The sequence below is a fragment of the Ascaphus truei genome, chromosome 3, assembly GCF_040206685.1.
Source record: "Ascaphus truei isolate aAscTru1 chromosome 3, aAscTru1.hap1, whole genome shotgun sequence".
Taxonomy (NCBI): Eukaryota; Metazoa; Chordata; class Amphibia; order Anura; family Ascaphidae; genus Ascaphus; species Ascaphus truei.
The window spans coordinates 61,360,337-61,484,770 of NC_134485.1; the positions used below are offsets into that span (position 1 = coordinate 61,360,337).

The 124,434-nt window shown below is 42.4% G+C and overlaps 1 protein-coding gene across 3 annotated transcripts; it reads right to left on the minus strand.

Annotated features, from left to right (window-relative positions):
- Positions 1–215: 215 nt before the first annotated feature.
- Positions 216–60,310, minus strand: CLTRN (collectrin, amino acid transport regulator). Of its 3 annotated transcripts, XM_075594117.1 has the most exons (6): positions 60,196–60,310; positions 58,846–58,904; positions 28,527–28,612; positions 25,847–25,963; positions 12,916–13,110; positions 216–3,057 (listed from the first exon to the last, which is right to left on the minus strand). In XM_075594117.1, the coding sequence occupies exons 1-6, from the start codon at positions 60,263–60,265 to the stop codon at positions 2,904–2,906; spliced, it is 681 nt and encodes a 226-aa protein (XP_075450232.1). In that variant the 5' UTR covers positions 60,266–60,310; the 3' UTR covers positions 216–2,903. The 3 variants fall into 3 exon arrangements, with proteins under 3 accessions (XP_075450232.1, XP_075450234.1, XP_075450233.1); XM_075594119.1 differs by lacking the exons at positions 58,846–58,904; positions 60,196–60,310 and adding an exon at positions 51,922–52,002; XM_075594118.1 differs by lacking the exons at positions 58,846–58,904; positions 60,196–60,310 and adding an exon at positions 49,456–49,579.
- Between the last annotated feature and the right edge of the window lie 64,124 nt (positions 60,311–124,434).

A 124,434-nucleotide genomic window follows, 5' to 3' on the forward strand; every position in this document is an offset into this window, starting at 1 on the left:
ATTGCATAATTCTTAAACATTTTGTTTAATTGAGCAACTAGAATCTATTTCATATAGAAACTAGTAACATGCCGAATTCATTTATATGGAAACAAAAAACAATATTGTTATCAGTGTCAACTTCACCTATGCCCCTAGATTTATACAAAAAAACAAAAAAAAACCAAGCTAGAACATATGAAAATAATATTGAGAATTTTTTATTTTTCAGCAGGTGTTAAATATCGTATATCAGATATATAAGTAACTCCTTTAAAGAAGGTACAATTGGTTGTTTTCATATTTAATTATTTGATTGCATGATTTTCAAGATTTCAATCTATCTGTTCTTGGAACTGCATTGGTAATGTAAATAACTGAACGAGTTAAACAGACCCTTTAACACAGGGTGAAGGAGGATCGGTATGACATCATACCGATCCTCATTTCATCCTGCTGCTATCCCAGGATTGGACAAGACTCCGACAGAAACGCTGTGCTTCACTGTAAATATGTGGCCACGAGGATAAGGGACATGGCAACTGATCGTGAGTAAATAGTACACTCCACGCCATATACAAGCTTCTTATTGGACTTTTGTGCTTATACTGTATTTCAGCTGTATTTTATCTATGATACTACTGACGCACTTCCCCCTGGAGGCTACCCTAATATCCCTCATATTGTGCCCATTTCTGTCACAGGAGCACTAAATCAATATATTTCTACAGAACCTCTAACACAACCTACTTTGGGTGTGTCTAATCCCTGTACACTATATGCAATACAGATTACATGTTTGGATTAATTAAGAAAAGACATAGAAAGACCTGGAAATTGCCCAACTCTTTAGATTTACTTTAGATTTAACATGCACCATTTGTAAGTGAAATTTAGTTAATGAACCCTAACTTTGCCTCTCTGATCAGCCATAAATTGCTTTAGGATTCCATGGCAGTTAAGGTGCTCAATTGTCCTGTCAGAGTCTTAATGTGAAGACAGTAATATTCTGATATACAGTACCTAGGAAGAAAGTCCAACGTTCATGCCATTAAACTTCTTTGCTGCCAAATAAGATGGCTAATGTTAGAAAATAATTTCTCAAAATCACATTGGGGGTCACATTCACAAAACAACGTCATTAAAAAAAACAAATTCTATAAAATCTATATCTTTTTTCCTTGTGCATTCCACAATAGTTCTTCATTTGTAAAAATATTACACACCCATGGCAAGGTAGCATTTTTTTAATGTGTAAAAAGAGGTAAAGGAACTGTCTCAGTCACTGGAAGTTGAAAGATGTACTGTATGCTGTTTTGAAAGTCAATAAAAGATTGCAAGAAATTCAATTGTGCGGGACAACATTTATGTGTGTTAATTTCTTCTGGGATGGCAGATTCCGGTGAGGTGTTATTCCCTCCAGACGTCGGGACCAGAGAGACGCGGAGTCCGGCAGAGCCTACGGAAGTCTGCCATCCGGTGAGGTGCTGTCGGTTTCAGGCCGGTGTCCGGCGGAGTATCAAAGGACAGGTGGAGCACTCATTATCTGGTGTATAGCGGCCGGTCCATGGTTGTGATCTAACGGAGGTCTGTAAACTGGTGTGGTAACAACGTTATCCTTGAGATTAGTAAAGTACAGCGTACAGCGGCACATCCTGAGGAGATCTGAGTGCAGTTTGTCTGGTATGTGAGTGAATTGTCCAATGCTGGCATTCTAATAGAATTTCATAGCCAAGTAAAGCACAGAGAACTCTTTACCCACAGTCCCTCTGGCGTGAAGGGGTTAGTGAACTCCTGAGGTGACAGACAACACTACACTTGATGAAACGCTGCTGATACTTGCCATATTGCTCGCTTTGGGACACTAAGCGACAGGTACTTTATCTGTGTGTTATATCAATAGTCACAGAGAAGAAATTAACACACATAAATGTACCACACTATTGAATTTCTTGCAATCTTTTATTGACTTTTTAAACAGTAAACATCTTTCAAGTTCCAGTGACTTGGACTTTCGTTATTGCTGATTGCCTTAGGGCAGGACTTTTATGATCTACTATCAACACCCCGGTCCCTCTATTATTAGGGTTCTTTATTAGATATTTTTTGTCTTATTGTGCCGAATATATTTTTTTCATTGTAAAGACGGCTGTTCAACCTTTGCTATTTTAGTTACATATTTGCAGTAGCAGGACTGCAATGAATGTACACCCAGCAGGTATAGTTTTTATTGGTTTACATCTCCAGTTTCCAACAAACTTCATAGGATGGAGACACAAGTAAGTGGTTTACGCACATGAAACAGACTGGTTCCAAAGCTGTAGAAAATCTTCGTGAAATTCTGCTACAGAATCTTTGATAGCATATTATAGGTGTGGCAGCTCAACTCCCCTGCATGAGGTTCTTTAAAACATCCACCAACATCAACATTTTACAAATATTACAACCAGTATGCATATTAGTAATATAATGATCATTTTCTATTCCATAATCTACTTATTTTATTTTACCAGTTTTAAGGTCCATGTTTAATAAGTGGCACTCTGGCATGACACCTTTCAGCACCAGAATGTTCTGTGATTTGCATCACATTTCTGAAGTAAGACGACCATTTGAGCAGAGAGAAACAAGTTACAGTACAGTATGCTGTGTGAAGATTTGGCTATAACATAAAGAGCATTTAGGGACACAAAAGGTTAATTAAAATATTTCTGTCAATCCACATTTATATTGCAAATGAACTTAAATGTCAGTTTTCTGCACAGCCTTGTACGATCACAGAATCATATTTTATGGTTTGGCTTTATAAAATTCTTACTTAAAACAAAAGGAACATGACTTGTCTCATGGTTTTGAGGTTTTTGTATAATGAAACTGAACTAACAGATCCTCCTTGAGTAATCCAGAAAAGCGAGATAGGCATTTCATAAAGGCGTGAGCGCCTCTTCACTGTTGTCATAGCCACTATTAACTAAGGCTTTTGAATACAAGTTGTCACAGGGAATTGCATTTTCAATCGACACTACATTCTCAATTCTGTCTTCTGATTCTTCATGTTCTGTAGAAGCATTTCCTTTCCTGAAAAATAGAGGGGAAAATAACAGCATTTACAAAATGTTAGTGCCTTTTTTTTTAAATTTTGATGTAAAATTAATAGTAATTTAGATTTAGAGGTTTGAATATTAACAAAATTAAGAATTATAAAAAGAAATTGCTATACTGTATGCAGTAATAGACGAGGGGGAAGGTAAAAGTCACTCCCGCATCAGCTTAAATGAATATACAGTTCAACCCCCTTATAACACTGTGCTTGGGTCCAAGGAATCACATTGCATTATAAGCGGATCGCGTTAGACATAATGTACAATTGTATGCATTGCACAATAAAGTATTTAAGACACCAATAATCGTGTTGTAAAGTATTCATAAATACGAAAATTGGGAGCCATGCTTGCATCGCGTTATAAGCGGATTCGCGTTGTAATGGATCGCGTTATAACGGGGTTGAGCTGTAGTATAAATGGGAACCAGGGTGCAATAGGGATAATTGACGTAGATAAACAAGAAAGAAGAAATAAATCCCTTTTGAATGCACTCACAGTAATGTATAGTGAATATTTGATTTAATTTATTAGGTAATAATATAAAAGATGATTAGATAGGATTGGAATGGTGAGATCTATGGCCAATCCACATTGGTAACGCACATACTACAGTATAAACAAACAAAATTAAAACCATATTGCATTAAATTAATTGTTATCCCTACCATGTGAGATGTATAGTGGGGTCTACTGGAGGTGAATATTTGAATTTGAATACTTGATTTAAGACCCTTTATTAGGTAATAATATAAAAGATGATTAGCTAGGATTGGTATGAGTAGATCTATGGCCAATCCACATAGGTAACGCACATACCATAAACAAAAAAATTAAAACCATGTTGCAGTAAATTAATTGCTATCCCTATCGTGTGAGATGTATAGTGGGGTCTACTGGAGGTGACCTCCTAGTTTGTAGAACTTGTTGACCTAGTAGTATATACTTATTCAAAACTATCAACTCCCACTTTTATCTCTTGTACTATAACTCCAGGATGATATAAGATCAAACCTGAAGCACTAAACCTCTCAAAGAGAGATGAACAGAAGGGCACAAAAAATATTTATAAAACTGCTTTTAAAAACTGGAGGCGTGTACACAGCCAGATAAGTGTTGGCTATGTGGTCACTGGTGACCAGGCAGTAACTCTAAATTGTCACTGTACAAATGGTCCAGGAAGTAGGACAATTATCCCTGTAAACCTTTCCTTTCTAAAAAGATGTCCAATCTTTTCTTGAACAAATCTATTATATCTGCCATCACAGATGAATTCCACATTTTAACTGCCATTACTGTAAAGAACCCTTTCCTTTGTTGCTGGTGAAATCTCCATTCCTCCAACCTTAAGGGATGACCCTGTGTCGTTTGTACTGTCCTTTGGATAAATAGTTATTGTATTTTGCTCGTTGTACTGTCCCTGAATATATTTGTATATAGTTATCATATCCCCTCTTAGACGCCTCTTTTCTAATGAAAATAAATCTAATTTAGCTAGCCTCTCCTCATAAGTTAGGTTGTCCATTCCCTTTATTAATTTAGTGGCTCTTCTCTGCACTCTCTAGTTCCATAATGTCTTTTCTAAGGAGTGGTGCTCAAAATTGTACTCCATAATCAAGGTGTGGTCTTACTAATGCTTTATATAGGGGCATAGTTATGTTTACTTCCCTTCCATCCATTGCCCATTTAATGCAAGATGAGATCTTGTTTCCTTTGCAGCTACTGCATGACTTTGGGCACTATTGCTAAGCCTGCTGTCTACAAGCACTCCTAAATCCTTCTCCATCAAAGATTCCCCCAATTTATCCCCATTTAATTTGTAAGTTGCCTGTTTATTCTTGCTTCCCAAATGCATAACCTTACATTTATCTGTATTAAACCTCATCTGCCATTTACCCAACCAAGATTCCAGTCTCCCAAGTCCTTCTGGAGAGAAATTACATCCTGCTCTGATTCTACTACCTATAGTATAGTGATAAAGTGAAAACAGGCGCAAACAGATAAAGGGTGATCACTAAAAATATAGTGAAAAAATATATATCTTATAATAAGTGAAACATTGATGTGAAAGTAAATTAGAAGTGTAAATAATTTCACTCCCTGCTCAGACCCACTGGGAGGGGTAGTCTTCACTCGTCCCCAATGGTAACAGTAGTAGACACGGAATCCAGGGGGAGCATAGGGAAGAAACAAAAATAAAACAGATATAAGTGCAGTGGGATAATGAATGGGGAAAATGAGTTTCCAAAATCTTGGCTTCTGTAGAATGGCTACTTACAAGATGTAAGAGTCAAAACAGCAGGGTTGACAATCAGTCATTGGTGAATGTTTAGTGTAGCAATCATCAGAGTGGTTCAGGTGCTCAGGAGTATACGTTCCAGATGAAAGAGAGAGAACAAACTTGCATAGCGCAGATCAACCAAGGTATAAAACGATTTATCTAATTAAAAAATGCACTCACAATATAAAGAATAAAATCGGGCATGTCACACTTGATAAGTGTATGAGAAGATATCAGTAGCCAGCTGGCTCACCATCCCACAAATCTCCGCGCTCATCTGTCTCTGCCTCTGCTCAACTGCGTCACCGCAAGGCTAGGCGTCTGACGTCAGAACTGGTTTCGTCTGTTGATGGTGGCTGGACCTTCCGTGAGTCTTCTCCAGACTGCTCCGCAACAAAGACTCCACTCAACATGTTTTGCTATGTAATCCCGTCGGCTTCGTCAGGAGTGTGAAGTCTCAAGGTTACACTGTGTATTATATAGCTTGGTTGCTAATTAATTATACGAAACAATTGTTCCTTAAAGCGCTATTGGGTTAATGTTAAGTGCTGGAACTAGCTCGCTCAATGGCACAAGGTAAGAAATCAATACAATAGAAATAGATACAATTGGATACATAAGAGAATATGGTGTAAGTGATGAAAAGCAGGTATTGCTTAAAACGGAAAGACTCAGATGAATATTAGCATGTGTTATACATATATATTAAAATCCTAATACCATGGATTCTAGTTTGAGGAAGACATGTTAATAGAACATATATTAATGAAAACATATATTTATACAAATTATTTATAAAATATATTAAACTAATGATATTCCGTATGGTGGTATTAATAAAATATGACGGGAATGGATATTCTAACACATGGAAACTAAACCAAAATGCACATGGAGATAAACAATGGAGATATACAATCCCTAAGACTCATATAACACAATAAACACAATGAAAGATATGATGCCTAGAAGGGAGACATAAAGCCAAAATTAGAGCAAATTCATTTCAGAAATGGCACAATGTCCAACTCCATATTAAGTCCCCTTGGTGTGAGACTGCCCAATCTGTGGATCCAAAAAGATTCCCTCTTCAATAACTCTATTTCTCTGTCACACCCTCTACAATGTTGTTTAACCTGTTCAATAACTATATATTTTAAACCTGTTGGATCTCCTTGATGGAATAATGAGAAATGATCAGATACACTATGCGTCTTTAATTGACGTTTAATGCTGCTTAGATGTTCCACAATCCTTATTCTGATTGGCCTTGCAGTTTTACCCACATATTGAAGTTTACAGGGGCACTCAAGTAAGTATATGACATGATCCGATCTACAGGTAAGACAGGTTTTAATATTGAAACTCTCATTTGTGACATTAGAGCTAAAACTCGCAGTAATAGGAGACTTAAACTTGCATGTCCTGCAAGTTTTGCACCCATAGAATCCCATATTGTGACTAAGCCAATTATTTTGATTGGTTTTCTTATGTGTGAGTGCACTGGGTGCCAGTTGATTTTTTAGATTACTAGCTTTCCTGAACAAAACACTGGGTCTCTCTGGAATTTCTTTTCCTAATATAGGATCATTCTTTAAAATGTCCCAATGCTTGTTCAGGATCCCAGTGATCTTTTTTGATTCTTTGTTGAAACCTGTAATAAATGCATAATCTAATCGATCATTTTTCTTTTTCTTTACTTTTGGTTTCAACAAATCACTCCTATTCTTACCGTCTGCTTTTAGCAATGCTTTGTCCAACATCCCCTCATCATAATCTTTCTCAGAAATCTATCTTTAATAAAATCTGCTTGTTGTAAAAATTAGTTATTTAGTCTATTGAATTGTCCTAATGGCACATTGTCCCTCCATCTATGTAGGTGACTGCTTGATCTCAAAATGTAATTGTTCTTGTCAATTTCTTTGAAAAAGGTTTTGGTCTTAATTGCATTTTCTTCCGTGTAAATTACTAGATCCAAAAAATTGATCTTATCTCTACTGGATAAACTAGTAAAATTCAAATTACATGTGTTAGTGTTAATGTAATCAAAGAACTTTTCAAGTTCCTCTTCCCTCCCCTTCCATATTAAAAACACATCATCGATGAAACGGCGCCAGAGTACCAGGCTCGCCACGGACCCCCCCCCCCCTCCACAGGCCAGATGAATTCTTCCTCCCAGACTGCCATGAAGAGGTTGGCATAACTAGGGGTGAACCTGGTACCCATCGCCGTTCCACAATTTTGTAAATAAAATTCTCCACCATATCAAAATAATTATGATTTAAAATAAATTGTATCCTTTCTATGATAAAATCTGCCTGACTTTCTGGCAATTCTCTGTGTTGTCTCAATATGTGTCTAATATGTGTCTAAGACAGAGAATTGCCAGAAAGTCAGGCAGATTTTGGGGGATTCCCATTTTGGGGGTTCAATTTGAGCTTGTAGGTGTTCTGTATGTTTTATAATATCCATTCCCGTCATATTTTATTAATACCACCATACGGAATATCATTAGTTTAATATATTTATAAATAATTTGTATAAATATATGTTTTCATTAATATGTGTTCTATTAACATGTCTTCCTCAAACTAGAATCCATGGTATTAGGATTTTAATATATATGTATAATACATGCTAATATTCATCTGGGTCTTTCCGTTTTAAGCAATACCTGCTTTTCATCACTTACACCATATTCTCTTATGTATCCAATTGTTTCTATTTCTATTGTATTGATTTCTTACCTTGTGCCATTGAGCGAGCTAGTTCCAGCACTTAACATTAACCCCAATAGCGCTTTAAGGAACAATTGTTTCGTATAATTAATTAGCAACCAAGCTATATAATACACAGTGTAACCTTGAGACTTCACACTCCTGATGAAGAGATGTGATGTGACTTGAGTATTAAGTCATACCATTAGTGCATGTAGACTTGCTGCCTTGTTTCTATTATAGATAATCAGCTTGACAGCAATAGCTGTGTCAAGACAGTGTTGTTCTCCTTTAAAGCCTTAGTGTTCGTGATGAATTATCTACAGATTTTGAATAGTACACTCTGTTCGGTATAACTTAACAGGCGGGCATCCGAACATTGTTAGTGTGTGTGAGACCGTGTTATTTGCCGGTACACAAAGCAGGGGGTAACGGCAGTGCGAGGCGTCCGTACTCGATCCTAATGGTCACGGACAGGGGGTTAACAAAGAACACGTTTCTATGGTAACCACTTACCTATAAATGTCTCCAATGCTGACTGGGTGGGTCCACTTCCGAAAAAGCGTGTTGACATGAAACGTACGTCAGGTTGTACTGTGTGGTGACATCAATTGGAGAAACACACAGAAGGTGACAGATTTGAAACATTTAGGCAACCGCTTGCAACATTTGTTACTACATTGACTGAATGAGGCTATAACTTGATACGGCAAACCTAGCCATGCCTCCAGGCTTAAATACACACTTTGTGTGCCTGTTCATAACTGCGTTTCAGCAGCTTCCTGGTTCATGATCATTAGGATTGAGTATGGACACCTTGCACTGCGGTTACCCCCTGCTTTGTGTACCGGCAAATAACACGCATTAGGTCTCACACACACACAACAATGTTCGGATGCCCACCTGTTAAGTTATACTGAACGGAATGTACTATTCAATATCTGTAGATAATTCATCATGAACATTAAGGCTTTAAAGGAGAACAACACTGTCTTGACACAGCTATTGCTGTCAAGCCGATTATCTATAATAGAAACAAGGCCGCATGTGTACGTGCACTAATGATGTGACTTAATACTTCAGTCACATCACATCTCTGCTGTACGGTCTACTGCCAGCATAATTGATCCCACTCATATGGAATCAGTGCCTTGATTGTATTACTTACCTCTACCCTAATATATAGTGTGTCTCCACATCCTGGACCATTTGTGCATTGACAATTTAGAGTTACTGCCTGGTCACCAGTGACCACATAGCCAACACTTATCTGGCTGTGTACACACCTCCAGTTTTTTAATGCAGTTTTTGAAATATTTTTTGCGCCATTCTGTTCATCTCTCTTTGAGAGGTTTAGTGCTTCAGGTTTGATTTTATATCATCCTGGAGTTATAGTACAAGAGATAAAAGTTGGAGTTGATAGTTTTGAATAAGTATATACTACTAGGTCAACAAGTTCTACAAACTAGGAGGTCACCTCCAGTAGACCTCACTATACATCTCGCACGATAGGGATAGCAATTAATTTACTGCAACATGGTTTTATTTTTTTTGTTTATGGTATGTGCGTTACATATGTGGATTGGCCATAGATCTACTCATACCAATCCTATCTAATCACCTTTTATATTATTACCTAATAAAGGGTCTTAAATCAAATATTCACTATACATTACTGTGAGTGCATTCAAAAGGGATTTCTTCCCTTTATGCAGTAATCAAAGTGAAACGCCACCCAGATCTTTACATCCTTTTTTAGACACTGTGTCCAATTCTGAAGGGTGATGCAGTCTATATTTTAAATTAAATTTATCACTAGCCTAACTTGATTACATAACCATATGTTCCTCAATGAGAAGTAAACATTTTCAATTGTAATTGGATTTTTAGAAATTGCTTCTCTGGCTTATTTTGTGGTATACCTGTACAGTAGTTATGCTATTTTCCAGTTCTGCAATATAGTGCCTCAAATATGGCCCAACATGCTACGGTGGAAAAACAAGGCTGCACCATAGACCAATAGAGAGTATTAATGCTAAAATACAATGTTGCAGCATTTGTACCACCACATATACACCAAAGAGTTATATAAAAGGAAAAATGTTCTAGCAAACAGAGAGAGAATTCAAAAACGAATTCAAGTTTTATTTCCGCTTCCTTGTCAATTATAGACAGGAGATGTGTAAGGTAGATTATATGAATCATGCACTGATAGATCTGGACATTTATAGCAACATTCATAAGTAATGTTCATGAAAGTCCAATAAACGATTTGGAATGTGTAAATTTCCCCGTGTTCCAAAACACTCTCTAAAATAAATACTCTTCAGCTGTAATAATAATAACAACCCCATGTGTGGTAGATGGAAAATGTATGATGGGCCACAGTTATTATGCTGCAATATCAAATGTAATTTAACACAGTGTATTTGTTTCTAAAGAAAATACGTTTGTGCAAAAGAGATAAAATAAAACATGCAGTGAGCGAAAACACTGCAAATCTAAGCCGGGAGTGTTCCTCCAACATCATATTTACTTTAAATTTGACCCTTGATCAAAGTCTAAGAAAATTATATATTTTAAGCAGGCTGCAAGACCTTTTATTATGAAATCACCGGATGATAAGGAACTCAAAGATCATGAACTGTTCCTAATCTCTAGAGTTTACAACACAATTTAGGGGTAATTTCTGCACTCAGAAATCATTAACTGCAATAACATTTTATTGTGTTTTGTGAACTTGGCTTTGGATCATGTCTTTTTGTGATATGCAATTTATTACAATGCCTTGTAGCTTCCAATTTTATATCCAGCATCCATATTTTCTAATGAAGACCAATTATACTGTATTCATAATGAACTCATGAGAACAAAGATAAATCAGACTTGGGCCTCTACTGTATCAAAGGTAGAATGTGACCCCAAAGTTTTTACGCTGAACTATACCTGCACCAGGCAGCATCTGTGTATTAATCTTAGCTGTGCTATTTTTGGGTAAGTCTGTGTCAATCTGTGATGAGATGAGGGATTTATGGAGCATGTGGGAGGTGTTAGGAGGAGTTACATATTGGCTCAGGCCTATGTGTTCAGTAATGAGCGGCTTTCTGCATTGGGTTTCTCCTCATTTAAATGCGTCAAATTCTACAACAGTAGAAATACGTTTCATGCTAATTTTTTTAACACAAATACACAGCACGGACCATTTTCTTCATACACAGACCCCAAACTGCTTAAATATTGTCCGTTTCGCAACATTGGATATGGATACATTTTTGTACCTAACAATACTGCCATTTTTTATTGACTTTATATATTTTTTAAAATGTTGTGGCTGTAATTATCATTTGCACAAGGAGTTTACCCAGCAGACTGAGCTTGTCTCTGATACCGACTGTGTTGTGATTTCATTATATATTCTCTTTATATGAGATGGTGGTCCTGTAGCTAGATTAATTCTTGTTGGCACATGAAAGTTGCAAGTCTACTGGAGCAAGCTCATATGAGATACAGTCTGTGTTTGCGTTAGCCGACATCTGCATATTACAAGTGTAGATGAGACAGTCGATCTAACATGTATGGGCTACAATTATGCTATTAGCATTCGTTAAGTGCGTATTTACATGAGTCAGGTCACAAGAAACACACAGAGTAACAGTGTGTGTGAAATGCTGTGACAACTTTACTGCTGTTGTGAATGAAAGTGGGATATTCTATTATCCTTCTCCTGTTTCGTTTCTGTCCTGTGGGAGGACGCCCCCGCGACATGAGAGGTGTGTCTTATGGAGCTCAAATATTTAGCCCTCTCTCCTGACTAATAAGATATCATCTTGCTATATAATTGACCCTTCCCCCTTGTGAATGAAAAGAACAGCATTTTATGAGTACAGTAGAGGCAACGCTTATTCTAACATTTGCTTTAAACTAGCCGGGTTACATTCAGGGTATGTGCTGGGTATGTGCTGGGTATGTTCTGGGCTAGTTTGAGGCATGTTTAAGGCATTTCTGCATTGACTAACGACCCATACGATTAACACAGCAGGGATCCCTGGCAGTCCAGATCAGTTTGAATGGGACTGCCAGGGACCCCCGCTGTTAATCTGATAGGCCATTAATCAATGCAGAAATGCTGGGGCTAGTTTAAGGAAAATTTAAGGCATGTATTCAGAATGTACCTGGGTCTTTTGGGGAATTGCCACTGGTTTTTGTTAGAATAATCGCTGCCTCTACTGTAAGTACTAAGGGTATATGTAGTTTGTAATAGCATTTACTGCTATATATTAATAATTACAGTATAACTCATCTTAGACAGTTTATCAGAAATAGCTTAAGTGACCTTGCTCTTATGAATGACACTGTATATATGCAGTGATTAATTATTAAATTTTAACTCATATATACAGTATATATTGCTATTTTCATTTTGCATTTAGAGTTGCACTTTTTTAGTCCACTGTACTAGATGTAATTTCAGACCCATGAAAATACATTTTTATGTTTTTTAATGGACTGACAATATTATATTTTGATATGTATTTAATAAATGTTGTAATCATGATTGCAATATAGCAACTCCTTGTCTCTGTGTTTTTGGTATATGGATGATAGAGATCCTTGCACCACCCTATACACTAAGGGTTTATGATTACAGTTCAATCAGGAACCTGAGCTGGATTTGTCTTATTTTGAAGATTATACTATTATATAGGGCATCTTCTGGCATCAGAGGACACCTTCCAGCACATCTACTTGAATGGAAAGTGTCTTCCAAGGCTGGAAAGTGTCTCATTGAACAGCACCGCCTAATAAATATTACCATTGTGTATTGTATATGACTTACTTCCTGCGTTGTATTATTCCTGACACAACTAGGAAACCCATTGCACTCATGGTGAGACTAAAAATCACCCCAAACACGATAAGCCATGATGGCTTGGAAGACTCAGTGATAGGAACCAATGTAGGTGGAATGTCTATAAACTCCAGGGTTTTGTCATCTAACAGAAAGGCTTTGTTAATCCTGTTCCTTTCATTCCTGGAAACATAACAGAGAGATGTTAACACAGCAACAAGTATTGGATTTCTACAGAAAACAAACTGATACCATGTACCCTTTATACAGTTTGTTCATCAATATTACAAATATTACATTGTGTGTGAGGTCAGTCATTGAGGCTGATGCACAGGGAGAAAATCTGGAGCAAAGTACTTTGACATATTGGGAGAGGTATTACCAATGAGCAATAGTGGATTAACAGCCATTAAAGCTAATTGTGACTAGCACACTTTCATGAATTTCCCCCATTGACACTTGACACTTAGGCCCAGATTCACAAAGATCCGTTAAGTTAGGTCTCATAACATGTTATTTTCCCCGGGGTTAACGCCAATCCATAAAGCTAATTATATGCGAAAAGAAAGAGTGTTAGTCATCTCATTAGAATAGGCTTTGGTTTGTGTGCAAGATGGAAAAGTTGATAAGTCTAATTAATGACACTGGCGTAAACATTTTTAAAGTCTGGACGCTATGGTTGCCATAGACAGACATCCCAGGGGTGGAGAGGACCACAATTTGGCCTTGATAGTTTCAGATGCATTCTCGTTTAACAGTAGTGATAGGTTTAAGGCAACTAGCGATCCAGAGACTTCCATGGGTGTGAGGGAGTGGTAATCATACAGGGATCGGATGCACGTTTACTATCCAAGCTCAATCCCAATCTCATCTGATAAACTGCCACAGAATGGAGACTCTAGACAGGGGAACGGACCCCCCTTCCCCCTCTCTTATTTTGTATTTTCATTTTCTTTAAACTTGATGTTAAACATGATTGGCATTGGTAATTAAAAGAAACAATGGATGTATGCTAGGTCTTTGTACTTGCTTTAAAAAACAATACAAATCTGTAAGGAATCGGGGGTCACATCCCTTGCGGCGTGACCCCTCCTTACCCACTACCAGTACTGCAGCGGCTGCTGTCCCTGCCCCCCGTCGCTATCCATGCCGCCGCCCAGTGCATACCTTGAACTCTGCCGTCGCCATCTTGGATTCTGGCACTGGTGTTACAGACTCTCAGCTGGGCTCTACTATTTCCTGGTCTCTCAGCCACTCACGAGCAGCTCCTCGACACGCCTCCGCCATGCCCCTCGTGCAGATTGGTCACTGTCGCTTTAAATATCCTGCTTTGCCTTCACTTCCTTGCTCTGCATAGCTCCTTGCTTCCTGTGTAGCCTGGATACTGTGTCGTGCTCCTGTTTGTCTTTACTCCTACAGATTTGAACCGGCTTGTCTGACTTACCTCTCTGGCTCCCGACTTCGGCGTACCCATCACGATTCTTACCTCTCAGACCCTTGGACACGGAAAGGGATTTAACAACGGAACTCTCTATACTCCTGAACTCGGCAAGTACAACGACTATTCTAAATCTTAATCCAGGCCTGGCCACGCTACAACCACATCCCGGACCCGCTCCCTCTGCTGTCGGTGTGTATATTCAACATCCCACCTCAGTACAGGGGACTGGCCTGGTCTATGGGCTGCACAGCGTGACATTATGCAGAGCCCAACAGAAACAGACCTGACTGAGGTGGGCCAACTAATCAGGGGACTTGCGCATTGCACTGATACTTTGGGAACTCAGATCACAAGCCTGGTACAACAGCTTTCCCAGCTTTCACTACAGCCTATTCCGGCCCCAGCTGTGCAGGGTGGCGACCGGCCATCAGAACTCAGGATTCCTATGCCTAAAGCATATGCGGGTGACCCTCTAGCCTTTCGTGGGTTTTTGAACCAATGTGAAATACAGTTTGAGATTTCTCTCAGCCTGTTCTCCACCGGACGCACCAAGGTAGCCTATGTTTACTCTCTTTTAACAGTGAACGCCTTGGCATGGGCCTCTCCCATCTGGGAGTTGCGTGCAGAAGTCACCCAGGATTACCAGCACTTCCTCCAAGAATTCCAGCAGGTATTCGATATTCCCGCCCACAGAGATACTGCCGCTGCTTCTCTTGTTCAATTGTCTCAAGGTCGTAGGTCCGTAGCCAAATATGCATTGGAATTCCGGACTGTCGCGGCGGAGACGCATTGGAACCAAGATGCCCTCATTGCTGTGTTTTGACAAGGTTTGTCCGACTCTGTAAAGGATGAACTTGCAGTTCAGCCCAGGCCCCAGGGATTGGAGGAATTGATCGCACTATGCATACGAGTGGATCAGCGCCTTAAACAGCGCCGTCATGAACGCCAGCGTCCCAGAATTGTCTCTTCTGACCCTATTCTTCCCAGATCCTTCCCAGCTATTCGTCCTGTTCTAGACACTGTGGAACCCATGCAGATTGCCAGTCAAGAGTTCCGTAATACCAACAGGACTGCCGATAGAACCACTGTCCGGACTGCCGAAAGGGCTCGTCGCCGGAATGAGGGCCTTTGCTACTACTGTGGATCTCCTGAGCATACGGTACGTTTTTGTCCTTTAAGGCCTAAAGAACAAACACGACAAATGGGGCAAGAGGGACTCATTTTGGGGTCAATATCTTCTCACCCTATCTCTGAAGAGGAACTCACTAAGAGAATTATGCTTCCAGTCTCGCTTGAAGGTCCGAATTTTCTCGTAACCACCGCTGCTTTTCTTGATTCAGGATCCGTTGGTAACTTTGTGGATCAAGATTTTGCTACTCATAACAAGATTCCACTCATCGCTAAGAAATTGCTGATTGGTCTCGAGGCTATTGATGGTCGTCCTTTGCAACCTGCCTTCATCACGTTAGAGACTCTTCCTCTCACCCTTTCTGCCGGTACTCACACCGAAATCATATCCTTTGACGTGATGCACTCTCCTGCCGTTCCAGTTATCCTAGGATTACCCTGGCTACAGAAGCACAACCAACGCATTGATTGGAGGGATGGCAAGACAATTCAGTGGGAGCCAGAGTCAGATGCCTCACCATTGCCGGTCATTTCTCCTACCACAGTCCTCGCGGGAGTGGAAACGCCCCTGGCTAATGATTCTGCTCTTCCTGAAGCATATGCGGATTTCATCTATGTATTTAGCAAGACACAATCGGAGGTTCTACCTCCTCACAGTCCTTATGATTGCCCCATTGATCTGGTTCCCGGCGCTGTTCTTCTAAAATGTAAGTCCTACCCCTTTTCTCTCCCTGAAACTGAAGCCATGGCAGCATACATCAAAGAAAACCTTGAAAAAGGATTCATTCGTAATTCGTCGTCCCCCGCTGGTGCCGGTTTCTTTTTTGTCAAAAAGAAAGACGGATCCCTGAGACCATGCATTGATTACCGAGGGCTCAATCTCATCACAGTCAAGAATCGATACCCCCTTCCGCTGATCTCTGAACTCTTTGATAGGCTTCAAGGGGCAAAAAAAAAAATTCTTGTTCGCATCCGAGAAGGCGATGAATGGAAGACTGCCTTCAATACCAGAAGCGGCCACTACGAGTATCTTGTAATGCCCTTCGGCTTATGCAATGCTCCTGCTGTTTATCAGGATTTTATGAATGATGTCTTCCGTGATGTTCTCAACTCTTTCGTAATCGTCTATTTGGACAATATCCTAATTTTTTCTAAAAAATCTTCAAGATCATGTCCAGCATACCAGGCTTGTTCTCGCTCGCCTTCGTGTCAATAATCTCTACACTAAGCTTGAGAAATGTCTTTTTCATCCAACCTCTACTGCCTTCTTAGGCTATATAATTTCAGATAAAGGATTTTCAATGGACCCTGAAAAACTTAAGGCTGTTTTGGATTGGCCTCAGCCCAACTCTCTCAAAGCCATCCAGCGTTTTTTGGGCTTCTCCAATTACTATAGGAAATTCATCCGAAATTTTTTCACCACTGTGTCTCCCATTACAGCCCTTACCAAGAAGGGAGCTGACCCATCTGTATGGCCTCCGCAGGCCGTCTCATCCTTCGAAACCCTGAAACAAGCTTTCGTCTCGGCACCCATTCTGCGACATCCCGATATTAGTCTTCCTTTTACTTTAGAAGTTGATGCATCTGATTGTGGTGCAGGCGCCATCCTGTCCCAGAGATTCTTCCCTCAAGATAAGCTTCATCCATGTGGTTTTTTTTCAAAGAAGTTTTCGCCCGCTGAAAAGAACTATGATGTTGGCAATAGAGAGCTCTTGGCTATCAAGATGGCCTTACAGGAATGGCGACATCTCCTGGAAGGTTCCTGCGAACCTATTTCTATATTGACCGATCATAAAAATCTTCTTTATATTGAAAATGCACGTCGTCTGGGTTGTCGTCAAGCTCGTTGGGCACTATTTTTCTCAAGATTTAATTATACTCTGTCTTATATTCCCGGTTCTAAGAACACAAAAGCTGATGCCTTGTCCCGACAATTTTCTCCTGAGGAAAGATCCGAAGAAACCCCTGAAACTATCGTACCCTCTAAGTTTATAATTTCCGCCAACTCATTTTACATTCTCGAAAAGATTGTTGAAGCTCAAACACAAATTCCGAGTGGTCTAGAGGTCCCGGAAGGAACTCTTTATGCTGTACCCAGGTTTCATCAAAAGATATTAGAATGGGGCCACACTGTCCGTTCAGCCGGCCATCCCGGCTTCAAAAGAACTTTGGATCTTATCAAGCGTACTTTCTGGTGGCCTAATATGGCAAAGATGGTTCATGAATTTACTAGTGCTTGTCCAGTATGCACACAAAACAAGACTCTTCATCAAAGACCCTCAGGCTTGCTCATGCCCTTGCCAGTACCTGAACGTCCATGGTCACATATTTCAATGGATTTCATTGTGGATCTACCCCCTTCCTGAGGGATGAATACCATTTTGGTCATCGTTGACCGTTTTTCAAAACAGGCCCACTTTGTTCCACTCAAAGGACTTCCCTCCTCACCCACCCTAGCTGATATCTTCACCAAGGAGGTGTTTCGCATCCATGGGATACCTACATTCATAGTCTCGGACCGAGGCACGCAATTTATATCGACATTTTGGTGGGCTTTCTCCAAGAGGCTTGGCATGGCCTATCCTTCTTGTCAGGCTATCACGCCCAAACTAATGGGCAAACAGAACGACTAAATCAAACGCTGGAACAATACCTATGGTGTTTTATTTCTGACTCCTAGGATAATTGGGGTGACCTGCTACCTTGGGCAGAATTTGCAACCAATTCACTTTGTAATGAATCCACGCACGAAACCCCGTTCTTCGTGAATTATGGTTTCCACCCAAGTCGACTGCCAATCTCAAACATTCCAATAGGAGAGCCGGCAGCTGATGAACGGGTAACTACTCTTCAGAAGTCATGGATCAAGATTCAGTCTGCGCTTCTTAGCGCCGCTCAGAAATTCAAGTCTCAGGTAGACCACCGTCGTCAACAGGCCCCTAATTACAAGCCAGGGGACCGAGTTTGGCTTTCATCCAAGAACATCAAGTTGAAGACTCCGACCCCGAAATTGGCACCCTGATTCTTAGGTCCTTTTCTGATCCAAGAACAAATCAATCCTGTGGCATTTCGTCTGCAACTTCCGTCTTCCATGAGGATTCCAAACGTATTCCACGTTTCTTTGCTCAAGCCATTCGTCCAGAGCAAACGGTTCCCTGCTAAGACCCATAAACCCAAACCAGTCACGGTCCAAGGACACCCTGAATTCGAAATCCAGACAATCATGGATTCTCGTGTATCCAGAGGAATGATACAATTCCTTGTTCACTGGAAGGGTTATGGCCCAGAGGAACGCTCTTGGGTACCCAAGGAGGACATCCATGCTCCAGTTCTCTTGGACCGCTTCCACAAGAAATTTCCACAGAAGCCTTGGATGGATCGTCCTGACGTCGATCCAGAAGGGTGGGGTACTGTAAGGAATCGGGGGCCACGTCCCTTGCAGCGTGACCCCTCCTTACGGCTGCTGCCCCTGCCCCCCGTCGCTATCCATGCCGCCGCCCAGTGCATACCTTGAACTCTGCCGTCGCCATCTTGGATTCTGGCACTGGTGTTACAGACTCTCAGCTGGGCTCTACTATTTCCTGGTCTCTCAGCCACTCACGAGCAGCTCCTCGACACGCCTCCGCCATGCCCCTCGTGCAGATTGGTCACTGTCGCTTTAAATATCCTGCTTTGCCTTCACTTCCTTGCTCTGCATAGCTCCTTGCTTCCTGTGTAGCCTGGATACTGTGTCGTGCTCCTGTTTGTCTTTACTCCTACAGATTTGAACCGGCTTGTCTGACTTACCTCTCTGGCTCCCGACTTCGGCTTACCCATCACGATTCTTACCTCTCAGACCCTTGGACACGGAAACAGATTTAACTACGGAACTCTCTATACTCCTGAACTCGGCAAGTACAACGACTATTCTAAATCTTAATCCAGGCCTGGCCACGCTACAACCACATCCCGGACCCGCTCCCTCTGCTGTCAGTGTGTATATTCAACATCCCACCTCAGAACAGGGGACTGGCCTGGTCTATGGTCTGCACAGAGTGACAAAATCTAAGTTATAAAAAAAAGAATAGGCTTAACGCCATGTTAAATTAGCATTGCCTCGTGTTAGGCTTACATGAGTCGCGTTATGTCTGTCTTTCCTTTCACTGTTGTGTTGGTTTTAAAAATGTTTCGTGATTTGGTTGTGCTTTTGGTACTAAAAATGCTCTGTGTTTTGTTTTTGCCAAAACTCAATTGTGCCTATCCTTTATATATTTAACTTTTGTACCTATCCTATAAATATAGGTATATGTGCATTATGTATATGTATATGCTTTCCTCAAATCCTTATCTCACTGCCTCAAAGTGACGAGAAGGTGGCAACGAGTGTTGAAGAAGATGAATAGTAATGTGTGCTGGTATGTTCAACCATACTGTAAAAGGTTGAACAATATATCCAGCTAAAGTGGGAAAGGTACTTGCCAACATACAAATGAGTCCAATATGCCAAGTAAGGCCTCAAACCCCAAATATGGAATACACTGAAAAGCAATGGCCCTCATTCTCCAGAGGCTGGAATTTCCCTGGGCTTGACAGCATGCAGGAATAAGACATGAAGGCAGAGGGTGCGAAGAATCTCCAAAGGTTAAACAAAGGCTGTCATTCAAACCTCAATCTGGCTGCCTTCAACTGTCAGACTCTCTCCATTGAAGGAGCACTGTGAGAACTGGAAGACAAACTTGAAAAGATTAAATGGGATATTATTGGTGAAGTATGAAGAAAAGATAAAGGCCTCACGGAGCTCAAAAGTGAACACCTATAGGTACCTTACAGGTACAGAAAATGGAAGACTCATTGAAGTAGTCTTTATCATTAACAAGAGATGGAGAAACATAGTGGAGCATGAAATCTCATCAGGAAGAGCAGCAAGAATTGTCATTCAGTTGACAAACATATTTTGGCCTTAATATAAGAGTCTGCTCCAATTATTAATAAAATAAGTGTCTGCTCCAACATCAAGTCACACTGACAATGACGTTGAAGACTTCTACCATATAATCAACCAATTTAACATCAAAGGAAATTGACACCAATTTGTATTGAAATTGGAGATTTCAATACAAAATTTGGTGCCCAGCACAAAGCATACAAGGTAAGTATGGTTATGGCAAAAGGAATGAACGTGGGGGCAGATTGGTAGAATTTGCTGAATGTGAAAACTTCTACATCATGACTGAATTCCTCAAGAAGAATTGAAATAGAAAATGGACATGAAATGGACCGAATGGAACCAAGAATGAAATGGACAATAACCTAACTAAGAAGAAACACGTGATTGAATACTGTCTAGTCCTTAATGTTTTGACACAAGAAGTGATCACCGATTGGTTCGCTGTAGATTACAACTGAATGCAAAAAGGAATACAAAAAAATAATTAGAAAGAAGATGACAACAATCAACATCAAGAACCTCAAGAATATTAGCAAACAATTTCAACTAGTGCTGGAAAATTGCTACAGCTTCCTGGAAATGCATGGGGACACTTTAACAAACCATTATGTAGATCTTATGAAGATTGTAGTTGAAAGAGCAGAAAAAACTGGATGAATCACTAACAAAAACCAGGATAAGAAAATATCAGTTGAGACAAAGCAGTTACTGCAGAGACGACAAGAAATGTAACAATTTCAAGACGTAAGAACAAGAATGGGATATGCAGAACTGTGCAAGATGATCCACAAACGTATAACTGAAGATGTTAGAAAATGGAACTGTGACATGGTGAGGAACCCTATCGCAGAGATAGGGAAATCTTTCACGAACATTCAGATTCGCTGCGAATATGGTGTTTCTTTGCAGCCATGGCTTGGGTTTAAAAGGCGATATTCTTTGATCCAGGTCCACAAAAGGGTGCTATGTTTTAGCATATTGTTACTCCCATTTGTATGGCTAAAGCTTAGTACTATTTTGTGGATCTGAGTTTTTGCATTTCCCTTAAATTTACCGGAGGGAAGCTCCGCATGGGTATAAGATATGAACAATTTTGCTTAGGTACCTGTATATGAAGATCAGGATCTCTATCTTACATAATATACTACAGGAATCCTATGCAATTGATAAACTCTCATATATGTTGAATTGGGAAAATGAATTAAGTTCAGAATTATCAGTTGAAGTTTGGGAATATATCTCCATCAAATACTTTGAAACTCTTGATTTGTACAAATATAAAAGAAAATGGTTATAAGATACTTTTCCACTGGTACTTGGTCCCAATGAGACCACAAAATGTTTCTGAATGTCTCTAGGGCAGTGGTTCCCAAACTTTTTCGGTTCAAGGCTCCCCAAGGCAATCAGGATTTTTCCGCGGCGCCCAAAGTAAAAACAAAGGTGTATATACATACCTAACAGTTGCAGTGCGCAGTTGGTGTCTCTCTCAGACACTCTCACACACTCTCACTCTCTCTCACACACTCTCTCTCTCACACACACTCTCTCTCAGACCTCACTCTCTCTCTCAGACCTCACTCTCTCTCTCAGACCTCACTCTCTCTCTCTCAGACCTCTCTCTATACCTCAGACCTCTCTCTATACCTCAGACCTCACTCTCTCTCTCTCCCTCAGACATCACTCTCTCTCTCCCTCAGACCTCACTCTCTCTCTCTCCCTCAGACCTCACTCTCTCTCTCCCTCAGACCTCACTCTCTCTCCCTCAGACCTCTCTCAGACCTCACTCTCTCTCTCCCTCAGACCTCTCTCAGACCTCTCTCTCTCTCTCTCTCAGACCTCTCTCTCTCAGACCTCTCTCTCAAACCTCTCTCTCAGACCTCTCTCTCAGACGTCTCTCTCTCTCTCAGACCTCTCTCTCTCATACCCCTCTCTCTCTCTCTCTCTCTCTCTCTCTCTCAGACCTCTCTCTCTCTCTCTCTCTCTCTCTCTCTCTCTCTCTCTCTCTCTCAGACCTCTCTTTCTCAGACCTCTCTATCTCAGACCTCTCTCTCTCTCACTCTCTCAGACCTCTCTCTCTCACTCTCTCAGACCTCTCTCTCTCACTCTCTCAGACCTCTCTCTCTCACTCTCTCTCAGACCTCTCTCTCTCTCTCTCTCTCTCAGACCTCTCTCTCTCAGACCTCTCTCTCTCTCAGACCTCCCTCAGACCTCTCTCTCTCCCAGACATCTCTCTCTCTCAGACCTCTCTCTCAGACCTCTCTCTCTCTCTCAGACCTCTCTCTCAGACCTCTCTCTCTCAGACCTTTCTCTCTCTCTCAGACCCCTCTCTCTCTCTCAGACCTCTCTCTCTCAGACCTCTCTCTCTCAGACCTCTCTCTCTCAGACCCCTCTCTCTCTCTCTCAGACCTCTCTCTCTCTCTCTCTCTCTCAGACCTCTCTCTCTCTCAGACCTCTCTCTCACTCTCTCTTAGACCTCACTCTCTCTCAGACCTCACTCTCTCTCAGACCTCACTCTCTCTCAGACCTCACTCTCTCTCAGACCTCACTCTCTCAGACCTCACTCTCTCAGACCTCACTCTCTCAGACCTCACTCTCTCTCTCTCTCACAGACAGACACACACTCTCACTCTCTCTCACACACAGACACTCTCTCTCACACACAGACACTCTCTCTCACACACAGACTCTCTCTCACAGACAGACACTCTCTCTCTCACACAGACACTCTCTCTCTCTCAGACAGACACTCTCTCTCTCGCAGACAGCCACTCTCTCGCAGACAGACACCCTTTCTTTCGCAGACAGGCACTCTCTCTCGCAGACAGACACTCTCTCTCTCTCGCAGACAGACACTCTCTCTCTCTCGCAGACAGACACTCTCTCTCTCTCGCAGACAGACACTCTCTCTCGCAGACAGACACTCTCTCTCTCGCAGACAGACACTCTCTCTCTCACAGACAAACACTCTCTCTCGCAGACAGACATTCTCTCTCTCGCAGACAGACACTCTCTCTCTCTCGCAGACAGACATTCTCTCTCTCGCAGACAGACACTCTCTCTCTCTCGCAGACAGACCCTCTCTCTCTCGCAGACAGACACTCTCTCTCTCGCAGACAGACACTCTCTCTCTCGCAGACAGACACTCTCTCTCTCTCGCAGACAGACACTCTCTCTCTCTTGCAGACATACACTCTCTCTCTCACAGACAGACACTCTCTCTCTCTCGCAGACAGATACTCTCTTTCTCTCGCAGACAGACACTCTCTCTCGCAGACAGACACTCTCTCTCTCTCGCAGACAGATACTCTCTTTCTCTCGCAGACAGACACTCTCTCTCGCAGACATACTCTCTCTCTCTCGCAGACAGACACTCTCTCTCTCTCTCTCTCTCGCAGACAGACACTCTCTCTCTCTCTCTCTCTCGCAGACAGACACTCTCTCTCGCAAACAGACACCCTCTCTCTCAGACAGAGGGGAGTGGAGGAGGGGGGAGGAAAGGCAGGAAATCCATGCAGGCAGCTCCCTGCACACACACACAAATAAATGCACACACACACAAATAAATAAATACACACACACACACAAATAATTACACACACACACACAAATAAATACACACACACACACACACACACACACACACACACACAAATAAATACACACACACACATAAATACACACACACACACAAATAAATACACACACACAAATAAATACACACACACACACACACAAATAAATACACACACACACAAATAAATACACACACACACAAATAAATACACACACACACACAAATACACACACACACACACACAAATAAATACACACACACAGATACACACATTGAAGAGCAGTGGAGAGCAGAGGCAGCAACGGATGTGAGGGGGGGTTGGGGGGGAGGAGATCCGTGCAGGAAGCTCCCTGCACACAGTCACTGGGCGGGCAAATGTACAACTCTCCCCCCCCCACTCTCCCTTCTCCTATCACCCCCCCTACCTTCTCCTATCACCCGGGGCAGAAGGGGACGGGACACCGCGCAGACAGAGGAGCAGGAAGGCAGACACACACACACTCACCGTGTGCTCTGCACAAAGTCCCGCCCCCGGCTTCCTCTCTGCCTGCAGCCAATCCCCTGCGGCCCTGCAGGCATGAAGGAGTGATGGTGGGGAGGATAATTGTGGCGCCCCTCTAGGCAAGCCGCGGCGCACCAGGGCGCACAGATTGGGAACCACTGCTCTAGGGGCTGTTGGTGGGGGTGTAGCGAACTGGGCTCTATTAGCTACATATAGTGGTCTTGTCCTAAGTTCTCTATTACCTGATCCCAAATATCTGTAACTGGCTATAAATGACAACTAAGGGCGCGTCCAGGCTGAGAGCTTGCATGCGGGCTCGCGAGCAATCAAAACAATTAAAGTCAATTGTTGGGTCCATGCTGCGTGCGAGTGCACGTGTAGAGGCGTGATGCTTGGCGAGACAAATATTAGTATTTGTCGCACTTGCCCTGGTCACATGCACGGTCCAGCCAATGCTGAACTGCTCAAGTGACGTCAGAACGCCCCCTACTCACACAAGTAGCATACAAACCTGAGAAGCCTGACCTACTGTATCTTCCCATTGATTCCTTTTTAAACCGCATACATACAGAAGCAGCAGCCATTATTCAAACAAATCACGGTGCCGTTTTCGTGTGCTCTGCTGTACTCCACGCGGCATTAACGCGGCCAATCGCCCCAGGCACACGTGTTTCTAGCGGTTGCTTTGTTTGAATTTCATGGATTCTGTTTCTTTGGGTGCAATGAAATGAATGAATTGTAATGTGTACAGTACTGTGCTACTGTGTCAATTTAAGGTGTTTAAAAACCAGAACACTAAAATTCCATTTTCTGCACTCGACTGCCCTAGGGTCTAAAGGCGGTACGGATGGAAGAAATCACGCGCATGGGTATTCCGAGGTATACACCGCGTGAAGTGTTCCAATAACGGCCGCTGCATCAGTACTGTATTGCTGGACAAAATAAATTGTTTTCCGCTATTGTACAGAATTGGAGTCATGTTACAAAGTCTCATGCCAAGAGGTCAGCTCTTCCGGAGCTTTCAGTCACCCAACGTTTTCTGTCATGGTGCAGCTTCTATTGTTCTGTCACTACCACCTGCAAATAACACAACTGTTTAAGGTGAGCTAAGCACTCTCCTGTACCTCATGCCTTATAAATCAGGGTTAGGATGACCTTGGGGGCAGGGCCAGCTGCAGCCTGAATGGAGGTATTTGATCTGCCTCAGGAGCTGCAGTTCTCAATTCCAAGAGAAACTTTCAGTTGCAGATTGGGGCCATGGGAGCAGCCAGATCTGCTTTGTTTTATTTCCTCCCGGATATTACATGTGGCAGATACTATATGCAAATACAATATGAGTACCATTACCTTATTGCTGCTTCTACACTAGCGCTCGGGAAAGCAACTGAATCATTGGAAGGAGATGTAACCACAAACCAAAATGAGACCCTCTGTGTCACGTTGCAGAGCAAAATATTGGAAACTCTGTGGAAAAAGAAACAAAATGAATGAATGTTGAATGAATGTATTAACAGCGAAAGTGTGAAGTTTTAATGACTGTAGAGCAAACATTTTAAATAGTTTATTGTGTCATATAAATGTATTATAAAAGCTAATCATTGTTGTGTGTACACAGTTTGGTTTTACATTTTTATGTTGATTACCATAGAAAATGATGTTTGTGCTGAGTGCTGCCTTTTAAATTGTAGCTTAATGAGGTTGACTGCAGGCAACACAATAGCTCTCTTCCTTTTGTGTACTGTATGTGCTGTATGTCAAATGAACAATTTCTTCTAAGCGCAGGTCTCCTCAAAGACAGAGATACAAAGTGGAGCTCTATTCACTAGTTCATAATGAAGTTCTCCATTTAATGTAACAGCCAAGAACAGTGGAAAAACAACGTTTCAGGTCCCATATGGACCTTTCATCATGTGTCCTGCACTTTGAAGAAATGGTTTGTCTGTGTTGTGTTTGCTGCACAAGCAGGTTTCTACATGCCTGGGGCTGTTTCCCCACACTTTGGAATTGTACTGTATGTCAAATGAACACATCCAAATTATCGGCTGTTCCTGTAGCCAAAGGTTATTAAAGTGTTGTGTTTAGCGGATGTACTCAATGTTAAATGACATTTTCTATTTGAATCAAAATTATGTTAAAGATATTAATTATATTAATATTAATAATAATAATTGTTTATTCTTGTATAGCGCTGCTAGTTTTACGTAGCGCTTTACAGAGGCATATTGCAGACACAGTCTCTGCCCCGGGGAGCTTACAATTTATATTTTGTTTTTGTGCCAGTGGCACAGGGAGATAAAGTGACTTGACCAAGTGTGAGGATCGCTGTGAAGCCCTGCCTCCGTCAATCATCCCGTGATGTCACGGGTGATGCGCGTCAACCACAAACTGTGTGCATGCGTCACCCTCTTAGGACCTGAGACACTGTAGGGGTCGTCTCCAGGCTCCACCCCCGTAGCGACATGCGCAGCGCACAGTGTGCACCCTCTACACGCAGACGTTGCACGAACACAGGCAAACAAGGGGTTAACTGCATCCATTATTCCACAGCTGCTACAGACTCTGCCCCTGCCTATCAGTACTCTTCACACTTGTGATTGTATTACCCTGCAGCTGTGGACGGTCCTGCTATCACTTACCTTGCACCTGTGTGCTGCCTCACCATTGGCTAACTGTCCTTTAAATGCTCAGCCAGCCCTCCTGCAAACTGGCTGACCATAATCTCTTGTGACTTGTGCTTGCCTCAAGCTTCCTGCTGCCCTATATTGTCTTGTTTGATCCTTGTTGTTTGACCTCAGCTTGCACCCGGACTACTGACTTCTCTAACCCATGGACCACGGCAACGGACTCGACTATTCTTCTCTCTATACCCCTGGACCCCGGCACATCACCAACAACTATCTGATATCTCCACTCCTTGACCACGGCAAGTACCACAACCAACCTAACCTCTCCTACCCTGACCCAGCCACACAACTACCACTCTGCACTCCGGACTTGGCTGCTCGGTTGTTGGTCGGTGGCTATCAATATCCCCACCTCAGCCTCGCGGTCCCGCCTTGTTTGTGATGAGCATTCGTTACACCAAGGTCACAAGGAGCCGACACCAGGAATTGAACCAGGTTCCCCTGCTTCAAACTCAGTGCAGTCAGTGTCTTTAATCACTTAGCCTCTCCCTCTCCCCCCCTCTCCCCCCCTCTCCCTCCCTCTCCCTCCCTCTCCCTCCCTCTCCCTCCCTCTCCCTCCCTCTCCCTCCCTCTCCCTCCCTCCCCTCCCTCTCGCTCCCTCTCCCTCCCTCTCCCTCTCCCTCCCTCTCCCTCCCTCTCCCTCTCTCTCCCTCCTTCTCCCTCCCTCTCTCTCCCTCCCTCTCCCTCTCTCTCCCTTGACTTGCATGTATTAGGAGATTTACACCTCTTCTCTGAAGAGAATGTCGTGAAAATACTAATTTACATGTCACATAATAGTTGATGGTGTATTATAAAAATTTTTTTAATATGATTTGTTATTGAAAGAAAATTAAGATTGGCATACAGTAACTTGGAGAGTGTCATTTTTCCCTTTATAAGTATAAATCTCCAGTTGTATTAATAGTAAATTGTACCATCATCAAAAAGTAGAGACAGGCATTCTTGCTCCTGAAATTACTTATTATTTTATCGTATGAACATGTTACATTTTACCTTGTTTTACTTGTGTTTAGTGGTAGTTTTGTTGTTGTATGCCATTGGGTTTTCCCGTATAATCTTTTGCATATCTTTTTGCAAAAATATGTAAAATGGTATATTTTATTATCTGCCCATCAAATTGTTACACATAAAAGTAATTGCTTAAAATAGGTATTTTATTATTCAATGAGTCAATGATATGACATTTCCTTCACTGCCAGAGGGGTAAGAAATGCACTGGAGTGGAAAACACTGCCGGCCCCTGTAGCAGAGTATGGGTTTATCGTGGGGGTAATCAAAGCATGAACATGCCAGTGTCTATAACGAAGAAGTGAGAGAGGATTTACTTTTTAGCATCAACTTACTGAAATGGGATATTTTTTGTGTGAGTCCGCATGGTAAAAGCAATTGTGGCCCTAAAGAGATATTCTTCATCTGTGTTCCATTTGTACTGTGAAACCAAACAAGAAAGAAATTAATATCCACATTTAAAATATGTACAAGAACTACAATGAAATCGTGCTATACTGTCTATAATAGAGTGATGAGTCCAGCAATGGGAAATTTATTCAAAGATATGGAACGTGAACCTCAGAATTCTACTAACAAAATGTGATTCCTATTGTACATCCCCTTGACCTAACTTCCAATAAGAGCCATCCAAGCTGAAAAAAATTAATAGCTGAGGGCATTTTTCTTTGGAACCCTAAAATCCATTTCACATTGTACAAGTACAGGTAGATGCTTCTTCTCTTCTATAGACTATCCACATGCAGTCAAACTAGTGTACAGCATATGAATCAAACATGACATGGAAATAACAAACACACAATAATTCAGAACACTTACGTTCATTGCTTAAAGCAGCAACTGATGAGGGTGCAGATGACAACTAATACATTGTATCTTAGTTATTAGAGGTAATACTGGGCATGTATGTGTCTGGTATTACCTCTCTGGACATAGTGACCAGACTGTCTTGGGGGGCGCGGGATGACCCCGAGCAGGGCTGCTGCTAGGGGGGCTGGGCAGATTCCTACATCCTGATTGGCTGCTGCTGGGTAGTGTAGCCAATCAGGATGAGGTGTCAGTAGCCTGGGGGTGGGGGCAAAGGAGACCAAAGCATGGAGAGGTGAGAGGTGAGAGGTGTGTGTGTGTGTGTGTGTGTGTTTGTGTGTGTGTGTGTGTGTGTGTGTGTGTGTGTGTGTGTGTGTGTGTGTGTGTGTGTGTGTGTGTGTGGCGCATCGAGCGCGTTACACCTTTCACCATTGTGTCGAGTATTTTTGGAGAAGCACCAGGCAACACTATCTTAATACAGTTCCTACCACTTTATGTTCATTATTAAAATGCTACGACATGTGAGATCTTTGTTTCTTGTTTGATTTCCAAACATAGGCATGGGGCAGTTTCCAACTGATAGTTTTAGGACAGGAGCATATTACAACCTACCGGAGACTCTCATCCACCACCAGTTTAAGTTCTTTCAAAACTAAAGCTGTCACCCACTTTAATCTGGTCTGTAACTGTTACATACGCCTATAACATATTATCTCTTACTGTGCATGCAATGTCTTGTATATAATGTATAACCCAGTGTTTCCCAATCTGTCTGCCGCGGCGCCCTGGTGCGCTGTGGCTTGCCTAGAGGGGCACCGCGGTTAGCCTCCCCACCATCCCTCCGATCATCCCTCCCCACCATCACTGCTTCATGCCGGCCGGGCCGCAGGGGATGGCTGCAGGTCAGAGGAAGCCGCGGGCGGGGCTTCTGCTTTGTGCAGAGCACACGGTGAGTGTGTGTGTCTGCCTCCCCGCTCCTGGATCCTCTGTCTGAGCGGTGTCCCGTCCCTTCTGCCCCGGGTGGTAGGAGAAGGTAGGGTGGTGATAGGAGAAAGTAGGGGGGTGATAGGAGAAGGTGGTGGGGGGGTGATAGGAGAAGGTGGCGAGGGGAGGGAGAGAGAGGTGTACATTTGCCTGTCCAGTGACTGTGTGCAGGGAGCTGCCTGCACGGATCGCATGCCTTTCCACCCCACCCCCCTCCCCCCAGTCACTCACATCCGTCGCTGCCTCTGCTTTCCACTGCTCTCCAATGTGTGTATCTGTGTGTGTGTGTGTGTGTGTGTGTGTGTGTGTGTGTGTGTGTGTGTGTGTGTGTGTGTATCTGCATCTGTGTGTGTGTATCTGTGTGTATTTATTTGTGTGTGTATCTGCATCTGTGTGTATTTATTTATGTGTGTGTGTGGGTGTGTGTATTTGTGTGTGTATTTATGTGTGTGTGTGTATTTATTTGTGTGTGTGTGTATTTATTTGTGTGTGTGTGTGTGTGTGTATTTATTTGTGTGTGTATTTATTTGTGTGTGTATTTATTTGTGTGTGCGTGTGTGTATTTATTTGTGTGTGTGTATTTATTTGTGTGTGCGTGTGTGTATTTATTTGTGTGTGTGTGTATTTATTTGTGTGTGTGTGTATTTATGTGTGTGTGTGTGTGTGTGTGTGTGTGTGTGTGTGTGTGTGTGTGTGTGTGTGTGTGTGTGTGTGTGTGTGCAGGGAGCTGCCTGCACGGATCTCCTGCCTTTCCTCCCTCCCTGAGAGAGTGTGTCTGAGAGAGTGAGAGAGAGAGTGTGTCTGAGAGTGAGAGAGAGAGTGAGAGAGAGAGTGTGACTGAGAGAGTGAGAGAATGTGCCTGAGAGAGTGAGTGTGTCTGTCTGAGAGAGTGAGAGTGTCTGTCTGAGAGAGTAAGAGTGTGTCTGAGAGAGTGAGAGTGTCTGTCTGAGAGAGGTTAGAGTGTCTGTCTGAGAGAGGTAGAGTGTCTATCTGAGAGAGTGAGTGTCTGTCTGAGAGAGTGAGTGTCTGTCTGAAAGAGGTAGAGTGTCTGTCTGAGAGAGGTAGAGTGTCTGTCTGAGAGAGGTAGAGTGTCTGTCTGAGAGAGGTAGAGTGTCTGTCTGAGAGAGGCAGAGTGTCTGTCTGAGAGAGGCAGAGTGTCTGTCTGAGAGAGGTAGAGTGTCTGTCTGAGAGAGGTAGAGTGTCTGTCTGAGAGAGGTAGAGTGTCTGTCTGAGAGAGAAGAGTGTCTGTCTGAGAGAGTGAGAGTGTCTGTCTGTGAGAGAGAGTGCCTGTCTGTCTGTGAGAGAGAGTGCCTGCCTGTCTGTGAGAGAGAGTGCCTGTCTGTCTGTGAGAGAGAGTGCCTGTCTGTCTGTGAGAGAGAGTGTCTGTCTGTCTGTGAGAGAGAGTGTCTGTCTGTCTATGAGAGAGAGTGTCTGTCTGTCTGTGAGAGAGTGTCTGTCTGTCTGTGAGAGAGTGTCTGTCTGTCTGTGAGAGAGAGTGTCTGTCTGTCTGTGAGAGAGAGTATCTGTCTGTCTGTCTGTGAGAGAGAGTGTCCGTCTGTCTGTGAGAGAGTGTGTCCGTCTGTCTGTGAGAGAGAGTGTCCGTCTGTCTGTGAGAGAGAGTGTCCGTCTGTCTGTGAGAGAGAGTGTCCGTCTGTCTGTGAGAGAGAGTGTCCGTCTGTCTGTGAGAGAGAGTGTCCGTCTGTCTGTGAGAGAGTGTCCGTCTGTCTGAGAGAGAGTGTCCGTCTGTCTGTGTCTGACAGAGTGAGTGTGTGTGTCAGAGAGAGAGAGTGAGGTCAGAGAGAGTGAGGTCAGAGAGAGTGAGGTCAGAGAGAGAGAGTGAGGTCAGAGAGAGAGAGAGTGAGGTCAGAGAGAGTGAGAGTGTGTGAGTGTCTGAGAGAGACACCAACTGCGCACTGCAACTGTTAGGTATGTATATACACCTTTGTTTTTACTTTGGGCGCTGCAGAAAAATTCTGATCGCCTTGGGGAGCCTTGAAAAAATTCTGATTGCTTTGGGGAGCCTTGAACCGAAAAAGTTTGGGAACCACTGGTATAACCTGTTCACTTATGTAACTATGTACTGTACTTGTAACCATGTATTATTTGTCATCTTTACTCTATGCCCAGGACATACTTGAAAACGAGAGTTAACTCTCAATGTATTACTTCCTGGTAAAACATTTTATAAATAAATAAATATTAACATAAAACCTGCCAACTCCATAGCCCTCTGTTTACCACAATGTCTACATTGTCACAAGTTAGTATGAGGGAGTATGGCCACTGCTAGCCATCCACCTGACTGCCCACATATCCAAAACAAACTATGTGCCACTGCTGCTTGTTAATATGTACCAAACTATAGATCTGTATACAGTAACAGCTACTCCGTGTTACTTTTCTTTTTTTCAATGAATGTCATGCACACACCCCTCCCCCATCCCACCACACACACACACACACACACACACACACACACACACACACACACACAATCAATCAATTATGAAGTGCATCTGCGACTACCACAGCCAAGCCCGGAATAATTGTGTCCCAGGACTCACTGTGGCAGTGTCACCCCTGGACACCATTAACTGCAGCAGTTCTGTTCATTGCTCCTTCCTTCAAGTTGGCTTCACTGGACAGGTGAGTCATTTGGGGAGTGGAAGGGTCTGGAGAAAGGCTTTAAATGGTCTCATTAGAATAGCTCAATGCCCAGTCACTGGGCGAGCCCTGGCTATGCCCCTGGTTTGGGAGCTATTACATGCAGAATTGTGTCTACACTGGAGATTCTCGGGATGAACTAATATGGCCATAGACAGAAAGTTGACGTAGAGCCAGTAACAGGTAGGAAAATGAGGCAGTGCACTGCCAGAAGTAACAGAAGGAGGCTCACGGTATGCAGCAACAAAAATAATTTATTACATAAAAAGTGGACAAAAGGTCCCCCCTAAGCCACAGCAGGGGTCCACCAATGCGTGTCGGGCAGTATGCCCTTTCTCAAGGTGTACAAGACGCCATAAGAAGCTCAAATTTATACCACATCGCGTGACATAGCTGCTGCTGTGGCAGTGTTCCAATGATAACACTCCCACCATGTATGTCATGTGCAGCTTTAGCTCTTGTACCCACAGCTAACGGCAGTGGCCTGTGTAGTGCACTGTTGGGGCTTAATCGCCACAAATACCTGAGCCTCCGGTACACCAACTCACACCCTCCCTCCCCAATAACAGAGCGATCTCACCCGTGACCTCAACAGTGCACTACACAGGCCACTGCCGTTAGCTGTGGGTACAAGAGATAAAGCTGCACATGACATACATGGTGGGAGTGTTATCATTGGAACACTGCCACAGCAGCAGCTACACTGACCACAGCACGCTTTGTACTATCAATGACTGTTATAGACTGATGCACCTCTGCCTGGTACTGCTATACTTATAGCATTAGATATACTCCCATTACACCCTTCCCTGCATTTAGGTGGTAGATTTTGCCATTGCATTAGTAAGTACCATCTGATACAGCCATATTATCAGGCACTACCATCTGCATTGTGTATTTTCCCCACTGGAGCTACCCATCAGGAGGGTTCTATTAATGAATTAGAATAATAGATATCCACTGCATATTTACCTCCTGAATATACCCGTACCTGTGTTTTAGTTGTTTTTATTACCCATTCATTTTTGCGTCGTTATATTGTGTGTGCATATTAATGTTTAATAAAAGTTTATTGTTTTGCCCATAAGGCAGTTTTAGGTAATTGATCATTCATAGTATTGGGTGCGATTACCAGGGTCTCCCCTATAGTTCACTCCCAATTCTTTCAAGAAGCACTATTTCCTTGCCATTTTTCCTACTAGCCTGTCTGTGCAGTGGTAAAAGGGATCTGTGGGAGATCACTCTGCTATCTTCCTTTTTACTTGCTATGCCAGTACCATCCCTTTGCACCGGCTATGATATTTGCTATCTGGTGAGCGGTATACTACTAGTTATTTTTATTGAACTTTGACTACTCTACTCTCTAGACCCCTGGACATTGGCACACGGACACGACCATTCTTACGGTTAACCCTACAAGACGTTGCAAGTATCATAACCACTTTCTCAACAGGCCCAGCAACGCTAGGTACCACACTCCGGGCTTGCTCCCACTGCTGTGGGTGTGTGGTGTAATACCGTTCCCACCTCAGTATTGGGGTCTTGCCAGGTCTGCGGGCATACAGGCGTGACAATTTAGTATTATCTGAGCAAATATGTTGTCTCTTAATTCTCGAGTTGCAAGCCCCTTTACTTCTTAAGTACTTCAACTAAATCAATGTTTAGTTATTGTATGCACCTTAACAAAGATAAGGGTAGAGCTATGTTTATGAATATTAAACAATAATGGAAAGAATTTCTAAAAAAAAAAAAAAGGCTATTTTTAGGTAAAGGTCTACAATTGTGGGCTGCACACAGGCTCCTCCTCCCTGTCATTTGCTTCTTCATCTTGTGCGTGCTTTCACTCACTTGGGTCCATGTCTATTAGGCAGTACTTTCCCATAACACACCTTCAGGCCCAGGAAGGCATCGTGACACGTATTCAATATACTGGGATGCTGCATCTGGAGAAGATTTTAGTCCTCTTTATTCGAATGAAACTAAATTCTCCCCAGAATTGTAAAGCAGCTTAATTTCATATTGATTAAAGGCTCTCACTTCCATCTTCTCTTACACTTTCTGTGAAGGGTTCCTTATTACCCCACCTCTAACCCAGGGGGGCGCAAACTTTTTTCCCTGCGCCCCCCTGCCGACGGTCCCCTCACTCCCGCGCCCCCCCCAACAATCACTTACCCGCGCTCCGGCGTCATGACGTCACGTTGCCGTAGCAACATGATGTCACATGACCTTGCAGCGTCATTTTGATGCCACGTTGCCATGGCGACGCAGGGAGGGAGCCACGGTAAGTTAGTTTTACAGGGGCCCTGTAGCTCCCCCGGCACTTAATTTAAGTGCCTTCGGGAAGCGCGCAGGGCCCTCTGTAAACCCCGCGCCCCCCCGTCGGCAGTCTCGCGCCCCCCCTGGGGGTCGCGCCCCCGTTTGCGCACCGCTGCTCTAACCCACTAATAAACCAAACTGAAAAAAAATTACATCATGCCAACAAGCATGCATGAATTTTTTTATATATATATATATATATATATATATATATATATATATGTGCTTGTCCTATATAAATAGTATAAGAGATATATATATATATATATATATATATATATATATATATATATATTTATTATTACCATACTTTTGCACCCCTCTTGAGAAAGATCTCGTTCAGGGATCGAAACGTCGGAATGGGCGCTGTTTATTCTACATGTTGAATACATTATTTATGGAATACTGGACTGTGCTGTCTTTATTTATCTACCGCAATTATGGTAATATAATATCTCTATATCTATATATATAATTTTACATTTCCTCGTATTTTCAACGACATTACCACGATCTTATTTTAACCAATTTTTAATCAACTTTGCAGTCGCAGTCAATACAAAATTACGTTCCTTTAAAATACAGTATATCAAGTTTGTTTCCCCTTACAGATGGATTTGCTACATTTGATTAGACTTCGCCGTTCAATTAATACTGAAAAAATAATTGCACAGCCAAATGACATTGGAACCTAATAAACAAGCTTGCTCGTGATAATAGGAATAAACCAACAAGCCTTTGCCTTCCTTCATGGTATATTACATATTTAATAATATTAAACAGTTAACTTATCAACAAATTATATGTAATGAGATGGATTAAAATGATAGACTGTGACTTATCAGACTTTCGTAAAGTAATTGTCTGATTTGTTATGCACGTTTGTAGGGTGCCTGTATTATTGCTTCATTATTTAGATTCCTTCTTAGACAGAGCCCCACTTGGGTTTGAACCCTCCATTAATTATTTGGAACGCCTCCTGCAAGTTCACAATTATTTTCAAGCCCTTTCTGTAACAGCAGAAGCCCAACATTCCTTGAAATAATGGGAGGTTTAACATTTAAATTGGAAAGAGGCTTAATGAGCAATGGACTAATCACATTATTTCTAAAATGTTTAGCGGAGAAAATACCAGGAATTGAATGAAATATGTGAGATTTTATTCTTGCAGTTTAAAAAAATTGTATGCTTTGCTTTTCTCGGTGCTAACGACTTCCTAATTTTGTGAAGATGATCAAACGATGTGTGTTTAGGCAGACTTGTAGGCACATCCCTTACATACAATTAAGAGTAGTTGTAGCATGTTAGTATACCAGTTTGTACCAGGCCCGTCCCAAGGTTATGTGCTGCCATACAGACATTTTTTTCTCCCCGTTCAATAAATTATTAACCCTTTGAGGGCCGGAGGGATTGCAATCACGTGATCTCTCACCAGGAGGAGCAATCACAGTATCGCGATGTCACCAACTCGAATGGAAGAGGAGTCTTCTCTGCTGCTCCTCGTATAGTCAGAGATTGCGTCCAGCACAAAACCCAACTTCCCTTAGAAAACAAGCACACACAAAAATCCTGGCATGTCAGACCTCATGACCGGATAGCTATTTCATCCAGAAGTTTGCCCTGGTCATGGCAACTTAGGCGAGAATGTCACACATTACTAATTGCCAAGTATTGGACTTTAGTTAATAGCATGCAAATAACCTATTAACTGTTAATTACTCATTTGCATGCTCATTTTCATAAGCCACATTACAACTGTTCCAGAACTATTGCAGAGGTAAAAATAAAGTCATAGCAGCAGTAAAGCAGTGATAATGATCGTTGCTTTACTGCTGGTACGATGGCTTTAGTGAATAACCATAGCATTATATACTTAGTTATATATAGAATCATTTAATTTTTTTCATATTCTGATATTTACACAACTACACTATTAACAATACTTTTCTATATTTATAACAACATTGGTTTCCTTATATGATCGGTTTGATTTTATTCTAAATCTTTTTCATAATTGATGTATATTGCTCATTGTGATATATTTTGTTTTATTATTTATTTGTAGCCCTGGTAAGAAATTGGACTATAGTTCTATCCTCCTCCTGGTATAATCCCTGGTAAGGGCAGGTTGCCAGGAGTTATCATGGGTTTCCCCCACTTCAAGCACTTGCCCTGAGTGGTGGAGGTAGGTCACCTGACCCTGTGTCAAAGCAAGAGACACAGGGGCGGTGCCTGCAGGTATCATAAAAGAGCAGTGCACTTCCTATTTAGTCTGTTTAGTGTGTGACAAGTGTTAGTTAGTGCAGCGGTGCGCAACCTGTGGGGCGCGACCCCCAGGGGGGGCGCGACACTGCCGACGGGGGGTGCGGGGTTTACAGAGGCCCCGCGCGCTTCCCGAAGGCACTTAAATTAAGTGCCGGGGGAGCTGCAGGGCCTCTGTAAACCTAACTTACCGTGTCTCCGGCGGCTTCCTCCCTGCGGCGCCATGGCAACGCGGCGTCAAAATGACGCTGCGAGGTCATGTGACGTCACGTTGCTATGGCAACGTGACGTCATTACGCCGGAGCGCGGGTAAGTTGGGGTTGGGGGGGCGCGGGAGCGAGGGGACAGCCGTCAGGGGGGCGCAGGGAAAAAAGTTTGCGCCCCCCTGAGTTAGTGAGCTGAGAGTTACAGTTGGAGTAGGAGAGTGATCAGCTCATGAGTAGAGCTGATCCAACCATAGTGTAGGGAGGTGGACCAGTACCTCTCACCCTGCTTAGGGGGTGAGGGAAGAGTTAGCCCCACTCTGGATGCCCTTGATCCAGAGTGGTGGTAGGAAAGGACCATCCTGAGGGAGAACAGTCAGAGTGGATTGGACATCCCTGTACCTGTCTGCTGCTGGTTCTGTGAATAAAGACTGCTGCTTTTAAAGAAAAACAAACCTGTGTGAGACTGGAATCTCTCATCCCTGTGTGGGAACTCTCTGGTAAGGATTCCACCCCACATTCCTGGGGCTTACTAAAGATGGAGGCGCTGCACCACTGAATGAGAACAAAGGCATCCACCCCAGAAACCTGTTCCTGTTATCCCCCATGTCATCGCGGGAGACTCAGGCCCTCCTGTTGCCAGCAGGTATGCACCACACAAAGACATGTAGCCAAGCCCAAGTACACCTTAGGGGGCCCGATCTGCGATTGACCCAGGGAGTGGGGGTTACATATTATTGAAATATTTTTGACTTTACAGTGCTATGGATTACCCCTCCCTTTCAATTTTTAGGGGGTTATTCATTAAACTGTGATAGGCCCAGTAACTCCCATTGGTCATTGGGTGAGCGTTCAGCTTAAGCAGTAGGATACTAATGTAAGGAAAACCTTGGGTTTATTTAGAGAGCTGGGACCAGCAGTAAGTGGAGTTAGCCCTGCCCTGTTATTGCCTGAAGGATTTGCTTAATCCAGTCCCTGGTAAAGACTCTCTTGAATCATTATTTTAACATTGTGCCCCTGTTTGGTAGGATCAATGGATCTTTCAGTCAGGGGAAGTTCTTTTGTTTGGACTGTCTTCACAAAATACTGTTAGTGCCAGTGATCTCCCTTCCTACCCACCCCTGCTCGAACCCACTCTAGACACTACTGACTCAGGAAAGCATTGCAAATCCACATTCAGTGTCTGCAGCTCCAGCAACAGAAGCCGGTTATTTGCCACTCCCAAAAAGGAGTTACACTCATTTTCTTGGTTCTGGTCACAGCGTGAGTGCCATCTAACATGCAGGATTTGCAGCTATTAATAGTAAAACTAGATTGACGTCTTTGATGTCAAAGTTCCTTCCTGAAGTAATTAATACATCATCGCAGAAGTGTTACTATGAGAAAATATGTGCAGAGAAAGCAAATTAAGTGGGAGTTTTATTAACTAGTTCTGTGTTAGATGTGCTCTAGCGTATTGCCCTCCAACACAATGCAACATTCCCACAAGTAAGAATGATTGCTTTTTGCCTTCTTAAAAATGTCAAGTTGAACTCTGTCACATACAGGTGGCGGAGGACGGAGGGGTGGATTAGCAAAGTGTAACAAGGTCTTGCCACATGCAGAATACTAATTATCGTCTGGCCCAACTTCCAGATTGAAGCTTTCCAGGACCCTGGTAAACGGTTGTGGCAGAAGGTCAAAGACAGTACTACCACATGCAGCACTTATCATCTGAACAAGCTCCTCACCCCTACCACATGCCGCACTTATCACCTGAGATCTGACTCCAAAAGACTGTTCATGGTCCCAAGGCTCAACAAAGTATCCGGACGTTCCTCCTTCTCTTACCGTGCACCCCAAAACTGGAACAAGCTACCAGAGACTCTCACATCCACCACCAGTTTATGTTCTTTCAAATCTAAGGCTGTCTCACATTTTAATCTGCTCTGTAACTGTTTCATACGCCCATAATATATATTTTCTTTAACTGTGCATGCAATGTCTTGTATATAATGTATACCCTGTTCATTTATGTAACTGTATTTGTAACCATGTATTATTTGTCTTAACTCTGTGCCCAGGACATACTTGAAAACGAGAGGTAACTCTCAATGTATTACTTCCTGATAAAATATTTTATAAACAAATAAATAACTGCTCAACCACTTGCGTTAAAGAGCTAAATACATAGCACTGCTGCATTATTACCCCTGAGAAGAATTTAAAATAGTAAAACAGGAGGAGACTTATCTAGGTCAGTCATTTCTTTAATGGCTGGGTGTCATTAGGTAAGTCATAAACAATCAGTAAAGCCAGAGGTAAATTCATTACCTGATAGCTGTTTTTCAGTCAAATGTGTTCCACTCACTATCAAACGAATGAATTAATTATTTCCCCATTAAAAAAAAAACTTGCGTACAGCATTTCCCCGAACTCCAGTGAAAAGATGTTCTGTACCCAATCATCTAGTGTTGGTATTGATAAAAGGCAGCATTGATTTAATATATCAATAATTGTATCTGCTGGCATTGCTATAAAATAATACCCCCTGGGCCTATTCATTAAACTCCAATATCTCTAACGCAAATTTGCCTGGCAATGCCACACAATTTACAAAGATGAAAAGAGGAAGTGTGCCTTCCGATATTTCTGTCTCTTCAAGTCCTCTATAGTAGCCAAATACTAATAGGATAGCTCCTCCTCCTCACAGCTGGTAGGACAAGTACTTCTTGTGATCATTATATGGGGGGCCGTTATCCACCTTATGTTAGAACTTCCAAATATAAAAAGACTCAAGGAGGGAAGTGCGCTGCCATATAGGACTTGAAGAAACAGAAATATCGAAAGGTAAATGTCTTATTTTCTTCTACATCCTTTATGGCAGTCAAATACTAATGGGATGTACCAGAGCAATCCCTAGACTATTGGGAGGGAGAACTTATTTCCACAGTTGGAACAACTGCTTTAAGCACCTTCCTGCCACATTTTGCATCTTCTGATGAGGGAACATCCAGACGGTAATGCTCAACAAATATGTGCACATAAAACCAGGTTGTTGCTTTACAAATTTCCTGGGCCGAGGCCTGAGTTTTTTCTGCACATGAAGTTGCGATGGCCCTAGTAGAGTGGGCCTTTATTCATATAAGAATCATCTCCTGCTATTCTACAGTATATGTCTCAAATATAGCTGCCTTAACCCATCTAGATATAGAAGCTATGGAAGCTGCTTGACCCTTTCTGGATCCATCATAAAAGACAAACAATCTAGAGGTTTTCCTAATACTATCAGTCCTTTGCACATATGTTATTAGAGCCCTAACTACATACAGATTATGCCACTGTCGCTCTTTGTCAGAAATAGGGTTTGGACAAAATGTGGGGACTATAAATATCCTGATTGATATTAAAGTCTGATACTACATTGATCAAAAAGATAAAGAAAAAGCTCCCTATACGCCGCACTAGAGATCACCTATATCTATGTTAAAACTTAATATTTATTTGTAACCAATTAAAATGTGTTTATTGCAGCAGTAATGTGAACCAAAGTAATTAAAATGATTGAAATAAAAACGGAGAGGTGAACTGTGTACCTAATAGAGATGACAGTGTAGATCAAAATCACTATTGTCAATTGGAGTGTCCCACCGCTATATAATTATACTAGAGGTGGTAGTGATTATGCTACAGTATTATGTCATATGAAACCTACTCCTAGATGGTAGTGAGGGGTGTAACCTGAATTAATATGTACACTTGGTTTGACAGGTGGATTCAATGATAGATCAGGTATACATACACATTTGTACCAGACCGTCAGGTTCAATATTTAGTGAGCCTGTGGGTCTGTCATGGTGAATACTAGCAGTTGATGCAAGATCACAAAGTATGTGTCTTGTACTGTGAACCATGAACCATGCAATAGTTAAGGAGTAGTCAGAGTGTTGTGCTTCCTAATGAAGCCTCCGAAACACTCTGAAAGGAATAGGCAACAGACCTCTCCGATATTGCCAGCGTACTAGGTGGTAACGCTTAGCATGCCCTACATATGTTTCACCTGTAGTGGCTTCATCGGGGGCAAAAACAGAGTGATTCCCTTGCTTATTTATACACTTTATTGTTACCTTATTGGTTAATGGGTTCCAGGCTCTGATTGGTCCTCAGACAAATGTATCACACCCATACTTCAGAAACACGAAGGAAAAGGCTCTGATTGGCTCTGCCAGATCACATGGCCAGTCACATATCTGTGTACTTCTGGTCATGTGTGCCAAAGTTCCTTTTCCAATGGTGGCTGGGAGTTGCGTCGCATCATCAGCGCGCGACATCCCAATAATTTTGGCAAACTGCAATGTGTTAAATGTCACTAGCTCTAAAATGACCGTATCCAGTGTAGAATAAGCTGTCACGGCATAATGTCATGGGACTATACTGTATCCCTGGATTGATATGATTTGGATGTTTACTGCCCGTGATATCTAAAGCCTATTGGTGGGAAGTAGCGTCGCGTCATCAATGCGCGACGTCACCATCAGTAGTGTTTACATTTCACTCAAGGTTCCTTCCCACGTTAGTATGTTTGTGGTGTGGTTACCATAACTACCCGCGATGCTCTGTCCTGATTGGTCAGAGGTTCCGTCGCGTCATCGAGGCCCGATTTTAGTTTCAACTTTACAACTAGATGCCACTGCGATCGATATGCTTAATGGTCAAGTCAGTACATTTAGAAAGTTGTAAATCGCTAGCATGTTACCCCACAAATTTGGAATATAGTGTAGTGAGGTGGCAGATGTTGTTATGATGGTACTTCATAATGCCTTCACTCCCTGGCTGATAAATGTGTCCTGTTGGACAGGGAGGGCTACTAGTCTGCACTCATGTACACTCTACATTTCATGTCAGTGTTTTTCTTTCATGTACCAATAAAATCATATAGCGCAATTGTGTGTTTCTTAATGACCATTTGTGTAATGTGACATCAGTTAGAGCTAATTTTTTAAAAAAAAGAAGAAAACCTTTTAGTAGCGTTTGTTGTTCATTTAGCATGAAGTATGGGGATTTATGTTCCAAAGGAATAATGATTATTGTAGAGGTGAATTAATAGAAGCAATCAGGGTTATATCTCTGTTGATCGGTATCACGAACGAATGATTGCATGAATGAGTCGAAAAGGGGAATGAAAAAGTCAGATCTATATTTAAAGATCTGTATTTAAAGAAAGGGGGTGAAGAGGAAGCCCTCATTCAGACCTGATGGGGATAGGGTGGAAAGTTGGTATATCCACCGGGACTCTTGTTGTAAGAGAGTTTTGTCCCAGTCTCCTCCTCTCATATTGGTTTTGAGGCAGAAAATGCCTTGAAAGCTTAAGGACTTAATGTCCCCCCCATGGTATCCCCGTACGTGGCATGATACCGGGTATCAAGCGCATTCCTGATCGACCCAACATGTTCCAATATACGTCTACGGAACTGGCGACCTGTCTTGCCTACATATTGCATCTCGCATTTGCAAGTGATGAGGTAAACTACATGTGTACTCTTGCAGTTTATAAAACTTTTTATTTGGAATTTTTTATTATTAGAGGTACTTTGGAAGTTTTTACTGGTATTGATATATGCGCACGCTTTGCATGTTCCACATTTATAGGTACCCGTTGTTTTTTGTGGAAGCCACGTTTGGAATTGTGATTTATTTTGGAAATGGCTGTGGACTAATGAGTCCTTTAAGTTCTTTGATCTTTTTGGCACCATTGTTGGATATGGTTTTAGCACTTCACAAAGATCTTTGTCCTCCAAGAGGATGTGCCAATATTTCCTATAGATGGATTTAATCTTATTCCATTGGGCACTGTAGGTACCTATGTATCTGATTGTTTTATCCATGACCAGTTCCCTTTTTGAGTACAATAGTTTTTCCCTATTGACTTGTTCTGCATTTTTATAAGCTTTTTTAACATGTGTTTTGCTGTAGCCTCTATTCAGGAATTTTTCCTTCATCGTTTCTGCTTGCCGATGGAAGTCTGCAGAGTTGGAGCAATTCCTCCTAATACGGAGGAACTGGCCCGTCGGGATACCCTTGATTAATGAGGCCGGGTGGTGACTGTCTGCCCTTAGATAGCTGTTTGTTGCTGGGTTTTTTGCGTGTGATACCGTATTTATTGTTCCATCATGATTGATGGAAATTTTTAAATCCAAGAAAACCAGAGATTCTTCACTGATCTCAGATGTTAGGCGTAGGTTATGACTATTCGTATTCAGAGTTTTCACGAAGGTGTTAAATAGTTGTTTGCTACCCTTCCATAATATCAGAATATCATCTATATAGCGAATCCACATAGTGATATTATCCGTGAAGATGGTCATACTCTCATTGAACACACTATTTTCTTCCCACCAACCCAGGTACAGGTTAGCATATGTTGGGGCGCATGTTGTGCCCATTGCAGTTCCCTGTACCTGGAGATAGAGTTTATTGTTGAATGTGAAGTGATTGTGTGTTAGGACAAAAGATAGGAGATCACATACAAACTCGTTATGCTTTAGATATCTGATGCCCCGAGTGGAGAGGAAAGAGGCTACTGCCTTTAACCCTACTGGATGCTGGATGCTGGTGTATAGTGACTCAACATCCATACTACATAAAACTGTATTTGCATCCACTGTAATTCCTTCTAGGCGTTTCAAGACATCACGAGTATCCTGTACTGTACATGTGAAGGCAGAGATTTAACAAAAGTTCTCAGTACTTTGTCCACATAGGTGCTTGGGCCCTCAGTGAGATTCCCAATGCCCGATACAATTGGGCGGCCCGGTGGATGTGTGGAGTTTTTATGCACCTTTGGTAGACTGTAAAAGGTTGCTGTTTTGGGGAATGGGTTATACATGAATTTATGTTCTTGTTTAGAGATTACTAAATCTTCTAGTCCTTGATCTAACAGGGTTTTGAGTTCTTTCATAAAGATTGGATTCGGATCCTGATCTAGGATTCTGTAACAATTGATGTCACCTAGAAGTCTCAAATTTTCCTTAACATAGTCATCTGTTTTCTGTATAACTATATTCCCTCCTTTGTCTGAGCTTTTTATTGTGATGTCTTGCCTATCTGATAATTCTTTAAGTGCTGCCCTTTCTTTTTGGTCCATATTTCTCTTTGTGTTTTTCCCCTCTATTACTATGGATTCTATTTCTTTGGACACCATTTTAACGAAAGTTTCAACATTGCTGCATACATCCATTTGGGGAGTGAATTTACTCCTTGGTTTGAGTTTTGTGAATGGGCCTATTCCCAATGGTCTTTCACTTTCTTCACATAATTCCAAAAGAATATCTAGATTATCTAGATCAACTGTGCTCATTTCCTCAGAGTCCAAATTTTTGGATCTAGCTAGTTGGATTTTTTTATAATATTTATGCAGCAATAATTTTCTGGCGAATAAATTGGTGTCCTTTATGCAATCGAAATGATCCATATTAGAGGTGGGAGAATATGAGAGGCCTCGTTTCAGGACTTTGATATGCTCTGTGCTTAGTGCAAAATCAGTGAGATTCATAATGAATGTGTCGTGTGAGCGGTCTGGTGCTAGTGATACGTTCCCTTCCTGCTCTTGTTGTAACCTCTGCGTTTGGTTTTTCTTCCTCTCCCCTCCCTTTCCCCTTCTCGTTCGTTTAAATAGAGATCTAGGGTTTCTGATGTTTGGGGGAGACCTAAAAAAGAGGTGGATTGCTGACTAGTTGTTTTGGACCTAGTGGTGATACTTGATCCTATGTCAGATTCCTGAAACCTCCTATGTGTAATTCCTTGGTTACTGGGATTGTCAGTGTCTGAGGATTCCTGATCTGTAGTGGAATCACTCTGAACAGTTTATGACCTTCTGGTCATTCCACTCCCCCACTGATACTACATTGGTTTGAAACTGTGGGACAGTCCGTAACACTATCTTATCCTGGTATATCTGAAAAAATGGTTTGTGAGGTGATAAAGCCTGGAGCTCTCTAACCCTACATGCTGTAGTAACAGCGGTTAGGAAAATTACTTTAATTGTGAGTAATTTCATAGGGAACGCGAGATTTGGTTCAAATAAGGAAGAAGAAGCGAGTTGTTTTAGCACCAGGTTCAGATCCAATGAATGCCTAAAAGTAGGCCTAATCCTGGACCATAGGATCTAAGGCAATCTGTTTATGATAGAATGCACCTAATGTAGATAAAGCTCAACCCCGTTATAGTGTGGTCCTTGGGGGCCACCCGATCCGACCGCGCGATAACCCACCCGATCCGACCGCGCGATAACCGGGGTCGCGCTAATTTTTAAAAAAAATGGCCCCGCGTGCCCGATCGGGAGGAGGGGGAAAGAGGTTGAGTGAGGCGCCCCAAGCAGCCACCGTACTTCCCCCAGCATTCCCCTCGCAGCCTCACTTCCTCCAGCAGCTCCACATCGATCCCCCTCCGATCCCCCCCAAGCCCCGTACCAATCCCCCCCCCAGCCCCGCACCAATCCTGATCCAGCAGCCCCACGATGCCCCAGCAGCTGACACCAAAAGTAGGGAGGTAGGGGGGGCTGTGTGCGTGCTGTGTGTGCTGATGCTGTGTGTGCTGTGAGACTGTGCTGTGAGTGTGTGCAGTGTGCTGTGAGTGTGTGCAGTGTACAGTGAGTGTGTGCAGTGTGATGTTTGCAGTGTACAGTGAGTGTGTGCAGTGTGCTGTGAGTGTGTGCAGTGTGTGCAGTGTGCTGTGTGTGCAGTGTGTGCAGTGTGCTGTGAGTGTGTGCAGTGTATGCAGTGTGCTGTGAGTGTGTGCATTGTGTGCATTGTGTGCATTGTGTGCAGTGTGCTGTGAGTGTGTGTGCAAATTTTTTTTTTAAATATTCGGGGTCCATGCTCCAACCGCGTTATAAGCGGATCCGCGTTATAGCGGATCGCGCTATAACGGGGTTGAGCTGTAATTGGACCTTAAGAGATGCTGGTTTTAAATCTTTCTGTAATCTTGCTGAAGAAAGGGACTTCAAGCTGCAAGAGGTCTATATTTCGTAATTTACACGAACGTATACTGTAAATGACTTCCATATGCGATAATAGATTCTAAAGTCACTAGCTTTCTGGACTGTTAAAGTTTCGATATAACTTAGTTTCAGCAATTGAAGATTGGCGACGCAAAGAGAACCCTGAGTCAATAATGTGGGGACTGTCTGAAGTTCTTTAAGTCGGCAAACCATGTATTTCTCGGCCAATACGGAGCAATTAAGAGACCTTGAGCCTTGTCTCTTTTGACTTTGGTCATTACTCGCTGAAGCAGAGGGAATGGGGAGGGGGGGAATGTATCAGATGGGAATCCCAACTGATCGAGAAAGCATCCCTGACTATGGCTTTGGGGTCGTGCCATCTTGACACACACATCTTTACTTTCTTGTTGAGAGCTGATGCCATGTGATAGACCTGTGGCTGACCCAATTGCCGAACTAACTGATCGAACATTTTCTGGTCTAGCTCCCATTCTCCTGGGTGAATAGAATGCCTGCTGAGAAAGTCGGCTTTGTAATTTCTGACTCCTGGAATAAAGGCTGTGTACTGTAGATACAGGAAATCTCTTTCACCACCCAGTGTAGGATTCTGGAGGCTTCTGAAAAAACTCTCGAACTCCTTGTTGCCCTTTGTTGGTTTCTATATGCTACTGCAGTGACGTTGTCGGATAGGATACTTAACGAGTAACCCCTCAACAAGGCCTGAAGACCTTCAATGGTGTCAAATATGGCTCAAACTTCCAATACATTGATTGGCAGACATCTTTCTTGATGTGACCAGAGTCCTTGGATCACTTGATCTTGACAAACTGTGCCCCAGCCTGAGAGGCTTGCATAGATGTTCAATTCTGTCCAAACCAGAGGAATCAAAGATGTGCCCTTGCACAAGTTGCTGCCTGTGGTCCATCATTATAGGCTGGTTTTTGTGCTTGGTAACAACGTTATTATAGTGTGATACTGCACTGTTATTAGTGCTTTGTGAATCTCACAGCAGGTAGTATTGCGCTATAAAGGCATTTATCGCACTTAAAAGCACTTATCACTGAAAACCCACTTATCACTGCTTTGTGCATAGCCCCCAGAAAACCCACTTATCACTGCTTTGTGAATAGGCCCACAGACTCTGGACATAGTCCTTGCATAATTTTATCTCACATTTTATTGTTCTGGATATAAATGTTGAGTTCCTTAAATAAAATTATGCAATTGCTAGGTTTAAAAAAAGCACCAAATCCTTTAGGTCGACCCACTCATTTGTATTGTGTAAGTCTTTAACGGCATACAAGACCTGCCTTACATTGTTTATAAGGCGTTCCAGAGTGAAAAGACTATAAAAGGAGGAAAAGCACAAAATGTTTTATTCTAAGAACACAAAGAGCTCAATCAAAGGAGAACTAGGTTTTTAGGGAGTTGGTGATTGACTGCTTTTTTTAAAACTGAAGCATTCTTTTCCACTAACCTGTCTGGCAAAGGCTTTCAAAATATGATATATAAAAAAAGTGATACAATACTCATCACTAAAAATATAATTCCTAAATAGCATAAGTAGTGTGTTGCAACTGCATGTAAATGGATCAAGTACTGTACATTAAAGGCTTTCTTGTAATTGTCAAAAGACAAATGTAACCAACATTGACCAATGCTTCATGGACACATTACACAGAAAACCATGTTGCCTATTTTCATTGTTTCCAAATTACCCTACTCCGGGTAAGTCCTGCATGGCGGTGCCGGGATGTGGAACCCCTGATTGCGGCGACCATTTTCTCCCCCCGCGATCCCCGTTATAATGTGGTCGCATTATGTGGACCCCAAGCACCACGTTATAACGGCTTGAGCTGTATTATGTGCATGAATTGAACCATTGATGGTCTTGCGAAGCTTAGGAACAATCGGACTTCCTTCATAATCTTGTTCATCTTGAAGGTCGATACTAGATTTTGCCTTGTGTCGAATATGATACTTAAGAATTGAAGGATCAGAGTTGGCGCATGCCTGATTTTCTTTAGATTGCTAATCCCCCCGTGATGTACTAAGACATTGTGAACTATGGACACATGATCGCTGGCAACTTGGTCTGACAGGGCCTTGATTAGTAAGTCAAACAAGTATGGGAGTACAAAAATGCCTTTATGTCTCAATAATGCTGAAATCACAGCCATGAGCATTGTGAAGGTTTTGAGTGCTGTGGCCAGTCCCAACAGAAGAGACGTAAATTGGTAGTGACGGCCGTTTAGAATCTCAGGAACCGACTGTACAATTCTTTTATTGGAATAGGGAGATAAGCATCCAATAAGTCTATAGAAGCTTGAAATGCTCAGCTTTCAATCACTGTTATGACTACCCTCAAGGACTCCACCGTGAAGTTACAGATGCTGGGAAAGTCATTGATTTCTTTTAGAATTGCTTTGAATCCTCCTGATGCTTTCAAAACTAGAAACATACTAAAAGAATATTGAGGTAAGGTCCCCTCAATTAACGAGTGCTGCAGAGCATTGTATCCACTTGTTGAAATGAATTGCTGCATCCGGATCACATAATGTTGTAATGAAGTGCTGTGTGGAGCTGTGTAGATTAACCCCTAGTTGGAACACGGTCCGGCAAGGATATGAAGAGTTGTCTGGGGGAAGTCCTGAGACCCACCCAGACCCCTTACATAAATCCAGTAACTTGATAAACCAGTGATCGTGGGGAAGCTCCCACTTGAATAATAATAATAAAGTACTCACATAAGTCCGTTTTTCATCCGGGTGTGTGTGCTCCTCGCTGTATGCAGAGACAGGACGAAATCACCCCTACCAAGGAGGAAGGTGAATCAGCGGGCACGACCACGCAGCAAAAAGTTGCAAAGGCTGGACTGGGCTATAAAAAATCTTTATTAGAGCATGGATTAAAAAACAAGAGGAGGGGAAACAGCCCCCTGCGTCTCTAACGCATTTCACCCAGTATGGGCTTTCTCCTTGGTAGGGGTGATTTCGTCTTAAACTAGAAACATGATTGAATAAAACCCCTCACCTCTCTGAGATTTCTTACCATCTTGGAAACAGCTGCATCCACCTTTGGCGGTATCACCCAGGTACTGAAGTCTTCTTTACTGAAGGTTACATTGTCATGCATTTTCTAGTCACTGCTGGTCTTTTATCCAGTGATGACCCTTCCATCTTCATGATGTCCTTAATAGAGCTGTGAACAGGAAAAGTTCTAGACTATTTTTAGCACCAAAAAAGGCTCGGTCGAGGACCCCCAGCTCTTCTCTGGTGTCCTCAATATTCATTGTCAATCTCATATTCTTCACAGCTTGTCTATAGTGTCCATCTTAAAGGAACACACGTCTGCTTGGGTCTCTTCCTCCTCCGAAGAGGAAACCCCACGTTCTGAGACACTTGCCTGTTCTGAATAATCAATGAAATTGGCAGGTTGCAAATCCAATGAAGTCTGTGATCTGGGCCTTTTTAAATACCCTTGAGATTGTGGTTGATCAAAAGACTACAGGAGTGAAAGTTTCATCCAGTCAATGAAAGTAGTTATCTAAGTAGAATTTTCTTGTTAATGCACACAATCTTTTGAGGTAGGTAGCAGAAAGATCGGCATCGCACGCGGCACAATATTTAGCATTAGAAACAGTTTTCTTGCGCTTAACAATCTGACCCCTTACTGTGGCTGCTCTATTTTCTGAAACATACTGGACACCTAACAAGCTCCTATTGAACCCCCAAAATGACCACAACATATATATAAGCATATGAGTGTCACAGAGGAGTGCTACTGAGCATGGCAATATATATTTTAAAACCAGAGACAGAACATAAAACACAGACAAAGCTCAGTTTTTAGCACATCCAGTGAGACTCATACACGGTACAGTGCCTAAATATATATGTATAAATATCTAATAAGTAAAATGGTCTTTTAGTTTGACATTTTTGGCCAAAATTGTTGTAAGCCCCTGAGCCAGCGCCAAGGCAGACCACATATCAGGGGTCCCTAACGCTAATATAAATTATTAATAACCTGTGTAATAACAGGAAGAATAATTTATAGTAAATCTGTCAATATTAGTTGCAAAGTTCTGAGTCTGACTGAAGCTTTTATTAACCTGTACATTACCAGGAAAAGCACTCTGTATTAGAGATGTCACAGCCAAACTGCAAGCAGGCAAGTTCCCCTGAGTGGAAGATGCTATGGAGTGAGCCCATAACCATTTAAATGTGGGAGGGGGTGAGCTTAAATTAGGAAGGAGGTTGCCACCCTCCAATCAGCCATGACTAGCTGGACAAGAATTGTAAAACATACTGGACACCTAACAAGCTCCTATTGAACCCCCAAAATGACCACAACATATATATAAGCATATGAGTGTCACAGAGGAGTGCTACTGAGCTTGGCAATATATATTTTAAAACCAGAGACAGAACATAAAACACAGACAAAGCTCAGTTTTTAGCACATCCAGTGAGACTCATACACGGTACAGTGCCTAAATATATATGTATAAATATCTAATAAGTAAAATGGTCTTTTAGTTTGACATTTTTGGCCAAAATTGTTGTAAGCCCCTGAGCCAGCGCCAAGGCAGACCACATATCTTATTAGATATTTATACATATATATTTAGGCACTGTACCGTGTATGAGTCTCACTGGATGTGCTAAAAACTGAGCTTTGTCTGTGTTTTATGTTCTGTCTCTGGTTTTAAAAATGCTCTATTTTCTGGTAATGTATTTACTAGGAAAGAAAGAATCCCTTTGTGCGGCACTAAGAAGCACACTGCAGTGTTGTAATGCAAGTTTTAATTGTGTAATTAAAAAAATATGTGTTTGGGGAGTACCAACGATGAATGACGAACGACAAATAAAGTATTAAAAATGGAGAGCGGCGTGTAGGCGTATATGTGCTTACACTTAAGTGTGTTAATGGTGTCAGTCTGCCTTAATAGAAAATATCGTAACACCCTGTGCTAATGCTTAGCACAAAGAAAACACTGGAATAAGTGGCAGATTTGTTTGAATCCTACAACTATAAATACTATCACTGTGTAGTGCCAGATCAACATATACTCTAATTTAATGTTTCAATGAAGCTATATAGGGCTAGTGGTGCTGTAACCTTATCCCTATTGGTGCAGCTAATAACCCAGAGTAGTGCGCAGGCAATAATTATTTATGCCTCTCACCACTAAACAGATACATGTTTTCTGTTCATTTGGGTAATACACATTGGGTAAAGAACACAGAAGTGCTTACTCTGGTAGATAGATTTACAATTAATTTGAAACATCAGTAGTAGTATGGGGAACTTGGTATAAATAATGTGCCTTGATCGCAACAATTACATAGTAAATGAATTTACTGTCAGAGCGTTCTTGCTGCCCACGGCTGCAATCTCCGAAACACTCTTTCTGTTTTATGGTCCCCTGAAACTGTAGAAGGAACAGACATACTGCTAGCCTTCTATCAATAACGGAACAAATAAGCAGGACAAAGCATGCTTTTTAAATACCAGCCATCCAGAACCAGCTTCCTCCCTGGTGGGGAATCTGAACATTGGTGCAAAAAAATCCTACTCTCTCTGTCATGGCGTCATCTCCTGGCACCGAAGCGCTGCGTCGTGACGTCCCTGCACCTTCACTCCACAGAGAAGCGGAATCCTTTGGATCATTACTACATATTTTATCATTGTATATTTGCAATCATGCACTTAGTGATAATTGTGAGTTTGCCTCATTTGCATACACAATCTGCATTTTGCACAGCATTTTTTCAGCCAATAATGGACGTGCAATAAGTGCTTAATGAATACAGGGGGCGCCTGTCCATGTGAAAATGGCTCTTTTTGCATGGACATTTTATCACTGTTTAATGAGTAGTCCCCTAAGAATAGTCAGTGAAAGGGTTAAATCATGATACTTTATTGAATTTTGTTTAATCCATTATAAAAATATATATATTTATTTGTAACCATGTGAAGAGTTTTCCCTTTGCTTGTAACTCTAGGTTGCAAGTGCAATATAAGGGTACAGTTTAGGGGGTACAGTTTATAAACTCTGAAGAGGCCATTCACGCCATTTTTCACCTGAAAATCCCTATTCGTGTCAATTACGTTTTTCAGCCAAAAAGGTCCCCAAACAGCCACTTGGGAGTATATAGAACGCATCCCTTAGTAATCAATTGAGTGTATTCAGATCTGGAATGTAGAGCTTGTACTAAAAGTTAAACTAACGCCAAAGAGCGTGTTTGGTTGCTGCATAAAGCAACTGTCAAACCGCATGTTCTTTTTCAATATATAGATACCAAAAATCAATGATAATGTACATTTTGAATATTGAAATAAGACCAGTTACTGTAGATGCACTCCTAACACACTTCTTATAAAACCTAAATGCAATAATCTGCAACAATTGCCCCAAATCAGCACTTTTGGTAATATTTCAGTAGTGCTGCCAATGGAGATTACAGCTACAATTTTTTAGAGCACGTTTTCCCAGAATTACAAGAACAGAAACAGCATCTGATCAGCAACAGGTTATCAAACACCCCATTTTAGAAATGTCTATAACAAGAAAAGGCCAACTGTAATTATTGTTATCAACACTAAATTTATTTCAATGCCAACACGTTCAAAATGTTACATTAGGTTTTTTTTTTACATAAACTTACCAGCATGATCAGAATAATAAAACAAGGAAGTATACAGGACCCCTTCAATGCTAGTACACTAAGTTGTATTGCATACTGGGAAAACAAATACCTTCAGTTAATTTGTAACATTGATAGTTATTTGGATGAGAGACTAGGATAACAAGTCAAGGTTTTTAATAACTAAGTCAGTGGTTTCTTTTGTTAAGGAACACGAGAATCATATGGTGAAATTCTGGGGAACCCCAAACCTCTTCCCCCCTCACCCCTTATACTCCATCCTCTCTTCCCCTTTCCTCTCCCTCCTCCCACTCTCTTTCCCTCCTTTCTTCCCCCCTCCCTCTCTCTCCAACCTGTACACTCCCCCTTTCTCTCTCTTCCCCCTTACAGTCTCCCCTCTCTCTCTTCCCTTCATTCCAACACACACCACAACAATCTTACTGTACCTTGGTGTGAGGAGGCCTCCAGTGCTGCTTCGGTACTGGGATTCTGCAGCCCCTCCTCTGGTTGGTCGAAAGTTGTACCCAACTTCCAGCGCCGACAGGAGGAGAGAGGGGATTGCAGTGACACTGGGCTGCTGCATGGGAAGCTGGGGAGCTGCCGGCCGCCGCTGATTGGGAGCCGCTGGGACAGTTGTACCAGCAATCTCCCCCTAGGGCGCGGAACCCCGGTTGAAAATCACTAATCTAAGATGTTTGACTGGTTCAATTATTGTGACTGCATTTAAGGAAGCAGCACTGTGTACTTGGGCCCATTAATGCTTAAAAGCAAAAGGAAGGTACCCTCGTGAAAACTCTTATCTTCCTCGGTTTTACACACTCTAATGGACAACACCAGTACAAACCAAAAACGAGAATTAGAGAACCTTTTTGACATGAACTGCGATGTAAAGACATATTTGAGCTGTGACATGCTGACCAGGGTTAAAAAATGCAAATCCTTTTACTGTAAATTCTGCATGTTGCAGCACTTTGGACTTCATGCTCTTCGTTCTCCACCTGCTCAGCATTCAGAGCATTTACTTGTTACTCTTTGTAAGTGCTGTCTCCTTTTACACTGCTACCAACTCAATTGGTTTCCTAGAAGTGGCACAGCAAGCGGTCTACTACTTTAATAAAAAAATGTTGTGACATTAATTCCCTTGGGACTTTCTTTTAATAGTTCCCTTGGTTTTATTTGTTCTAAGGTGATTGGGAACTTTTAATGTCATAGTTGGGCTCAACTAAATTATGTAAAATATTGCAGAGTGACGTCCAAATTCTGAGAGGTGTATGATGTTCGACATATTAAAAACACAGAAAGTAATGTGGGGTGAGGTCCCTCCCTGATTTGGGAATTTCAGATACATTAAGTTACATGGGGCTAAGTTATATTTCCAGCATGAGTCTGAATTTAAGAAACAAGCTTTGAATATTCCAGTTTTTCCCCCAGTATCCTCTGTTCGCCGTATTATAGATGATCGTCCAAACTAAAAGTCGAGCTATGTCAACTTATTTTTTTAAAGTGTTCTATTTGTGGTCACATTATACTGCAGTATTGTGATGACAATATATCTAGCAATATTTCAATAAAACTATGGACTTTTTGTGCAACACATACTGTACAGCTAAATATGGATCTACCAAAAATGGAAATTCAATCTTATATCAAAGAATGATAATTGAATAAACAGTCTTCTGAATCTTGCCAGCCTTAAGATGGAAACCTTACAAAATAAAAAAAAGCTTTGTTTGAGCCCACATACTGTAGTATCATTTTGTATTGTTGTTTATTACCCTTCCACCTTTTTTTTTGCCCCCTACCCCACTATCGTATATATTTTTGTATATACTGTATACAAAATACTGTACTTTGATACTTTATTTTTATGAAGAGATGGTCTTTATTTTTTCATCCAATATTTATGTGACTTACTTCTTGTTTTATGTAAATCTTGTATTTAAAATTGTTTATTGTTTAATGTAATCTATGCAAATGAAATCCCCCCCAAAAAGGTATATTCATGTCCATCTGTGACAGATGTTCATCAGTGGACACATAAATACATATTTACAATCACATAAACAGTGAGATATTGGTGAAGATAAAGAGATCTCGTGCACTTCAGATCCGTCCAGACTTTTTTCAATACTACTAGTGGGGAGAGAAAGTAGCCCAATGCAGAGGGAAAGGGGTAAACAGATACATTTTCAGAGATTACAGCTATTTAAGGAGGGACAAAAAGGTTAGTAGGATATGAGCATAGACCAGTGGTTTCAACCTTTTTTTGGTTAAGGAACCCCAAAATTCGATTGTGAAATTCTGGGGAACCCCAACCCTCGCCCCTGTCTCTCAACTCCCCGCCCCCCATCTCTCGCCCCATCCGTCTCTGACCCCCACCCCTCTCGCCCGGTCTCTCGTGTCTCCCACACTCACTCTCACACTCTCACTCTCTCCCTTACGCTTTCTCTCCCCCTCTCACTTCTATACACACACACTTTCCCCCTCTCAGACACACACACACACACACTCACTTTAAGGGAGCTGAGAGCTCTTACCAAATATTTCCTCTCCCTCCTGTCAGCCAGAAGTTGACGTGACTTCCAGTGCCGGTAGGAGCAGGGAGAGGAAGGATAGCAGTGACCGAGCAGCTGCTGCTGAGTCATTATTCTTGAGGTTGCCATGTAACACACCAAATGCTGCCACCACCACCAGATAGTAACCTTATATAACTCAGCTGAGAGATTTGGAAGCTTGTAACATATCAACTACTGTACTTGTAGGTTCAATAAAGGGACTCATATCACCTACTCTCTCTCCCTCCTTTGCTACTTATCCCACAACTGAAAACTTAAAACATTATTATTATTGTTTCTGCACTTTTTGTAACCACATGATAATTGTATATTGCCTGATGACGGTTCACAGACAGTTTAGTCGATGATATAATAGTGTGAAAAGCAGTTTCTAAATCAGCTGGTTAAGACATCAGAAACCTTGCATATCAAAATGACGGAGCAGGAAAAGGACAAGAATAATGTGAGTAAAACAGATTCTTATCGGAAGCCGGCAGGCACAGGAAGACACTGACCTAAATAAGGCTTCGGCCCCCGTGGTCACTGCTGCACGCGCAGCTGGCGGTGGGTGCAAGGGTGAAAACCGCGATCTGCGGTCTATTGTGGAGCGATGGGATGCTCAGAGGGATCGGCCAGGATGGTCTACAATACCTGCTCTCCTATTCGTCCACACGATCTGCCCTGCCATTGGCTCCCCGCACACCACGTGATCGCGTCACGGCAAGGAAAGACAAAATTCTTGTCTTCGCTGCCAGCGGACGCGTCATCGCGCTTTGCGTGCCCATGCACACACGGCGACTGGGGCCTGCCCCATAGAGGGCTGTGCTGTGGTGTGTGGCAAGCACGCCGTAGCGTGCACCGCAGCGGTCACTGGGGACCTGGCCTTAGAGATGATTCTAGCAGCGCGTTACAAAGTTACAATACAGGGAAAATAAATTACCAACAATGGGGATAATAGCAGCAAGTAAATGACAACATAAAGCAAAGGGAGAGCCTGCCCCAATGAGCTTACAATCAAAGTGGTATATTTAGGGATTTACACAGTACGAGTCAGATGCAAAAGATTAGGGGGCCTATGCAGAGAGCAGCGAATTTTAAAATTGGCGAATTTATTAAAAAGTAGCTTTTTTGGAGAGTTTATTCTCCATATGCAGAAAAGTGCGAATTCTGCTATGTTTAACATGGATGCGTGTGGCGAGTTTAAATTGGCGAGATGCGCGCTTCAGAAACGTGTAAAAACAAATTCGCGCCTTTTTTTTCCCTTTGCAATGGCCGCGAGCGGCAGCTTCTTGCCAGTTTTTTCTGGCGAGGCAAAAAGGAGACAATCGCGCCATTTTATTGGCGCGAACAGCCGCTAGATGCCGTTCGCGCCTCTCTGCATACGGATATTTTTAAAACTGGCGAGATTGAGGTTCTCGCCAGCCGCGAGGCGAGTTTTACAAATAGAAAAGAAAAATTGGCGCGTTTTTCGGAACTCGCCATTTTCTGCTGCTTTCTGCGCGATTTTCTCCAAAAAATGGCGAATTTCGAAATAGCGCTGCTCTCTGCATAGGCCCCAAGAGGTCAGATAAAGAATGCTGCAGTCATTGATAAGTTGCCCCACTACAGTAAGTTACAGTACTTACACTTACATTACGTCTATAAAAACACATGTGCATCAATATAGTCTCATACTGAATCACAAAATCAAGGTAAAAATTCATGCCAAAGATCATTTTTTGTAATAGACAAAAATTAGTCTTTCAAACTCACTTGAAATAATCAGCTTTATTCCAATAAACTCCATCTAGAAATTCCCATAACATACAGTGCTGTAGCTCAGATTTTAACGTACAACTTGGAGTGTTGAAGCTTACTTATCTCACACAATCCTTCACCTGAAAAATGCCTAAAAGTATTTTACCCAACATTGATGGGAATTACAGTTAAAATGTTAATTTTAAATAATACTCACTGCTGGCTGAGCATTCTAACCATTACAATAAACAAATACGCTGTTTACTAAAATCAGGAAACGTCTTTAAAATAAATAGAAAAATAGGGTGAAAATGAAGTCACTGGGGGCTTTACATGAAGCCCTTTTGTACCCTTTGTATATGTGACTAAAAGTTTTTTGCTCTGTTGCTTATTAAAGTTTATTAACAGTTACTTGTTGAGCTAGATATGGGTTACCAGCTCTTACTGAATGAAGCCCTAAGTAGTATTTCTGAAAACTGTTATTGCACAAAGGGTATATATTTATATTAGCTGCCAATCACGCACTAAAAAGTTATCTATTTTAGTCTAAAGAACATGCACCATATTGGTGGAATATTTAACAACACAAAGCAGAGAATCATGACAGACAGAGAATGAGACAGGGACAGAGAAAGTGACAGAGAAAGAGATAGAGAAAGGGTCTGAGAGCGACAGAGAAAGAGACAGGGACAGAGAAAGCAACAGAGAAAGATCAAGAAAGGGACTGAGAGGGAAAGAGACAGAGAGGGAAAGAGACAGAGAGGGACAGAGACAGAGAGGGACAGAGACAGAGAGGGACAGAGACAGAGAGGGACAGAGACAGATAGGGACAGAGACAGAGAGGGACAGGGAGGGACAGGGACAGAGAGGGACAGAGAGACAGAGGGACAGGGACACTTATTTTACTGTATATATCCCCCAAACACAGCTTTAGACTACACGTTGAGACACCCGTGCAAATAAAAAATGGTCACACCTGACATATATGCTAATAGGATAAGCAAAGTATATTTTAATGACTCCTATTAGCATATATCCCAGGTATCTCAGATGTGCTACTTTTTGTGCACAGGTGTCTCTCCATGTGGTGTTTGAGGGTGGACTCGAGGGGATATACATACAGCACTTGGGACTCTAATTAAGAATAGCGAGTAACGCGAGTCATGTTAAGCTAACGTAAGGCAGTGCTAACTTAACATGCCATTAAGACTATTCTATGTACTATTAATGATTTTGATTACATGACATTACGAGCCCTGACTTAACTGAGCTGTGTGGCTATGGGCCTAAGGGGGTTATTTATTAAACTGTTATAGTGCGAATCAGGGCACTATCGCATGGAAACTCCCATTGAAGTTGATCAGTACAATAACAGTTCAATGAATAACGCTCTAAGAATCAAGAAATAACAGTGAGTTTAGAAACTTAAAGGAACATTTATGCTTTATCATCTGATATATGCGAAACCAACTTTCCAAACCCTAATGTTAACTTACTGCTTTTTCTCCCAATGCAGCTCTGATATTAAGACGAACTTTAAAGGCTCCTGGTGCACCTGAAAAAGTAATAATAAAATGCAAGGTGTGAAAGGTGACTATAAGGGGACATTATTCCGCAATATTGATACATTCAACTTGCAGTTTATATCAAGACTAGCCCAACCATAATACGTTTTTCAGTTCTTACTGCAAATATACAAAATATGTTCAATTTTGAATGGATTGATTATACGCAGATAAAATAACCTGTATTAGCAGACTTATGAATTTAATCTGGAAGAGCCTTGGGACAAAAACAATTGCTGTATTGAATTTGTTATATACAGTAGTATATATATTTAATATAACATGACATAATGGGCCCTGCTTCCTAACCGTTGCAAACAGCTTCTATGGTGCAAAATTGGGGCATGAAAATTTTAAACTATGCGTGTGTGCGTCCATGTACTAACCCAAAGGGGGGTCAACTCCAGTCCTCAATCTCCTCCAAAAAGGTCAGGTTTTTAGGAAATCCCAGCTTCAGCACAGATGGCTCAATCTTCAAGTTAGCCTCTAATTTAGCCACCTGTGCTAAAGCAGGGACTGATTGGGCCACCTCTGCTGAAGCTTTTTTGATGCACAGAAATGGGCTGCGTTACTGATGTAAATGTTATTTACCAAAAAATAATAAGTCTGTGCTCCACACAAAAAATGTGTGTCCAAATAACCTGCCAAGATCAACCGGAAAAAGTCTGCTAACATTGTTAGTGCAGAATTAAGTTGCTATGTATCAACCAGAAAATTATTTTACACAGCACGATATGTTTCATTATATAGGTTATATTTTCCCAGCGTGGCTATATAATGTAGCACTAATAAAATATATTTACAAATCCAAACCTAATTATAACTAAAAAAAATCACATAATTCTGTTTTAATTTAAATTGTATCAATCAGGTATTCAACAGTTCGTCAAAATGCATTTCAAACAAAAAACTATGCGTTATACTGTATGTACAGTACAAAGTCACATAACGACTGTCCTACATACAATGCAGAGTTTATGAAGGTTTCTAGTACTCCTTAGCACAAAAATATTCACGCTCAAGAAAAATGGAAACATGATCTTAGTACATACAGTAGTCTTTTTATATATATATATATATATATATATATATATATATATATATATATATATATATATATATATATATATGTGTGTGTGTATAATGCCAGTGGAGTTCAAACAAGGTACAGTATTGATAATAATCAACATGATATTCTTATCAGTCCATGTAAGATCCCCCACATCATCCACACAACACTAAAGAATTGCCATTTATTTATATATTTAAATACATTTTTACCTGGCTTGCAGAGATCAGAGCCGACAATGCCTGTCACAGAGATTGTAAAAAGGAAAATTCTTCCAAGCATCCTTACAGAGTAAGAAGCTCACAGCAAAAAGATCCCACAGGCCAGAGAAAAGCTGTGTAAAACACCTATTCCTGCAAAATGTTTAATTATTAATCTCCAGATCATTAGCCAGCACGGTCCTCAACAGCCAATGTTTTGTTAGTTATTTACCATTCAATATTTGGTAGCGATAATGAACATTTATTTGATTATCTTGCCATTGCCTGATCTAAGGATAATATTAATTAATTAGTGCAATAGCCATTACAAGGATAGCAGTTTAACAAAAGATTCTATTTTATGCCTACGTTGCTAGAAAAATAAATTGTGAAATATTAACTGTCACGGTCGACCAGGTCTTTTAACACATTTATATTTTTGGGATCATTCAACAGGCAAAACAAGGCAGTGAAATAACATGGGGTTTATTTGGATAAAACCTCGGAAATACAACAAAACACAAAATACAGAAATATAAACACTTACTGGGGCCTGGGGTTTGCAATCAAGCCTTTCCTAGGTGCAGGGCGTTTGCTTGCAAGGGCTTACCCTAAGCGGAACCTTGTTCCGGAAATCCTGGACCGAGATTCAGCAGAAAATCCTGACCGGGACCTAGTCCCGATAGTCCTGGAACTGTTTTCGCCAAGAAATCCTGACCGCGACCACTACGTTCTAAAATGAGAACTTGGTCCTTTGTCTGACAGTCTCTGTAGGGCAGACTATCTTCAAAACGAAGCCGGTTGCTCTGCTATTTGGAACAGAGCAACTTTAAAAATCATGCCCTAGCTTCATCGACTCAAGCCACAAAATCGCCTGGTTCTCTGACTGGGGCTTCTCCTTACATACCCTCCGCTGAGTTATGTTCAGCATGGAGGAAGGAGTAGCGACCAATCAGAGCATGGGAATTCCTCCCCGCCAGCCAATAGAAACAGGGGCTCGTCTCTGGGCTGACGTTAGAGGAGGATGCATGCCAAGCCGGCTCGAACAGCCGGGTGAGCGGGAAATATGATTTAGTCAATGGGAGAAGCACCTACGAGCTGTATCTCCTCCAGCTAACTCAGTGACACCTGCGGGGCAGGCTCCACCAAGTCTGGCAGATACAAAAGGCGTCCCCACAGGGTGCCCTTTGTTCTCCGGACTTGGCAAATCACCCTTCTTCGCCCATCAAACGGTCTTCTTACCTCGCAACATCTTCTCCTCTTTGAACTACGGACTCTATACAGACATGCCGGCGTCTATGCTGATGCCCTGGCTGACTGCATAGAGTCTTATAAGTGTAGCCCCGAGGTAAAATTTGAATCCCTGGCCCCTCTCCGCGAGTGCCGTGAGGTAGCGGGTGCCGCCGGAGGCTGCGACAGACCCGCCGGCACTTCGCGAGGGTGGGGGCCAGTGCAGGGAGCGGTGCAGGCTGGTTGCCGGGGACGCGATCGGGCCGTCGCTAAGGCCGCGATCGCGTTGCCACCGGCTCGGCGGCTAGGAGAGAGTGCGCCGCCATTGCGCGTAGGTTCGCGCATGCGCAGGAGGCGGCCAGCGCGCGATAGGACTCCAGGGCTAGGGAGAGGTCGTGCGAGAGTAGGGAAGTGTAGAGGGAGAGTGAGGCGGCCATTAGGGGTTCGCGCATGCGCAAGGGAAGCGCGCACGCGGCCCCAATGCTTTAGGCAGCCCCTGGGAACTACAATCCCCAGGAGGCTTAGGGAGACAGGCATCAGGTGCCTGAGTGTAGCCAATAGGGCTGGAGGAAGCTCAGCCCGGGAATATAGATACATTTCCCGGGCTTTGCAACAGTCAGTCAGGAAGAAGCAGAGGAAGGAGTAGGAAGGGTGCAGGGAGCGCGTGGCTCCTGCATCAGGTAAGGGTCCTCCCTAGATTCCCAGGCAGGCCCCAATTCCCGGGTAAAGGGCAGGGGGTAACTGAAGAGGGACGCCTTAGCTAGGGAGGTGACCCTTGAGTGTGGAAGGTGCTGGTTTGGCAGTGTCGCAGCGGAGAGAGCTGTGGGCACTGTCAAAGAGGCACAGTGTGCTAGCAGTGTGGTTGCTGCGGGATCCAGGGGCTGTGTGTGATTGCAGCTGCCTGTGAGTAGTGTCGCTGTATGTGCTGGGCACAGTGCGTGCAGTGTGTGTGAAGTGTGGATCCCTGCAGGCTGACAGTGTGTGCGGTGTGTGAGCTGCAGGTGCTTTGGGAGTAGCTAGTTAATAGCTAGTTGTTAGTTACAGTTAGGACTGGGTAGCTGGGGGAAGGGGGGCAGGTTGTTGTTCACAGGCCCTAGGAGTTTTCCCCAAGCCATCCCAGGTTGCGGTTCTTCAGGGACAGGCCCTAGGTTAGGGTTGCTGTCACGCTAGCAGTGGTTAGTGATAGGGATAGCGGCGGTTGCTGTTCCCACGCGGTTGGTGTTGCCGTGATCCGGTTGCAGTTCCCGTGAAGCGGTGGGACCCTCGTTGGGGTCCACCGGCAGAGTACCTGGAAAGGATCAGACGGACGTCTGACCCTTTGAGAAGAGAGTTGCGGTCCCGAGCATCGGAGTGCTCGGAAGGTATCTTCAATATTATAAAGTGCACCAACTGGGCCCTAGCTTAACATAGTGACTGCGCAGTCACCCACGACCTCCGTAGGATTTACGAGACATTGGGTGTGGGGTGATCACAGGACACTTGGTTGGGGAACACCAGACATTGGGTTGAGGTGATGCGGGTAGAGCATCAGGTTATGTTATGTGATGTTATGTAATGAGTTATATGTGTGTGTTAAGTAAAGTGTTAGTTATTGTTTTATCATATACGAGTGTCATTGTATTTGTTACTCAGGGCTATCTTTCCTAACGGGGGATCCTGGGTAAGTGGAGGCGCTGCACCAAGTAAGGGTAAGGGTTTTCCCCAGGCTCCCAGCTAGCGGAGGCTCAGATCTCCTGGAGCCACACAGGTTATGCAGTACCAGTAGTCCTTTAGAGCAGGTGTGTTGCAGGGAAAGGGACCGGTTAGACCACGAGGGGCCAATGTGAGATTGGGTGGGTCGGCCGGTTCACAAAAAGGGCTACATAAGAAATGTATAAAACATTATAAAGTACACTTTAATAATGTATACACATTGGGGAACCTTATACTTATACTTTTTTTTTTTATAAAATGTTTTACCAGGAAGTAATACATTGAGAGTTACCTCTCATTTTCAAGTATGTCCTGGGCATAGCGTTAAGACAAATAATACATGGTTACAAATACAGTTACATAAATGAACAGGGTATACATTATATACAAGACATTGCATGCACAGTTAAAGAAAAAATATATTGTAGGCTTATGAAACAGTTACAGACCAAATAAAAATGTGAGACAGCCTTAGTTTTGAAAGAACTTAAACTGGTGGTGGATGTGAGAGTCTCCGGTAGATTGTTCCAGTTTTGGGGTGCACGGAAAGAGAAGGAAGAGCGGCCGGATTCTTTGTTGAGCCTGATCTCAGGTGATAAGTGCTGCATGTGGTAGGGGTGAGGAGCTTGTTCAGATGGATGGGTAGCTTGCCTAGAAAGTATTTGAAGGCAAGACAGAAAAGGTGAACTTTGTGCCTAGACTCGAGTGATGACCAATCTAGTTCTTTGAGCATTTCGCAGTGATGTGTGTTGTAGTTGCATTGGACAACAAAATCGCATATTGAATTGTAGAGGTTGTCAAGTTTGCTAAGGTGGGTTTGGGGTGCCAAGCCGTATACTATGTCTCCATAGTCGATAATTGGCATTAGCATCTGCTGCGCAATACGCTTTCTGACCAGCAGACTTAGGGAGGATTTGATCCTGTAAAGTACACCTAGTTTGGCATAGGTTTTGGATGTCAGGGTATCAATGTGCATTCCGAATGTTAAGTGGGAGTCAAACCATATGCCCAGGTATTTAAAACTAGTAACAGGAGTTAGGGTGGGGTTAGCGCTGGTTCTGATGAGGAGCTCAGTCACTGGAAGCTTAAAAAATGTAGTCTTGGTCCCAAATACCATTGTTACAGTCTTGTCAGTGTTTAAAAATGTTTGTTTTGTGAAATCCAGTTTTCGAGTCTCAAAAAGTCAGACTGAAATATGTGTTGAAGGTCGGAGAGGCTATGGCTGTGTGCATATAGGATTGTGTCATCTGCATACATGTGTATTGAAGCTTCCTTACAAGCTGTGGGAAGATCATTGATGAACACTGAGAAGAGTAGGGGCTCCAGAACAGAGCCTTGCGGGACACCACAGGTGATATCCAGGGGTTTGGAGTTAGAGCCTGAGATGGACACATGTTGGGATCTACCTCTGCAGTTTGTTAAGCAGGATAGCATGATCAACAGTATCAAAAGCCTTTGCAAAATCTAGGAATATTGCACCAGTGAGTTGTCTCCGTTCCATTCCACACTGGATTTAATTGCAAACTTTTAGCAGGGTAGTTACGGTGGAGTGTTTGGGGTGAAAGCCAGATTGGAATTGGCTAGGGAATCACTTAATTGGGAGTGGACACATTTTTCCATGACTTTTGATAGAATTGGGAGAAGGGAGATTGGCCTATAGATTGAGAGAGTTTTTTTGTTCCCACTTTTGAAGATTGGGACAACTCTGGCAGTTTTCCAGGTCTTAGGGATATGGCCTGCAGACAGGATAGAGTTTACTATGGAAGCAATTGGTTTGGCAATGGCTGGGGCACCAAGTCTTGGGAACCTAGATTGTAGTAAGTCAGGTCCACATTGGCTGCTTAGCTTTAATTTGAGGAGTGCTTGTGTAATCTCCTCTTCGGATACTGGGCCAAATTGAAAAGTGTTGGCAGAGTTGGGAGGGGGTTGGGCTATATGGGTACTCCCAGGATGAGATTCAGGTTTGTGGTTTGGGTTGCGTTTCGCTAATAAGTTAGTAGCACACCCCACAAAGTAATCATTGAATGCATTTGCAGTGTCAGTGGGGTTTATCGGAGTAATATCCCTCTTAGTGATATTACTTGGTTGTTGATGGAAGAAGGCTGGAATACATTGTTGATAAGAAGTTAGCTGGGTTTGATGTATTCTGGAGGAAATTGTCAGAGTAATATTGTGCTTTTGCATGCCTTGTTTGCCTTGTGCAGATATTCTGCAGGCATCGTAGTGATTGAGATCCTTGGTAGTGCCAGTTACTTTGTAGCTTTTCCTCAAGGCATCTCTGAACTGGTAGAGTGCTATAAGGTCAGTTGTAACCCATGGAAGATGGGCCCCCCATACCCTTATTATTATTATACAGGAAATGGATTTGGGATATTTCAAAATCGAGGCGTCTGGGGGACACTGGGTTGCCTCGGTGTAATTCACCCAACGTACCGGCAAATCATGCATGCTCGCGGGGGAGAATTAAAAGAATATTGGTAGCTTCGGCCCCCGAACTCCTACAAACAAAATACATGTATTTCTACCCAAATATCACCCCTAAAACTGACACGCAAGAAATCTCACAGTTCTAGGGCCAAGGGAACATGAAAACAGAAAAAAGCAGGGGTCACTTTATTTTCAATGTGTATTATCCCTGGTTTATGGTGCTTATGTAGCTACCAGGGACCTCACGGTTTCAGGAGTAACCAGAGGGCTTAACCTTTATTAGATAGCCTGGTTACCTCCTCCCGTCACATTACCGAACTCACGTTTGTTCAGAAAACATTCCAAATGAGTGCATAGCTCGCCTATCACAATATCATTTATCTGAGTGTCACACACTGGCATACATAGGTTGGCTAACAGAACTCATAGAACCTACTGTACAGTATCAGATGTATCAAAGAAAAACTTTAAAAACATACTTTTAATGCTCTTTAATATTAATATATATATATATATATATATATATATATATATATATATATGCAAATACAACTGTATGCTCATCTGCATGTCTTAGGCAGGTCTGCAACCCCACCTTTCACCATTATCACCCAGCATACAGCACTCCCACTGCAGCACGGGATTCTGGGAAATGACATGCAAATGAGCACGCAGTGCCACTTTTTGCTTCAAAAACCATTTTTAACATGGTTCCCTATAGGCTTAAATTTGCTGCATGGTCACAGCTTTGAGCACAGCCAGGGTTAAGGTGCATACCCAGAAAACCACCCACAGACAGCTGTTTCGACCTTAATGGGTCTCATTAGTGTGGGGTTGATAAACTGGGTATGCAAAGAAGCTATGGGATAGGGTATACCATAATACTGGCTGTGCTCAAAGCTGTGACCATGCAGCAAGCTTAAGCCTATCATACAGCACATACAGCTGAACCGCATTGGTTTCAGGTCCGGGGACCCTCTGCTTCCCGAGATACAGGCCCCTTTATGGGGTGCCGGTATCCTTCTGCATTTAAAGATCCCGATCACGTTACCGCGGCATGTAAACCAAGCAGAGGGATACCGGCACCCCATAAAGGGGCCTGTATCTCTGGAAGCAGGGGGTCCCCGGACCTGAAACCAAAGAGGTTCCGCTCCGGAGACCCTCTGCGCATCTACAGTATGAATAAAACACATATATATATAAATAAACACTCGTTCCTTACCTTTGCGGCTATGTGCTATGGTAACGAAGCAGCATGAATGTATTTTTAATAATATTGCACAGTGAGCAGGGGGTTCCCTGAGCCACAAATAAAAGCTCAGGGGACCCCCTGCCCCTGCACAATATTATTAAAATACAGAAATGCTGCTTCATTACCATAGCTGATAGCCGCTAAGGCAATGAAGGGGTTAACCCACCGTGCCCGCTTTATTGTGGGTAGCGGGGGTGGGTGAAGGGGGTATTTGGCCCTTGGTGTGAGTTTAGGACTTGCGGGGGGGTTGCGGGTGCACTTAACCCCTTCACGACCGTAGCAGTTAATACCGCTACGGTCATGAAGGGGTTATCCCTTCCCGCTACCCCCCCGCAAGCCCTAAACAACCACCGTTGGGGCTAATACCCCCTTCACCCACCCCGCTACCCACAATAAAAAAAATTCACACACAGGAGCCGCCCAAAAAATAAATAAATAAATCTAAATAAATAAATAAATACATGAATATAAATAAATAAATTTAAAATACATTTTTATTCATAGTGTAGATGTGCAGGGGGTCTCCGGAGCTGAACCGCATTAAACCACAGCGGTTCAGCTCCGGAGACCCTCTGCACATCTACAGTATAAATAAAACACCGACATCAATAAAGAATCGTTCCTTATCTTTGCGGCTATGTGCTATGGTAACGAAGCAGCATGAATGTATTTTTAATAATATTGTACAGTGAGCAGGGGGTTCCCTGAGCCACAAATCAAATCTCAAGGGACCCCCTGCTCCTGCACAATATTATTAAAATACAGAAATGCTGCTTCATTACCATAGCTGATAGCCGCTAAGGCAATGAAGGGTTAAGGCAGAATAGCATGTTTATTGGGGACATTTGCCCCCAATAAACATTGCAATAAACAACATACAGTACACCCCCTGTGTATTTAACAGGGAAGGCAGGGAGGTTTAACACACACATTAAAAATATGTATTTAATGTATTTATTGTTTATGTATTTTAAATACATGTGACAGGTTTTCATTGACGTCACATCCTTTCTCCCGCAAGCCCCTGTCACATGGTATACTAGAGCCAATCAGAGTAGGGATGGAGTTCCCACGCTCTGATTGGCTACCGTACCATGTGACAGGTTTTCATTGACGTCACATATTTTCTCCCCCAAGCTTCTGTCACATGGTATACTAGAGCCAATCAGAGTAGGGATGCAGTTCCCACGCTCTGATTGGCTACCGTACCATGTGTGGACGGCCATGTTTCTTTTCATGACGTCATCTTAAAGGCAATTGAAGCAAAGCCATTCTGATTGGCTGTGCTTTCATTGCCTTTAAGTGACGTCATCATTTTTATTTTTTATCGGCCAAAACACATGGTTTTCATGGCCCAATCAGGACCGTGGGAACCATGATGAAAATGTGACGTCATAGGTCTTTAAAAGCCTATGTCGTCTCATTTTGAAGCCAGACGCTGAGGAGGAAGGACCTCCGGAGAAGAAAAAAGATGAGGGCGTGGACGAAGACGGGAAGAAGACCCCGCCCGGAAGAAGATAGAAGAAAGAAGAATACAGATGAAGATGGATTACAAATAGAAGACCCGTGGATTGATTTGGATTTTTAGTTTAATGTTTATTTTTTTATGGTTTATTATTTTATGGGTTCCTGTGCCTGGTAGATTGGTTCGTGAGTAAGGTGCGCAATGGAAGTCGGTGGGGCCAATTAATGGTAAGTGAACTAAATAAATGTATTTTATTTAACTTGTTAATTTTTTTAAAAGCTATTTTAACATGTGTATTTTTTTTTGTGGTATATTATTTCTTGCCACTGTATGTATGTATGTATATATCTCTAGAGAGATATATACATACAGGGTAAGAAATGATGTTGTTTTAAAAGATTGATTTGATGTGTTTTAAATTAATTTCTCTATGCTGCTATGCTTTACTGTGTGTTTAAAGTATTTTAAAATTAGATAGATGTAATTGTTGATATTGTATTGTGTGCTTGTGTTCAGGGTTAGCCTTGGTTTTAAAGTTTGTATTCTGGTTGGTACTTATATTTTTTCACATGCTAAATTGTTCTGCTCCAGGCGTGAATTAGTTAATTGTTTCATTGTTCGAGATGGACTGTCAATTGTTTAGGGATGTAAATAATGATTGCTAATTGATTTTTGTTTACTTGATTGGTTAAAATAGTTTACTTGTTTGGAGGTATTTGCATTTTGCTTGCAATGATATTGTTAACATTCATTTGCAGAATGTATATGGTGCATAGATTTTATGCATCATTTATACAATGTAAATGCAATGTATTGATTGGAATGTGAGGTTTTTCATTGGCATTTGATGATTTAGATTGTAAGATCAGTTAGGATTATTAAAGGAAATTCATTGTAATGTAGTGTGTCTGTATGGAGAAGTGTTATTTGTAGTACAGTATGGTTTTGATAACCCTTCTACATTTATTTGTATATTGGTTCATCATGTGTGTGTATATACTGTATATATATATATATATATATATATATATATATATATATATATATATATATATAATATATATATATATATATATATATATATATATATATATATATATATATATATATATATATATATATACTGTATATATAGTTGCATGATGAAGCCACTGTACAAATTCATGGGTGAAGGGTGGGTATCTGGCCAGTGTGGCTTAACCCCTTAATTACCTTTGCGGTTATTATCTGATAAGGTGTTTAAGGGGTTAATTGATATCTGAATGTACTTGCAATGTATTGGCTTTGTATTTGCTATGTATTTTGTGGGCAAGACAAGGATGTCGCTGGCGATGGAGACTTCTTATTGATGAGGTCAGTAGTACTTTATTTATTTGAATATGCTAGTTAATGTTTTTAATAATTGGCAATTAATCTATTATCCATATCTGGATAATAGTTATTCTGCACATTATTGTACTGTAGGTGTAGGGGGGGGTAGGGGGGTGTATGTATTGAATGTATAGGCCAGGTTTAGTTTTTTAACATTCAGGGTTTGTTCCGTGGTTCTGCGTGGGACCTCTGGAGACCACCTGCGGGTCTCCTTGGGTATCTCACGGGTATCAGGCTGGTGGTTCCATGGGTGACACATGTGGGGATGAAGCGGTGCCCTCACATCTGTGGGGGCAACGCCGACCCATAGGTGCGGGGATGATGATGTGTGGTCCCACTTCTGTGGGGGCACCGCAGACCCGTAGTGAGCACTCGTGAATTCCCCAGACCCCTGTGGGAACCACCCGAGGTCCCGCAGACACCTGTGGGTCTGACCCGGGGCTCCCAGACATCCGCGGGCCTACTGTGGGGACCCAATTGTGGCCCACGGTGACCCAATGAGACCACCTGGGGGCCATGGTGCTGGCGGGACCCACCAGCAGGCCTCCAGAACCTGTTTGAAAAGGGCTGCTGGTACCCTGTAGGTCTGTCAGGTGCCCCGCCAGCCCACCGGGGACTCGCGTGGGGCTGCGTTATGAACCCTGTTTGTAAAAGGATAAATCTTGTATTTATGGGGGGGCACAGGGGGTGGGTAATGTATTTAATAAATATAATGATGTTTATTGTGGGCCTGTGTATTGTTTTTATTGTGGGTACTGGGGGTGGGGGGGGGGTTCCCCAATGGTATGTGGGTAGGCCTCCCTTGTGGGTAGTGGGTGGTTAGGCCTGACGGGGTGGGGGGTTAGTGTGGGAGGGTATGTAGGCATCCGGAGTGGTGGGTGAGGGTGGGTTAACTTAATGACTGTAGCGGTTAATAACCGCTATGGTGATTAAGGGGTTAGGGGACATTACTTTGGATGTTTTTATTTTTGTCTCTGTTTTGCAGCAGCGGAGGGGCCATGGGCAGGATGGGGCGGTGGAGGGGGGGGCGGTATGTGGGTAGGCCTCCCTTGTGGGTAGTGGGTGAGGGTGGTTAGACCTCATGGGTGGGTCATTGGCAGTGAGACGCTGCATTATAGTGTATGGACATCGGGATCCCCCTCCCCACATTTACATACACTGCACTCACAGAAACACAGGCAGGGAGATTTAACAGACACAATAGGGGGAGGGGGCTTTACACAGATTAGTCAAGGCAGGGAAGCTTAACAGACACAATAGGGGGAGGGGGCTTTACATAGATTACAGTCAAGGCAGAGAGGTTTAACACACACATTAAAAATATGTATTTAATGTATTTATTGTTTATGTATTTTAACTGTATGTTGTTTATTGCAATGTTTATTGGGGGCAAATCTCCCCAATAAACATGCTATTCTGCCTTAACCCTTCATGACCGTAGCGGTATTAATGTGAAGAGGTTAAGTGCTCCCGCAACCCTCCCGCAAGTCCTAAACTCACACCAAGGGCCAAATACCCCCTTCACCCACCCCCGCTACCCACAATAAAGCAGACACGGTGGGTTAACCCCTTCATTGCCTTAGCGGCTATCAGCTATGGTAATGAAGCAGCATTTCTGTATTTTAATAATATTGTGCAGGGGCAGGGGGTCCCCTGAGCTTTGATTTCTGGCTTAGGGAACCCCCTGCTCACTGTGCAATATTATTAAAAATACATTCATGCTGCTTCGTTACCATAGCACATAGCCGCAAAGGTAAGGAACGAGTGTTTATTTATATATGTGTTTTATTCATACTGTAGATGTGCAGAGGGTCTCCGGAGCGGAACATCTTGGTTTCAGGTCCGGGGACCCCCTGCTTCCCGAGATACAGGCCCCTTTATGGGGTGCCGGTATCCCTCTGCTTGGTTTACATGCCGCGGTCACGTGATCGGGACCTTTAAATGCAGAGGGATACCGGCACCCCATAAAGGGTCCTGTATCTCAGGAAGAAATTAGACATTGGATACAGAGAGTCTTCGACCTCACTATTCCCCCCAGACCCATGGCTATTCCTCTTGAATAGACCACTAACGGGCCTGTCCAAAGCAAACAATAAACTAATAGCACATTTTGCAATAGCCACACGGAGCGAGATCGCAGCACTATGGAAACGCCCCGAAATTCCAAGTATCCCAAAGATTCGAAATCGATTGTGGTTTATCTGCCAGATGGAAAAGTTGACGAGTCTAGTTAACGACACTGGCACCAATTATCTCAAAGTATGGACGCCTTGGCTGGCGCAGACGGATATCCCCGGGGTTGAGAGGAACACAATCTGGCTGTGATAGATGCAGGTGCGTACTCCTTTAGGAGCGGAAACTCAGTCACGACGACTACACAGACAAATAGACAGAACACCTACAGAGGTGTTAAACTGGAGAGGACGCAACCCACAAAGAACCTTACTAGGATCGGTGAAGAGACCTAGCACGAGTCGATGCTCCTCTTCCGGCCGCACCACCCCTTACTCCCTTCCTACCCAACTCCTTTTTTTTTTTTTTTTTTTTTTTCATTATTTCTTTATTTATTTATTTTTCTTTATTGATTTTGTGTTTGTCAATTTGAATTAATCGTACTATGTGAATTATGTTATTATCTTTATTGCTAGTCCACCCAAAACAATCCGGTCGAGTAGGGCCCGAAAAACCGGGATATGTCTCACGAGCTGACATACGGTACTGTCTATAGCGGAGATTAACACTAAAAATGAATGTAATGTATACTGTATTCTGTATCACTTGTTTGGAACAATGCAATAAAATCTAAGTTACAAAAAAAAATCACGGGCGTGAAAATAACGCAATACACTCCGGGCGAAAACGACACAAAACCGCACTTCACCGGGATATTCTGAAATTCACGGAGCTAGCCGAGTTAGAATAAAGTTGGTCGCCACTGTATAAAAAAACAATACATATAACCCCACGCCCAAATACATGCCACAGGGAAGTTACTTATAGATGTTCAAGTAGTTGAATGCTAATTGTGAGACGTCTGAGGTCTCATCTGCAGGGAGGACACAATGTAGCAGTTTATTTTCTACCGCCACAGAAATCCTTTTAAAAGAATTTGTTTGAAATAATATAATTTAATAGATGTATACATGTATACAGTATGTGTAAAATTGTGCTATAGCTATGGTACAAATGTTATATCACAGTAACCGGAGGACAATTCCAGGATCAGGCCTTTCCTCACAATAAGTTAATTAACAGCCACATATATGCTTAGCATTGTATTTTTGCAAGTGACAAATTAACAGCTATGGATACTGTGGTTAGCTAACACCAACAGTGAATAACAAATTAACTATCATGAGCAAAGAATGAATTTGTAATTTCAGGAATTAATCTTCAGTTAAAAAGTAACAACAACAACAACAAAAAAAGAGTAATAATAGCATATTAAAGTGTAAAGCTCAGAGTTACAATATAAAGGACATAGTTATGGTGGGGGGGGGGGTGAGGCAAGTTCATGTAAAACCAATCCAATGTGATTCCCAACTACTATCATTGATCTAGTTATGGACTCAGAGGGTTATTCAATATACGCCGAAGAGATCAATCAGGAAAACCCCCACTCAAGTCAGTGGTTTTTTTTTCTCCGGCTGATCGCGGTGAGTATATTGAATTACCCTCTAAATCTGCAGGCAAACCAATAAGACTTATTAGTAGATAGATTATCAGTAGACATTTCCCCTGCTGTACAATATAGCCTGAAGAGCTATGCTCTGCTCCACTACCCTCCCAACACTGAGGGTGTTCCATCTGAATTGCATTAAAAATTAAAACATATCATTGTCATTGGGTTCTCGGGACATCTTTTATGTTTAACAAATTGGACCACAACCAGTCATATGCTAAATAAAATATACACACATAAAATAGACTGATTATAAAAACCCTCATATAAAGTAAGAAGGATCTAAGGGTTTAATATTTGTTACTATATGATTTCTGTGTTCTACTTATTGGCAAACGTTTTCATTAGCCTCTCTTTCTACATACACTGTCACTATTGATCATAATTGAATACTGTACAAAGCTTAGCATGGGTTATTAACTCTCTGTCTCTGTGTGTCACCAAAAAACAATGATACTTGACGTCAGCAGCAGAAACAACATACTGAATCCTGATATCGATATTGTATTTGCACTGAGCAGTGACTGTGTGAAAACAATTATTTTCCATGTTCTACTAGAGTGTCTCCCACTCATACAATTCCCCTTACATTGTCACCTTTGCTATTTTGGAATATGTGTCAGTAATCAATATATAATGGTAATGTAAACTAGAAGATTTATATAAAAAGACTACAATTAGGGTGGAGACATGTTTCAGGGAGGATTACTGGGGCACGGGACTCCAGCACGGAGATGGTTCTGACCAAGTTGTAGTGCAAGGGGCAGGTTCAAAGCAAGGCAAGAAAGACCCTGGAAGTGGAAGAACAAGACCCCTTTCTATACCTGGCCCAAGACAGCGCTCACCCTCTCTCACCGTAACCTGAATGTAAATATGAAAAGTAGAAAACTGTTGAGTTTTATCCTGGATGCAATTGGATCATTTTATAATGAAAATATATATTACTTTGCAAGAACAATTCATGACACTCGACGTTTGAGATTTGTCTAGAAAATTATAGTTGCTAATTCAGATCATGAGAAAACCATAGATACGCACAACTGGCAAACTAGACACAATGTGTTATCTTTAGTGCTCAAATCTAGTGACGTATCATTCTTTTAGTTAATATTTAATAGAATTGGAATACCTGGCTTTGAGCCCTTTAGTTAATTTGCCCTAGTCTTCTATTGAATTCTGTCTATTTAAAGTTTTTGCATGTGGTCATTTAGAGATGTATATTACACAACGTATTATAAAATAGTAGCTTGTGTATATTGTAATGGGGTGATGCAGCATAGTAACATAAAAACAATTACTGAAATGAATCAAGCAAACAAGCACCGTGATTGAAGTATTACTGCCCTGTAAAAAAAATGTGAAAATAGGAGGCCATCCATATTACAGCTATTCAACATAGCAATGCGATTATGTTTTACTTTTATAGTACATGACACTGCAGCGCTAAATCATAAACTGCCTGTTGAAATTAGAGGGAGAATCATGTTGGACCTGAAATATTGAAGGTACTGGTAGAATTCACAAAGTTCTGATAACGTATATTAGAGCTTGACCAAAGTTAAGTGCTGTTGCCTTGAATGGTAGTTGAAGCTGATCAAGCTCTGATGTCCGTTATCAGAGCTTTGTGATGTCACCCAATTGTTCCTTCTCTATATTTGGATCCTTTAAATTGCAATACTTAACAACATTTTGTGGAATGTATGCTTTTTAATGAGTACTCACACTTAGATGTGTTAACTACCCCCTATAGATGTATTGGGGTCCAACTGGTGTTGGCTATGAACCTACATTATAGTCCTACTCAGTTTTTCTGATGTATTGTTGCTTTTTTGTTTTGTACCTACCTCTGTTTCGTAAATGTGGCTTCCATATAAAATCTTCCTTAATGAGCTCAATATGACACTACAGCCCATATTAACTAAAGAGTGTTTTTCATCTTATGATCCAGACAGATGCAGGCAGAATAGTTATATTGTCTTCCAATGCAGAGACAGTTTTACAGGAAAGAAAATAAGCAGCATGAATAAACAAGCAAAAAACATCAGATGGGAATCACTATTGCAGCTCAGGACAAAGAACTAGAACTAGGTTGAGGTTTTATGTCATATTGTGCTCCAGAAAATATTATCTACACTTATAGAACTATGGCCTATTGTTCGATAATATATGTTCCTTTAACCTACTCTGATATACATCTGACACCCAGACACTTAACACCACCACTCTAAATCCAGCATCCTGCTTTTTTCTCATATTGTTGTGTGGCCCACACTGTTTGTCCTTGTTTGAACAAGCAAATGTTTTAGCTTATGTAGTACTTTGACACTTTTATGGAGAAGGCATTTCCAAGTGGTCCTGAAAGTTTGTAATTCTCTTGTAAGATCAGTTAGCTATTAAAACATATAATAGTTTTTTTTAATGAGCAACAGTCTCACATCTGCGATTCAGTAGACCCCATTGGTTTCTTAGACTAATTTCTTGGAGAATGTAGTGTGCACACATATTTAGCATACTTGATACTTGGAAAATGCTATTAAGGGATGGGAAGGTACAGATTTTTCCATAAAAAAAATAACCTATTCTCTTAATCTAGGGCTGTTGCAATAAGAGTAAATTCCACATTCACTTAACGGTGATAGCAGTTTCGCATTGCAGCATCTGTCCCAGTTAAATAAATAAGTATGGTAATAAAGAGACACAACCAAGTGGAAAAATAAATCTCACGATTTTTTAATATTTATTTTTAAATTGCAATTACCCCAATACAAATTTGCATTCTCATTCAATAATACAGCTTTACTAACGCCATGCAATGAAATCAATGGTTTTTTTTGCCTAATCCGGTACTTTTAAATTCCTAAAAAGACTTTACAATGTCTGTATCACCATGAAAAAAATATATTTTATTTATGGTTATATACCGGGCTGATTTTCAGCCGACTCACACACATTCTCCAGAACAAGTTGTTGAAATGTCTACAAGTTCAGTGATTTAAATTAGTTCTGGTCTGCGTTGTCAGCTCCTGTGAGGAATCGGGGAACACGTCCCTTGCGGCGTGTTTGCTCCTCTCTTACTTCCAGTACTGCAGCTGCTGCTGCCTCCGCTCTTCCCCCCCGCTGGTGCGCTTAACCCCGCTCTGTTTACAGAGCGTGCGCGCGCGCACTCGCTCCTCCAAGAATCCGTTCAGAGACAAAAGACCCAGGCTGATCGACATCGTCTAGAGGCGCCCAGGCTTAAAACAAGAGACGAGGTATGGCTCTCATCAAAGAACATCAGATTAAAGACCCCTACCTTAAAATTGGCTCCCAGATTCTTGGGACCCTTCAAGATCCTGGAACAGGTTAATCCTGTGGCGTATCGCCTGGACTTACCTCCTTCTATGAAAATACCATCGGTATTTCATGTCTCTCTTCTGAAACCTGTCAAGCAGAGTCCCAGGTATCCTGATGTTTGTCCTTCTCCTCCTCCTCCTGGACTGGTACAATGTCATGAAGAATTCGAGATCCAGTCTATTGTCAACTCAAGAAAAAATGGGTGTATATAGCGCTAAAAATCAAGTACAGTGACAATTATAATAATGTGATGTGACAGTGCAAAAAACAATGAAAATATTATATAATGATAAACTTAGGCTGCCAGGTAACACCAACTCCAGGACACGGTTGGTAAAACAAGACAAATAATAAACAATACAGACCGGCGCCAATTAGTCCAAGGTGGAAATATTGTCCAGCAATGAAAGAGTCTCAAATTAGCAGATGGCTGCAGAAGAATCTTCACAACTTGACTTCAATGGATAAACTCCGTTGACATAATGCAAGGAAGAAAAAACAAACAAAGAGAACATATCATAGTGCAGTATTGCAAAAAACTAAACATGCAGGACCAACAAGACAAAACAAACACTACATATAACAAGCAAGGCTAACTATTCCTATAAATTATTTATTAATCACAATAAAAAATGAGGTGGCAAACGTGGGATCCGGTGGGTAAAACCGGAATCCTACTTACAGGACTGCCACAGAACACAAGCAGGGGTGTAGGGATAGATGGTAACCGGCTGCAACTCCGTCAATCAGTACACAAGGGTGCTGACAAGAGGAAAGAGGTCTTGAGTAGAAAGGCTCTGCTGAGATCAAGACACCCAGAGACTTATATTGCTGGACACAAGGGACCCAGGAACCTACCAGAGACTGACATGAAGGGCCACCTGCTTTAAGGTATTGGTTAGTATCATGCTGAGGTAATGGCAAGCACTGCGGGAGCTGTCTAGTTTGGAGAGAGGACACTCGGCGATTTCACCCGCCCCCTGTGTGTGTTTTTTCCAGATTCAGCTTGACAGACAGTCCTGGGATCCAGTGAGGTGTCCCAGGAGTAGGACAGCGATTCCCCATAGGCCGGAGCTCCCAAGTCCCAACCACCGTAGCTTGAGTATTGTAGGGTGGCCCCTTATTCCCTTCCTACTAGTGAGAGCTCCAGTGACCTTGCGGAGCCGGATACACCCCAGCGGAGAACTTTTCACTCTTCAGAGACCACGTGTGTGGCTGCCGGTGGTAAGGAGAGAAGGGAGTTGTGTCGGAGGCCCGCATCATGGGACGCTGCGTCTGCCTCCATCCAGGGAGTGAGGCCAACGTTGCTCCTCCAGCAATCTCCTCCTGTTATTCGTTACAGTTCAAATATAAATATGTCCTTTACTCTGCCTCCTCCAACATGGCCGCCACAACCGCCTCAGAGTAAGGCTGTGGAGTTTCACAAGTGCCCCCAGAGGTCAGGAGGTATACACTGCTACAAGTGTTAAAGTAAAGTATTTTCAATGGATGGAAAAAACCTCCTGTGGCGCTGAGGCAAGGATACGGATATGGTCGTGGATAGAGTTCTTCTCTTAGGCAATTACCTCAAGAAAGGAAGACAAGACATGCAAAAAACACTGCAATAGTACATTACCCAGGGACAAAATGGATTAACCAGAGCAATTTAATGTAAAACAATTAAGCACTTTGAAGATAGAACTTGCTCCGCCTTGATAAAAATTGAAATCCTACTCACCAAAGGTGACTAGGACATGCACATTGGTTTTAGGGTCTTTTCGCAAGGTGTACCACTCGCTGTGGGGTGGAATAAGCCAGTCCCTAGGGGAGAATCGCCTTCTATACTCGGAGTCTGGTCAATCTATACCAGAGTCTGGTCGATCGGCTCCTCTGCTGACGTCACCTCCTGTATCTCACTGCTACGGTGTCCCTGTGATGCCAAAAAACCTCCAACGCGTTTCGAAACTCCTAATAGTGGGCTTCTTCGTCTGACTGGCTTATTTCACCCCACGGCGAGTGGTACACCTGGCGAAAAGACCCTAAAACCAATGTGCATGTCCTAGTCACCTTTGGTGAGTAGGATTTCAATTTTTATCAAGGCAGAGCAAGTTCTATCTTTAAAGTGCAGCAGCACATGAAAGTTTTATATTGAATTATGTATGTTCTGTTATTATGTTTTGTTTAATTGTTTTACATTAAATTGCTCTGTTTAATCCATTTTGTCCCTGGGTAATGCACTATGGCAGTGTTTTCTGCATGTCTTGTCTTCCTTTCTTGAGGTAATTGCCTAAGAGAAGAACTCTATCCACGACCATATCCTTATCCTTACCTCAGCGCCACAGGTTTTTTCCATCCATACATCTATATCTGGTTGGGAGAGAGAAGAACAACCTTTTGGACTTTGTATCACAGGTTTTTCTATTATCACATGTATTAATTTGATCTCTTTTGTTTACACGAGCGCTATATTGCACTTATATTTTCACAAGTTAAAGTATTTTCAATGCTTTAACAACTATTTCAGATACAATGTAGACAAATCATATCATTCTGTTCAATACAACCTGTGTTCTGTACAGAGTTATTTGTTTTATTTCTTATACTGCATTTTTAATGTAAAACATAGCAAATGTTGTTTTTTCATAGGAAGCCAGTGTTTAGTTGTCACCTGATTAAATGCATATGAAATACTTTTGAAGAGAATAAAAAAAATATTATTTTAATAGTGCTTTTATTTCCAGTGGCGCACGCCCAACATTTTTGCAAGTAGTTGTCTTACCCCTCAGCACAATAGATTCTTGGCAGCTTCACCTTGTAGCTCAATTCCATACTGAACAGTCCATACTATGAATGCCCTGCTTCACTGAAAGGGAGTGCGGCTTTCTTGGACTCATCCTTTTCAAAATCAGAAGCAAATAGAGACAGACAATTAGTGCTATGGAAAGTTGCTTTATTACGAAACCAAGCAGGTGAAACAACATGGTGAATTGTGCTAAAGATATCCGTATATGAAATATATCCTATAATTGCTAATATGATTTTTTTTAAATTGTGTGTGCCGAGCACACGCATTTTAAGTGAAACTTCTTTGTCTTTTGTCACAGAAATAGTATTTGTGATGGGGATGTTTTTAATTAAAAATCAAAACACAATTTCAGTTCCAAAACACAAAGAAGTTTGACCGCGTGCTTTAGCTATTTGCACATCTATATTTATAGTCACTGAATTCCTTGTGTCTGTGTGTTTCTCTCTCTCTGTGTGTTGTGTGTGTTTCTCTCTGTGTCCTGCCCCACCCCCCCCCCCCCGCACCCCCCTCTCGTGACTCCCCCCGGTGGAGCTGCGGACACTGGGGTCTCTGTCTGAGCCTCCCCTCCCCCCACCCCCAGATGGAGCTGCAGGCTTTGTGTCCTGCTGCAGCCAGCCTCCCGGGGGATGTACGGGGATATGTAGGGGTGCTCGGCAGCTTACTGGAGGGGATAGGCACATCACTTGGGGGACGGTGTTTGGCACATCACAGGGTGTGTGTGTGTATGGGTCAGTCAGTGTATGTGTGTTAGTCAGTCAGTATGTGTGTGTGTGTGTGTGTCAGTCAGTGTGTGTGTGTGTGTGTGTGTGTGTGCGTGTGTGAGTCAGTCAGTGTGTGTGTGTGTGTGTGCATGTCAGTCAGTGTGTATGCATGTCAGTCAGTATGTGTGTGTGTGTGCGTGTGTGAGTCAGTCAGTGTGTGTGTATGTCAGTCAGTGTGTATGCATGTCAGTCAGTGTGTATGCATGTCAGTCAGTGTGTGTATGTGTGTCAGTCAGTGTATGTGTCTCTCTTTGTTTGTGTGTGTGTGTGTATTTCTCTCTGTGTCCTTCCCCCCCCTCTCTTCTGACTCCCCCCCACCCCCTGCGGAGCTGCGGATATGGGGGGCTCTGTCTGAGTCTCCTGAGCAGCCCCCCCGTGAAGGTACATGGCCGGAGCAGCCCCACTCTCTCCCCCGGCAGAGCTGCGGACCCGGCTGTTTGTCCTGCTGCAGCCAGCCCCCGGAGGTACGGCGCCACGGTAATGCGCGTGTGCATGCGCACGGTAACGCACACGTGTGTGTGCACGCGCACTCAGCGCTCTTCCTATATCTTCCCACCCCACTCCAGAATGTGGGCATGGAGGTAAGTGATGGCCTCATCTGCCAGCACTGACGTCACTTGCACCTCACATCCGTTTCACTAAGGAAGTTTCACGTCAGCGGGCGTGTGTGGGGAGCGGCGGTCATTAGGAGCGGCACCGGCGGCTAACGCTGCCGCCGCCACATGTGACAGCGGGCGTGTGGGGGGAGCAGCGGCTGTTAGGAGCGGCGCCGGCGGCAACACATGTGACAGCGGGCATATGGGGGGAACGGCGGCCGTTACATGACGTCATTTCCATTTCACATTTTCGTCTCCATGAAGGAGTTTTGTTCCATCAAAATTGACTAGGTGCAACTAAAGAAGTTTCACTTCAAAAACTGCTATAATATACAATTGTCAATTGGTGCGGCTGTTATATACACCCATGTGTGAGTCCATTCAATAAATACCCTCTATTTTATTTTGGAGTTTGCCCAATATTTTTTCTAAATAACCTTCCAGTTGCAGTGCATCCTTTGCTTCCCTTCATCTCTATAATATACAATTAGTAATAGAAAAGGGTTCTTTATCTGGCATTAATTGATTCTATCTGCATAATGAAAGCAAGAGTGTATCCTTTAGCATCTGGGAACCCTTCTTGGCATTACTTGTAATCGATTTGCAATGATACATCAGGAATTTGTTAAAACAGCACCCTCTACTGTCAACAGAAATTTGCACAGTTCATGAAAGGTAGCCACAAGCCATAGGTGATGGGCAGCCATGACTGATGGTGCCTCCCCCTCTCCTACCTCCCTGCTGGGTTTACTATTGGCTGTGGGGTGTTAGGCATGGGCAAAAGTCGGGGGGGGAGGGGAGGCCCTAGGCTATATAAATATGGTGCCTTAGGTGCTGTCCTTCCTCTCCCTTGCTACAGCAGCAGAAGATTTTTCACTCACCCTGTGTAACGAGGGCTCACCACAACCATGACGGGACCGCAGGACTGAGATGGGGATGTTAGAATACACCGACCAACAACCGCGCAACCACGTCCGGATTGCAGAGTCGTAGTTGTGTAGCTGGGTCAGGGTCGGAGAGGTCAGAATGGTCGTGATACTCGCCATGGTCCAGGATAGGAGACGTCAGATGGTCATTGTGCGTAGCCAGGGTCCAGGAGTAGAGAGGTCAGAATGGTCATTGTGCGTAGCCGGGGTCCAGGGGTCAGAGAAGGTAGAAGTCCGGGTATAAGCTGAGGTCAAAAGGTACAAGAGATCAAGGCAGAATGCACAGAGGCAACAGCAGGGCAGCAGGATGCTTGAGGCAAGCACTTCGTACATAAACACAAGTTTATGCTCAGCCAATTTGCCTGGGGGCTGGCTAAGCATATAAAGCACAGAGAGCCAATGGGAAGGCTGCAGGCAGTGAGTCATCACAGGTAGGCTGTGTACTGATAGGCAGGGGCAGAGTGTATCCCAGCTGTGGTGTAATTAAGGTAATTAACCCCTCGCGTGTCTCTGGTGATGCGGCGCCAGCTAGCAGTGTGACGGACGTCTTCCGTTGTGTCACGGGAGGCGAAACGGGGGCAGGGCCTTGGTCCGATCCTGGTTGGGGTAATGTGGTGCTTGCGTGGGAAGCATCACCCGTGACATCAAGGGGACGGGGCCTAAGGCCGATCCGTGAAGTGTCCCCCTGAAAGACAGCACGATTCCTGTGCACGCCCTCAGAGTGAGGCGCGTCACCCCGCACATCACGGGATGGGTCACAGAGGCGGGGTCGAGGTCCAATCCTCTCACACTGGCCAGCAGACACTACTTAAAGCCTAATAGATCCAGGGCAGGCTTTGCTCCTGATGCCCTGCCTGCTCCCAAATGCAGTTCCCTGACGACCCTGACGGCTCCCCTGCTGGAGTGCACTGAGGAAGAGGACCGCATGGCTAGTCTCATGGAGGAGGTGAGGAGACGTGGAACCAACTGGCTGCAGCATCAGTTGTTTTGGCAGATAGGGATAGGAACAGGCGGGCACACGCAGGCGGCATCCCACACCACCGGGTCTGTGGGACCCAGTATACGTGAGGCCCAGCAGCATGCAGCTCCCGTGGGTTTTCCAACTCCGGAGAGTGACCGGGAACCTGGGGGTGCAGCTATGTAGCAGAGGCAGGCTGTGGCCAGCTCTGACGAGTCCTCGGCCCAAGCACATTGCCAGGTCCCGGTGGGAGGAGCCTCAGACACAGAGAGAGTAGAGCTGCTCAAAGCCTCCAGACAGGCTGAGCTCCAGCAGGGAAGGGGGCCTCACATTGGAGGAGGCCTAGAATCTATGGCTTTAAGGTTGGGTAATATTTAGAGGGAAGTACAGGGCCTGCCAGAAATCCATCCCAAACACTTAGAATAGAGTTCTGGGGAGCAGGATGATGCCCCAGTAAGAGGATTTCCATCACTGGCCTAGGAGGTATCCTTTTCCACTGTTGTGTCCCCTGGCTTTCCTCCCCTGTCTCATAACCCACTGTAAGAGATTTGTAAGAGGTACACTAATGGAGACCGATTTGGGTGAAATTAAACATGAAATTAAACATGGCTTTATTTAGCCTGTCCCTTTAAACAGCAGTTTAAGGCAAAACATAACACAAAGAAACAAACACCTACTCCATTTTGGAGACTAAATAAACAGTACATGCCCTAACTGTCTGTGGCTGGCTGGATAGGCCAGTTCCAGTCCAAAACATTTAACAAATTATCAGAGAACAATATATGTGAAAGTCTTATCTGCTGTTTTCCGGTTTCTCCAGGCAAACATCAGATGCAGGCGTTGTAATCCTGCTGCTCTCAGGTAGTCGGTTGTCAGCACACAGCCCTGGTGTGTGCTTCAAGACTCTCTCCTCTGTCTTTGCTTTGTAAAAGAGTATATTGCTCCCTCATAGTTTCCCCTGCTTTATACACAACCGGATTTCTGGTAAAAACTGGGACCAGAAGTGATGCAACATCTGCGTGGGAGCACCTCCAGGATCATATCACAGCAAACTGAGGAGCTGAAGACAGTCTACCCGTCGGTAACAGTGCCACTTACAATGTGAGAGTCCACATAAAAAGTGTAATTAATGATGCTGATTTAACATTGCCACACCAAATTCAGTGGTGATACGGTCACGGAGGGTACCGCCCATCAACACACCGCCATGAGAGGGGGGGTGTATGGATATGATCAACCGCAGCGGATTAAGCCACAGAAAATGGCTAGGCATGTTCAAAAGCAGGGTACATGACATCACATTAAAATGACACTTTGTATCAAATAAAATAACATAACATAAACTACATAATTGCAATAATTGAAATAAATAAAGAACTTAACAGGGAAACAATTAAAACATATAACCCAATATTAGAATTCTTAGTAAATATATGTATAATCCAACCTATAGTTGTGTATTATGAACATACTACTAACTTGTGATTAATATAATGAAATAAATCTATAATATAGTGTATATAAATAACATATAACAATGAAAATACATAACTGACCCATGGATAATGAGTCAAGATGAATAAAGCATGTATGATAATCCTGGTAAAGAATCATGATGAGACATGATCGTGCATAACAATCTTGAGGGAATAATGCATATGTACAATATTATAGGTAAACCATTCTAATGGAATCATATATGCCTACAGTTAGACATGGTGAATGCAAGCATATAATCATACAAACAATGTGAAAAAATTGCATGATGTGGGCAATGACTCAAGAGACTAATAATAGAAATATTTCACTAGAAGTTACTTATTGATAATCTGGTTTATCATTAGATGAAAGTTGTATGAACTGCTGAATCTCATTATACTGTACTAAAGAAGCCCAATAGTAAGCAAGATGTACAGCAATTTACCAACCAAGATTTCTTAGCTCTATCTTCTCGTAAGGAGGATCAACATAATATTGAATAGAGTATAGAAGTAAACTTGGCATCATTCATTAATTAATCATTTTAAGCAGACATCAATGAACGTACAAATCTAACAATAAAAATATTGTAAATAAACAATTGTGAAAAAGATACAAGTGACCAATATATGGGTCACAGTAATGTCTGTATAAGAATGATACATGGGAAGGCATGCAACAAATATATCAAGAGAACAGAACGCTCAGGGAGAATTAAACTAGGAAGTGTTTAAGTTGCCAGTCTGTATTCATCCCAAGAAGGGACAGTGAACCCAAAGTGTAAATCCAAAACATTTCTCTACGGTTAAGGATTGTTTTCTCTGTTTCCACCTCTGGTTGGTAAATTAATCTGTTCAAGAGCACTAAAAGAGAACGTGTCCAGATTACCAGAGGGGCAGGTAGAGAAATGCCTTGACACTGGGCACCTTTCATCCTTATTCCTAATAGACCTTAAATGCTATGTAATTCTGATCTTTAGATGGCGTTTCGTTCTCCCAATGTATTTGCTGCTGCAACCACATTTTAACATGTAGTTGGTTTGATTATGGGGGATGCGACAAATACTGTATCTTTGGTTGTTTTTTTATATAATTGTTGTAACATTTACTTAGATAGAATTGTATAATATATATTGTTTTTCTCCAGATCCCGATAATTTATATACTCTAACATGTCAGAGACAAATTGTTAAATAGAACATATCAATTGGTGCAATTTATATATATTGCAGTAATTTAGGTATATAATATGTATTTTATCCTTTCCCCTTTTTCCTTTTCCTCTTTATTCATAGCATCCATTAATGAATGTTTTTCCTATTAATTATCCCTTTATTGTTCATATGATAAATTCAGTATTTAGTCAATACCAGGATTTTCAATTGTAAATTGCATTGTCAGTTGATAATCTAATACAATTGCTGATTGTTGAGACATGTTGGGTATATTTTCTCCAATTAGATTGTAATCACCCATATTTATCCCATTTCAAACCCATTCTCTAGACAACTCAGCCGGGTCCTCATAACATTAGATGAATTGTACTAGCATTATCCAATTTTTAATTTATGTGTTTAACTAATCAATCAATTAATGCAAATGCGTCCCTATAAATACTGTGAAGGGGTGTCTAGTGGGTATCCCCTGATGAAGTCATCATCGATGACGAAACGCGTAGGGCGTGGTCTGATTGTGGCCATCAATTGCCCATGAACGTTGCTGTTCCTGGACGCGAGACGTAAGGCTCCTGTGTCTTCCACGATCCTGCTACCGGCACAGAAGATCTCCAGTTGCTGGTTCCCGGAGGGACTGTTTTCACCGAGCACCTAATAGGAGGCAATCTACATCCGGCTATACGAAGGAGGGTCACGGGAGGACGCTGCTGCCTCGAGCCGGACTGAGAGGACCGTGTTGCTGGCACATGAGAGCCTATTTCATGAATGCTTATATTTGCAGTACTCTTGTGAGTGGGCATTTGTTTGATTTTATGTTCCTTTAATATATATTTTATTACGTTAATGCACTAGGTGTGCGCCTGTTTTTTTCTTTCTTTTTTCACAGATTTGGTCAGGGATTGGTGATCCCTTTGAAACGGGCTGCAATCACCTGGAAGCAATTGACATTGGAACAGGACTTTGTTTTTTCAAAGGTTTTTTAAGGTTTTTATTGAATTTTTTCTGATTTTTTCATTTTTACATATTTTCTTTTTTCTTAAATGGTTTAGTTTTTTTATATTTTGATTTTTAATACAATTTACTTGTTTCCTTTTTGAGATTACAAGTTCATATAATTGGTTAATAGCGACTATCACACCGCCCCACTAGGCATATTCACTTTTAGGGCCTCATGCAGTAAGCGTCGATTAAGTGAAATCGGCAAGCTTACCGATTAGTCATGTTAATGGCGATTTTTCCTCTCCGTATGCAGTAAGTGCCGAATACATTCAAAATCAACCCGAAAACAAATCCGCCCACTCTCACGATGATTAGCCGATCACACACAGGTGTATCGGCATGCGTGGCGGGGTGCTGATAGGTTGCCCAATCACAAATCTTGCTGAATCAGGCGAAACAAGCATGTATTGGATTGCGCGCCATATTTAAAGGCAACGTGTACTGCTAATCATTCTCTGTGTTGTTGGGAGTGAGAGAGAGAGAGACGCACAGAGCTGGCTGATTGAACATTTGCATATTGACGGAGAGACTTGTTGTGTATTGGGTGAGCTTTGTCCATTGTTGTTTTGTTTACATCTTTGTCTTGTTTTATATGTGGAAGTGTTTCGTGTGATTGGCTGTACATTTCTTGTCTGTTTTTTGTGAGTGCTGGAAGTATGCCCGCAAAGCGTGGGAAGAGTGATGCTGGTGGGAGTGGGAGTGCTACTCGTGCGAGTACGCGTCGGAGTGAACGTACTGTTCAGGGGAGTGATGTTGCTGGTGCACCGAGTGGTGTTGCTGGGAGTGGGAGTGCTGTTGCTGGGAGTGGGAGTGTTGTTGCTGGGAGTGGGAGTGCTGTTGCTGGGAGTGTGAGTGCTGTTGCTGTGAGTGGGAGTGCTGTTGCTGGGAGTGGGAGTGTTGTTGCTGGGAGTGGGAGTGCTGTTGCTGGGAGTGGGAGTGCTGGTGCTAGGAGTGGGAGTGCTGGTGCTAGGAGTGGGAGTGCTGGTGCTAGGAGTGGGAGTGCTGGTGCTGTGAGTGCTGCTGGTGGCGCAGTTGCTGATGGGGTGGATGGTGGTGGCGTGCTTGCTGGTAGGCAGCTTTTGGAGTCTCTTCCATTGGAAGAAGGAGAGTCCAGTCAGCACCAGCCAAGCTCTGACCCTAAACCTGCTCGGAAGAAACGTGTGGAGAAGCCACGTAATCCTCGCTTCAATGACCAGGAAAATACAGCTCTTGTCACTGGCATTCTGGAGCACTATGACAGTATATATGGACATTTACTAGGTAAGTGTACCTTTACATTTATTATTCAAATACATGTGATCCTAGGTCATCTGAGTTTTGTTCATATGCAAATATGGGTTCAGAATATCTTTCTATGTTAATTAGTCTGGAAACACAGCTTTTTATCATGCCTTACAAGGACAACTAATTACAGGCGGTCAATTTGCCATAACTGCATACAATATGAATGCAACCTTGCTTACATGTATAGGTTTAGTAGTGAATGCTCATGTGCTTCACATATTACACCTAAAACAGCATGTTTGCTATCTCTTGGAACAGCTAGCAGTGTAGGAAACTGGTGCTTCTATTATTATTAATTTACCTCATATATTTTATATGTTTTTCAAGGGCGGACAAGTTCAGCAAGCAGAAAAGAAATGTGGGACACAATAGTCATTGGTGTCAATGCGTGTGGGAATCATGTGAGGGACAAGCGGAATTGTCACAAGAGATTTGATGATATTAGGTCCAAATTGAAAAAGAAAATACAACACCAACGCGTGCATGCTACTGGCACTGGAGGTGGGCCGACACCACAACGTCTCATATTAAGTCCATTGGAGGAGCTGCTTCGGGCAAAATTACTTCCCGTCGTCGTGGAAGGCTTACCTGGTGACCGTGATATAGGAATTTATCCCTCACAATTTCCACCAGGTGAGAAATATTAATGTACTAGGCGTGTCGTTGCTTACAGTTATTTTGCATATTTACACTGCTTTTTATACTGTCTTCACAATATAAGCATACCTGCATCTATATATGTATATGTCTGATTCTGTATATATATATATCTCAAAATAGACATATATGTTGTAGTCCTACTAAAAGCAGTAACTAATATAGCACGTGCCATTGTGTGCTCATTTACATGTGAATTCCCAAAATGCATTGCTGCAGTGGAAGCAATTGATGGTGGCCGAAGATGGGGAACAACAGGGTAGTACACATGTGTAACACATGTTAATGAGAAATTATTACTAGCTACAGGTATAGAACATAAATATGTATAATATTATTGTGTATTTTATTTATTTTACTCCGACAAACATGACATTACTGCCTATTTTAAGCATGCATCAAATATATTGCATGCAACGGCCTACAAACATCACTTGCACTAACACATCTATAGTTGTTTATGAAAAGGTCCATTTTTGCTTTAAGTCATATACAGACAGCATAATGAGGCACACGTATCATATGTTATGTCATTGTTTTCATAACTTAAAAACTGCACACGACTATTTAGCTCATCTACCATTGTGTTAAAGCAGCTGCAATTAATATCTCATCACAGCATACACTTCAACAGAGGGGGTGGGGTTCAGCACACACACTAATTACAGCCTCATTTTAGGGTCAACTTAGTTCACACCATTTTCACCTGTTTCAAGTAATTGAAAGATGTGGCTGATTAGGCTTTTTGGGGAAGGGAATACCGTTCTTACAACCTGACTAGCACAACTGAAGTTAATCACACTCATTTGAAAGCTTCACTTTAGCTACTAAATGCCCCAACAACTCATTACTTATCAAAGCGTACGTCACACATTAGTTCACTCATATCTATAGTTGAACTACTATCAACGACACATTATCACACACTGCATGTCTTGTCTTGTTGAGTGACAGCCACATTCAGGTGTGCCACATCTTATATTAATGTACCACACATATCCTCTACCAAAAACAACACTTTTTGCAATATGACCACCTTCATGATAACCATTGTGAATGGTCATCTCATGATAGTTATGTACATTATGATACTGATATCACTACACAACATATGATTTTTATGTACAAATTTTATCTATTTATCCTCACGCATTACTGCAGAAACATAGTATGTTTTATGTTAGGGAACTGAAAAGTTCTAAGTACGCAGGCATGTACATTGTTATTACAACTATTTATGTTCACTTTCACACACACATTTTGGGTTAAGGAAATGATGCTGTTTGGTACTCATAAATACAGAACATACAATAACTGTTTGTTCAATATTTACACATGTAAATGTAAAACTTATGTTATTGTTAAATATAGTTGCCCCTGAAGGACATGTGTCACCTGAGACTGAACAAGTGTCTTCACCTGGGTCAGCCAGCTCAACACACCTAGAAGGTGAGTGTATCAGTTGGTGGCCATATAATATGTGCTCTTCTATATGTTATGTTGTCATGTTCATTATTTGTTTTGCACATCTTCTTTAAATAGGATTACTTAGTGTCAGTGAAAATGAAGTGTAAGGCAACATGTATTGTGTTAGTGATGTTAACTATCATGTAGGAGTTGTGAGTTTACAGCAAGTTTTCATTCACTCATATTTCATACTGAGTCCAAACATTATTCTTAAGTCAAGGTAGTTTTTAATGTGAGGTTATAAAACGTATGGAAACATGTTAGTTGTTACTTATGACACAGTAGAATTACATAGTAACACAGCAGAGATTAACATGCCATTTAATAATGTGTACATTTATTTGTAGAACATGATGAAGAGGATTATGATGATGATGATGATGATGATGCCGCCGCCGCCATAGACACACAAATACAAGCAAGTGACCATGAAGAGGTTCCAATTGAAACTGTTTTACCGCCAAATCGTCCAGCAAATACCACATATGATGCAATTGTAGCTTCTGAGGGAAAAATTGTGGAAGCAGAAAATCGTCGCCATTCTGACCTGATGACAGTGCTGGAAAGGATGATTGCACTGCAGGAAGAAACAGTTTCACAATTGGCACATCTCCACAGAGTCTTCATTGAAGTGCCTAAACAGTTGCAAAAAATCAACACCTCATTCGAAGCATTAGTTATTCAGCAAACACAAGCTAATTACTGGAGAATGACTTATGTACCACAATTCAACATCAACACGTCACAGGCAGGATCCTTACATGCTGGGCAGTTTTCACCACATTCATCTGATCTTCATTCACCAGGCCCGAATGTTACCGGTCAAGTAGCAGACATTGCTGTGCAGGTTCCTGTCGACATCCTACCGCTGCCATCTGTACAAATTCAGCAGCTGACACCTACAAAGGAGGCAACAAAAAGAAAACACAAGCAGTTACTACTGACCAGTTTTTGGTCAAAAACAACAAAAGACACACATGAAACAGACCAACCATCACTTGTGCAGTGTCTACCAACTTGCTCACATGTGTCAGTGGGCACAAGCCCTGTCCGTGAACAGTCACTACCCAAAAGCCCTGTAGGTGAGTCACTGCCCAAAAGCCCTGTAGGTGAATCGCTGCCCAAAAGCCCTGTAGGTGAATCACTGCCCAAAAGCCCTGTAGGTGAGTCACTGGCCACAAGCCCTGTAGGTGAGTCACTGCCCAAAAGCCCTGTAGGTGAATCACTGCCCAAAAGCCCTGTAGGTGAGTCACTGGCCACAAGCCCTGCCCGTGAAGTGCCAGAGGCCACTCAAAGTGGCTCTGTTGTGGCTAAAGTTGGTGGCAAAAAAAAAAGGAAAATTCAAGAGACAACAAGCAGGCCTGTTACTCGCTCGCAAAAGGGAAAAAAAAAAAAAAATTATAATTCACAAAATATGTCTTTGGCCTTGTTTTGTTGACTTCAGATTATCTAATTACTATTGTATGTATGCTGAAGACTGTGTTGTTTCCAAACTTTCAAGTATGTTCTTGTACACGTGAAGTTTTGGAAATGTTAACACTCCTAATTAATGAATAGTGTTATAAATATTGATGTATTAATCGTCTGTTCAGTAATGGTCCACCAGGAGCCAGTTGCTAAGTTTAGAGAAGCTGCCATTGACTTTGCAGCAAAACATTGCATTTGGGTGTGTTAATTGATGTAATCATTGCATGTGCATATTATTTTCATGCAATTATAAAAGCACCTATTTAACTGCAAACATCTTTCTTGTACGTGTACAGCAGGATTTTGTGTTAAATATTACTTACCTTTGGTGGCCATTGTAATGTTGTCCTTTAATCATTTATGTGTTCTTGTTTCAAGAACATCTCTGAATTGATACTAATATATATGTAGTATGTATTGATATATGCACACACACACACACACACACACACACAGACACACACTGTGTGTGTGTGTGTGTGTGTGTGTGTGTGTGTGTGTATATATAGTACTATCTAAACTGGTATAGATGTATTTACAAAAAACATACACTTCATGCTTCCTTGTGAAAACACACTATTTTAATAATACAGGCCTAATGTTTGACAACTATACTAAGTGTGAGCCTCTAACATTATTGGGTGCAAACAAATGTTTATTACTTAATTCACTCATGTTTATCACCATTTAAATAGGTTTCATACAAGGCCTACTTACTGCCATCAATATGTTGTGTGTACTCCTGCAATATAAAAAAAATAACTATATATATATATAAAAATAACTATATATATATATATATATATATATATATACATATATATACACACACACACACACACACACACACACACACACACACACACACACTATACATATAGTACAATATACACTTTATATATATATATATATTTATGAGAGAGATATATTTATATATATATATATAGATACACACGTATTTAAATTCATGCAGACAGGTAGTTAACCAGACTTTCAAATACACACAGAAATGTATGTGGGAACAAAACATTTCATTTTGCAGGTGTGTGTATTTACTGATATGGCTGTCTAAGCACTATTTTCACACAGTGCTCTTTGTTATTTTTCAAGAAAACTCAATGTTACTGAAATAAAAGTGTAGGAATGTTTTCACAAACGAGATAAAAAAATGATACATGTTTTTCCCACATTCGCCTATCACTAACCACAAAAGTTAAACCAATTAAAAGGACACATCCAATTGGCGTTTGAAATAAGGAGTAAAAGTAGTTACTTTTGTTGACCTTGAAAACGAAACACAGGAATTTGTTAGCCATTGAGCAGAATCATTTTGATGAGCAAAGAACACAGAACTGCACACATCTTTTGTGCTACTCTGACATGGCTGATGAATTCGTTAACAATATGAATCCCCTCTTAGGTTATAAGTACATGGTTTCAGAAGCAATTTTGAACAGTCGCGGACACAAAGCGAGCACACGCCAAATCTATGATTTGATTCGAGCAAAATATCCTTATTACCAAGACCGTAGGCATGCGCGGAATTTTAATTCATCAATAAGATTCACTTTATCAACTAATGACTTTTTTGAACGTGTGCAGGATAAGCTAGAACACACCTATGGTTTCTGGAAGATTGCAAAGGAAAAGCATTTTACCCTGAAAGAGGGCACATATATTGTTGTGAAAGGCATATTTATTCCTAATGCTAATAGCAATGGATCCGCTACTACTGTTCCGTGTGAATCGATACCTGCTGCAATATCTGCACCCTCCATTCCTGAAACCCACATTGTACAAGAACAAAAGTACTATGATTATGTACCAAGCCTTTCAGCTGAAAATGCATTGGAATGGGAACTCGAAGAAATGAACCTACCTCCCGACCAATTGTTTGAAGAAAGCAGTGGCGATTCCTATGAGCGCTTCATGGAGGAGATGTGTGTCATACTGGATTCAGCGGGTGGGTCAAGCGTGGATGAAAATGCCTTGCATTTCTGGAGCGACCAGTTGCAGCCAGACGAAGAGTTAATTCTAGAAGAATGGTAAATATAACAACCGTTATGCGTTGACTGTGCGTTTAAATGTTTTTTTTTTTTTTTTTTTTTAACCACCATTTTCACTTTCAATGCGTGGATACAGCGTAACATTGCAGACTGCATAACATGTAGCGATCACAAAGAAATTGTTGCCGAATACAATATAGTATAACCTGAAAGAGTAGTACACATTGCTGACGGAATAAATATACGTACTTTCCTATCCCTTTAACCATATTAGCAACATTTTAACATAACTCTAACACATACCTGTTTTGTTATCATGCAACATTTAAAAGCGGGTCCACCACGTATGACGTGGGACCCTTGTCATGGCCCAAGGCGTCCTTAAAAAGGATTACGGATGTAAGTCCCGCCCCCAAGCGACGTGCGCGCCTCAAAGCCTATTGGCTGTCATGTTTTGTTATAGTAACGGTAACTGCAGTGTGTCATGTGTGCGGCTCAGTGTTTGTAGGCGTCAACTGGGCGTTAGCCGAATGTTAATTGAGTGGGAGGAGTGTTAGCGTGCGTTTCACGCTGGTTTAACATGACGTCACACGTATTGCATTTGCGCATTGTGTTATCGGCCGTCCTTTCTGTCCAAACACGTCTGTTTCAAAAGAATACAGATGTACTCGTTTAGAACGAATGTAGTTTCGTATTCATTGTATTTGAAATAAAGATTTTATGTTTAATGGTATTTTCAAGATGTATTGAACGCACAACGTACGCTTTGTTTTGCGCATGCGCTAACAGTTAGTGCAGCCAAGCCTGAAGTGCGTGCGCACACTAAGATGTGCGCGCACATTTTTCAGTATACAGGCAACGTTCACATCATATACATAGTTATGCCTGCTACAAATTTAAAGAAACATTACATACTGATGTACACTTGTACTTCTAACATATAAATGAGTGACGTGTGTATGTACACAATCATATAGAGCTGTGTAATGCGTTGTCACGGATACATATATAGTAAGGTGCCATATTTGACCATCATGTGTTTGCTGTATTTCAGAGATGTCGGGGAAGATACAATCGGATCAATGTATGATTTCAGAAGAGTCTACCTTTATATGAGATGATTGTGAGGAGGAGCCACCGACTACTATACTACATATGGAACTAATTTTATATTGCTTGCAGCGCTTATTAACAAACAATTAAAAATGTGATACCCTTATGCCTATATTGCATAAGCACTTAATTAACATAATGATGTTGCAAAATAGTGCCTCATGAATTTTTATTGAGTGTTCTTTAATGACTACTATCATTTTATGGCATGGTGTGTTTTATATATAACAACCATTCCCACTCTGCTAACACATTTGTGAATTCTATTGTGTAATGGAACGTATGACTGTCGAAACTATGTAACAATAATAATAATAATAATAATAATAATAATTATAATATGAGCATGTTCATGTATAGCGCTGCTAGTTGTACACAGCGCTTTAAAGACACATTTTTCAGGCTGAGGTCCCTGGCCCGTGGAACTTACAATGTATTTTTTGCCGCCTGAGGCACAGGGAGATAAAGTGACTTGCCCAAGGTCACAAGGAGCCGACACCGGGAATTGAACCAGACTCCCCTGCTTCAAACTCTCAGTGCCAGTGTGTGTCTTTACTCACTGAGCCACTCCTTCTCCCAATGTAAAGGACACTTACAACCAACTAGCCATTTCTTGTTAAAAATCTCTTGTTACATGGGTATGTTGATAAAATGGTTTGGGACTGTAGCAAATAATGTTATTGGCCAGATGTTGTGGTCCCCTACAATGCATGATGTTCTGATTATGACATCAACATCATGTAATGAAGTACGTTTCTGTGTATATTTCATTAACCTAACTAACTATAGTTTACTGTGTTTATTAAACGTTCTAAAAATACATAGTATAGTCAATATGATGATATAAGCTACCATAATAAAGCTGGTGTTATCATTTGTCGGTGTTATACATGGATCCTACACAAATTGATACAGACACAAACAGTTGTCTTAAAAAGTGTGTCTATGCTAATGTGCACGTGATTGACGTTACAATTGTGAGAATACTTGATAATTATCATCATGATAATGATGAAGTGACGTGATTTATATTGCAAAAATATTACCAACATTGTCATATTGGTAAATTAGAAATGCTAAATGACAGTAACATTTGCAACAAAATTGTGTTTTCTGTTAACAGTTTTACACTTGGTACATGTAGGACACATCCACACACGTGTGACTTATACATACACATGTCACAAATGTAAATTAATGTTGACTATTAATTCCTAGCATTAAAAAACACCTACATTGCTAAATATAAGATGTAGTACGCATTGTTATGATTACAGGCATTCATGCATGGAGTGTTAGGATCAGTCAATTTCATCCGTGATGAATGAGCTCCCGTAAGTAAACAAATAAGTACAGTTATCCCCTTGTCTCCAAACACATCTATATTACATTAATGGAATTTATAAGGAAACATATATAAAATGTGATGAAATGTGAGTAATCATTTTCTAATACAATGCACATGAAAGCTCAAGAGTAGCTAAATGCATATACATGATACAGAAAATACATGTATGTTACATTTGTGTTAAAACCAATATGTTGGGTTTTTACATCAAATAATTATAGGAAGATTGAGGTAGGCACATCTTATGAGAGATGTCAGCAAATATACATACCATGATCAGTCATACTGGAGATATACCTATAATGCAAAGGAACAATATATAAATTGCAAACATTGACATGCCATCTTCAGTACCGTAAACAACACAGCAAAGTGTGTATTTGGTGTTAAATGTGCAACACCATGTATATTTCATGACATTCAAAATGTAAATCAGGCTGGTGTACACATCATATGGATGTACATGTTACACTGCACCAATAACATTGTATGTAAGCATACTAGAAGCATGAATGAGTATGGGCATAATATGTGTATTGTGTTAGCATAAGGAACAACACAATGCTAAAATATTAGTGCTTTGTTACCCCAGTTGTATTCACATACACACAACTAAAGTAAAATTGAAGAGGGATTATATAACCTGTGCAACAATAACATACCGGTGCCACATCCCTTTGTGCACACAGCAGAGAGAAGAAAGGTGTGCAACCCATATTCATCTGTGTCCTACCAGAAGGGTATATAAAAAAACATTATTGTTAAGATAACATAATGTAAGTATAAAAGTAGAACTTGGAACAGATATGTTTTTACTTACAAGAAAAAAATGAATTGATGAGATTCTGGCGTGTCTGGCCACCACTGGCTGTTTGTTCATTTTCAGCAGCTACATGGGTGGGATGCTCGTCTACCACAGGCTCAGCTAGGTCTGACTGTACATTGTGCCTGAGTGCAACATTGTGCAAAATGCAACAGGCAAGGATAATATCAGACACTTTTTGAGGCTTGTATAGAAGAGCCCCACCAGTTCTGTCCAGACACCTAAATCTGGTCTTGAGTAGGCCAAATGTCCTCTCTATAACAGATCTTGTAGATATATGGGCTGCATTGTACCTGTCCTCTGCTTCAGTTTGAGGGTTTAGCACCGGAGTCAAGAGCCACGGCCTAATTCCGTATCCTGAGTCACCTATAATGAATGGAGCACACATAAGCTGACATTAGTGATCAAATTGTACAATGCCAACATTCCTAAATAAAAATGTGTTTTGTGTTAGAACATGTAAATGTGTACTCACCCAGCAGCCAACCATGTTCAAAATGTCCCTCTTCGAACGCATGGAAGACTGAAGAGTTCCTCAGGATGGAGGAATCGTGACTGGAACCAGGGAATTTGGGTACCACATGCATTATCCTCATCGTCGCATCACATACCACCTGTACATTGAGTGAATGGTAGTGCTTACGATTGCGGTACACATGCTCACTCTGACTAGGTGCAATCAAAGCAACATGTGTGCAATCGATTGCACCCAGCACACATGGTATCCCTGCTATATTATAAAAGCCAGTCCTGACTTCCAGCCACTCTGTCGCCTCTGTAGGAAAATGAATATAATTCCTAGCGCGTCTATTGAGTGCATAGAGAAACTGGGTCAAGGCCCGCGAGAATGTAGATTGCGAGACCCCGCCCACTATGCCCACAGTTGTCTGGTATGACGCGGAAGCAAGATAATGTAATGAGCACAGCATTTTAACAAGCCCAGGGACTGCACGACCTCTGGCTGTGAAAAAATCTAAATCTCCCCTTATCTCCTGATAAAGAGATAAGATTGCTGCTGAACTCAAACGATAGCGACTTACAATCTCCTCCTCACTCATCCCATCTAACAGGGTTCTCTCCCTGTACAGACGCGGACGAGGCACAACTTGTCTCCTCTGTCTTCTCCTCTGATCTCCTGTCCCTCTACCTGTCCCTCGGCCTGTCCCTCTCCCTGTCCCTGTCGTATCCGCGTGACTGTCCCTGTCACTGTCCCTCGGTGTGTCCCTCCCTTGCCCTATATGATTCTCTTCATCATCAAGCATGTCATAGAAAAGAATGTTCCTCCGTCTCCTAAACAATCTCAACATTTTGAAATGAGTAGCTGTGAATGAGCAGGTAATGGGCGTCCTTTAAATAGGTATGTGATGATGTCAGGTGACATAGTAAAATGCAAGGTGTTACATTAACATAATAAAGTACTTCTGTGGCAAGCTGTGTGCAGTTGTTGTTATAAGTATTTGTTGTGTGTATTCTGCAGGGAATGATGATATTTGGCAATGATGTGACGTGAACCTTTGTAGAAACATTGCTTGCAAATAAATAGTTGCATGTGCAATGCATGTAACACTTGTGAACGCAACAGTCAGTCATGTAATTAGACAAAAAGGCTGAGATTGACGTGGGAAAAGTTTTGTGTAACATGTGTAATTAGGCATGTTATTGTGACATGTTGACAACAATGAATAGTCGTGTGCATATGCATGCATTTCTGTAATGAGGATAGTTGGTATACTGTAGAATGAGTTTACAAGGTGTCCCAATGCTGAATTACTGTACATGTGTGTATAAGTTAGGTTGAAGTGCTTGTAATGCTACGGTTACAATGTAAACATGCAATGTGATTGAGCGTCCAATAAGTGACGTCATGAAAATAGGGAGGACCCAAAACTAGATGTAAACATGAGAATTTAGATGTACATGAACGTTTAAAGATGCGTGTCACATTACAAGCATTGTGTAATGTAAAGGAACATGAATATACGGTGTATGTGTGACATGTGTGTCATGTGTAACATCATGTAAATAATTGTTGCTCAGTTCATAAAAATGTGTGATATGATGTGAGGTTCTCCTTTAAGAGTTGAGTATAGTATTTTCCCTTGGCACATCATCACATGATGAGTAATGTGACCCGCAAATGCTGAAAACATGTAAAAGTATAATGTTATGCAAATAATACACGTCAGCTATGACACAATGCAGGGAATGCCCCCACACTGTAATGCAAATGACGTTTGTATTGTGAGCAATGAAACGTAAACAGTACTATACTGTTATATGTCCCCGCTCCATTGACTCCATTGATGTACAGAAGATTTTTTTTTTCTAAGTGCCGTTCCGGCAGCCTTAGCGATCGTTCTCCCCTCCAAACTGCCAACTTTAGTTGGCGGGAGAAATTGGCCATAACATCTCAATTTCGTAGTGCCGATCAGCCCCGATAAGCTGTTTTTTTTTGTTGAATCCAGCCGATTTAAAAAAGTGGCGATCAGTGGCGAAAACAGGCTTATCGGCAGGCGAATGGCCATAACAAAATAATCGGCTCCGAAACCTGGCGAAATCAAGCACTTATCGGCGCTTACTGAATCTCAAACCCAATTTTGCCTATAAAATGGCGATAATTCCCTTATCAACGCTTACTGCATGAGGCCCCTAGTCTATTAGTTCTGCATTATCACTAGCTTTAATTCAAGGTATATTAGAGGCGCTACTTCATTGGTTTTGTTTTTTGATACATATATATATATATATATATATATATGTAGCCCCGGTGCCCTCCATGTCCCGTGGACCCCCCTCCTGAAGTGCCGAGCAGTCGCGGGTGCCGCCGGAAGCAGCGACGGACCCACCGGCACAACACGAGGGTGATTGCGCATGCGGTGATCGCGCATGCGCAAAAGGCTCACAGGAGCCAAGACGAAGTCGCGTGGTGCAGGAACAGCCAGGGAGAGGTTGCGGCGGCCATTAGGTAGTCGTGCATGCGCAGGGAAAGCGCGAACGCGGCCCCAATGTGTTTGCAGCCTCCACAGGACTACAACTCCCTTGAGGCTTATTGCCAAGCACACCACGTGCCTCATAGTGACCAATGAGGGCCAAGGAATCTCTGCACAGAGAGGAAAAGATACATTTTGCGCGCTGAGAACGTCAGTTGGAGCTGGGACCAAGAAGGGGAAGGAAGGGTGTAGGGAGCAAGTGAAGCTCCTGCACCAGGTAAGCTTCCTCAGGTCCCAGACAGGCCCCAACTCCCCACTAGGGTAGTGGGTAATTAATAAGGGACTGCCCCAGGTTAGGGACCCTGCCCTTAGGTTCATGTGTGTGCGTCTTGTCAGTGTCACGGCTGTCAGTGCTGTGAGTGCTGACAAGAGGGCATCATATGTGTGTGCAGCGCGTTCGCTGCATGCACCAAGCAAGTTGCTGCAGGTGCTAGGTAGTAGTTAGCAGTCAGGACCGGGAAGAGCTAGGGGAACGGATTAGGCCAGTAACCCCCTAGGTCCCAGATAGGTCCTCACTCCCCAGTTTGTGGTGCTACAGGGACAGGCCCTAGGTTAGGGATCCTGTCACATTAGCACTAGTGTTAGATAGGGACACAGCGGACGCTGCGCTTCCCGAGAAGAGACTTGGGCTCAAGTCTGCGTTAACGAGATAGAGACTATCTCCCGGGTGGGATCGTCCCTGGCGGACCCCGTGCAAGGAACCACAGGATCAGACGGAATCACCCAGCGGCAGATCCTGAGTGCAGGAGCGCTCGGCAGTTATCTTCATATGTGCACCAACGTATCCTAACATATTATCATCACACATAGTGGCAGCGCTGACCACAGGACAAGGGGGTTGGGCTGTGGACAGTGTGGGGGATACACGGTGACTGTAGAGTTACTCCCGCCGGGAAATGTTATAAGTATATAATAACATCTACATGTATATAATACTATTTTTTACTTGGTATACACCCGTTTTATATACATATATAATAATTCCTTTATGTATAATTCATTTATATTAATGGAGTTTATCTTTGATTGTCTTTGCTTTTATTTTTATTGTAATAATGAGAGACTTGGGACATGTATAGTATTATATACATGTAGATGTTATTATATACTATATTTTATTGGTTAATGTATAATGAATTATTATTAAATGAGGGTCTTTCTTTGTTTGTGCTCTAATTATATATGTGACATGTTCAACAGGAGTCCATCTGCTGATATTAGCACATATACATGTATTATGAAGTTTTAATGCTGTGAGTTCCAAATATTGATCTTTATATGTTTTATACTTTACACATTTCTTTTTGTGAATATATGTAGTGTATCAATTATTTATATCCACCTTCATTGATATGTGGTTCTATTTAGTGGTATTATACACTTTATTTATTTATTTCTGTAGTTTGCTTTGTCTATGCATACACTATCCACCAGTATTTGTGTTGTTAGGTTTGACACGGTTGTTTTCATTGGCTCATCGCCAGTGCCGTGGTTTCATGTTTGGGCTCTGACGATTGGCCTCTGGTTGCTCCGGCGCCACTCCTCTTTGATTAGATGAGCCCATAAATACCGAGCCCTCCCCCCAGTGGATATTCCCTTTGAGAAAGTCAGTGTCGTGACGAAACGCGTCAGGGCACGCTACCACGACACTACGTCATCACGCAGTGCGCGCTTTACGGCCGGAGAGCGCATGGAGCTGATCTGAGGCTGAAAGAAACTCTCTATCGCACTGACGCTAGGAGACATTGCTTCCAATCATCCGACAACTGCTGGAGGTGAACCGGAGGGACTATCTAACATCTGATGTGTTCCAGGACGGTGTGGCCTTGTTGGTGGTGATTATATCACAAACTGCCTTTTTATCTTGTACTTTTGTGAGTGTTCTTAGTCCCCTTGTCCTCTTTTTTATTGATTAAATGTACTGTTTTACACTATGGGACGTGCGCTCTCTGTTCTTTTCTCTCTCTCTCTCTCTCTCTCTCTCTTTCTCTCTCTCTCTCTCTCTCTCTCTCTCTCTCTCTCTCTCTCTCTCTATATATATATATATATATATATATATATATATATATATATATATATATATATCTGTGTGTATACAGTTATATATATGTGTATACATACACATATTTTTAAACATTTACTTTTTATCTACAGTATGTATGCGTTTATTTTTTCTTTTAGGGTATATCAAGATTAGTTTGTGTATGTATATATATATATAGAAGCCCCTTGAAGAAGCAAAGGGTGCGAAACTCCGCGTCGGGCTTGTCTTTGTGTTGTGTGATTCCTTAATTTATAAGTTGTGAATTTTTGTCATTTATTTGTTTCTTTGGTACTAGGTGGTACTGTTTTTGGCAACTATTACTAGTAGCAGTTAATAGTTCACAGCACACAGACCGGCCGGTCTTTATATATATATATATATCTCAGGAGGTTATTTCTCTTTTTCACCTGAGTAGTAAGATCCTGTTTTTTTATATTTACATAGGATCTTAGTATTACCCTGATATTTTCACAGCTGTTGAGACCCTCTGGGGATTATTTTATATTTATATTTGTTTACTGTTTTCCATGTCCATTAATAAACATTTTTTCATTATTATTGTTGCTTGAGTACTTTTAGTGGGACACTTTTCTTTTTTTTTTTGTGTATTTCATATATATATATATATATATATATATATATATATATATATATATATATATATATATGTGTCTCCATATATATATTTATCTATGTGTGTGCGTGAATATATATGTGTGTTTGGGGAGTTGCAGACAAAAAGAGCTGTGTGTATGTGTGTGTGTATGTATCTTATACTATATTTGTGAAAGCACTGTATGCCTGTCTGGATGTCTGCATGGCCTCTGTCCCTAGGGGAAATCTCATTGGTCCCTTGGCCCGCCCGCCCCCGCACACCTCTCATTGGCCTGAGGCGGAGTGATGGGCCAAAGGACACACAACACACACACACACACGGTAGGGGGGGGTGTTACATACATTAGCAGCATGTATAACCCGGGGGGGTGGGGCTCACAGTGTTAGCAGCACATCTCCCGGTCTCTTACCCGCTGGTCCCGGAGGCTCCGCCTCTTCCTCCCCGAACATCTGCCTGAAATCCAAGTCATCGTGACCTGCGCGCACCTCCTCCACTTCACGTGTCTCCCTGTTTCCCGCGCTTTTACCCCCCCCCCCCCCGGCACCGCTACAGTCAGCGGGGGAGCGGAGCGAGCGCCCGGGACACAGCGGGGGACTCTCACCTCCCCACGGCTCTCACCACACATAGGCCACTCCCTCACCCGGTGCTCTCGCTCACCCCCCCCACCCACACACACAGAGCACGCACTGTGCGTCTCTCCCCTCACACAGGGTGCTCCTCCGGCTGTCTCCGCCTCTCCCCGCAAAAGGCACAGCACCTCCTCACCGGAGCATCTCAGCCTCGCCGCTGAGGAGCCCGAGGACACCCCTGATGACGGGAAAGCCAGAAGACTGGCGGAGAGCGCATCTAAGAAAGCATCCACTGGTTGCGGGATTGCCCGCTTGCTGGACATTGAGTTGGACGTTCCCCCAGCCCCAGCCCATAGCTCCCTTGCCCCGGCCACTGCCCCTGCTCCGTCATGAGTATTGCCACCGGGACCTACCAGGGATAAGCTATGTAAATACCCCAAATACTGCAAGGACTTGCGGGATTGGGAATTGAGTGATGAGGGGTCGGATGGGGAGATACCGTATTCAAGTGTTATACCTGTGCCTAACCCTGTGCCGTTTTCTCCTGCAGCTAGAAGGAGGGCCCATGGGTCCCACACTCCAGTAGAGGCTGGGCCTACCAGAAAAGTGGTTCACAAAATGAACCCTACTAGATATATCAACGCCAAAGGGAGGAGAGATTGCTCGCGATCTACTGATGCGGGAACGTCCGGTGTATCATTTCAGGTAGAGTCGGAGGTAGAATGCACTAGTCATTCCACAGAGTACGAACACCGTGACAAGTGGTGGGCGCCCCTGTTCACCGGATACCACGAGGGGATGGACCGTACGCGGTTCCTATTAATTAAGAATAATATTGTAGACCATTGGTGGGCGGCTGGTTCTTTCTCTCAACAAGAGGTGGAGGATGAATTAGATCATCGGTACAGGGAGATATAACAGAAAATTGTTGTACCCCGAGGCCCCAGTATCTTATATGATTAAGTAGCTCCGGAAGAGCCTGTGTTTTGGGTATTGCCGAGCAGGGCGGGGCACCGCAAGCTCACCAAACTAAGTCGAGCTGACCGGGCCATAGTTGCTAGATACTGGCAGTCCCACGGATATGCGTACCCTTATGTGCCTGAGCCCATCATGAGGGAAATAGAAGAGAACCGTGATAGCTGGCTCCGGGAGGCTGTGCAGGAATATCTTCGGACCAAGTTCGGTCAGGGAGGGTATCATAATGAGGATAAGATAAGCGAATTGGTCCGCATATGGAGCATAGATAGATGTATCTACATGCATGGTGTAACCTATCGGCCTGAGCATGGGCCGGTCCAATCGTTCGCTGTGACCGTAACGGATCATAATGGGCGGCGGGTAAGAAAGCCTGATCCCAAGCATTATCTGTAGGGTTCTCCATGTTGGCAGTACCCGGTTGTATTATCAATTTAACTACCTCATTATGCAATGTATGATGACAATGTCTCATGTGTGCTGTTTCCCAGGTTGTTCGCCGCAGGATGGGTCTGATAAAACTAGGTCCAAGTGGGGACCATTGGATTCCACCATAGGGAGAGTGTAGCCCCCTGTAAACAGCACAGGCTATACCTATCTTCCTCCTACTGTGGTAAGTCCTGTTAAGGGCAGGCACCAGTAGTCATCATGGGTTTTCCCCCTTCTAAGCCCTGCCCTGCGTGGTAGATGCAGGGCCCTGACTCTGCTGCAGGCATGAGCCGGAGGGGAGGTTCTGCTGACATCATGAGGGGTGGGGCTGACTCTATTTAGGAGCCAGCTCCCGTAAGTGACGTGTGCTGTTCTGTACGAGGAGTTGGAGGAGACAGTGCGGTCTCACCTGTGCAGTCGTACAGGAGCAGAGAGAGGAGAGAAGAGACTCAGCCACTTTGAGTAGAGCTGATAGCATGATAGACCCGGTGGACCAATGCCCCTCACCCCACTGCTGGGGTGATGGGGAGATTCCAGTCCCCATCCAGAGGCTAACCTCTGAGGTGGGCCGCGGGGTATTGCCGCCCCAGCCCAGACCATCCTGTCGGAGGACAGACTTGGATGGAAGGAGAGGAGGAAGGACTTGTAAAGGGAGGAGAGTGGAGTGCTAAGCAGGACATTGCTGTTGTTGTTGTGGCTGCTGGTCGCCACTACATTTGGAGTCGCTGATCTGACCAATAAAGAGACAATACTTTTATACAAAGACTGTTGTGTGAGTCTGGAGCATTCACCCTGGACCAGGGAGGTTCTTCTATACAGGTCCTATCCCATATCCCTGGGAGTATAGAAGATGGAGGCGCTGCACCACTAAGATACCATGGAGGCTACCACCCCAGAAGCCTGGTCCTGTCTCACCAATAACAACGCGGGAAGCTCAGGCCCGCCTGTTCCACGCAGGTATGCACCACCACTACGCATGTAATCTGCCCTCACGCACCCTAGAAACCACAGATGATTCTGGGGGGGGTAGGAACAAGGGTTACATATGTATATATAAAAAAAATATATATATATATATACAGTGTTCGACTAATAATAATAACTACACGCCCGTGGTGAGTGGATTTAGGCCGCTGGCGAGCCGTGCTGCGGCTCTATTAATTTTCCCCTGCTCGCGCCAAAATGTTCAAAAAAAATTTTACTTTAAAAATAAATAAATTAATAAATAATTCCTCTTCCTGATTGGTCTGATGCGCCCCCGATCCCCGCTCTCTCGCTTGCTGCCAGGGGCTCTGACTTCCGTCCCCATGGATTCAGCCGGGATGGGGCGCACGCGCAAGCAAAGTTGGCTGCTGGATCCAGCGCGGCCACGTTTCCCATCGTGGAGGTTGGTGTGGCCGTGCGTGCCCCCACATACAATCAATTTCACCCGCAGGTCCCCCGCATGCCCCCACATACAGTACAATCAATTTCCCCCGCAGGCCCCCTGATGTCCCCCGCATGCCCCCACATACACCCGATTTCACCCGCAGGCCCCCACATACACCCGATTTCACCCACAGGCCCCCACATACAATCAATTACCCCTGCATGCCCCCCGATGTCCCCCGCATGCCCCCACATACAATAAATTACCCCCGATGTCCCCCGCATGCACCCACATACAATAAATTACCCCCGCAGGCCCCCCCGATGTCCCCCGCATGCCCCCACATACAATCAATTTCCCCCGCAGGCCCCTCGATGTCCCCCACATACAATCAATTACCCCCGATGTCCCTCGCATGCCCCCTTATACAATCAATTAGCCCCGCAGGCCCCCCGATGTCCCTCGCAAGCCAACACATACACCCGATTTCACCCGCAGCCCCCCCAATGTCGCCCGATGTCCCCCGCAGGCCCCCACATACACCTGATTTCCCCCACAGGCCCCCCAATGTCACCCGATGTCCCCCGCAGGCCTCGATGTCGCCCGCAGGCCCCAGATACCCACATACCTATGGTGAGTGGGACTCCGGCTCCGTTTCTTGTAGTGTGTGTGTGTGTGTGAGAGAGAGGGTGTGTGTGTGTGTGTGTGTGTGTGTGTGTGTGTGTGTGTGTGTGTGTGTGTGTGTGTGTGTGTGTGTGTGTGTGTGTGTGTGTGTGTGTGTGTGTGTGTGTGTGTCTGTGAGTGTGTGTGTCTGAGAGTGTCTGTGAGTGTCTGTGAGTGTCAGAGTGTGAGTGTCTGTGTGTGTGAGTGAGTGTGTGTGTGAGTGAGTGTGAGTGTGTGTGAGAGAGTGAGAGAGTAACAGTCACCCAGTCAGTCATCCCACCCCTCACACACTCTCACTCTCTCTGTCTCTCCCCTCTCTGTCTCTCCCCTCTCTGTCTCTCTCTCTCACCCTCTCTCTCTCTGTGTCTCTCACCCTCTGTCTGTATCTCTTTCTCGCCCTCTCTCTGTGTCTCTCTCTCTGTCTCTCTCTCACACTCACCCTGTCTCTCTCTCTCTCATCCTCTCTCTGTCTCTCTCACCCTATCTCTGTCTCTCTCACCCTCTCTCTGTCTCTCTCTCACCCTCTCTCTGTCTCACCCTCTCACTGTCTCTCTCACCCTGTCTGTCTCTCTCACCCTCTCGCTGTATCTCTCGGTCTCTCTCTCTCACCCTCTCTCTGTCTCTCTCTCTCAACCTCTCTCTGTCTCTCACCCACACTCTCTCTATCCCACAATCTCTGTCTATCACCCACACTCTCTCTGTCTCACACTCTGGATCTGGATCTCTTATTTACCCTATATATCTTAACTGCCCTATACTACACCGAAATAACCTATACTGCTTTTTTCCAGATCTGACGCAAGCTTCACAAGGGAGACATCGGAACTCACCCTAACCCAGAAGACAGGTAGGGAACACCTCCCCTCCAATGTATAACATTGCGGGAATGAGGGTACCTGGACATTGTGGGACTGAGGATCAGGTAAGATCCCAGCGGGATTGCTGGTTTAAATATTGGGAAGTGGGGGCATCCAGACACTGGTTAAGGGGTTCAAGAAAGTAGTCATTCACATCTGGCTTTTTTTTCTAAATCCGACATTTACACACACACACAAACACACACACACACACACGTAACCAGGACTAATTGTAGTATAATGTAATACAATAAATAAACTTATGTCAAAAACGAATATTCTTACTAGGAATTTATTTTATTTATGTATTTTTTTAAAGCGGGGCGAGACTAGGGGCGGGGTTGGGGTAGGGACTAGGAGTGGGGTTGGGGGCGGGACTAGGGGTGGAGTTGGGGGCGGGACTAGGGGTGGGGTTGGGGGCGGGACTAGGGGTGGGGTTGGGGGCGGGACTAGGTGGCAAGTAGATTTTTTGGTTCGGCGAGTAGATTTTTGGGTGATATGTCAAGCACTGTGTATATATATATACACAGTGCTTGACAAATCACCCAAAAATCTACTCGCCGAACCAAAAAATGAAAAGAAGTGAATACATGTGTGTGTATATATATATATATATATATATATATATATATATATATATATATATAAAGCAGAAAGTAGCCGTGTTAGTCCAGTTGCGATAGTGCAGAATAAATGAGTTCTTCAGTATTAGGTGATACCTTTTTTATTGGACTAACAATTTATGTCATAGGACAAGCTTTCGAGAGTTCTCCTCTCTTCTTCAGGTCAAGCAATACTGATTTACACAGGAATCAATGCTAAAACAGTGTAGAGAAAAAAAAAACAGATATTTACTGTAGATAAGGTTGGGTGTTAAGTGTTTGAAGCCAAGGGACAGTGTCAAAGAAAGGTGGGGAAGGGATGCTGGGGGGGGGGGGGAGAGAAAGTGTGGATACGAATAGAGGCAAGCAGGATAATTACAGACAATTTTGGTAGGGTGTGAGAAAACCCATGTCCACATTAAGTCCCTTGGTTTTGGTGTCAAAGAGTCTTATCATTCTGAGCTCAAATGTTTTCCGTTCTTGGGTGCTTTTAAACATTCCATTGAGGATTTTGATTTTTAAATCATTTATGGAATGATCTGGTTGTGAGAAGTGATGTCCCACAGGTGAGCAGTATCTTCCTTCTTCGTGATGGAGTATAGAGTGTCTGTGCATATATATATATATATATATATACATATATTCACTTCTTTTCTAATAGGTATCATCTGGATGTGGTTCATCCTATTTGAGAGCTGCCGGAGATCCCCTCATACCAGGACTATTTTTTCCTATTTAAGGATTTTCACTCAAAAACTGGTTTTTATATCAATTTTTCTTTTTGCTTGTATTTTATGTTATCACATGTTTTTGGAGTGTTGTCTTAAATTGTTTTTCACGAAATAGGAGCACATAATATATGTTATATATATTTATTTTAAATTGTAGTATACACATTTATAATTTTTTGTGATTTTGCCTATTTAGAAATATTAATTGAAATTATCCTTAATAATATTTTTACACTATTTCAACACTTCTTATTTGGCGCTACTTCACTCACTTTTCTTTTTCATACATATATATATATATATACAGTTATGTTCGTAAAAAATTGGACACTGACACAATTCTCATAATTTTGGCTCTGTACACCACCACAATGGATTTTAAATGAAACAACCGAGATGCAATAGAAGTGCAGACTTTCAGCTTTAATTCAAGGGGTTGAACAAAAATATTGTATGAAACGTTTAGGAATTGCAACCATTTTCATACACAGTCCCCTTATTTCAGGGGCTCAAATGTAATTGGACAAATTAACACAATCATAAATAAAATGTTAATTTTTAATACTTTGTGTAGAATCCTTTGCAGGCAATGACTGCTTCAAGTGTGGAACGCATGGACATCACCAAACGCTGGGTTTCCTCCTGTTTGATGTTTTGCCAGGCCTTTACTGCAGCTGTCTTCAGTTGTTGTTTGTTCGTGGGTCTTTCTGCCTTAAGTTTTGTCTTCAGCAAGGGAAATGCATGCTCGATTGGGTTGCGATCAGGTGATTGACTCGGCCATTGCTGAATATTCCACTACTTTGCCTTAAAAATCTCCTGGGTTGCTTTCGCAGTATGTTTTGGGTCATTGTCCATCTGTAAAGTGCAGCGCCGTCCAATCAACTTCACTGAATCTGAGCAGACAATATATCCCTATATACTTCAGAATTCATCCGGCTGCTTCTGTCTTCTTTCCCATCATCAATAAACACTAGTGACCCAGTGCCATTGTAAGCCATGAATGCCCATGCCATCAAATAATGGATATGACTGGACCCAAGAAAGGGGCGCAAAAGCGTAGTTTACAAAGTGACATTGTTTGTACAGTTGAAGCGGAGGGGAAGAGTGAGCAACTGCAAGATAGGGTGGTGAAGGCAAAGGTTTGTGTGCTGGATTTGGCCAGTATTGACGGGAGTGGGGAAGAGGAAAAGACCGTGAGTAAAGGGAAAGAGGAAAATAAGAAGTTAGATAGGGAAGCGCTAGAAACAGAGGAGAAGGCAGGCCCTGGTGGAGCGAGTGGAAAAGGCAAAGAGGGAAAGAGTAAGTGTAAAGGGGTTGTTGTTAGTGGAAGTGAAAACGTGTCTTCGCAAGGGATAGAAACAAAGGAAGATAATGATAGCCAAAGTAAAGTGGAGCCTAGAGAGAAGGGTGTAGAGGGTAAAGTTGGAAAATTATCAGGGAAAGTAACCCTAAAAGAGAAAATGGAACATTTTGAGGATGCAGTGGGAGATGTTCTGTTTTGGGTGGGTATTTTCCGGAAGCAGCATGGGGGTAGTAGTGATGAACAGATTATAGAAAGATTGGAAAAAATGATGTACCAGAGAAAACAGCTGACAAAAGAGCAATATGAAGAATTAAAAAAGGAGCATGTACAGTGGTTTAAAATAAAAGAGGCTAGGGGAGAGGTGAGGGAGAAGGAGAGTGTGAGTGAAAGAGAAGTAGGGAAGAGGACAGCTGTTGGTAAGAAAGAACCAAAAAAAAAAAAGGAGGACTCAGGAGGGGAGGTGAAAGCATCTGAACATAAGGTAATGGGGGAAAGTAGAAGTGAGAGTGGAAGTGGAGAGAATAGGGAAAGTAAAGGGAGTCAGGGACAGGGAGTAAGAGGAGTGGAAACAGAGCCTATGAGGAAGTATAGGGAAGAACTTGGTTTCGCTACAGTAGAAAGATTCTATGAATTTTTAAAGGGCATCGCACAGAGCAATGCAAAGTCACGGGGTATGTTAGAGCAAGTAGAAAGAGTCCTTAAAGAAAGGGAAATACAGAAAGTATAAAATGTAATGTTTCGGGTGGTTGTTTTTGTGTTTCCTTTTGAATGTTACTTAGTACAAAATGGAAATTTTATTTTGCCATTGTGTAGTTTGTTTTGTCTTGGCATTATAAGGAATGTATAGTGATGTTTTTTGTTTATTACCTTTTGTAAAGGGATACTTACTGGTTGTTAATATGTGAACCGTTATCTTTGCAAATTAATAAAAAAAAAAAAAAAAAAAAATCAAGGTTGAAACATGTCTGTGAGTGGGTTTAATGGCTTGGCATCTCATCCCAGCCTCTGTCTAAAAGCTGTGTTTAAAAAAGCATGCATTGGCTTTAGGATTTGCTTGTGTAATACGAGCTTGAGACCAAAGGTGGTACTGAGTGCTCATTTGCATGTAATTTCCCAGAATCCCTTGCTGCAGTGGAAGCGCTGTATGCTGGGCGATAATGGGGAAAGACAGGGTTGCAGACCTGTCTAAGACATGCAAATGAGCATACAGTAATATTTACAGTTGCTTTATGCTTTACTGTGGAGGGTTTTTGTCCCTTTTTTTACCCACCATAACCTTAATAATTGTGGTGATTACCTAGTCTATAGTCTCAAAACCAGCTTAGCCCTTACAACCAACCTCACACTGATGATACCCATCAAGGTTGAAACATGTCTGTGAGTGGGTTTAATGGCTTTGCATCTCATCCCAGCCTCTGTCTAAAAGCTGTGTTTAAAACAGCATGCATTGGCTTGAGGATTTGCTTGTGTAATACGAGCTTGAGACAAAAGGTGGCACTGAGTGCTCATTTGCATGTAATTTCCCAGAATCCCTTGCTGCAGTGGAAGCGCTGTATGCTGGGCGATAATGGGGAAAGACAGGGTTGCAGACCTGTCTAAGACATGCAAATGAACATACAGTAATATTTACAGTTGCTTTATGCTTTACTGTGGAGGGGTTTTGTCATTTTTTTTACCCACCATAACCTTAATAATTGTGTGTGTGTGTGTGTGTATATATATATATATATATATATATATATATATATATATATATATATATATATATATATATATATATATATATATATATATATATATATATATATATATATATATATATATATATATATATATATATATATAAGAACTGACACAGAAAAAAAGAATCCCCTGAATAGCACTCTAACATACACAAAATGTATCAAAGAAAGTTTATTAATCACATACACATAAATGGTTTAAATAAGGAGCAGTGGTGACCTACAAAGCTGATATGAACTGAACCTTAAGGTGTGGGGGAAAATGCTACACTGCCAGTAACAAGGACAAAGTGTGTTAATAAAGTGTAGAGGCAAGAAATTCTTACATCAGAACACTCAGACCGGCCGGTCAGGTACTACTTAAGTTGAAGCCCTATTGTGTGAAGTGCTAGTATGAAACTAGTGTGTAACTAACAAGCAAGGAAATGAAAGAGTTAATTATATAAGTTAGTTATATGATCCAAGCCTATAGATATGACACACACAGATGAGCAAAAATTGGCAGATGTAAATAACAAGCCAAAATAGGTAGCAAAAGTACTTAGACCAGTCCAGAGTGAACAGCAAAATTGTCCAGCAGAGTAGTAGCAGAGTGATAGCAGATATCCACAGCTTAACTGCTCGTAGGTTCAGGGAGAGTGAGTCTCAGCCACTGCTCTGCACATGCTCCCTGGGCTTGTCTGTCTCATCTAGGATGCGGTGGTGATCTCAACTGTTTCTCCTTCTCTCCACTGAATATTGCAGTCCGTGCTCCAAGCAACCCAGGGAGCATGTGCAGTGCAGTGGCTGAGACTCACTCTCCCTGAACCTACGAGCAGTTAAGCTGTGGATATCTGCTATGACTCTGCTACTACTCTGCTGGACAATTTTGCTGTTCACTCTGGACTGGTCTAAGTACTTTTGCTACCTATTTTGGCTTGTTATTTATGTAACCCTGCTTTCCCCCCTCCCAGAGACTCTATGGTGGTGTCTAGGGTGCATGAGGGCAGATTACATGCACTGTGGTGCGTACCTGTGAGGAACAGGAGGGCCTGAGCATCCCACGATGTTGTGGGGGAGCCAGGACCGTGCTTCTGGGGTGGTAGCCTCCATGATCTCTTAGTGGTGCAGCGCCTCCATCTTCTATACTCCCAGGAATATGGGACAGGACCGGTATAGAAGACCCCCTTGGGTCCCAGGGTAGTACTTTCCAAGTCACACACAGTCTTTACGGATGAAGAATAGTCTCTTTATTTGACAAAGCAACAATATCCCAACGATAAGGGCTTCCAACAGCCGCAACACAATAGCCAGGACGGGTTATACGCCGCTCGCCTTCGCCCAGATAATTCCTCCTCTCCTTCCCTCCAAGTCACTCTTCCAGCAGGATGGTCTGAGCTAGGGCTTCAATACCCCGTGGCCCACCCCCGAGGTTAGCCTCGTGGTGGGTCTTGAATTCTCCCCATCACCCCTGGCAGTGGGGAGGTCCACCAAGTCTATAACTCTGTCAGCTCTACTAAAGGACGCTGATTCTGTCCGCTCTGCTTTCTCCTGCACTCTGTGCAGGGGAAACTGTAGGCCCCTCAGAATCCTCGGACCGATCCGCAGGATTTCTTGACTCATGGCCTGTTAGCGGCACTGCATACTCCCAGCATAACTAACCGGCAACTCCAGACTCTGACGAATCTCGAACGAAGAACAACTCTACTCACCGGAGTTGGCTGCTAAATATAGAGCTAGCCCCGCCCCTCGTGATGTCAACAGGACCTCCCCTCGTGCTCACGCCTGCAGCAGAGTCCAGGCCTGCGTCTATCATTCAGGATAGGGCTATTAAGGGGGAAAACCCAGGATGCTTACTGGTGCCTGATCTTAACAGGACTTACCACAGGAGAAGGAAGATAGGTATAGCCTGTGCTGTTTACAGGGGGCTACACTTACATCTGCCAATTTTTTGCTCATCTGTGTGTGTCATATCTATAGGCTTGGATCATATAACTAACTTCTATAATTAACTCTTTCATTTCCTTGCTTGTTAGTTACACACTAGTTTCATACTAGCACTTCACACAATGGGGCTTCAACTTAGGTAGTACCTGACCGGCCGGTCTGAGTGTTCTGATGTAAGAATTTCTTGCCTCTACACTTTATTAACACACTTTGTCCTTGTTACTGCAGTGTAGCATTTTTCCCCACACCTTAAGGTTCAGTTCATATCAGCTTTGTACAGTAGGTCACCACTGCTCCTTATTTTAACCATTTATGTGTATGTGATTAATAAACTTTCTTTGATACATTTTGTGTACTGTATGTTAGAGTGCTATTCAGGGGATTCTTTTTCTCTGTGTCAGTTTTCATATATTTCCCTTCCCCAGCACCGCCAGTAGTGTTTATTATTCACACTTCACCCAACTGGTTTTAGCACAATTCATTTTAGGTCTGTGCAGGTTATTTTTGTGTTTCAATATATATATGTATAGATGTAGCCAGGTCACCCCTCGTTGCTCTGCGACCCCCCCCTTACCTCCGTGGCCGGGATCGTTGTTGGGTGCTGCCAGAGCCAAGCGGCAGACCCGACAGCCAATCTGGAGGGTGGGGGCTGAGCAGGGAGCGCTCCGGCGCTCCAGCGGTCCCTGGCAGCTCCAGTGCAGGTTGATGTCATGTTGCGCAAGTTCACGCATGCGTAGTGAGTCCCCGGCGGCCCTGAATAGTGGCGCATGCGCAGTTACAGTGCGCGAACGCTAGCCTAGCAGGGAAGGCTCTTGGAAGGGACAACAAGTCCCATGAGCCTCAGCAGCGCCCCATGTGATGCCAGGGAGCCAATAGGGCTTAGGATTGCCCTGTAGCAGGGTTTGTGATACATTTCGCGCGCTGAGCCCACGCTAGTGAGTCAAGACCGGGAAGAGCTAGGGGAAGGAGGTGAGTGCAGGGGTCAGTGACCCACTGCATTATGCCAGTAACCCCCTAGGCCCCAGATAGGTCTTGAACTCCCCAGCTTGTGGTGCTACTGGGACAGGCCCTAGGCTATGGATCCTGTCACAGTAGTACTAGTGTTAGATAGAGACACAGCGGACGCTGCGCCTCCCGAGAAGAGACTTGGGCTCAAGTCTGTGTTAAAGAGACAGAGACTATCTCCAGGGTGGGATCACCCCTGGCGGACCCTCGTGCGAGGAAACACCGGATCAGACGGGATCACCAAGCAGCAGATCCTTTTCGAAGTTGCTTGCAGGCCCGAGTGCAGGAGCACTCGGCAGGTACCTTCCTAAGTGCACCAACGTATTCTATACATACACGGTGGGGGGTAGGTACACTCCTAGTGGAGTGAAAGACATTTGGGACTGAGTTATATTGTGGAGTTACCCTCTAGGGGAAGTATTAGTATTATAAGTGTGTGATTATTCTGCGTTACAGTAAAGTGGTTATATACATTCCTGTGTATGTGGTTATTGTATATGCGGGTCCTGTGTAGGCAACCTTCTACATCCCTAGAACCCAACACAGGTGGAGGCGCTGAAACCGAGAACGTTCCAGAGGATTCACCCCAGGCTCTCACTGGTGGAGAAGGGAATGGAAGGGCTTGAAAAAACTCCCGGATGATCTTCAACAAACTTTATTGCACATCACACACTGGGGCTACACCACGATCTCAGACCTCCTGTGAGCCTGACAGGTATACTGCACCACACCTGTTAATACATAGGTTTCCACCCCCACACACGGTATCTGTGATTGGGATAGAGGGAATACCCGTTACATATATATATATATATAGATATAGATATATATACACTGATTTACCCGGCATTGCCCGGGATGTAATTTTGCCGCAGTGACTGGGTGGGTGTGAATGTGACAGTTACTTGGTGGGTGTGAGGGTGGCAGTGACTCAGGTGTGATGCTGTTAACATAGTGTACAGTACAAACCCAACTTTTCTTTTTTTGTCTTGTTTTCTTATAGATTTATTTCGACTGGAACATCGTTTCGTGCGTTGACATTCTCATTCAAGATGGGAAAAAGCACAGTAGCATCGATAGTTCATGGCACATGCGGAGCTATTTACAGTTCCTTGCAAGCAGTGCATATGCCATTTCCAACAGTTGACATATTGGAAAATGTGGCAAGTGAATTTCAGTTTAAATGGAATTTTCCTAATTGTGTTGTCTGTATAGATGGCAAGCATATTAGAATTAAACACCCCTCTAAATCAGGCACTATGTTCTATAACTACAAACATTTCCATTCAATAGTTTTACAAGCTGTTGCTGACGCAAAATGTCGCTTCATAGCGATCGATGTTGGAGCATATGGAAAGCAAAGTGATGGCGGGGTGTTTAGAGCATCTTCACTATACAAGTTAATTGAAGATAAAAAACTTGTCTTCCCAGCAGCCAAAACTTTGCCATCAAGTGCCAGAGCAAAGTTGCCTCATGTACTGTTAGGGGATGAGGCCTATCCGTTGCTGAACTACCTGATTAAGCCGTACGCAAGGAAAAACTTCACACGAGAGGCCGAAATTTACAATGACAGATTATCCAGGGCCCGACGGTGTGTGGAATGTGCATTTGGTATTATGTCAGCAAAATGGAGAGTACTTTTGAAAGCTACGGAAACGTCTGTGCCAAATGCAAAACGTATTGTCAAATGTGTGACTGTACTACGTAACGTGATTATAGATTTGGAAGGCTCAAATGAAAATTATATTTCTTTAGTGGATCAGGCACATACACTTCCTACTTCTTTCTCTAGAAATAGAGCGAATAATGTGCCTGGAACAATGGCCAAATTCATATGTGATTCCAGTTTAAAGAATACTTCAATGCCGAGGGAGCAGTGCCATGTCAAAATTACATGTAAAAAGTTAATGCAAATGTGAAATAAAAAGAGCACTTTCCAATTGATGAGAAAATGAAGGAGTTTAACACTATTAATAGTTTTATATTTCTGAATAAAAATGTTATGTTTGAGGAAGACTCGCCTTGTTACTGAAACATGTTTATTTTTTTTTCCAAACTTTGATTTAAAAAAAAGCTGTGTGTGCTGTGCACGCGCATAGTAAGTGAAACTTCTTTGACTTTTGTCACAGAAATTGTATTTGTGATGGTGGTGTTTTTAATTAAAAATCAAAACACGGGAGGCGCATGCGCGACGGCTAGGAGTATGGCAGACTAACCTGACAGCTCCCTGCCTCGACCCCCATAAAGCCATATACAACCCACAAAAATCGAAACCAAACAGCACAGAAATAAAGCCCCAGACAGCTTAAACAGCCAGGATGTCCCGTAAAACCCCCAAACCTGGAAAAAAATGGGTGATGCCGGAGTATTATGGAGCGGCAGAGCCGCGCGGTGCAGGAGCAGGAATGGCGCCATGTTTGAATGCTGGCTCAGAAAATGAACCTGACGGCGAAGAAGAGGATTTTACCCTCCAAGAACAAAGACCGGCTAGGCAATGTGACATTACGAAACTGTGCAACGATCTCAAATCGTTTTTCCAGGCCGAGCTGAAGGAATTAAAGAGGGAAGTAACTGGACTGGGAGAAAGAACAGGAGTCCTAGAAACAAAAGTGGACCAGTCTATTCGGGCTATCAGACGGCAGGATAAGAAATCCTTGGATCTGCAAGCGCAGATAAATGAATTAAGAGAACGGCAAGAGGACGCAGAAAATCGCGACAGGCAAAATAACCTGAGAATCAGAGGGGTACCGGAGAGCGTACTGGACTGTGAAGCATACATCACACTTTGGGTAGAATCGCTGCTCCCTGAGACCCCCAAAGAAGCACTGGCTATGGACAGATGTCATAGAGCCCTTCGGGCTAAGCCCCTACAAAATGACCCACCAAGGGATATAGTGATTCGCCTACACTATTATAAAACGAAAGAGAGAGTTCTCACAGTCACCAGACCCCTTCCAGTGGTGGAGTATGAGGGGGTCAGGCTATCGATCTTTCAGGACTTGTCTCCGGTCACTCTTGCCCGCCGCCGAACCCTGCTTCCAATCACTAAAATCCTCCGGGAGAAGGGGGTCAGGTACCGGTGGACTTTTCCCTTTGGACTAATGGTGGCAAGAAGTGGCAGATCCTTCATGATAAAGGATGTGGAAGAGGGACCTGCCTTCCTGCACAAGCTGGGACTAGGAGAGGCCCCTGAAAGGTTGACCCCAGAAAGCTCTATACCAGACCCCACCTGGTCTCAAGCCCAAAGGTCCCCCAGGGCACATCAAGATACCGCCTAAAATATGGCATACAAGGACTATGGGCCTCATGCAGTAAGCGTTGATAAGGGAAATATGGCCATGTTATAGCCAAAATTGGGTTTGAGATTCAGTAAGCGCCGATAAGTGCTTCATATCGCCAGGTTTCGGAGCCGATAATTTGGTTATGGCCAGTCGCCTGCCGATAAGCCTGTTTTCGACACTGATCGCCACTTTTTTAAATCGGCTGGATTCAACAAAAAAAAACAGCTTATCGGGGCTGATCGGCACTACGAAATTGAGATGTTATGGCCGATTTCTCCCGCCAACTAAAGTTGGCAGTTTGGACGGGAGAACGATCGCTAAGGCTGCCGGAACGGCACTTAGAAAAAAAACATCTTCTGTACATCAATGGAAGTCAATGGAGCGGGGACGTATAACAGTATAGTACTGTTTACGTTTCATTGCTCACAATACAAGGGGGATTTGCATTACAGTGTGGGGGCATTCCCTGCATTGTGTCACAGCTGATGTGTCTTATTTGCATAACATTCGACTTTTACATGTTTGCAGCATTTGCGGGTCACATTACTCATCATGTGATGATGTGGCAAGGGAAAATACTATACTACACTCTTAAAGGAGAACCTCACATCATATCACACATTTTACTCAACTCAGCGACAATTATTTACATGATGTCACACATGTCACACATGTCACTCATACACAGTATATTCATCTTCCTTTACATTACACAATGCTTGTAATGTGACACGCATCTTTAAACGTTCATGTACATCTGTCTTCTCATGTTTACATATACTTTTGGGTCCTCCCTATTTTCATGACGTCACTTATTGGACGCTCAATCACATTGCATGTTTACATTGTAACCGTTGCATTACAAGCACTTCAACCTAACTTATACACACATGTACAGTAATTCAGCATTGGGACACCTTGTAAACTCATTCTATACCAACTATCCTCCTTACACAAATGCATGCATATGCACACGACTATTCATTGTTGCCAACATGTCACAATAACATGGATAATTACACATGTTACACAAAACTTTTCCCACGTCAATCTCAGCCTTTTTGTCTCATTACATGACTGACTCTTGCGTTCACAAGTGTTACATGCATTGCACATGCAACTATTTATTTGCAAGCAATCTTTGTACAAAGCTTCACGTCACATCATTGCCAAATATCATCATTCCCTGCAGAATACACACAACAAATACTTAGAACAACAAGTGCACACAGCTTGCCACAGAAGTACTTTATTATGTTAATGTAACACCTTGCATTTTACTATGTCACCTGACATCATCACATACCTATTTAAAGGACGCACATTACCTGCTCATTCACAGCTACTCATTTCAAAATGTTGCGAATGTTTAGGAGACGGAGGAACATTCTTTTCTATGACATGCTTGATGATGAAGACAATCATATAGGGCAAGGGAGGGACACACCGAGGGACAGTGACAGTGACGCGGATACGACAGGGACAGGGAGAGGGACAGGCCGAGGGACAGGTAGAGGGACAGGAGATCAGAGGAGAAGACAGAGGAGACAACTTGTGCCTCGTCCGCGTCTGTACAGGGAGAGAACCCTGTTAGATGGGATGAGTGAGGAGGAGATTGTAAGTCGCTATCGTTTGAGTTCAGCAGCAATCTTAGCTCTTTATGAGGAGATAAGGGGGGATTTAGATTTTTTCACAGCCAGAGGTCGTGCAGTCCCTGGGCTTGTTAAAATGCTGTGCTCATTACATTATCTTGCTTCCGCGTCATACCAGACAACTGTGGGCATAGTGGGCGGGGTCTCGCAATCTACATTCTCGCGGGCCTTGACCCAGTTTCTCTATGCACTCAATAGACGCGCTAGGAATTATATTCATTTTCCTACAGAGGCGACAGAGTGGCTGGAAGTCAGGACTGGCTTTTATAATATAGCAGGGATACCATGTGTGCTGGGTGCAATCGATTGCACACATGTTGCTTTGATTGCACCTAGTCAGAGTGAGCATGTGTACCGCAATCGGAAGCACTACCATTCACTCAATGTACAGGTGGTATGTGATGCCACGATGAGGATAATGCATGTGGTACCCAAGTTCCCTGGTTCCAGTCACGATTCCTCTATCCTGAGGAACTCTTCAGTCTTCCATGCGTTCGAAGAGGGACATTTTGAACCTGGTTGGCTGCTGGGTGAGTACATATTTACATGTTCTAACACAAAACACATGTTGATTTAGGAATGTTGGCATTGTACAATTTGATCACTAATGTCAGCTTATGTGTGCTCCATTCATTATAGGTGACTCAGGATACGGAATTAGGCCGTGGCTCTTGACTCCGGTGCTAAACCCTCAAACTGAAGCAGAGGACAGGTACAATGCAGCCCATATATCTACAAGATCTGTTATAGAGAGGACATTTGGCCTACTCAAGACCAGGTTTAGGTGTCTGGACAGAACTGGTGGGGCTCTTCTATACAAGCCTCAAAAAGTGTCTGATATTATCCTTGCCTGTTGCATTTTGCACAATGTTGCACTCAGGCACAATGTACAGTCAGACCTAGCTGAGGCTTTGGTAGACGAGCATCCCACCCATGTAGCTGCTGAAAATGAACAAACAGCCAGTGGTGGCCAGACACGACAGAATCTCATCAATTCATTTTTTTCTTGTAAGTACAAACTCATATGTTCCTAGTACTACTTTTATAGTTTAATTATGTTATATTAACAATAATGTTTCTTTATATAACCTTCTGTTAGGACACAGATGAATATGGGTTGCACACCTTTCTTTTCTCTGCTGTGTGCACAAAGGGATGTGGCACCGGTATGTTATTGTTGCACAGGTTATATAATCCCTCTTCAATTGTACTTTAGTTGTGTGTATGTGAATACAACTTGGGTAACAAAGCAATAATATTTTAGCATTGTGTTATTCCTTATGCTAAGACAAAACACATATTATGCCCATAATCATTCATGCTTCTAGTATGCTTACATACAATGTTATTGGTGCAGTGTAACATGTACATCCATATGATGTGTACACCAGGCTGATTTACATTTTGAATGTCATGAAATATACATGGTGTTGTACATTTAACACCAAATACACACTTTGCTGTGTTGTTTACGGTACTGAAGATGGCATGTCAATGTTTGCAATTTATATATTGTTCCTTTGCATTATAGGTATATCTCCAGTATGACTGATCATGGTATGTATATTTGCTGACATCTCTCATAAGATGTGGCTACCTCAATCTTCCTATAATTATTTGAAGTCAAAACCCAACATATTGGTTTAAACACAAATGTTACATATATGTACTTTCTGTATCATGTATATGCATTTAGCTACTCTTGAGCTTTCATGTGCATTGTATTACAAAATGATTACTCACATTTCATCACATTTTATGTATGTTTCCTTATAATTTCCATTAATGTAATATAGAGGTGGTTGGAGAAAAGGGGATAACTGTACTTATTTGTTTACTTACGGGAGCACATTCATCACTAGCATAGACACACTTTTTAAGACAACTGTTTGTGTCTCTATCAATTGGTGTAGGATCCATGTATAACACCGACAAATGATAACACCAGCTTTATTATGGTAGCTTATATCATCATATTGACTATACTATGTATTTCTAAACGATTAATAAACACAGTAAACTATAGTTAGTTAGGTTAATGAAATATACACAGAAACGTACTTCATAACATGATGGTGATGTCATATTCAGAACATCATGCATTGGAGGGGACCATAACATCTGGCCACTAACATTATTTGCTACAGTCCCAAACCATTTTATCTACATACCCATGTAACAAGAGATTTTAAAAATAAATGGCTACTTGGTTGTAAGTGTCCTTTACATTGGGAGAAGGAGTGGCTCACTGAGTAAAGACACACACTGGCACTGATAGTTTGAAGCAGGGGAGTCTGGTTCAATTCCCGGTGTGGGCTCCTTGTGACCTTGGCCAAGTCACTTTATCTCCCTGTGCCTCATGCGGCAAAAAAACATTTGTACGTTCCACGGGCCAGGGACCTCAGGCTGAAACATGTGTCTGTAAATCGCTGCGTACAACTAGCAGCCCTATACATGAACATGCTCATATTATTATTATTATTGTTACATAGTTTCGACAGTCATACGTTCCATTACATATTAGAATACACAAATGTGTTAGCAGAGTGGGAATGGTTGTTATATATAAAACACACCATGTCATAAAATGTTAGTTGTCATTAAAGAACACTCAATAAAAATTCATGAGGCACTCTTTTGCAACATCATTATGTTAATTAAGTGCTTATGCAATATAGGCATAAGGGTATCACATTTTTAATTGTTTGTTAATAAGCGCTGCAAGCAATATAAAATTAGTTCCATATGTAGTATAGTAGTCGGTGGCTCCTCCTCACAATCATCTCATATAAAGGTAGACTCTTCTGAAATCATACATTGATCCGATTGTATCTTCCCCGACATCTCTGAAATACAGCAAACACATGATGGTCAAAGATGGCACCTTACTAGATATGCATCTGTGACAACGCGTTACGCAGCTCTATATGATTGTGTAGATACACACGTCACTCACTTATATGTTAGAAGTAAAACTGTTCATCAGTATGTAATGTTTCTTTAAATTTGTAGCAGGCATAACTATGTATAAGAAGTGAACGTTGCCTGTATACTGAAAGATGTGCGCGCACATCTTTGTGTGCGCACGCGCTTCACGCTTGGCTCCACTAACTGTTAGCGCATGCGCAAAACAAAGCGTACGTTGTGCGTTCAATACATGTTGAAAATACCAGTAAACATAACATCTTTATTTCAAATACAATGAAGACGAAACTACATTCGTTCTAAACGAGTACATCTGTATTCTTTTTAAACAGACGTGTTTGAACAGAAAGCACGGCCGATAACACAATGCGCAAATGCAATACGTGTGACGTCATGTTAAGCCAGCGTGAAACGCACGCTAACACTCCTCCCACTCAATTAACATTCGGCTAACGCCCAGGGTACGCCTACAAACACTGAGCCGCACGCATCACACACTGCAGTTACCGTTACTATAACAAAACATGACAGCCAATAGGCTTTGAGGCGCGCACGTCGCTTGGGGGCGGGACTTACATCACTAATCCTTTTTAAGGACGCCTTGGCCCATGACAAGGGTCCCACGTCATACGTGGTGGACCCGGTTTTCAATGTTGTAGATGTTGCATGATAACAAAACAGGTATGTGTTAGAGTAATGGTAAAATGTTGCTAATATGTTTAAAGGGATAGGAAAGTACGTATATTTATTCCGTCAGCAATGTGTACTACTCTTTCAGGTCCTACTATATTGTATTAGGAAACAATTTGTTTGTGATCGCTACATGTTATGCAGTCTGCAATGTTACGCTGTATCCACGCATTGAAAGTGAAAATGGTGGTTACAAAAAAAAAAAAAATTTAAACGCAGAGTCAACGCATAACGATTGTTATATTTACCATTCTTCTAGAATTAACTCTTCGCCTGGCTGCAACTGGTCGCTCCAGAAATGCAAGCCATTTTCATCCACGCTTAACCCAACCGCTGAATCCAGTATGGCACATATCTCCTCCAGGATGCGCTCATAGGAATCGCCACTGCTTTCTTCAAATAATTGGTCGGGAGGTAGGTTCATTTCTTCCGGTTCCCATTCCAATGCAATTTCAGCTGAAAGGCTTGGTACATAATCATAGTACTTTTGTTCTTGTACAATGTGGGTTTCAGGAATGGAGGCTGCAGATATTGCAGCACGTATCGATTCAAACGGATCAGTAGTAGCGGATACATTGCTATTGCCATTAGGAATAAATATGCCTTTCACGACAATATAAGTGCCGTCTTTCAGGATAAATTGTTTTTCCGGGGCAATCTTCCAGAAACCATAGGTGTGTTGTAGCTTATCCTGGTCACGTTCAAAAAAGTCATTACTTGATAAAGTGAATCTTATTGAGGAATTAAAATTCCGTGCATGCTTACGGTCTTGGTAATAAGGATATTTTGCTCGAATGAAATCATCGATTTGGCGTGTGCTTGCTTTCTGTCCGCGACTGTTCAAGATGGCTTCACAGATCATGTACTTATACCCTAAAAGGGGATTAATATTGTTAACGAATTCATCAGCCATGTCTGAGTAGCACAAAAGCTGTGTGCAGGTCTGTGTTATTTGCTCATCAAAATGAATGTGCTGAATGGCTAACAAACTCCTGTTTTTCCTTGTCAAGGTCAACAAAACTAACTACTTTGACTCCTTATTTCAAACGCCAATTGGATTTGTTTGTCTAATTGGGTTAACAGTTGTGGTTCGTGATATGGGACTGTGGGAGAAACATTTCTCCTTCTTTTATCTCGTTTGTGAAAAACATCCCTAGACTGTGAATGCGTTCACATAGTGTTTTTTTGAAAACTAACAAAGACCAGTGTGTGAAAATATTTCTTAGCCAGGCATATCAGTAAAAACACACCTGCAAAAAGAAATGTTTTTTCCCCGCTTACATTTCTGTGTGTATGTGAAAGTCTGGTTAACTCCCTGTCTGCATGAGTTTAAATATGTGTGTATATATATATATATATATATATATATATATATATATATATATATATATATAAATATATCTCTTATAAAAATATATATATATTTATATATAATATTTTATTTTTTTTTATATTGCAGGAGTACACACAACATTGTTGGCATTAAGTATACCTTGTATGAAACCTATTTAAATGGTGAGAAACATGATTGAATGAAGTAATAAACATTTGTTTAAGCACAATACTGTTAGAGTCTCATACTTAGGA

Bases quoted from the DNA above. Each gene is read 5' to 3' on its own strand.
- CLTRN (XM_075594117.1), bottom strand. From the start codon at position 60,265: ATGCTTGGAAGAATTTTCCTTTTTACAATCTCTGTGACAGGCATTGTC. The intron at 28,613-58,845 runs GTAAGTTAACAT...TTGGTTTCACAG, and splicing joins CTGCATTGGGAGAAAAAGCA to TACAAATGGAACACAGATGA. The intron at 13,111-25,846 runs GTAATGGTACTC...TTATGTTTCCAG, and splicing joins AGTGTAGAAGCAGCAATAAG to GAATGAAAGGAACAGGATTA.